Raw genomic sequence first — 132,540 nt, forward strand, 5'->3', positions numbered from 1 at the left:
GCTGGATAAACCTACAAGCAATACTTGTTCTCAAGGCTCTTGCAAACTATGTTTTACCTTAGAAAAGCTATGAAAGTGACTTTTTTCCTATACTTATATTAAGAGGGGTCAGGTACAACTGCAGATCTCAAGGCGATGCATTTAATATGAAAGAAAAACCCATGCTTTGGCCATTCTGCTTTGTAGTTAAGGATTTAACACAGAGACTGCCAGCACTGCAGACTGAGACCGTGTGTTAAGCTACATATAATGCTGGCGTGTTTGCAAAGTAATAAGTTATGAATAAAATATTATAAAATAAACAGAGTGCTTCATACAGCAGCTACCTCTCTCATTTATTGTATTGCATTAATATCAACAGCAGATTTTAGCATAGTATAGTGCTGTAGTATTACCTACTTCAGTATATACAGGGTTTCTATTAGTATGAGGCATGTTAAGCCAGATTCGATCTGGATCCCATGCTCCAAAGGAGATAACAGCCAAATCGCACATGCATTGACACCGTAAGCACCCTAATATGTGAGAATTCTAGATATATCCACCTTTGTTGCCAAACCACTGAGTGTGTTTTCAGAGAAAGACTTTGTTGCCCCAGCACTTTTGTGATACTAAGATTATTTGCCATTTTTTAGAAATCATTACTAATATTCAATCCAGATATTGCCAGTTCGTCTAAATACTGTTAATAGTAATACATGCCAGATGATATTTTAATTGGAAACCATTTGACAGAGCCTTATAAATTCAAAGTTTTATATCTCAGTGTGTTACATGCATTTCTATTGCACCAAACCTTTGTGGGGCCCCTCCTCATCACCCATGTGTGTGCAACCACACAGACACTCTCAGTTACAGCTTTCCTCCTGGGATTCATTAAAATAAAATGGAAAGCAGTTTCTTTTTTTTCAAACCCACTCAATCTGCATTCTTGAGAGAGGCAAAATTAAGCAAAGAAGAGGGAAGAGAAATACGGAAGGAGATAATATTTATGTGTTGCAACCTAAAGCTTTCTTTTATTACTTCAGATATTCAATTTCAATTTGAATAGACTTTAATAGATTATACAAATACTAGCACTTCTGACTGCTGGGGTGTGGGCCAGTGTTGTTATATAATCACTACTAAGCTTCATTGTGTTCATTTGTATTCAGCCAGTACAGACTGAAGAAATAATTGTTATCGTCTAGTTTGGTAATCAAATAACAGAAATCTGGTCTTATGGAGTTTGGGCTGGAATGGGAAGTAGTGTCTGACAGTGTGTGTTAGCTGGAATACTAAGTACTCAGCTATGGTGAGTTAAGGAGTGATACTTTAATATATTTCTGGTTATATATGTGTCCTGGTGAAAGTACAATAAGCTGTTTCACTCTCCCATTGGACTTACTATATCATCAATACTATATCATCAATACTTTTTTTTTTTTATTTGTCACAGGATGCTGCCTTGCACAGAATGTTGACTGCAAAAGCATTGCTATAATGCTTGAATATTATTAATAATTGAGTTTCTCCACTGGAAATGTACTAGGGGGCTGCGTGATATATATTCATTCTGTCTATATTGGCTAACTTCATTTATCTTTTTTTTTGGTGATACACGTTAATAGACATGCAACAAACTTAGCTGAGTTTTCAGAAGAAACAGAAGCAGTTGTACAAAGTAAATTTGAAGGCAGATAAATTATACATGAGGCAATGTATGAATGTGAAACCTGTGCCTGAGGTGGCATAGCCACCAAGTTAGTGTTTTGCCCGCATGGTTGAGCTCCCATGTCTTCAGTGTCACTCCCGCATGCTTAGAGTTAGGGAGTAACGTTACTGGCTAGAAGCCTTTTCTCAACATTTTTGTGTGTGACTTAATATCATAAATTAAGAACTTGAAAATATATAAACCTTAACTATCTAAAGTGTTCCAAAACTGACATGCCATCTCCAGTGAAACAAAGAATGGATAGCAGAATCAAAGGCATTTCTTTGTTTGTTTTTTCACTGTACGCCACACTGGAACATGCCTTGACATTAAAAGCTTCAAATTTTCTGATAGCTTCTAGGGAGCACGGAAATATATATATTTTCTGTCTATCCCATCTCCATAGGGAACTATTGGAATGCTGCTTCGTTCTTTACTTCCTCCTCCTACCTGCACTTCTCCACCTTTCAAGGGGAGACCAGCGCTGACATCTCCTTCTATTTCAAGACGTCGGCCTCGGACGGAGTGTTTCTTGAGAACCTGGGCAACACGGACTTCATCAAACTGGAGCTGAAATGTAAGTCTGTGTTTTCCAGTACTTCTCTTGCCACCTGGAGCAGGTTCTTGTCAGATAATAGATTTGAAAGAATGTGGATCATTGAGCAAAGTGCAAAAGCTTGGTAAATTCTGGGGGATAAAAAAGCCTCCCAGTAAAGTCATTTGAACTGTTTTCAAGCTCCTTTGTGTGGGAGAGCACTTGAAGTGTATTATGGTACAAGGGCACAGAAGGGAAGAAACAAGAAGAAACATTGGGTGCAAAGCAACACAAATATCAAAATATTTGTCAAAATTGTATGCCAAATTTATTTCTTTGATGTGTGTGTCTGCAGCTGTTTGCCTTTTGTGTCTTATTCCACAGTTGTTCCCTCAATGTGGGAGGGGGGTCAGGAAGGAAGGGAGGCCATCCTAATGGTTCTGAAAGGAGCCAGAGAGTTCAAAACATGTACATGATGCTTAAATTGCCTGAAATGTCATAGAAATGCAAATAAAGTTTTATCTGTTAATGAAATTGCTGATCCAAAAAAAAAAAGAAGTTATAATGCTATCAGGAGGCAAGATTGTTTTATTATTTAAACTATTTTGAGTAGCCCAAGGGCAAACGTTGGTAAAAAGGTGGCAAAATCCTCGGCAACAGCAGAATTCTGCTGAGCAAAGTCAAAGCAGTTGCACTAAGCAGGGGAAATATTTTACCTCTCCTCTGCTCTCCCTCCACCCAATTTGCCATGACATAAATGACGGTGGTGACGAGGCGGCTGTAATCTGTCCAGATGTCCTTACAGCACTCCAGCGACCCGTTACACCCCCCGACCGCACGCACACTGCGTGCTCCCGCCCCACGCGCCAGCGCCATTGACGGAAGCGGGGGCTCTGTTGGCTGCATGGAGCACAAGGACGTACCTCAATATATTTATGCACAAGAGCAGGCGTCCAATGTCACCAGCACTGAAAGAGAAGACATTCTTTGCATATCCCAAATAATCTATTTTTTGTTCAGGTAGATGCAGTGCAGTTTATATGCCCATTTAAAACAAAATGTCTTTTCAATGCTTTCTGGAATCTGAACACTTTATGTAGAGTGTTGGAATTTAAAAAACATTAACAAGCTCCTTTGAAACAAAGAAATTTGCCCTCCAGGTAAAATTAAGTACAAAGTTTAAGTGAGTAGCAGCTTCTTTTAATCCTTCCAAAAGATGATGTTGCTTAATCCCAGTTTCCTGTAATCCATAGGTGGGTCCAAATCCAAATACTTAATATTGTATTAGAGGTAGTATGTTTGGTAATATGTTTGCCCACTTATAAATGGGCAGGGTCCTCATTATTAAAGTGGCTATTATACTTTTTTTTAATGTCAACGTAAATTTAAGCAGTGCTTAACTCGATTGAAGGAGACATCTCCAGAGCTCCTTATTCTTCTCCTGAATGGAAAATGTTCTTAATCACTTCAGATATCAGCCCAGCCGTGTGTTTAACTTAAGAGGTGATAAAGGTCATAATAGGAGTGAATAAAGGTGACTCAAAGGTGACTATCTTTTGAACTTTAAATAATACTCATGCTCAGGTGAGTCACTAAATAGCTGCACTTTTTTTTTCCTCCCCTAATCTGCATTTATGTTTTGTTGGAACTCACTTGAATGAAAAGCCAAATTTCTGGATATCAGAAGTTACTTAAATTGCTTACTTTAGACTCTTCTGCTTACTAAAAACACCTGCTTCCCTTTGCAAAAGTGCCATAAAACTAATATGCGATTTTGTTTCTTAATGAAAACATAAATAAAGTCAGTATGGTAATTGCAGAATTACCCTGAAAACCTGAGAAAGGTTTCCTTTGGCAAATGCTTTCCTGCTAACCCATCAAATTCTATAGCAGGACCACTATGCCAATTTTGTATTAAAGGTATTTGCACAATGACAGTTATTATCCTTACTGCAAGATGTCTCAGACTTGTTTTCAGCAGTGGGTATGGTGGTGGTGTGTGTTCATTGCCACCTTGTATGTGTAGAATTCCTATTGAAGAGTGATTTCTTACAAAAGCTTTACTTGATTTGTTTAATTTTTACAATTACAAAGGGAAAATGATGAAATTTGTCCTAGAGACAGTTCAAATTCTTTTTTTTTTCTGTTTTCTTTGCCTGTGAAATACCTGTACGTGCCTGTAATGCATGGTTAGTGAAGCAGGAGTCTAGCACGACAGACCAGAAATTGAGAGATTTTTAAATATTCAGTATTTTAGTTGGCTTGCTGTACTTGGTGAATAAATCAGAGAACAAATCATTGTTCCTCTGTTCCTATGAAGATTCTTAAATTCAAAAATCTTTTCTTCCAAGGATTTTTCTTTGGAAAGCAGTTTGCTAATGCGTTGTTTATTTGAAGCACAGGAGTTGTTACTGGGAATGTGCATTAAAATACTTTATTGGTGTGCTGTCCTGGAGCTTCTTACAGTCCAGAAGCTCCACAGATTATTTTCTAAGCTGTAGATTTTTAAGAAAATGAGGAGGAATCTTGCCCTAGTGCCTGGGCTATGCCCAGCCATATGGATACATTCAACCAGTGCCTTCATGGTCCTTGAAGAAAGCCCCGGACTGCCATCTTTGAGGAGAGGGGAAAAACAAGAAGGAAGGGAAAAAAACATGCCTCTGATTTTAAAAAATAGCTATTGACAAGGACTGTCGTGAAGAATGCAGTGATAAAACATTGCAATGAATTTGACTGAAGTTTTTGGTTAGCCTATTTATCATGCTATTGCTCTTGCAGGCTCTTGCTTGCCATGGTTCATGAAACAGCTGGCAGAGATTAGAAATCTACAGAACCACATGATTTTTAGAGCTGGCTGGTCAGGTAGCAAAAACTAGGCTTAGAAAGGAGGTAATTCGGTAAAGTGTAACTTTTTCTGTAATGCAGTGCTTCCAGTAGTCATACATGCAGATCAAAATTTCTAGAACTTCTCGAATTTAAAAATGTTGAGGAGAAAATGAGAGATTTTTTTTTTTGGAACATTCTTACACATTTTTTAGGCAAGTTTAATTTAAAACCCAGTCCTCCTGTGAAAACACTTTTTTCATTTTTATTTTTTCATTTTTTTCACTTATGCTCAGCTACCAAGGTCCTTTTCTCCTCCTTTAACTTTGCTCCGCCATTTAGGTTGCAGAGATATGTAACCTGCAGTCTGCAAAGCCTGCTTGGGTAATGATCTCAGACGATTTCTTTTCGGTGTCTTTCGTAAAAGCAATCCCCTGGTGCAAAAAGGTTGAACTGAGTTGAGAAATTGCTTGGGCAGCAACCACCATCTCTGTCAGAGCCCCTCATTTGCTTTGCCACTATGTAGGCACAAAAGCACAAAAATTTACTGTGCATTCCTCATATAACTTTACAGTTACGTGCAACAAGGTTGTCCCTTGCTCTGTTGTGTGAGAGGGAGTCAGCTGCAGTGCTTGGTACCTCTGTGAACTGACGCTGCGTGCCATCAGCTAAATGGATCTGTCATTACGGATCTTACTGCTACAGATTCAGTTCAATCTCACTACTAACCAGATTCAATTGGTCATTGCCCTAATTCATTTTTTGCCTTTAGTTCTTCCTTGGTAGTAAGGAGCAGAGCTATCACTTGTAAAACAGATGAAGTAGCAATCTGCATATCACCCGGCAGCAGTACAGCTCCTGCACGTAGGAATTGCATGGAGCATCCCGTTAATGAGAGCAGCAGTATGACTTCAGGTTGGTCTGCTCCCTCCATGGGTGAGGGATATTGAAAGATCACTAATACCTAAAGTTTCTGCTTGAAGGGTGCACTTGGAGAAGTCATTTACTGCTTCTACTGTTGTGCGGTTTTTTGCTTGTTTGTTTTTTAGGATCCAGCACTAAACTATACTGCAGGCAGGATGCTATCTAAAGTCTGTCTGAATATCAACTTGATATCAATATATTTGACTAGTCAAGTTAGCAAGAGTGCACTTTCAAAAATTCATGAAACTTGGATTGAAGACAGTAAGAAGTCATGAGTATGAAAGTAAAACTGCCTGTGCCTAGGAGGTGTCTGTCAAGTATGCCAAACTTAAATTTTATGATTTAAAAAAATACAAAACTTTGGAAGAGACATACTCCTGAAAAAAAAAATGTAAATTTTTGAAGAAGTATCTGCTCTCGGTATTTTATAGTCAGTTTCCCAATACCATTGCTCTAGAAAGCTTATTGTGAATTAAACCTACTGGCACAGGCATGTTATTCTAACAAAGAAGGTTTTCTGCATGCTTCTGGAGTTCCTTTCATGCCAGAATTTCCAAGCAATTTACAAACGCTCATTAATTGTGCCTCACTGTTATTTTTCTGCATTAAGTAAACAGTAAGTCAAATTTACAAGGGAACAAAAAATTGGAGGCTTAGGGAGATAAAGGTCAGCTTGTGTTTGGTCCTGGCATGAACATTTAAGAGAGGCAGAAGCTTCTTATTAATTTCTAGTTGGAAAGCTAGGAACACTTACAACCTCAGCTGTCAGAGATGCATCACGCAGCTGATCACCCCTGCAATGTGAGCCACCCTAGGAATCTCCCCAAGGAGTGAGTGATGAAGTTAGCTGCTGCGAGCGGAATTGCATGGAGCATCCCTCTAATGAGAGCAGCAATATGACTCCAGATTGATCTGCTCCCTCCATGGGTGAGGGATGTTGAAAGATCACTAATACTTAAAGTTTGTGCTTGAAGGGGGCACTTGGAGCAGTCCTTTACTGCTTCTTGTGCTTGTCTGCTTCTAGGCTACTTAGGTGAAACATAACTCCTCCAAAATCAGACAACACTCAGTGACTGACCTGGGACAGTGATCCCCATTGCTGTTTCCTTCTGCCTAGGCAGCATTCGTTATCCTACACTCAATGCTTTAGCACATGACTGATTAATATCTTTTCTTACTAATGTTTATTAACTTCATCACTTCTTTCTCCAGAGGCATCCTAAATTGGAACTCTACCCTATCAATGAGTTTTCCTTGTGATGTTCTTTAATTTCCCATATGTTAATGCAAATGCAGCTTGCATTTTCTGCTGCTTTATCTCTGTAGCAGGATAGGAAAACTGGGGTGACCTTCATTGTATTTCTTAATTGAGTTGCTATTTTGCCTTCCTAGCAGAAGGCCACTATGTTGAAAACCAACCCCCTAGGAGAACATGTTGCATTAGCCACACACCAGATGGTGCATAGGACACTGAGGAAATTCTTGGTCCCCGGAGCCAATAGGAAACCATCAAATTAGATGTAAAAATTTCTTTGGGGAATTTTCTTAAGCCAAATGTTCTAACAGCATCACTTACCAACTCTTGTCCTATTCGAGGACAACGAGAGAAACAAAACAAGTAAATATCTGAAGAACTGTGGGCACCATGCTTTTAAAGATAGGATGAGGTAGGTGATACAGAAAAGTAGTTTTCAAGGAGGTGTAGCTTATGGCCCATCTTAGAAGCCCAGTTTCACCTGCTTCCTTGTTCCTAATTAGCAGCATTCAGTTCATGTGGGGAGCAAGACAAAGGCAAGAATTAAAAGTCCCAAATGAGCAATTGGCTGAAACAGACCAATAGAAAATCCTAGACACGTGACAGTGGAGAACTCTAGACCATAAAAATTTGGTCAGTAGGCGCCTCTTTAGTGAGGTTGGAGAGGTACATATTGTTGGGTACAAGCTGATCTGCTTCAGTTTCAGTATAGCATTCCTGGACCTGTGCTGCACCATACAGCATCTCCTCAGCACTGCCTCTTGCCTTTCATAGGTGCTGCTGGCTTGATTTTTCTCCTTGCCTTAAAAGTCTCTTCAATAATCAGTTTATGCCACAATGTCTTACAAATCAGTTGCAATTCGCAAAAGGAAGTACAAAGGGGGAGCTGACTGGCAATAAAAAGCACATCTCTGCCTAACAGCATTTTATACTGCACTGAGTATATTCAACACATGGCATACAATTTCTAGCCCCATCGCCCACTAACTCATCACAGCTATTCTCCCTCATTTCCAGTCTTATTTGTCTTAGCTGCTGAAACTTCATACACTTTGTTACCTTCTTCAAGTATGCTGATCTTTTCCCCTACAATAAGTTAATATTTGCTATACTGTGCAGAATTATGATATATCTTAGGCAGGTAACAAAAGGCACTTTTGGGTCCTTGAATTTAGTTCCTTACTACCACAGAAAGCCACAATGCTTAATCCATGTGGAGATCCCTAGCTAAAAATAGCTTGGGTTTTTTTGGTTTGGTTTGGTTTGGGTTTTTTTGGCCTGAGGAACCAATATTTCACTCCCTCTGTTTTTTAGGAAACTCATAATTTCTGAATATTTGCATTATATGGTTATAGCCATTCATTCTTGTTTCAGTATTGTTCTTTAGCTGGGCTAATTGCTTTCCCTACCTAGCATTTATTTTACTGCCCCTCTCGTGTATATATGGAGCAGTCATACTTTCTCTCAATTTTTAATTGCTATGTTAAGCAAGACAAGCTCGCATCATCTTGTCTCATAAGATAGTATCTCTTGTTACGGTAATAGACTTCTCTCATTTCACTTCAAATTCATCATCCTCAACAAAGCTATCCACATTAATTCTGATAATGGCTTACCAGTACCTTGGCGTTAATACATACCCTGCCCAGTGTGCCCTAGGAATTTCTGGCTAATCACGAGTTAGTAACTGTGTTATGCAGTATTTTCACAGCTTTCAATTTCATGTTATTAGCAGTTTGCTTCTCCTTAATTTCACGTCTTATGCAAAGGCGTGCTTTATAACAATTAATAAGATCTGTCCCAAAACAAATTAGAAGTTAGAAGATTTCCTCAAGACTCCTATTTCATCCGTTTTCTTGACTATCTATACAGTTCTATTCTCTGCCCCGCTTTTAGGAGAAAATCAGACATGCTAGGTCTGTAACAATTCTTTTGCTCCAAAAATCTGAGGTTTTTAACTCAAAGAAGGACATCCATTACACTGATCTTGTTAAATCCTTCATACACTTTCATATTCACAGAATCACAGAATGCTTAAGGTTGGAAGGGACCTCTAGAGATCATCTAGTCCAACCCCCCCTGCACACGCAGGGACACCTAGAGCACGTGGCACAGGGTGGCATCCAGGAGGGGTTTGAAGATCTCCAGAGAAGGAGACTCCACAGCCTCTCTGGGCAGCCTGTTCCAGGGCTCTGTCACCCTCACAGTAAAGAAGTTCTTCCTCATATGAAGGTGGAATTTCTGTTTCAACAGAAACAGTTCTGTTTCAACTTAAACCTGTTACCCCTTGTCCTGTCATCGGTCACCACAGAGAAGAGCCTGGCCCCATCTTCCCTACAATCACCCCTCAGGTGACTTGCACATGTTGATATATTCTCCTCTCAGCCTTCTTTTCTTGGCTACCCATTCAAAAGTGATGTTGGCTTTACTTTGTGGCTTTGTGTGTGCTTCTGCCTTGCTCAATTGCAAGACAAAATATGGACAGTAACTTACTACATTACATTAAATCCATTATTTTAGATTATGTTTGTAGTTTCCTGTAATTGGAAGAGAGGTTTTACATAAACTTGGAGTTTATGCAAACTCAAGTTTACATAAACTTAACAACTTAAAAGGTGAAAGCATGTTTCTCCTGCAAGTGACTTCTTGCATCACTTTATATAGTAATGATCAGGATACCACTTCAAGGACACTTGGTTAACTTCTCCAGCCCAACCTAGTCACTGAATTTTCTTCTTTAACAGAAGTAACAGTAACATATTCCAAAACAAATTGTAAGGCCAAGCTTTTCTTCCCTTCTTTTGGTTTACTTCATGACAGGATGTGTCTCCTACAAACCAAGGTTGCAGAGGTTAGATCCACCAGAAGACTTAAGTATAGTACAAAATGATACTCAAAACATCTGCTTAGCTGCCACCCAGCAGGAAACATTTCAAGCCTCTACCAGCCTAAATTTTCCAAGAGAATTTCCTAAAGATGCAGCTTCTGGCATGCCTAGATGTGCCTGTGTCTGTGTAACATGCAGAAGCACCTGAAGGGCTCTGGTTAATGCAGAGGAGACGCTGCGCTGCCTCTCTCACCTGGCTAGGCCTGGTGGATGCTCTCTCCTCTCCCTCAGGAGTTGCAGGCTCTTGCTCTCACTGCATCTGTGCATGCTGTGGCTGCCGGATTAGTAAGAAACAACATTTTGGAATATCCTAAGCTTTTCTTTGCCCTTTGCCAAAGTGATGGTATTCTCACTGTAGGAAAGAATAAGCCTAGCAAGACCCCGCTCCCTGAGAAGAGACAGTGCACTAGTTGTGTTTCTTCTGCCAAATTTTAATATTTAAGAACACTCATCTCAGCAAATAAGTGATTTTTTAACAACCTGCTTTGGAAACAGCGTAAATCTCAAGTGCTAGTTCATTAAGTATAGAGCCCATGCAGACTGCAATCCTAACCCCATACACTGAAGCAGTACAGGTGAGGAAATTTGAAATGGCCCAGTGAAGCTGCATTGCTACCTCAGCTTATACAGCCTGAATGCAATGGGATGTCTGTTTCTAATTGCTTTAGATACTTCTGAGAGTCTGTCCTGAGTGATTAGCCAGAGTCTTAGTACTTTGTAAACATTTCTAAGTTAGCTTTTGTATATGAAGTGTTGGTAATCACTTAGCTTATTAAAAGCCTTAATTATTTTTCATTGCTTTCACCAATGCAATTCTGTTTTGAAGTAGGAAAGATTTTATGCTGCTAAAAAAAGATTTAATGAAAGCTGTAGTGTTTTTAATAATAAAATTGTAGCGTTGATGCCACAAATATTTATGCACATGATTAATTCAAATTATTTCAATAGGTTTATTCATGTGAATTAATTATTTTCTGATTAAGTATTTGCAAGAACATTATGGTGTGGTTAAAGCTAAAAATATTAATATAAAGTTTCTGCCATAAATTTTCCTATCACTTTTACAGGATTTCATCATGGTTTAAATACTACCTTTAAAAAAGGTGATTTAAATCATGCTGAAAATCAATTAATTTTTAAATCATCCTTGATTTACCCTCTCTCTACCTTGCCTTGCTACAGGTTGTTTCAAGGACAAGGTAACTAATGTTCCTTCTCCAGAGTTCTCAGTCAGGAACCTTTCACACATTTTTTTTTTATATATATTTAAAAAAGAAAGAAATGTCATGTAAAAATTTAAAAGATTGATAAAACCATGACACAATATTTCTGAAGAGTGGCATGAGAGCAGTTACTACCATAAGACTGCCATTGCACTAGCTTCTATAATTTAGTCTTTTTTACATCACTTAGATCTGAACATCTTTCTAAAATAGAGCCTGGCTCACTGTAGTGTGTTTTGGACTTTTCTCAGTGCACTGCAGATGATAGCTTTATATTTAAATGGATACTTAACAAAAATATTTTATACAATCATAAATCTTTTCACTCATCCTTTTATGTTTTCAGTTGCTATAGCAGCATGTAGGAATGGGTCTCCTGTTGGCTTTATCTTTTATGAGAATCATACGTACAATGCAGAAAACTAGTTAGGGGAAATTCTCTGATCTAAGGAGGTCCCTCACTGACATATAAGACTTTACCTTTTGTCCTCTGTCAGCATTACAAGTGTTTTCTACCTCTAATTGCTATGAAGTCAAAGTGCATTTTTTTTACCTCCAATATGTCAGTTCTTTCTCCTGTTCTTGTATACTGCTCTGTGGTACTTTTTGTATTTTTGTGGATATTTTTCTGCCCTGCTGCAGAGTAAAAAAAGGTAAACGATATCAAATACGTCAACATTCATTTTCTTTAGGGCATTTTGTCCTATCTGTTTGCAATAGTAAACCAAAAGTATGGTTTTCACAGAAAACTCTCTTTAAAGGTTTCCAAAAAAAGGAAAGCCAGAGTTAGCGTAATCTATCCACCCTGTAATGCACTTTTCATATACAGACTCATTAAACTGAAAGTAAGAGATTTAGGTTTTTAGATGTACGTGCTGTGTCAGGACCATGCTAAGTGCAGCACAATAGGGTCCTTACCTTGACAGTGACTTCTGGACAGTCGTAGAGAAATAAACAATGACAAATTGCTTATAAAACAGTCACTACAGAAGACTTACATGACAAGGAAGAAGGAGAGAGAAACATTCATGTCAGCATACACATCTTCCCAAATTTTGAAAGTATTTTGGTGACTGCTTCCCAGGCATCTAGATACCTTTAGAAATCTTACCTGCAATTTACAGCAGATGCTACATTAAATTCACAAGCCCCAGAATAGGAAAAAAAATGGTAGAAAAGGGGAAGAAAAGCACATGGGCGATGTACTGTCTCTCAAAATCACAGCATATGCATAGTAAAATGCATTCTTTACAATACTGGCTGATTGTTATGACATTCAAATGCTAAACATTCAAGGAATTATTGCATATCCTCTGCATTTACTTGTAAGTATCCAGTTCTATTGTGGGTATATTTTTTTTTTAGCTCTGTGCCAACTTTGCATCATATTTTTTTTTTAAAAAGGGATCTCTTTCTCCTCTCAAAGTTTGCCTTTCATCCACCAAAGAGTAGCTACCAAATTACAGCAAACCATTAGTAGAATGCATGAGAGAGTTCACAGAAGGGCTGAGGTGGGTAGGGACCTTTCGAGATGACCTACCCCAACGTCCCCCTCAAGCAGTGTCACCTAGAGCACATGGCCAAGGATTGTGTTTTGAACATTACCAAGGAAGAAGACTGCACAACTGCTCTAGACAACCTGTTCCAATGCTCTATCACCCTCATGGAAGTTTTTCAAACCAGAGTCCTTGTACCATTCAGACCAGAGCCCTTTGTCCCATTGAGTAGCAGGCCCTCATTTTCCCTAGTCTTCCTTTTGTTGCTGATGAATTCAAAGAAGCCCTTCTTGGCTGTTCTTGGTATAACTTGTCAGATTTCCGAATCTTGGCAGAATTCCAAATTCCTAGCCACATCCCTACATACTTGGGCAACATTTTTATATTCCTCTCAAGTGGCCTGTCCCTCCTTTCATCTTTTATGCACTTCCTTCTGTTTGAGTTTTTCCAGGAGCACTTTGTTCATCCTTGAAGGTCTCCTGACCCTTTTGCTCCAGATGTTGCTTGTTGGGATGCACTGCAGGTCTTGGAGAGTCCCCAGAAAACCCCCTCAGCTTCCAGTAGGGTCCTCAGGAGTTCTGAGCAGAGATCAGAGACTGCTGCTGAAACTGCCGTGCCTGCTCACTGCCTTGCAGCATCTCAGTTATGGTGGTATCTTCTGTTGCATGGGACCTGCTCAGTTCCACGGTAGAGTCTTTCAGTTAAGAGGATATAATGAAGTGTATGAGAAGCCACTACAGATTAGAAAGCATGCTCCTCCTCTCCCTTTCCACTCAGTACACTGACTGCCATTCCCTTTGTGTGAATCGTCTCATACTAAAAGACTAAAAGATATTGCTCCTATATTTTTAAGGCTTAGTACCTTTCAAGAAATGAAACAACAGGAGCTTCAACTGAATCACATTTCTTTCTTCCAAGCAGCTAAGTACTTGCTGGAAGAGGGCTGAATGGGAGGTAACATTGTCTGCTTGCAGTTGTATTGGCTTAGAAATAAAGCAAGTAGGTGTTTTTTCAAACTCTGTGTTGACCATCTAATGTTTGGCCTTAAATAAGTCATTTCACTTGCCTTTGCTTTGCTTCTGTGTTATATAGGGATGATAACAGTGGATTTTTTACGTCACTGGCTAAAAATTGCTACATAAACTAAAATGCAATTATGAAAGGATGAGTTATTTCTAAATGCTTACCTACAAAACAGCTAGAATGCACTTAGCATAAATGAAGTAATTAGTAAATAACTGACAATAAATAATTATCTTCTGAGGGCATGCTTAGCCTTTACAAAGTAAGATTGTGGAAAAATTTGGTACTTTCATTTAAATGTATTTAAATATTTTGTATCTCCTGAAGCAATGATAAATCCCAACTTGAATATGAAGCTAATCCACTGTGTAGGAAGGCTAGGAAGGCTGACATTTTTGTTCAGCTTTTTCATAGAATCATAGAATCATAGAATCATAGAATGCTTAGGGTTGGAAGGGACCTCTAGAGATCATCTAGTCCAACCCCCCTGCATACGCAGGGACACCTAAAGCACGTGGCACAGGACTGCATCCAAGCGGGTTTTGAAGATCTCCAGAGAAGGAGACTCCACAACCTCTCTGGGCAGCCTGTTCCAGTGCTCTGTCACCCTCACTGTTAAGAAATTTTTCCTTAAGTTCCTATGGAATTTTTGATGTTTCAGTTTCCGGCCATTTCCTCTAGTCCTATCAGTGGCCACCACTGAAAAGAGACCATGACCGTCCTCTGCACTCCCTCCCTTGAGGTATTTATATACACTGATGAGATCCCCTCTCAGCCTTCTCTTCTCCAGGCTGAACAGGCCCAGCTCCCTCAGCCTCTCCTCGTAGGGCAGATGTTCCAGGCCCCTGATCATCCTTGTAGCCCTGCGCTGGACTCTCTCCAGCAGCATCCCTCTTGTACTGTGGAGCCCAGAACTGGACACAGTACTCCAGATGCGGCCTCACCAGGGCTGAGTAGAGGGGCAGGATCACCTCCCTCGACCTGCTGGAGACGCTCTTCTTAATGCAGCCCAGGATCCCATTGGCCTTTTTGGCCACGAGGGCACACTGCTGCCTCATGGTCAACTTATCATCCACCATGACACCCAGGTCTTTCTCCGCAGAGCTGCTCTCCACAAGCTCGGTCCCCAGCCTGTACTGGTGTCTGGGGTTATTCCTCCCCAGGTGCAGGACCTTGCACTTGGCCTTGTTGAATTGCATGAGGTTTTTCACCGCCCAGTTGTCCAGTCTGTCCAGGTCCCTCTGGATGGCAGCACAGCCCTGTGGGGTATCGGCTACTCCTCCCAGTTTGGTATCATCAGCAAACTTGCTGAGGGAGCACTCTGTGCCTTCATCCAGGTCATTGATGAATACATTGAACAGGACTGGACCAAGGACTGACCCCTGGGGGACCCCACTAGCCACAGGCCTCCAACTAGACTCTGCACCGCTGATCACCACTCTCTGGGCCCTGCCATCCAGCCAGTTCCTAATCCATCTCACTGTGCACTCATCTATCCCACACTTCCGGAGCTTGCCCAGGAGGATGTTGTGAGGGACGGTGTCAAAAGCCTTGGTGAAGTCGAGATAGACGACATCCACCGCTCTCCCCTCGTCTATCCAGCCGGTCATTTCATCATAGAAGGCTATCAGGTTAGTCAGGCAAGATTTTCCCTTGGTGAATCCATGCTGACTACTCTTGAGCACCTTCTTGTCCTCCATGTGCCTGGAGACAACAGCCAGTATGAGCCGTTCCATCACTTTTCCGGGGACGGAGGTGAGGCTGACTGGCCTGTAGTTGCCTTTTTAATTGATTGTTGAGTGTATTTTAAAATTAAATGGAAATAATTAATTCTTAGTCATTATCCAAATCAAATCTCTCCTTATTTGGTCAGAAATGGTCACTTGCAATGATGGAGATGTTGTATTCAATTCTTTCTCTCCTTCATACTGAGCTTCAGCTTGCTGACCTAATGGCTTCCAACCAGAAACAAGCTGTAACAGAGAAAAAAAAAGTGCTGCATCTAATGGATATGCCATTTTCTAAATGTAACTTCTTACCCTTCTGAGGGCAGGCTACAGTCATGAATAGCTGCTGAAACAGCGCAGCTGGAAATGGGCACTTGAGGAAATGACTGTACATAGTATCCCATTCTATTATTCCCTTAAATGCTAAAAAACAGAGGGGAAAAAAACTGCTCCTAACTGAACTCTGTATAAAATGGCAATCAGGAATCACTGAAATATGCCTGCAAATACTTTGGAATATATATGGGCAGGGATGGATATTGGTATAGGCAGCATGTGTGCAACAAAATAAAGTTTGATGCCTGTTTATTTATTTCTAAATAACATACTGTAATTTCTCTGCCTTTCCTAATGGGACCCAAGATGAGTAGTCATGCAGTGGAGAAAAATGTAAAATGCAGGACTCTGTGATTTACTTTCTGAAACTGAATCAAGCAGGACACAGCAATAATGCACACTGTAGATGGCAGAAATGTGGATCACTAGCAAAGTCTGTATTTGATAAGAACAGTGAGAAATTGCTAGACACCTGAAAGCAGTGGAAACCCCTCCAGGTGCCACAGTGCAGAATCACCCCTTTACTATAAATGATGTAGCATTGGTAATTGCTGGATTGTTTTAGTTTCTTTCTTTTACCTCCAAGCATTATTTTGCTTTACCTAGCATGAGCTTCAGCAATCTCACAGTTATGTCTAATTCCACACAGAGGAATTAGACAACACAGAGGCAAGTGTTCAACTTTATAGCTAATCAAGGGAAACAGAGATAACAAATTGCTTATAATCAGCAAACCGCTAGTGCTACAGTCCATCAGCCTTTTTTTCCACTGAAGTTGTTGAAAAAAAAATATTATAGTGGGCTTAAACTATCACCCTATAGAGAAAATACGATGCTTTCCTTTGACTTTCATGTCAGGAAACAAATATGCCTCAATACCAAACCTTTCCAACCTTCAGCTTCTTTTTTCCCTTCTCATGCCTTTTCTGTAAAATCTTTTCTGCCATCTGCTCTCCCATGAACTTCCTAGTACTCTACTGTAATGTATTAGAGCACTTCTGAGGGATATGGTATATACTGAATATTGAAGATTAAAAGCATAGGAGAGGTTACTAAATTTCAAAGGCTCAGCATGGAAACAGCACAGCAGGCAAAGATTGCTGAAGTAGACGAAGTCATCCAATATAAGCAATGAAGATGGAACAAACAAGTGGTCAGCTATTCATTAGGTAACCAGATATATGAAAATACAAAGTAGAAAATGAAGCAAAACACACTGACAATATCATCAGAAGTTTCAGATATTCTAAAGACTTCTGAATCCACAAAGAATTTTTTTAGGAGAGTTTAATAAATCCTATTTATCAGAAATGTGGGTTTTTTTTAATCTTGGCAAAAAATGCCTTTGCATTTATATCAGTACCTTCTCTAAATATTATGATATAATTTATTCCAAACCCTTAATGGTTAAAACCATCCATTTATACATGTTTTCATATGTTTACCTTTCATCAGGAAGCTAATTTATTTTCTTCTTCAATAAATGTTCCTAGCATTCTTACTACTGCAGACAAAATGGCTTTTAAAAATCTTTTCTTCGGGCAACAGTAATTTCAGTGAGAAGAAATCAGTAATATTGTTACAGAATGTCTGGAATCACTGGTATTTAAAAATAAATCACTGATATTTAAAAACTAAGTTTACAGCAAAATCACTAAAAATGTCAGTTATGAAGTACTGTACTTCCTTTTTCACAAAGAAGCAATGCTTTATCAATAAATTTAGTCTTATGGTTTGCTTATTCTTAGGTTGATTCTAATCTTAGTTTGTTTTACTGTCCCTGACCCATTACTATTTTATTACACGTGGTGACTGATTTATACCGTGAAAAGCGAGTAGTGTTAAATGATGTTAAATCAAAATGATAGCTTTAGCCATCCTATTTTTCTTTCTTGTTACTTTTATAAATGACTGCAGAAGACCCAAGGGAGTGTAAAGCTGCGCCTCCCTTTTTGTTTGTCTTTTTAACCTACAGACAAATGTAGACTGTGTCCAGTCTGCACAATTAAACCCCACGTTAGACACCTGAGCTAATTCTGGAAAAGATAGTACGTCTGCATAGCTCAGCTCCAAGCTATGCTGGGTTTGATGCTGGGCGCTGTATAGTCTCATTAAACTAATTACTCTTGGCACAGCATCATGCTGATGCAGCCATGCAGCTTGGAGAGCTGCAGTCTGTGGTGGGGATGTACACTAAGTCATCTGGTCAAACGAGCAAAGCTCATAGTTCATTAGTTCAAATGACCGTTTCATTTGGGAATTTGATAAAGGATGAAAACTTCCAGATGCTTCATGCAATTACTGAAAATGTGGTCATGAGTTTTGACAGCTACCTGATTATTAACAGTCAGTTAAGCTGCAGAGTAATTCCTGTGTTGCAGTCAAGGAACTCAAATCAACAATTTCCCTATAAAATATTGTTCTTTTTTCTATTGTTTTTTTTCACAATGAAGCTGACTTCTCGAAGCAGCTCTTGGGTTCCAAGTCAGCACTTCAGGAAAGCATCTGAATTTCCTTTTGCATATTTTGAGCAGCCAGGAGTGAGCTCTCAACACTTTGCATGTTGGCATGGTCATCTCATACTTGTGTGGATGAGGGCAGCAGGGCAGGTACTTCAGAGGTGATTTTGTAAGACTGCCCTAAAAGTCAGCTGTCAGAGTGCTTGTGGAAATGATGGGCAAGCTATACATCTACTTACACAACCTTAATAACCTAGAAAGCTTTTTGTTTGTTTTTTTTTTTTTCTTTTATCTAAAGTCTACTGAAGTCTGTGGAATGAATTCCAGTTCCTACAGATATGAGACCTGGGCTTCAAAATGGTGACAGATTCCATGTATACATACATAAACCACAGACTTTAGCAGCGAACAGTTGATCGGGTTTTCATTCATTTTCAATCACGTCACTGAATTCTATCACCTAGTTTAGTCACTGAGCTGTTAGTCAGAGGTTATATTTAAAAACATGCTGCCCAAAAAGTTTGGCAGATGTTACTCTTCCAGATACAGAATATTTTCAAGATGTTGATTTTATGGAACAAGCAAGCAAAATGGAAAGGAAAGGAAAAATCTGTCTGGCAGTAGTCTATGGTTTATATCTTTTTGTTGTACCCTTGGTTTACAGCCAAGTAGGTGAATTGAGAATCTAGCCATATACATTAACAAGGAATTTGTGTCATAAGAGGGGAGATTCAAAAGGATCCTAAAGAAGTTAGACGCTTTGGCCTTTGATATAAATCAACCAAAACATTGGTGAGTCCCATAGAAAGGTATATAAACACATTAGGAGAGTCAAATGGAAACTTTTAGATCTCAGATAGCAAAATTGTGGGACCTGAACAGAACTGAAAACAAATTACTGCTACCTAGTAAGAACAGTGAGAAGGGCGTTTTATTTGCAAAAGCTGCACTTTTCTACAGTTTTGCCTTCTGAGCAGATGGCTGCAAATGACCTAAGACTTTAGGAAATTGAATTGGTAAAAGGATCATGTTCCGAGTTAATTACATGCAATTGTTCAAGGTGCAGAAAGGGTAAAACTAGGTGTATCCGCAAGTCTCACTTTATTAAGTGAATGTGTGTTGCAGGAGCGCATAAAAATATTCACCTTGTTCAGTTTTATGGAATTTCTGTCACGAAAAAAGTTTGTACAGACTAGCCACACTAACAAACACATTTATTTTCTCTGTCCATTTCTTAACTAAGCAACAGATGTTTGTTCAGGTATTTGGCTTGAGTTTTATGGTACTTGGTTGAACAGGGAATAAAGTGGTCATTAGGTTAGCTCACATCATGAGCTACCAAGTGACTACCCAGTATAAATTCCTGCTACCTGTACTGCTGATTTGCTTTTGAAAAGTCCTACTCTGGCCCAGTTGGTCACTGTAAATAAATGCTAACTTGTGAGCATATAAGATAAATGTATTCTAATCTAATAACACCATGACCAAGAAGGCATTTGAGGCAAAGATGCCACATTCTACGAAGTACTTAGAAAAAAAGTTGCTATTTGTCTATATAATGAGTGATATTGAACTTCTGAATAAATTTAATGTTCTTGTTCTATTACGGTACCAGTACTAACTGCCCTGTCTGGGGAAGGCATGTAAGATGTAGACTCAAAAAATTCATCCAAGTAGAAATTGAGAATTAAGGTCAAAAGTGGTATGTGATATGTCACCTGTAGGACATACCAACATGCAGCCTTCACTCATCTGCTAAAGCTTTTTATATAGACATACTACTTCATGTTTTTTTGAGACCAGCAGCCCAGTAAACAAGTGTTTAATTAAAAAAAAAAAAAAAAAAAAAAAAGTTGTTTTATGTGAGTCATGTTTTTAGATTGCTTGGGGATATGTCAAGACAGCCTATAGTTTTTGTGCTTCCCTTGTATTTCTCCAACTTCCAGGAGGTCACTAGGTACGTACACTGAGAACAAGTCCTCCCCAAATTGTAGGATTAAATATAAAAATCTAATAGGAATTCATGCAGAAGATATTATCTGCCCAGAAGACCAAGAGCTTGCAAATCCAGAATTACTTTTGCAGAAATTTTCAAAATGCTGGATGGCAAATACCTTTACACTCAAGGCACCCACTGGGGATGTCAGCAGTGCTATCAGTTGCCTTAGCCTAAGAGGAAAACTCTGCTGAGGAGTTCTCATTCTTACAGCCTAATAGAGAGACAACTTTTGAGAAACAATTCAAGTCCAAAAGTGAAGAGATTCAAAGGCTTTCTTCAAAGCAAAAGCAATGGAGTAATACTCGCACACTCTTGAAAATAGACTTTGACGTAAGTTATAACTTAAATAAGAGAGAGGCCTTTACTCTAATTTCTAATTTGCCCAAGTTCATTGTCAGAACCCCTCAATTTATAAGACATGATAACATTGAAACAAAACCTCTTTATTCTTTAATGTCAGCCCTGGGTCCTACAGATTTTCCATCTAGTAAAGTGCAAAAAGCCAGACAGACTAAAGTCACAGTTTATGAAATGCAGTTCATTCAAGAAGTGAAACTATCTCCGTCAGCGGAGAACAGAGTAATTCAGTAATTAAACTGGCTTTTTATTTCCTTTTAGCAGTAACTACTTCTGCAGAATACAAAAGAATAAATGTCATTTGTATCATATATTCTGTTTGAAAGAAGATTCTCTGTGAAAAGAGATTCTTATCCTTGCAGATTTAATAAAAATGTTGACAGTTTATACAGTCTGACAAAAGCAAGTGTGAAATCTACTAGGCCATGCACAGAAAGTATATCCCACTACTTATCAGTATTGTTAGCAATAATGATTATGGAGTGTCCATTCCACCACAAACTACCAGCCTGATAGAGTAAGATTTGCAAGATTGGTTTATTAATTCAGTCAGTCAAATGAAAAGCCACACCTGTACAGAAAACACAGTTGGGAATGAGATTTTTACAGATGAATAAAAAGGGAGCTGTGGTTTCTCTTTCTTATATGTAAGAAAAACAAACTGAATGGAGCTGTCAGTTGTCTTTACTTCCGGCTGGTATGTCAGTGAATAGTGAATGCCACCACTGGCAACCCTTTATCATAAAATAATTGCAGTAGCCCAAATTACATAGCCTAGATTTCAATAGGAAATTATAAAAACTATGTATTTAGCCCAAAATCACATGTTATAAATCATGTGTTATTAATCATGCTCCATAGTTACCAATATTACCAATTATATAATTTGAAAAGTAGGACGTGTAGGGATATCTGTTAAGAGTATAGCAGACGTTTATAAAGTTTCTGAGCATTTCTGAATTACTGTAAGTCATCAATTGAGCACTCTAGCGCTGCCTAAGATTTTCATTCTTTTCAGTGATTGCTGCTGTTTCATATATGTGTTCATTGTAAAAAATTTTACTCCCTCCCAAAAAGTAGACTTTTTCTGCATCACTTTTTTTTATCAAAATACATGTGTCTTAAAAAAAAAAAAAAAGCTATGTAAATTTGAAAATGGAAAAATCAGAAATGAAATTCATTGTTTCACTCACTGTTGATGTTTTCTTCTAAATGGTAGTAAATGTGTTTTTCCAATAGAGATGAAGGGATCTGTGAAAAAAAAATCTTATTCAAAGATATTGTTTGCTTGGTTATATTTTGAAACTTAAATACTTAAAACTATAAATTCTGTTCCAGATGGAACTGAATGTGCATATAAATTTAGAAAGCTGAGCAATGTGTATTTTTAGCGCAAACTAATTCATTTCTATTTAGGAAGAATAAATGAGTATGGCAGCAATATAAGATGTATTTTGTTTTGCTCGGTGTTTCAGCTGCTACAGAGGTTTCCTTCTCATTTGATGTTGGAAATGGACCTGTGGAAATTGTTGTCCGGTCTCCCAGCCAGCTCAACGATGACCAGTGGCATCGGGTCAATGCTGAGAGGAACGTCAAGCAGGCCAGCTTGCAGGTAGACCAGTTGCCCGTGGAGGTGCGGAAAGCACCCACAGAAGGACATACGCGCCTGGAACTGTACAGCCAGCTCTACGTTGGTAAGATGCAGGGGTGGGAAACAGGTTTCACTCTCAGGTACTGAATTCTCATTGCCTTGTGTCGTGTCAGCAGCTGTGAGTGCAGCATGTGAAGTTTCCCTCCTGAAGCACTTGCTTGACAGCACACTCACAAAGAAGGAAAGCATCTCCATGATTATAGAAATAAGATCAACTCAAAGGAAAAAAAAATCGATGCTGCTAACTTGACATACAATCATAACACACAAATGGATCAATTTAGTCCAGCTGCTTTCGGAGCTGCTACTCTCCACTGCATTTTGGATATATTATTCCAGCAGCACTTGTGTTTCCCCCTCTGTTAGCGCTGGTGCTGTGAAGTGCAGACATGCTGCGTATCATTAGCTGGAACCATATTTGTATTAAATTATAAACAAAGAAGCACTTTTTTTACTTCTCTAGATATCTGTCCAGAGGTGAAGAGGTGAGCAGGGAACAGGAAAGAACGTTATCTCATTTTTTTCCTTGTTAGCCAGGGTTCAACAGATGAAATCATTTCTCTGGTAAATAGCAAACTGTCACTGCAAACTGTGTATTGTCACCAGATGTGCCGTCATTATTAACAAGCTCAGATTAACCTTTACTGCTGACCATGATCTCTGTGAAAGGCAGTTTCCAAACAGCTGAAATAAGATGTTTGTTTAGAAAACCTTTTCAGAAAGTCTTAACCTTTTAAAGGAAACAAAGGGTTTTGATGTAAACAGAAGGAGCTGCACAGTTCTTGGGGAATTGCTTATAATTGTTAATTGTTACAGGTAGCTTTGAATTAACCGGTACTCCAACAATGTTCAGAAATACTTAATGTTTGCCTTGCCAAAACCTGAATGTCTGAATCCGCACCAGATATTCTTCCTGAATCATATCCTTTTCATATAACTTGCTGATTGGGCACACATCTCAAAAAACAGGGACTGATTTAAATTCTTGCCCTGAGTCAGACAGAGAATTGATTTGAGTTAGAGTGCCCCAGATGAACATGCTGAGTATCAGACTGAAGGAGAGTTATTTTGGTGCCTCCTGTTCTACTCTTGGTAGGACAGTTATCTATTCCTTGGGCCAAAGAGAGTTCATGAGGGATGATAACTTCACGTCTGATGGACTAGGACACTCATCAGGAAGGGAAAGAAGAGGTTTTGATCGTCTAGGATTTAGTTCCTCTCCACTGTGTACATTAGTCTATGTAGAGTAGAAATGTTCCAGAAAGCCCTCTGCTGAGTATAGCATCCCCTTACCCCAGATTGTCCATTTAAGCCTAGATTGTCCATTTACCACCATTTGCTTTGGAGCATCCTGCTCTGTGTGTCTATAGTCCAATTCCCCACCAGTTAAATACCAGTTATGCTGAGGTGATTTTTCAGATCTCCTCAGGAAAAGGGGGGTCAACTCTGCAGCATCTGCAGTAGTGCAGTAACCATAGGGATGAGAGGAGGTGGAGGAGGAGAAGAATGACTCACTGTCATTTGCTCGTATTTTTTTAGTTTTTTGGTTTTTAATCGAGCCCCAAACAGTTATTTGCTATCCGAAACTACATTTTCAGCAGGTATTAACCAGGGAATAAATTAAAAAAAAATAAAAAAGGCAGTTATTAGTGAGTGCTAAGAAATGCCACCTCAACCCAAATTTTCAAATACAGTTCTTCAGTGTTATTTCCTTTGTCCCACTGAACACTATACCTGATGCTGTTTGGAAATGAGCATACATATTTCCTATTGCATCTTGAGAGTGAGGATTGAAATCTTTTACCCATTTCTCCATCTTAACTTGAGATATTTAGCATTACCTAAGGTATCATGACACTATTATTAGCATCCATTATCACTACTGTAACCATATGGAACATAAGACTATATCTTAGCTATGTATGCGAGTCTTTTGCTTTCGTTGTTTCTTTTGAAAATCTTGCAATTGAAAAGAAATTAAGTCTTCCAGCAAAGGACTGGAGTCTTCTGATGTAATCACCAAGGCACCTACCACATATACTTGTTTTGGTATGGTCTGAAAGCTTACATTTTTGTTTGCTTGCTTGTTTGCTTGCTTGCAGTTTCATTAAGACATGGCAATTCCTTGGCTTTTCAGAGAAGCCACTTCTTTCCAGCTGTCATCAGAAGCTTGGCAGGATCGTCCCCATAGAGCAAGAACAATAAAATCTGTGCAGCGTTGTCCCAGTGCTTTGCATTACCTTTCAGGTGCTGCCGGGGGCCAGCGAGGCTTTCTGGGGTGCATCCGTTCACTGAGGATGAATGGGGTGACGCTGGACCTGGAAGAGAGAGCAAAAATCACGCTGGGGGTGAAGCCTGGATGTTCTGGCCATTGCACAAGCTATGGGATGTACTGTGCAAATGGCGGCAAGTGCGTCGAGAAGTACAACGGCTACTCTTGTGACTGCTCTGGAACGGCCTACGATGGGCCGTTTTGCATCAAAGGTAAATGCCTCTGTGCAGGGGACATAGTATGAGAGGAGAAAAAGCACAGTAGAATCAGTGCTTCAGAGCTTATTAATTAAACGAGTAAATCCTGTTTAATACTTCTTACAGGCAAATCAAATTATACTCCCAGGGATTTATATGTGATGATTTAAAACCACGTCTCATTAGTGATAATGTGTGTTACCTATTTAAATCAAAGAACACAACAAAATTAATCAGGAATGCCTGTACTCATAAGTGTTGTATCCCACAGTTCTGAGCTATGGAATAATAAATTCCTACTAGCATAACATGATGTTTATTCCTTTAGTCAAATATGAATTTAAACAAAAGCTATCTAATGTGATTTAGAAATGTACTCAGAGATAAATAAGTATGAAATTTGGGTTGAATACTTCATAAATGGGTGGGGACGCAGCATTTGGATTCAGATTTTTTTCTATTCGTAGCCAGACAATGTCCTTCAGTGGTTCAGACTGGGCTAGAGACTGAACTTGGCAGGTTAAGAGTAGGTATAGAGCTCTCACATCCATGCTTAGTCCTTGGGAAATGACAAAATCGTGCACTGAATTGTCAAAAGCAATGATTGTTAAGAAGCTGTTTTATTATTGACACATATGCCTATGTGAGGGAGAGAGACAGGAAGGACAGAGAGCTCTTACATGCTAGAAAAAAGTATGGATTAAGATGCTTTTTTATTTCTGTGTGGTTTTGTTTATTTTGACTGAAAAGATTGTAACAGAATAAGTAATAATGGGAAATACAATTTCCCAAATGCTTGCACAGTTTGAAGATTTTGCAGCCATTTGTTTCCTTTGCATTTCATGGGATATTCCCATTATATTCTCCTAATTTTCTTTTCAGCACTTCAAAGGAATTCATCCTATTTTTCTGAGGTGCTAGTATTTCTCCCTAGCTTTCTTTCACTGTGTTCTTATTGACATATAAAATCATCCAGTCTCTTGCTTTTCCTAGGCATTTCCAAAAGCTGTCTTGCAGGGTTATAATCCTACAGTTTCAGGAAAAAAAAAAAAAAAAAAGTGAATATTTCTGTCATAAATACTTGTGACATTAAAGGAACTTCTAGTTTCATGAACTGCTCTTCTTCTGTTTTTAAGCTACCCACCATACCAGGTCTCCTGCTGGCAACTTGAGTCATCAGTGACCAAATACTCTTAATCAATTCATCATGCCAGTAGGGAAAAGCTCCTCTCCTTTGGCATTCTGCTTCCCAGCAACTTTACAACTTCTCGTCTTTTCAAAGACATGTTTGGAGGGTTAGTTTAAAAATACCCACACACTGCTCCCTTCCAGCCATACTTAGAAGAAACTAAGAACCAGTCATGTCTCCTCCTGTGCTTCAGCCTATATCCACCTTCATTTCATTCTATCATCAGCTTTGCCCATGGTGTAAATAGCTCATACATCAGAAATGCCTCTTTTCTTACATAGGAACAGCTTCTTCTGAAAGCTAAAAAGTCTTTTTTTTCACATCCCTAGATATTCTGATGAATTATATTTTATAAATGCCAATAAATGTGATATGTTTTGAGTGTAGCTGAAGGGTGTGACTCCTGCTCTGCTTAGTGACTTCCACTGTGCTTGCATGTGAGAATTTCATCAAGTTTCAATATGCTATGTTGATTCGAAGACAAACGTAGAACGTGTCCATCGCCTCCGTAACTGTAACTCTTGGGAATTTGAATATAGTAATCCTGGTTAATTTAGCAAATGCTCTAAAGACTTTGTTACGAGCTGGGGAAGAGTGGTAGTACACGTTTAGTGTTACTGTTCTCCAGTGCAGTTACATCTAGGGGAAATCCATTTGGGCAGAAACTGTGTCAGTCTCTTACATATGATGTGTATTGGCTCAAAAGAAAAAAAAATGCTACAATACTCAGTGGCTTTATTTTTTATATTTTAGTCTGTGTTATTGAAATTGACCATATGTTTTTTTCTTATGTTTTTCTGATTTTCATAAGAATAGGAAAACCCCAAACTAATCCCCTAAACAAAAATAGCTGTAAGCTAAATGTTTTATTTTTTCAGGTTGTGAATATGACAGGATTAAAAGCACCATGAGGTGAATGCCCAAGAACCCCCATGTCAGTTTTCTGTGGGTGACTTCATGGGGCATCTCTGGAAAAATAACCAGGTGGCAACAGAATAAAAGTAAAAGGATAAATTAAACACAAAAAAAGGCAGTGTTTGGAGCATTCCATGATCAAAGTAATTATAAGAACCTCTGAAATAAATGGTGCTGATAATTAGATCTTTAAAACAATTCCTTTTCAAGCCCATTAAATTTTATATTTTAAATTTAACTCACATTTAGCCTTTTAAATTCAGTAAACCACTGAAACATCTTGCAAATGTTGCTGAACTTCTGAAATTGTTGATGAAGAGGATCTTACCTTTTATTTTGCATAATAGTTCCTGGAATCTTACAGCATAAGCCCCTAGTCCATAAGGCAAGACTGAATATCTTTATTAGACACCAAGAGAAAATATGGATTAGTAATTGACAGTCACAATAAATACTGACAAAACTGAAGAATTTATTTTACAAAATTTGTTGGCAAAGAAATTTGTTATATCTTTCACATCACATACCACTTCAAATATAGGTGTAGCTGTATATCAAATTTTCCTAAATGATATTTTTTCACATGTGCATGAAAGTATCCCAAATTTGTTATTTTTATTTTTTTATTAATGCTTTGATATTTTTCCCCATTCAAAAAGTATTGAGATAAAGTATTTTTGAAGAATATGTTCTCTATTTTCAAGCAATTCTATTCCTTAAAGAAGGAGCATAGTTGAATATTACTGTGTCATTTGTTTTTTACTCATATCACATATGCCTTTGGATACTGTGATGTTTACTGAGTGGAATGGTGATTGCAAATATGTTTTCCATAGCTAGTGATGTTTTGTGATATCCATATCAGGTCCCAGAATCCCCAGTTGGCATTACAGGGCACCACTCATGTCCAGTGCAGTTTTTTTTTGTATTTGTGAAAATAAAGAGGCAGGCTCCAGCAGTGACTGCAAAGCAGCAGGGTGTTGCAGGGAGATGCCTCCTGGGTGGCCAGGCCTCCTTAGGGCAGACCTCACAGATCATGGGGCTCTCAGGGACCTCTTGAGGGAATGCAGGTGGAGTCTAATTCACAATAAACAGGACTATTTTGCTTTGTTGCCTGTGCTCGAAATTCACTTCAGCTGTCACGGAATAACATGATTAATGCTTTGCACTAGGATTTGGGTTTGTTACTTTTATTCTTCTGAGTAAATTTCTATCCTGAGTGGGTGTGTTTGTTTGATGGTCAATAGAACCAGACTTTGTAAATTATCACACTGCAATCAATGAGATGTTTCAAGACAAATACAATATTCAGCAGGAAGGAAGGGTGGTATAAAATATCGCCTCTGATTGTACCACAGTCTTGTCCTCCTGTTGCATTTAATTTGCCATAGAAAGCTTTTTTTAGCCAAAAATTTTCTGAGAATAGTTGTCACATGACTAGTTCCATGCATGGCATGATCAACGTTTGGAGGTTGATTCCACAGAGGTAACATAGAGTTAAGTGCTAACAGAAAAAGCGATAGGAAAAATCTAAGCAATTATCATTGCTATCAGGAAATCAGCCTACAATCTTTTGTAAATAATCAACACGTCTCAGAATAAAAACAGAACTTGCATAATGTGGATTTTTTCTAATAACACCTATCCTTAGAATGAATTGATGAATGACAAGAACCTGAATTGACAAGAAACTGTGTTGTCTCCAGCCTGATTAGCAGGAGAGACTTGATTAATGTGGTAGCCAGAAAATTGCACTATTTTTTTGCAAGGACAAAGTGAGAGAATGCAGCCTGGCATGTATTTTTATTTTGTTTTTGTTTTGTGTTTGGGGCATATGCAATTGACTTCAATTCTCCTTTCACTGTTCTGAGAAATTGTTATGAGGAATGGAGCAATCTTTCTGCAGCCCTGCAGATTGCTTTCTGACCTTTCCCTGTCCTTTGCTTAATCATATATTCTCTCTCTTTTTTTCCCCACATCTGTCCTCCTATCACCATAAAAGCATTTTGGAGAAAATAATTAATTTTCTTTTCTTTTAGAAAACAAACCTTCTCTTTACTTTACACAAAAAATAGTAAGGCTCAAATGGAGGCATGGGTTATGCCAAGCAAGAGGCAGCACTGTAATGTGGGGGCTTCCCTGGGGAGATAGAATTCCTCCTTTGGGCATTAAGGATCAGCTTTAGGAATGGGAAATGCCCACCATCAAGACAGCTTAGCAAAAAAAGAAAAAAAGAAGAAAACATTAAGTAGTTGGTGTTTGACTCAAATGCCTTTAGGTGTTCTGAAAGGGTACATTTGAAGTTTCTCAGTTTCTAAGCAGTTGCTCGATTTTTGTGAGCAGACGTGGAGTGGAAGAGCACAGCATATATACACTTTTTTCACTAGCTCCTTATGCAAACCTTATGCTATGCCCAAACTGAACGCCTTCAATGTCTGTATTTATATTTGCTTGAACCCTGAAAGCACTTCAAATAACCTTGTCACAGACAAATTTCCATTCTCTCTCCCTACCATCACAACCTTAAAGAGGGAAATGAGCCTTTAATTTGGCTGAATGCCTACTAAAACGATGACCAGGTGTGCCTTCTCTGAACCCTTCCACAGAATCTCACAGCCTGCCACTTGATCATCTTCAAATTCTGCTCTGGTTACCCCCATTCAATTCCCTTTAATTTACTGATTGCAAAAACATTTCATTTCTTTGCTCTAAGTAAGTGGAGGTGATTTAAGGTAATCAATTTCATTTTTCATTGCTCACACCCCAAGAACCATCTTCCCTCTGCCTCTGGACTGAAAGAAAAAATGCTGTACACAACATGATCATGGTCTGATAATCAAAGGCTGTATAAGAAATTTTATTTGGGTTAGGAAAGTTGGAATCCCAGGTTAGGGAGTCTAATACTCCCTAGACTGAACCCTGCAGAGGGTCAAGCTTTTCTACCTGTGGATCAGGCTTCAGGACTGGGATCCCAGCCTCTGCTGAAAATAAACAACTACTTGATATCTACTAAGCATAGATATTTACACACTGAAAAAAAAAATATTCTACAGAACTATCCCGTTCTTCTGTCCTGTCAATACTGCCTTATTAAATATGCACTGCTTGTGCTTCACTACTTTGAAAATGGCATTTCACTTAAGTTGCAAGTGGTTTTTTTTATTGGAAAAATAATTTTCATTTTGCTTTTATACTAAAAAACACCTTCCCTACACTATTTACAGATCTCAAAGAGAAAGAACCATATTGTAAACTGAACTTCCTGGTCTATCATCAATCCATAATACAGTTCTAATAAAGTGCAGAGTTTTCTTACTCTGTATACAGAAATGCAAAAAATAACTTTAAAAAAACTTGGCTCAGAAAATGTGATAAGCTTTCAATTTCTTTGTTAGCTAACTATAATAGGCCTGCTCTCATGTCATATGCACTGAATACAGATGTTTTTTGAAAGATGAACAGATAATCCCATCAAAACTGCTGGCTGCTGAATGCCTAAGGGAAGTGCACAAGGAAATGCCAGATACAAAGTTTGTACAAGGATACCTGCATGGAATATTTATACTCTGGTGTGCTATTGAAATAGTGTTGGAATCTTGCAAGTTGGCAAGGTATTTTTCCTCACAATAAGTCTGTGGTACAATAAAATGTTGCCATTATGGTAATATAGAAAGCGAACGAGATAGAGGGAACTGCTCACTTTTGGAGTGGATGCCTGTGGTACAGGAAGGTGTTGAAGACAGGTCTCCCCACTCAAAATTGTTACTCAGAATACTGTGCAATCACTGAATGCCAGTCTCCAATATTTCTCAAAAGAGTCTTGCAAAACTGTGAATTTTCCTCAGGGTTTATCTGGAAAGCACCTCCAAGGACCTGTTGGAAACCATGAAACCTGGTCTGATGCATTTTTGACATTACAGTTTTCTTCATCCATATAATTTCTGTGATGGGGTGTTTTAACCATTATGGATATTGTCATTAAAAGGGAACTGAATTTTCATTTAGATTCAGCAAAGAATACACAGAACAGGCTGCTGTGCCCTTTCTCTAAGCCTGCTGCTCATACATCAGTTCATACTGCTGTAGCTATAAATTACATATATCCATAGTGACTTCACATCAGTGCAGAATGAGCCACAACTAAGATTTGAAAGACATTGCTAGGCTTTTCACTAGTATATGGATAGAACAAGGCAGGATAAAAGACACTTCTATATGCATGTAAACATATATATATTTATAAAAGGCTATTATAGGAGGTTATCTCCCTAGGCTCCCTATATAGGCAATGGAGGTACAAATACTGGTTCCTGCAGAAGAGACTCAAAGCTTAGCCTCACCTAGGTACAATGAATTGCTTCCTGGACAAATCTGCCTTTCGGCAGATCGGCCACTGATAGGACTAGAGGAAATGGCTGGAAACTGAAACACCAAAAATTCCATAGGAACTTAAGGAAAAATTTCTTGACAGTGAGGGTGACAGAGCACTGGAACAGGCTGCCCAGAGAGGTTGTGGAGTCTCCTTCTCTGGAGATCTTCAACACCCGCTTGGATGCAGTCCTGTGCCACGTGCTCTAGGTGTCCCTGCGTATGCAGAGGGGTTGGACTAGATGATCTCTAGAGGTCCCTTCCAACCCTAAGCATTCTATGATTCTATGATTCTATGATTTTGGCATTGAGTAGGTTGGTCATAGGTTCAGTGATTCATACGGTGTAATCCCATTATCCATGGCACTCATCCAGTTCTTCTGAAGCGTTCAGTTCTTCAGCGTGTTCAGGTGCTATTAGTTTCAACAAGCAGTTACTGCATTTTGCTCTTCTACTCTACCTCAAAAATGGAACATGCATCAAAAACTATTATAGTGATGACAGCCCAAGTAATAGACTTGATGATGCACAAGACCTTTAAATCATAACTCCTCAGTTTCAGAAACTAAATATTGTAAGTTTGAGAGCAGAATAAATGTTCAGTGAGTTGATCATCTAAGCAATATACATTACTGTCTTCAGATCACTCAATAATAAATAAATTGAGTAAATTCTCAGCAGCTGTGGGATTCTGTCACTTGACTGATGTCCTATGGTCAGGATGTATCTCAGCAAATAGTCTGAATCTTTGTGACCACATCCTGGAAGTAGCTGCAATTTCCAGCAAATTTCTTAGGCACAGGCCAGACAAGCCAGTCTATATTCAATATTTATGGCCATATAAGAAATCAAAAAAGAAAAGAACAATGATGAATGGGGGCAGAGGTTTTGTTGCCTGGGCTGTCATTTCAGTCAGATTTGTGAAATGAAGAAAGAATCTTTCTCTGCTGCACTTTTCATTTGTGTCCTGGCCAGGCCTCACAGTCTTCAGAATTTTGTTACGAACTCCTGAGAGGGATTTTATCCCAGCACAATGTTATCTACCATTAATGAGACTGGTTTGAAGGCCTAGCCTGTAGGCCTTCATTTGTCCAATACAGTAATACCTTGGAAGTAACAAGCATTGTGTTTTCCTTCTTCCCAGATGAAAGGAGACACAGGCCAGATCTTGAATTTGCTTGGAAAAATGTACAATGAATGATTGTCAGACAGTGATGACCATGCTAGCACGGAAGACAAATTCCACCTTTTGAAGTGCCGTTCTTGAAAAGTTGCTATGTTGAAATGGCTTCTTCCTGTAGCTCCACAGACCTACTGCTTCTTTATTTTTTAGGAGTCATATCCTGTACTGTGTCACGACAACAGAAGGGTGCAGTTTTTCCTCTCCTCATTAACAGCACAGAGCCTATTCAGTCCTAGTAGAGAGCACTGACTTCTACGTCTTTTATGTGTGTCTCCGGACAGAAAATTTTTACAAAACCACATTCAGCCAAACCTCTGCCTTGTCACTCCTGGCAATGTTTTTCACAGGTGAAAAAAAAAAAGTAATGGAGAAATCAGTTATGCATGTGACTGAGTGCAGGCTAGCAGAGTCATTATAGCTACCCAAGGAGAAGAGACACTGACATTTCGCTGATGTCAAGCAGCAGCAAAGGAGATTCAGGCACCTACTTGTATTTTCTTAAGTCTACAACACTCCTGCAGAAATGTCATGGTATTGTTTAATTTCTTATACTTTGCCTCCAGTGGAGTTTTTGGAAAAAGTGGGTTTTGTTGCTATTTGACTTTTTCCTCCAGCCATTCAACACTCCTAGTCCAAGACATAATGAGAGTGTATAAAAGTAGCAGAGTGGGAAAGGGAGATTGAAGAGCTGACTGATGCAATCTAACTCTCCAAATCGATTTTTTCAGTTGTAGGTGCATTTTGTTATGTGTATGTTAAGTTTTGGATCTGCTTTTGATTCATCACTCATCAAATTGAAACCAGATAGATTTGTAAAATATGTACAGTTCATACTGGGGATATATCTTGCTTGCAAAAATTGTTCTAATGATCCACAAATCCTATTCTGGGTTTCTCTACAAAGCTAATCTAACCTTTTTGTACTTGCAAAGGCTGTCAACAGAGTATGACCACCCTGCATATTGGTTTAGAAATATGTGCTGCCATCCAAAGAAAACAAATTTGCTACCCTCACATTCATTTCTTCAAGGCTTTTGTCTCAAAAGCGCACTTTGCAGAGGAACCCTTTACTATGCCTCATCTCCTTAATCTCTTCTCTTCACATATCTTATTTGAAATACTCCCAAAGAAAGCAGAGGGTGGTATGTGGAAACCTGCTCCTCATATCAGCAACAGCACTTCTGCTTCATTTTAGCATTCATTTTGTACAAATGTTTTCAGCAGCTTGAATGGTTTGCTGAATGAAGGATTTTGATATTCCATCTAGCAGTTTCACAAAGATGATATTTTTTGGCCTCCAAGTGGGTAATTTCTTCACTGATCACCCCTCAGTTCAGAATAGAAAAGATTATCTTTTAGCTATTTCTAAAATTTTCTAATATTTCTAATATTTACCAGAGTCCACTCTTTGTGTGCTGCTGAATACCATATAGTCCTGCTCCAGGAGGAAGTTAAGCATGAACTTAACAACTTTGCTGAGCTGAAACTTGAGGGGATTCAGTATCTTGCTGATGAAAGCCTCATATATTCACCCAACCAAAGTGAACTGTGTCCTTGTTCTTAAAAGAAGTGAAGCACACATGAGGAAGATTTTAAGGCTCATTGCAATAGCTTGTACACTTGTAATAGCACAGCTCTTCCGGAAATTACTTTCTTGACATAAATCAAGTTAAACTTACAGAACATTCTTTGCTCTGCTGTGAAATCTTTATGGAAAAAAAACAAATCTCACTACTTCAGACAGGGCTATTTACTTAAAGCTTTCTTTGTAGTAATAAACATTTAAGTAGTGATTAATAACATCTATAGCTGTGGGAAATGTGTCCCACTCTTGCTCACTCAGCCCCAGAGCAGAGCTCAGGTAGGCGCTGAAATTTCCAGTAGTTTCAGCATGAGAGGCAATGAGCGAGTGTAACAGCCATCAGTCCCATAGATCGCTTCCTAAAATGCAAGGCACAGAGAATAAGCTGGAGGGGGAAGTATTCAAATGTAATTTGGCTTTGGTCATAAGTGGCCTGCAGTGTCAGGCACTTCCTGGACCTCCTCTACTGGTTCAGCAACACTATACTATACTATATCTGCCAGAGCATCTGCTTTTATGTGTCTGTTTTTTTTTTTTTTTTTTTTTTTCAAAATAAAGCTATAAGCAGAGGTTGAAGAAGAAGTTGTTAATGGTCATAAATATTTTTAAGCCAATCTTGCAAATATTTAGAGCTGCATTTTTTAGTGTTACTGCTTACCTTCAACGCTGCTCCTAATAGCAGAAAGCATCAAAGTTTTGAAGAAATATTTTCAGGAGAGAACCCTTAACTTTTAATCCAGGAATACTGAAGTGGGTCTACTGCAAAATACAGCTGTTAAACTGAATTACCTGTCCCATAACTCTTTCAAGGTGATTTAAGATACCTCCTATAAAATGACAGTGATAAATCTATCAGAACGATCAAATTATTTATCGAACCCTGGGTCTACAACACGAGTAGTTATTTTATGTGGCTGTGCAGTGACAATGACTATTATATTTTGAGTTTTGGAGAACTTTTCTGTAACAGGAAACCATACAAATTTTCCAACACTAGAGTTGGCAAAATTCTGAAAAGGAGCATCAGTAAAGTCTATGATAATACTACCGATCTTCTTATATTTTGTCTGCCCGACAACTCTGAATAAAGTCTGAAGACTCGTTTCTGACTTGCCTGTATTACTATACAGATCATAAAATCAACATTTTGCTTCATATGATTTGTGAGGAACCCTTTCTCAGAATTGTGTAAGGCACATGAAGAACCACAATGCAGAAGGAGCAAAAATGAGATTTCTGTTCTAATAAAGACCATGTGATGTCTTTTCAGGTTTAGATGAATAATTTGGTAGTAGTCTGTGTTGGCTTTGCATTTATAAATCACTTATAACGAGGTACTAAATGACAAAGGATTTTTTTTAAAATGATTGTCGACTCTAGGAACATTGGTTATAACCATTTTATAGATATTACTGACTTGCTATATTCGTACTATTTATTCGTTGTTCTGGATTATGAAATATTCTTTAAACATGCCTTCTTATTTACACTCACATGTAATTTAAAATTTTCTTTAATGAAAGAAAAGCCTATACAGCATTCCAGTATTACTAAATAATTACTGTCTTAGGAAAAGCAGGCCACTGATCGCTTAGAAGGCCGTATGCCACTAATGGTGTGCAGCTTTGTTTGTGATGGCCTTAGGAAGATGTAACAGTCACCTTTCACTGCAAGAAAATCAATTTTGTATTATGTGTTCAATGTTAAGAAGTAGGAAGGACTGCATTATTAGAAGTAATAGCAATGCTTTTTCGATTGAAAGTATTAATTCTGTCAAAAGTTGTTTTATTTTCCATCGAGAGTATTGAAACATGACATTTTATCTCAGAATGACTTGAAAAATTTAGACTCTTTAACAGCTCTAGGGAGTTATAGTTGAGCTATTGCTTGCCTTATTTTCCACCATGAGTCAACCTCCCTGTTTACCTCTGAAAAGCCATCCGACTTTTATGCAAGTCACTTGAAGTGTTGTACTAGCAATGGATAATTTTTTAGTGTTGCATCCAGTCCTATCTCAAATTTTTCACAGAAGACAACAAAGGAAGCACTGATTTATAGTCTGCCATGTTGGTATAAGACAAAAGGGGAGATTTCTGTGTGACCCAAAGGGAGCTCTCTCCATTGCTCTATGGATTCAGTTACCCATCAATAAAATGGAGATACTGCTTTTCATCCTCCCTGGAAAAATTGTGAGGCTCCAGACCTAAGTATTAGCAAAATACTTGAATAATGTAGCAGTAGAAACACATACAGATTAGTACTGCTCAAGTCCAGTAGTAATATGTTTTATCCAGAAGACATTCAAGCAAGTTCAATTTCTATTTTTTTTTCTCTCTTTATTTTGAAGATGTTGGGGCATTTTTTGAAGAGGGAATATGGCTTCGTTACAACTTCCACTCCCCAGGGACCAGCATGAAAGACTTAGTTAGCCGGACACTATTGAGTTCTGCAGACCATGAGACCACAGTGCCAGATCTCAGCTTGAATAAGGAAGAGCTCAGCTTCAGCTTCAGCACCACCAAGTCCCCTTGTGTCCTACTGTACGTCAGCTCCTACACCCAGGACTACATGGCAGTGCTTGTCAAGCCATCTGGTAAGCTACTGCTCTGGACTTTTTCTGTTAAAGGCTTTGCTGGTAATAACATTCAGCAAAGCTATGGGCTAAAGAGAAAATCTCTTCACCCTGGAGATGTGAAAGCAAAAATGCATTCTGTTTTACTGCATTTTTTGAACCATTCAGTTCAGTGCAGTTGACAAAACAGAAATTCTGGTGTAGTAATCAGATCCACAGAATGAACTAGTACTATGGAGAGAACAAGTGGGTGTATATATATAGAGAGGCATCTGAAATAAATAGTTCAAAATTACAGGTCTTGTGGCAATATCACAGTAATCAGTGGGAAGTGTTCAGTGTTTAGCTCTTCCAAAACTCTGCCTAATTAATGAGATGTTCAAAATATTGGGGTGGCATTGTGTTTAAGATCCCCAAATGGTCATGATGACTGAAGGTTGTTTTTGGCTTTCTGAGCATCAAAACCCCAAAATTCCAAATGGTGAGTTACTGTCTCATGAAAATCAAAGTTTAGATAATTTCCACTCCCACTGTGTTCTATGGGACAGGCTAGTGTGAGTATTCCTCATGCCACATAATGTTCTCCCTTCATGGGGGAGAAAGGGGGTATATGAAAGAAATTCTACATCAGACATCCAAACTACAATTTTACAGGTCTTGGAGTGTCTTTTGGTCAGAGTATTCCAGATTTTGAACAATAACTGGGTTTGCATTTCTCATTTCAAAAAGTGTGCTTTAAAGGCAATATTGAATTTTGCTATGAAAAACAGACACTTTGGGAAAACAGACACAGTTTTGTTTATAAAAACAAATGCCTGAAAGACTGTCATGAATATTGGTTAGCCACTTCTGACTAAACTTCTCTAACAATATAAGCTGTGATTTTCTTTTCATTGTATATTATCACATTTCTATAAAAATCCAGACAATCACCCATCAAAAACAATTAGTTTTGACAGGAAGAAAATCTCATGTGTGGATTGTAATGTCACTGCTAATTTGTTGTAATTCTAACTTTATTGTATACTTACCAATAGTTTAAAAAAGCTCATGTCTTGTGTCACTTTTAATTTTGAAGAATTTTGTTGAAGCAAGAGTAATAATCTCAACCACTCAGTGCTTCTGGATGTACTAAAATGTGTAACTTCTTAGACAAAACTTCTCACACAAATCTCTTCTTCACTAAATTCTCCTATTGCAGAGGCCACATCCAAGGTTGATTTAAATATAGAACAATAGCAGCCGTATGTGAAAATCAAGAGGGAAGATATCTGTTAAAAAAAAGATGCAGTTATCCTAAGGGTACTTTTCACATTTCTTTCACTAGGGACTTTACAAATTCGGTACAGCCTAGGAGGCACCAAAGACCCATATAACATTGATGTTGACCACAGAAACATGGCGAACGGGCAGCCTCACACTGTTAACATCACGCGGAATGGAAGGGACATAGTGCTCCAGGTAAGCGGATACCCAGGGCTTTTCTGGTGCCACCTGTGTTATTAGTAGCAGCTTGCAGTGCCTTGTATTTTGATGACCTTCTTCCCCTGAAGGGATCAGTGCAGTTTTAGAAGCAAGAAGATAGCTGGGATGCTGCTTGCAGATCATATTCCTAGTACAGGCTGTCGTCTCTCCCTGTGCTTTCAGGCTGCCTTGTTCTGAAAACTTCAGTCTTGTGTGACCAGAGCTGAGGTGGAAGCCAGGACTAACACAGGTGCTGTTGTAGATGCCTCAGGGCATCAGAGACATGTGGGCTGGTAGAGGTAGGTGACAAGGGACTTACTTAGGCTCAGCCGCCGTCACTGGAGCAGCAGCTGGGATACCCTACAGCATCTTAAATGGCCCTAGACCCCAGTGTATAGACAACTAACTGCCATGCTGCAGGTCTGGAGTCTGCAAATAGCATATCTTCAAATTTGAATCTACCCTGCAGTCCAGCATAATTAGAAGAAATTAGAATTGCTGCTCAAGCCTGCTAAGTTGAGCAGATGCTTAAGTGTTTGTGTGACAGGAGGCTTAAGAGAAGGAGTACTTCTGAAGGAAGACAGTTCTGTCCTACTTCGTTTTTGGTACAGCACTGGCAGAAACTCCATTTCTCTATCTCAGTTTACAAACCTTTGAAATAACATAATACTATCTATGTGATGAAGAGGGTCTCTGCAAGAAGCAATCAGTGTTTCCAGACAGCATCTCTCTGCGATCACTTCAGTGCTCTGTTTCTGTTCCCTGTTTGTCACGTCTGCAAACATGGAGATTGTGGCAGCATGTGAGTGAGTTTTGTTGGTGAGAGAGACAGGTGGATTTGGATGGATTGATCTGGATCTGGTCATAAGAAGCAAACCAAACCCAATAACAAACGAAGTATAAAAAGCAGAAATGTCCTTGGGAAAAAAGCCAAAAGGTTAAGGATAGTATCTGTCACAGTATTACCTACTTCAAGACTAAAATGGATGCCAGGCAGTTGTTTTTTCCTTCCAAAAGGAAACTTTATCCATGGATTACAGTGTCTAACTGAGAATTTCAGATTTCAGAATTAAGTTTTCAAAATGTCTGAAAATGTTTTCAAAAATTCTTAAAAATATATAGATAGGCGATTCGTGCCTTCTGGCAGGAAGGGTATTGTATTTTGATATATGCATTTTCTATGTAACATTTGGACATACTTCTCTCATATGAGTCCTATAGGCTCATATGTGGCATATTTAGACAGCTGTTAACTGCATAAATTATTTGTCAAAGGGATTAGGTCGGATATCTCACCCAGTTGGAAAATACCAACAGTCTTGTGTCAACTTACCAACACTCAGTGACAGACTTTTTTTTTCTCTTTTTTTTTTTCCTCCCGTGTTGGGAAGCTACCAGAGTCAGCTGCCTATCTAAGGCATTGAAAAGCCAGAGGCTTTTGGGTTAGTGTTTCTCAGAGAGGGTAAAAATTGCTTCATTCAGAACACAACTAGTTTAGGTAGACAGAAAGCATGCATTTTAGGCTTATTAAACTAGAGGGTCTCTGATGTACATACAAGGGTAGGGAAAGTAGATAGGTGAGGAAAATCCTTAAGTCCTACTATTGCTGTACCAAGGGAAAAAAAAAAAAAAAAAAGGATTTCTATGAAATGCTTTCTATTCTCCAAGAGGAAGTTGATTTTGTAACTTACATGGTTGTATTTTGTAAATAGGAGAGCTGAGAGGAACAGGGATGGATCTGTTCTGTAGATTGTTTGCTTGAAATTTAGTCCTGCTTTCAAAAGTAAACACTTTGTGATGTTTGAAGAAACAGCTGATATGTTAGAAATATAATTTTACTCAGTATCAGAGGACAACTCAAAAAGTATGAGTTTCCTCTTGAACATCTGAGTAATGAACATTTGTATAGACTTTTATTTCCTACTTACTTTTTCTCCAACCTGATGAGCATCTGGTTTGCTTGCTTTTAAGTAAGACAGCTTGCTTGCCAGGTGCTGTTGCTTGCACTTCCACATCTCCACGTGGCATAAAAATGTCACAAGAAGGGTTTAATTCTCATCAAAGCTTCTGTTCAAGAGCACTCAGTATTTCTGTGGTGTTAAGAGCTAGCTCATACCTAGAATACCTGTCTCTCTAACTTACTGTAATAACCCTGTAGTGCCAGAGAGATTTAAAAAATCTGCAGTCAGGCAATAAATTGTTACCATATGAACTGTGTGAATCTGATGTTTATCACAATTCTCAGGTGTTTCACTTCTGAAATGCAGTAAAAGATTCATTATGGGGACTCTGTGAGACCTCACCAGTGTTGTAGGACAGGAGACAATTGACTGCCTGCATAAAGTCTGTCCAATCAACCAGAACTTGAGTCAGGGTTTAAAATAAATATAAAAATATATTAAAATTCCTAATTTATTCACAATATAGCAACATAATCTCAAGAACAAATATTTGGTATGAATTATTTTCCTTAGAAATATATCCCTATTCCTAACATGCTAAGTCAAGACCAAAGACTGTTGAAAGCAAGGACCATTGAAAGGTGTTGTAGTTCAGATTTTTTTTGTTCACTGACTGCAGGCAACTCAGTAATTAGTTCTACATTAAATAACAAGCTCCCGTGTGTGAGATCAGTAGTTTCTCAATGATAAGATTAAGGATATACAGTTGCTTTAGGCTCCAGGAAAACAAAATGATGTTAATTCAGAAACAAGTATCTTATCTTCTGATGTTTCAGTGAGAGGGGCAAAAATTTGCTAGTTAGATTTCCTCTCTCTCACCTCTTTTGAAATACCAAATACTAGTAGCTGTGGCACACCTCCAAGGCTGTATTAGTTCACCTGTGGATAAAAAAAAAAAAATACAATCTGGCAGATGGGAATGTATTATCCTAGTAAATGACATTTCAAGAGCTGAGCTTTAGGTCATGTAGGGCAAGTTTTATTTGGTTTGACTTCATTAAAAGGTTGCATGCTTCAGCAGGGTATTTTCCATATCATAAAAAACAGCACGCTTTACCAAGTTTTCATGGCTGATTAAAACTATTCCCACATCAATAAAATATTCTTTTAAGAAAGCCAAGGATAAAAATCTCCCTAGAAGAGATTCTGATCTAAAATCCACTGAAGCAAATGGAAGGACTACCATTCAAGTTAACGCCTTAAAGAACGGTGACAGTTACATACTTAGTGCAAGATTTGCTCCTCCTGCTCCTGTACAAGTCCCCATAGTAAAATAAGGATGGAGTCTGGATCACAAGCTATCTTGTTCTGCCTTCCTTTGCTATTTCTGTTTCTGTTTCTATACCATTGCACAAAACCCATATCAGCATTTTACAAAAATAAAAATGTGATGTGCTTTAATTTTCAACAGAACAAAGTCAACACACTTAGATGTGGGCCTCTCAGCTTCCTTAGGTGTTCTTGTACAAGGTCAGCAAGCCTCCAGTTTTTCATACTTCCTTTAAAGCCCTTTCTAGAATTGGATTGTGAATCACAGCTTCCAATGTCCTTTAGCTCAACCGTTTCTGCAGAAGTACCACCCAGAGCACTTCATAAAGCTTAAATGAAAGCAATTTCAAAGCAATGGCAATATGTCTGAATTGGATGAATCCAGTCAAATCTATTTCACAGTTGTAACATCAGAATGTTTTTGAAGTCAGTTGCTCATACTAATGCATTTTTCTTCTCCTGAACCCAGATTCTTAGTTTAAATTTTCTAGACACATAGAGTAAGGAAGAGATCCCTTTATAAATAGCTCCCTTATTAAAAAATGCTTCTGAAATCAAGCAATCTCTGGACTGAAACCCACTTTACAAGGTAGTGTTCTTCTACCAACTCCATTTTGTTCACAGGGAAATTACTCTCTTCACAGGGAAACAAAGTGTATTCTCATCTTGGGGACACAGATAGACAAGTTCCAGACTCACCTGAGACCTGTCTTTCTACAAAGTTTTTACATGGTGTTTAACTTCGTGAACTGTTAGGCGTCTCCCCCTGAAAAGACTTAAGAGCATAGTGATTTCCACAGGACTCTGCTTTCCCAAGCTCACCCATATAGTTTCAGGACAACTAGCAGTAGCCCATGCCCATGCTCAGGAGACCATAGTCACAATACCAAGTCCATTCACAATCAATATGAGTTTGAGGCTTTCTGGAAATTTTCACCTGCTCATAAGTAAAGTCCAGAAAAAATCATTTGCATGGGCCTTTTTTTTCCAGAACCATCAAAGATAAGCAGTGGAAATAATCAGCTCCTGTTAAAAATGAAATCATTGAAAGATTTGCCCTTGATCCAACTAACATCTAGAAGAAACAGAGTTTTTCGCAAGTGCATTTTTTATTGCCATTTTGAACTCTCTGCTATAGAAGTAACATTTGCAAATGTTTAGATGCTTAAATAATATGTCATACAAAGTTAATTCAAAACTAAGCCGAAATACAAAATAAAATGTTAAACACAACAGCAATAAAATAAAATAGGTGAAGTAGAGCAAAGCAATCTGCGTATAGCCCTAAGCTTAAATGTGATGAATATATCAAAGATTTTGTAATTATAGGTTGAATCTTTGTTTCATTACAAGGAATGGCAGCTTTCTCATAGACTTCAGTGAGGCTACAGCTTCAACTACTATGATTAGTGTTGCTATAGAATTATACCTATTCTCCTGTTTCATATATTTTTAAGCCTGAACAGAGTATGATCACTCTGTTTGATCTTCTGCTTAACCAAGGCCATAAAATTCAACCAAATGATTTTCTGCAGCTAACCCAGAAAGTAATGATAGCACTATAACACATTCTGTAGAAAGGCATTCTATCTGGTTTTAAAGATTTCGAATGATAGAAAATTTAGCATATTCTTTGGCCATCTCTCCCAATAAGTAAATATCGTTCCTGTTGAGAATGTGCACCTAATTTACAGTTTTAATTCTGCAGACTTCAGCATCTAACTCCAGCATCTTTATATGCATGCAAGGTAGATGAAAGAATTGTTTGGTATCAGATGTCATTGCCTTCCATGCTTTCTCAGAGATGGTAATTAAAATATCTTTTTGTCTTTCCTGGTTTAAATGCTCAGGACATTAACCATGGGTGAAAACACATAAGCTATTTAACTGAAAGCTTTTCCATCCAAACAAACCACTTTTAACCTAGTCAGTTATATCTATTACACTAAGAGGATATTTAATAAATATCCAGGGAGTTTTTACTTTAAAGAAAGAAAAATCTTTTTTTCCATTAATAGCAGAGGCCTTCCTACTGAAATGAATTATTTTAAATCCCTGGAGATACTTTATTTCTGCAGTGTATTGCCATTCTTCAATGACAATGTATTACTCAGAAAGCAATAGAAAGGCAAACTCAGACCATTTTCTAGAGCTGAACATACATTACATCTGCATGATTAATGCATTAGTGCTCAGTTTAGACATAGCTACTAAGCATTTGTTGTGAATGAGAAATCGTAAGAAAATGTCTTTTACTCAAGTTTCAAATGTACATTTTTTCATAAGTGACTACATAGAATAATAAAAAGCTATTAATAATAGAAGTTTTAAAAATATAAGAACGCTTGTATAGAGATTTCATTCCTAAAACCCTAAACACCATATATGTTCCTAGATATGAAGAAATACAGAACCTGATCTTTGTTTACTCAAAATTTCTTCCAAGCGAAATGATGTTATGAAAATTTTAGAGGATTGGATGCTCAGTTCTTAAATGATTCTCTAAATAACTGCAAGAAACAGCAGAGTAGAATTTAAATTCTATTAATCAGAATCAGAAGTGAATGAATAATTCACAACTTAATAATTTCCTTACCTGTTCTTTTGTGCTCACAGAATATCCATGAGCTACTAGCAGTTTCCTTGATTTTATCCATCATTGAACTTATTCAACTTTTTTTTATTTTACAGCAGAACTTACAATCTTTCAGAGAAAGACAGCAATATAGGTAGGCAGGAAGCTCGTAAATGAACCATTTCTACATCTTGTTCTTGGAGCTGGAGTTGGTAAGTGGCATCTGCCATGATAAATGAGCACATTTCCCTGTTGAAAGTCAGATGAAAGATTTCTCATAAACAAGAATCTTTTTCACTCATCAATAAATGAGAGAGTAAAACATCATTACCCTAAAGATCAGGACTCTGGAGACATATTTTCCTCTAATTGGCAAATATGCAGCTCCCACTGAAACCAGTGGGAAAAATGCAATCAGTTGAGCTCCTCGTGTGCATCGTGTGCATCTCGCCTTCTGGTTTCATGGTTGCAAGACCTGAAGTTGTTTATTTCCTTGTACGTGCTGCTTAGGGGCAGATGCAGAGGCTGAAGTATCTGTCATTGCAGGAGCTTTTCCCTCTCTGCGCATCAGCTTCAAAGTTCAAAGAGTTTCAAAGCTTGAAGCTTTTCGGAAGAATATTTTTGTCCACTTTCTGTCAGTAAAAACATGCAAGAAGAGAAGAGTTCTCCAGCAGATCCACCCTTTTTCTTGCATTTTTTTCAGCAAAGTCCGTATTACTGGATTGAGAGGATTTTTTTGTCTTTTTGGCCCAAGCTTTGGCTATATCTAAGCAATGTAGCATGAGGAGACCAGTAAGTGAAATTCCTTCTGCACCCTGCAGTCCAGTTTACTGGAATCATAGAAACAAAGAAAACAAATGAAACATTAAATATTTTCTGTTTAACACTAAGCCTGAAGAAAAAGTCAAAACTTAGCATGAAATAGGTGCTTTTCATTATATGGCAGAACATATTGGGCAAATTAATGTCCTGTGAAAGTCATCTTTAGGCACATGGAGTAGATATTTTTCATTTTAATAACTTGGCATTTTATAAGCTGCTATTGCATCTGTTAACATTTGATGTAATTCATCTATTAAAAAGAGCAATACAAAGTCCACAGATATGAGAAAGAAATATCAGAGAACTGTTTAAATTGAAAGCAGCCATACAAAATAGTGTCCTTTTCCTTATCAGTGCCACTGTTACATTTTGAGATGTGTATCCAAGTTTCCATTTAAATTTTATCCAAGTTTTCATATTTTTTTTATATTGGACCAAATTATCCCGTGATATTTTTTATTAGAGCAACAGTGGCTTTAAGAAAATGCAGGATTTATAGCAAATATGCTTAAGCTTTAATGAGAAAACAACTTTTTTTTTTTCTGCAACGTATCCTGTGCTCTTTAGGTTTCTAATTTAAATCCCTGAGTGGGGAGAAAAAAAAAACAAAAGATATTACAAAAGACTGCAGTTGATTTTCATAAAAGCTGCAGTAGATGAATCAGTGTTAATCTGGCAAAACAGCATTGGAGTTCTTCCTAAATTATATTAACTATACCACTGCAGAAATTTCATTTGAAGAGTTCAATGCCAACCTAAAGTTAGCTTTACACTATGCCCATGATATATATGTGGTCCAGATGGGTAAAGTGAGGCTGCAAGTCCACAGCAGTCTAAGTCAGTCCAAATTTCTATCCTCATTTACATGCTGTGTCTTGCCCCAGCCCTGTTCCCAGTCTGCTCCATGATAAGCTGGGTCAAGGACCTTAATCCGGCAGAAAACTGACTTTATAAAAGCTCAGTGAAGCACCAGTGCCACACTAAGGAGGGAAGTGAGTCAGGGTGACTTGGGCTGTGATCACCCCAAGCGGTTTGGGACTTACATAGAATCATGGAATCATAGAATGCTTAGGGTTGGAAGGGACCTCTAGAGATCATCTAGTCCAACCCCCCTGCATACGCAGGGTCACCTAGAGCACGTGGCACAGGACTGCATCCAAGCAGGTTTTGAAGATCTCCAGAGAAGGAGACTCCACAACCTCTCTGGGCAGCCTGTTCCAGTGCTCTGTCACCCTCACTGTTAAGAATTTTTTCCTTAAATTCCTGTGGAACTTTTGGTGCTTCAGTTTCCGGCCATTTCCTCTAGTCCTATCAGTGGCCACCACTGAAAAGAGACCAGCACCATCCTCTGCACTCCCTCCCTTGAGGTACTTATATACACTGATTAGATCCCCTCTCAGCCTTCTCTTCTCCAGGCTGAACAGGCCCAGCTCCCTCAGCCTCTCCTCAGAGGGCAGATGTTCCAGGCCCCTGATCATCCTTGTAGCCCTGCGCTGGACTCTCTCCAGCAGCTCCACATCCCTCTTGTACTGTGGAGCCCAGAACTGGACACAATACTGCAGTTGTGGCCTCACCAGGGCTGAGTAGAGGGGCAGGATCACCTCCCTCGATCTGCTGGAGATGCTCTTCTTAATTCACCCCAGGATCCCATTGGCCTTCTTGGCCACAAGAGCACACTGCTGTCTCATGGTCAACTTATCATCCACCATGACACCCAGGTCTTTCTCCGCAGAGCTGCTCTCCAGAAGGTCAGTCCCCAGCCTGTACTGGTGTCTAGGGTTATTCCTCCCCAGGTGCAGAACCCTGCACTTGGCCTTGTTGAATTGCATGAGGTTTTTCACCACTCAGTTGTCCAGTCTGTCCCGGTCCCTCTGGATGGCAGCGCAACCCTCTGGGGTATCGGCTACTCCTCCCAGTTTGGTATCATCAGCAAACTTGCTGAGGGAGCACTCCGTGCCTTCATCCAGGTCATTGATGAATAAATTGAACAGGACTGGACCAAGGACTGACCCCTGGGGGACACCACTAGCTACAGGCCTCCAACTAGACTCTGCACCGCTGATCACCACTCTCTGGGCCCTGCCATCCAGCCAATTCCTAATCCACCTCACTGTCCACTCATCTATCCCACACTTCCGGAGCTTGCCCAGGAGGATGTTGTGAGGGACGGTGTCAAAAGCCTTGGTGAAGTCGAGATAGATGACATCCACCACTCTCCCTTCATCTACCCAGCAGGTCATTTCATCATAGAAGGCTATCAGGTTAGTCAAACAAGATTTCCCCTTGGTGAATCCATGCTGACTACTCTTGAGCACCTTCTTGTCCTCCATGAGCACCTTCTTGTCCTCCATGTGCCTGAAGATAATGGCCAGTATGAGCCGTTCCATCACTTTTCCGGGGATTGAGGTGAGGCTCACTGGCCTGTAGTTGCCTGGGTCCTCCTTCTTGCCTTTTTTGAAGACTGGCATGACATTGGCCTTCTTCCAGTCTTCCGGCATCTCCCCTGTTCTCCAGGATCTTTCAAAGATGATGGAGAGCGGCTTAGCTATGGCATCTGCCAGCTCACGCAGCACTCTGGGGTGCATCCCATCAGGGCCCATGGATTTGTGGGTATCGAGGTTCCTTAGGTGCTCTCTGACCCAATCTTCCTCTACCCAGGGCAGGTCTTCCTCTCCACCAGCTTCTTCTCTTGTCCCTAGGGCCTGGGGCTCTAATGGGCTGCCCTTGGTAAACACCGAAGCAAAAAGGCATTGAGCAACTCTGCTTTTTCTGTGTTATTTGTAACCAGGGTGCCCATCTTGTCCGCCAGCGGACCCACGTTTTCCCTGATTTTCCTTTTGCTGTTAATGTATTTAAAGAAATTTTTCTTGTTATTTTTAACGTCCCTTGCCAGATTGTGTTCCAACCGTGCCTTAGCTTTCCTTGCCGCATCTCTGCATTCCCTGACTACGTTCCTGTATTTCTCCCAGGGCACCTGTCCTTTTTTCCACATTCTGTATACCGTCGCCTTCTGCTTGAGCATTGCCACAAGCTCCCTGCTCATCCATGCAGGTCTCCTGCCCCCTCTGCCTGCCTTCCTACACACAGGGATGCACTGCTGCTGGGCGTGGAGGAAGTGCCGCTTGAAAACTAACCAGCTCTCTTGGGCCCCCCTACCTTCTAGAGCTCTAGCCCATGGGATTCTACTGAGGAGGTCTCTGAAGAGGCTAAAGTTGGCCCTCCTGAAGTCCATGGTTGCAAGGCTACTTACAGCCCTGCCTCCTCCTCGTTGAATCCTGAACTCCACCAACTCATGGTCACTGCAGCCAAGGCTACCCCCCACCTTAACATCCCCTACTAGGCCCTCCCTATTTGATAGCACGAGGTCCAGTAGCCCACCTGTCCTCGTCGGCTCCTCCACAACCTGTGTCAAAAAGTTATCGTCGACGCTCTGCAGGAACCTCCAGGACTGCTTGTGCCTGGCTGTGTTGTCCTTCCAGTTGATGTCGGGGTAGTTGAAGTCCCCCATGAGAACCAGGGCCTGTGACCATGAGGCAATATCCAGCTGCCTATAGAAGGCCTCATCAACCTCCTCGTCTTGGTCAGGTGGCCTGTAGCAGACACCCACCACAGTGTCTCCCACATTAGCCTGTCCTCTAATCCTTACCCACAAGCTCTCAACTCGCTCATCCTCCACTCCCAGGTTGAGCTCCACACATTCCAGTTGCTCTCTCACATAAAGAGCAACTCCACCACCTCGCCTTCCCAGCCTGTCCTTCCTAAAAAGCACATAGCCTTCCATGGCAGCGCTCCAGTCGTGCGAGCTATCCCACCACGTCTCTGTGATTCCAATGAGACCATGACGCTGGGACCGCACACACATCTCCAGTTCATCCTGCTTATTCCCCATGCTTCGCGCATTGGTGTACAGGCATTTCAGGGAAGAAACAGAGGCCACAGGTTTCCCAGGAGGGGTGAAAGAGGACCCTCCGTGATCATTTCCTATCCTCACTTCCGCACTAGCATACTCCCACTGGACGCCATCTGACCTAGGCTGTGCGGTACTGCTTGCCGTGTCTGTGTGACCCTCCCCTTCCCTCTTCTTGCCTAGTTTAAAGCCCTCCTAACCAGGTTGGCCAGCCTTTTGGCAAAGAGACGTGTGCCCCTCTTGCTGAGATGGGTCCCATCATTCCCCACTAGCTGGTGGTCATCAAACAGAGTCCCATGGTCATAGAAGCCAAAACCCTGTTGCCAAGCCCAGCGGCGCAGCCAGTTGTTAATCTGCCATATCCGCCTTCTCCTCCTTGATTCCATTCCCCTCATTGACAGAATAGAGGAGAACACAACCTGGGCTCCCGTACCTTTGATGGCCATCCCTAGGGCTCTGAAGTCTTGCTTGATATCCCTCATTTTCCCCATGACATCATTAGCGCCCACATGAAACAATACTAGAGGATAATAGTCCAAATCCTGAACAATCCTTGGGAGCCTTTCTGTAACATCCTTTATTTTGGCCCCTGGCAAGCAGCAGACCTCTCTGGATGAGGGGTCCAGTCTACATATCGGTGCCTCCATGCCCTAATCTTACCCCTTACCTCCTTTTCTATTGTGTTAAAAATATGTGTTTCTTGTTTTAATACTTTTAATACAAGTAATAAATCATTATAATAATGCAGAATAGGAATATTACATTGGTCATGATGATGTCACATTCAGTTCTTGATTCTGCTATTACTGAAGTGAGTAGAAAGCTCTATTGACTTCTGATGAGGTACAGCATTATTATTATTGTTGCATAAGATTTTGAAAATCTTCTGCATAAAATGTCTTCAGCATAAAAATATTTAATACACAGACTGGATTGACAGTGATACGGATATAGATATATATACACACACTCAGTACTTCCCAATGTATATATAGATATCCTTTAAATGTATGCATATACATATAAGAAAACCCTGGATAAACTTAACTTTACCAAGAAATGGAGTGTTCATATAATTTGTCTTATGTGTTGGTTTATTGTCCTAGAAAAAAAAAAGGTGATGTGGACATTGTATCTGCCTTCATGCTGATATATCTGTTGATCTCAGTTAAGATTTGTTGTATCATCAAAATGAACAGTAATTCAATAGAAATTGCATTTTACTGAACCTCTGTTTCAAATCTCAGCAACTTCAGCTCAGGGCAGTCTGGTGCCCTGAACCAGACAAACTGAAACCACACATTCCCTGGGACATCCATCTGTGAGGTGCTCAGAGCTGCACTGGGGCTTTTTCTTCGTCTCAGATGAAATGAATGCATTTTTAGAAAAAAGTACCTGTAATGAAAATCTAGAATATAATCTTAAAACTGCAATTTAACACAAACTCATGACATCAAACTGTGCATATGCAAAGATTCCATTTTATTTTTGTTAAATAATGCAATATCTTCTTTTCAAATGTCATTTGATACTCACAATTCCATTTTTATTGTGTGTCTTATACAAGTCTGATGTGGTCTAGTATTTCATATGAAGCTTGCAGGCTGTTTATGGTCTAGCTGCTTACACTTGAGCACCCACTGGATGGCAGTAAAATACAACGTTGGGAATAACTCAGTGTGTGGTCCTTCACCTCACTGACCTAAAAAAAGCCTAGATTAAGCTCCTCTGAAAAATGTGCTTCTTTTATTAGATAATGTCGGTTCAGAACAAAGAGGAGCAATAAAAATAGGAGGGCAGAAATCTCACTGTTCGCTCACTTTTATCTCATGGCGAACTGTTTTGTTTCAAGTCCCAGCATCAGAGAAGGGTATTTCTCATACAGTTCGGATGTGAAAAGCAAACAAAGCTTCCCCACTGCTCCAAGAGATTCCAAAGCTGCCGATGGCAGGGGTGCTGGCTCCATCTCTAATCAGAAATGTTTGTCCACTTTCAATGACCAGACCATGAATCCAAATGCCCACAAATTTAAGATGCATCAGTTTAAAGTGAGTTTTGATTTCTGGTTATGTCTTACTGACACAATTAGAATTTTCTGTGGGGACATCCTTTGCATTAGGCAAGGATGACCTTTTTATTGCATCTGCTATACTCTCTCATAATGGACACCTGGACTATGACTAGGGCTCTAGAACATCACCACAATACATTGATAGATAATTTATTTTACTTTGGCGTATTTTATGTATATGTTAAGGAGAACCTGGCATACAGCATCCTTATATGTCAAAGGAGAACCTAGCAAAGGAATCCTATGCAATCAGAATGCCTGAGAAGTAATTCCATTGTAGCCAATGAAGTTATGTGAGGATAAAATATTGGGATATGAGAGACAAGAGAATCAGGTTTTTGTGCATCAGGCTTTTCCCCACTCTTTTTCCCATATACCTCGTCTACATCTATACCTTAGTTTAATGAACATACATGGCAGTTCTGAGATCTGAGCCATTACTATTTGCTGCCTGAAAAAAGAAGGGAATATTTTTGTCACTTTGTATGCCTGCAGCTTTTATTAACAGTGGGTCTGATGCATGTGATGCTGTATGTTAAAGTGCTGGTTCCCTTTTGCTAGGGAAACCAGTAGTGAGCAATTAAATAGAATTTGTGCTCAGTAGGACCTGCAGTGATTAAGACTGGTAGCCTTTTTGTATTTTAACTCCTTGTATTCATTTGATTGCAACCTTTAAAAAAAATCTTTCAATTTGAAAATATATAACCTTAATTTCGTTTCAAATATGTATTTCTGCTCTTCATTAAAAATTTGAGGAAACCTGACTGGTTATTTCTGAGTATACGAGAAACTGTGAACAAACTCAGATTTGTTTCCAAGTAAGAAAATTTACTATGTTTTTCCATATGTTTTACTCAAGTCCACAGTTTCAAGTTGGGATATTAACAGTTGTCATTCAGAGAAACACAAATGGCTAAGTTCTAGATCATCAGTGTGCCAATTAGTTACGATCAGTTAAAAATAAGATCTGAATTTATCTGCTAGAGCTCTTTTGGCATCTGCAGTGACGATTTTTCCTATTAGGTATAGGCACTTCTCATGTTGGAATGTTATAGGGTAGTCTAATCAAGACAGAAGCACCCTTCTTCAGTAATTATAGGGTTTTTTCTTAAATTATAGATGTGATTCAGCAACACTATAAGAGGGCATATCTGTTCAAAATACTTATTTTATACTTATTTTTCTCTTTCTTCAGCTTGATCACTATCCTCCAGCAAGTTACAGCCTGCCGGCAACATCTGACACACAGTTCAATTCCCCAAAGGCACTCTTCCTAGGAAAAGTTATAGGTAAGATTCCATTTTATACTTGGTTATTTTATTAGGTATTTATAGAGAATACAAAACCATAAGCAACTGTGATGATTATGTTTTGTGTAGTGTTTGCAGTACTTGCTGGACATCTCACTTTTGTTTAGAAAGTGGTGATACTGGAATTATCTCTCTAATTCTAAGAAAGAGCTATGTTCATGTGGACCTATAGGCTGAGATACACACAGATAGGTGATAATCTGGCTAATCCATGGAGAAAATATGAGGTAGAGGGACATAGGTGACATCTTAGTTGTGCAGTTTCATCATCTTTTAGGTGTCAGGTGTTGAGAATATGAGATCAGAGAGACCACTGTTTCTCTGAGAAGTTACTGAATTTATTTTGAATAGTATCATTCACTGTGTAAGTTATTGCATGCTTTGTAAGATGCCTTTATCCATGCTTTCAGGCTTCTTATCCCCTTATGTGCTCTTGTGGCATGGCTATTCCTCGTCACTCTGGCAATAGTGTCACTCTCACCGTGACACCCACCAGACCCTTTGGAGGTCTGTAGCACCTGATGATACCTTCGTGCTCCATACATTTTCTGTCCCTTCTAAGGACATCTCCATTTTACTTTCCAGTGTGGCAACTTCTTGGCCACCTCCCCAGCTGACATCAAAAGGGGAAGCAGAGACATCTTAAATTGTCTTGGGCTTGCTTTTAGGATATCCTAGTTTCCATTGCTTAATTTCTCCAGTCCTGGCATCCTGAACAAACTTTCAAGGTTATTCATTTCAGGAAGCAATTATTCTCCGGAAATTTACACCTTCTAATGAGGGTTTTTTCCCCCTCTTTGGGAGGTGCTTTCTACAAGGCCATGGCTGTTTAAACTACAATGAAGCATTAAATTCAGAAAATTATAAGCTTCTCTTTGTTCAGTGGATAAGGTAGTAACTTCTGAACTGCAAGCACTCATTTTTGAAGTAGAATTGCTAATGTAGCTTTCCAAAGATACAGTTTTCCATTTGTTTCTGAAATTTAACTTGTTAAACCTCTGTGAAACAGGAAATCCAAAGCCTCTAAAATGGTTGATTAGCAAGCGAGACTTGAATTCTGGTATTCTCAAAGTCCGCTCAGTAGATGGTACAAAAGAATGTGAAATCTCATTTTGGCAGCTCTGGAAATTGGGTGTGTTTTCAACTCACTGCCCTGAATTATAGACTAGTACTGATTCTTATTCTTGGGCAAATTGCTGGCCAGACTCATCATTACATTCAAAGCAAGGAGATGAAGGACTTGGGGCAGAGCATTAAGTAGCTGGAATCTCTGCAAGCAAGGAATGAGGCTTGATTCTTTCCTGTCCTATATATGTTAGCAAAAATATGCAGCTAAAAAGCTACTGCTTGCTGAAGGGAGTTACAGTGCTCATCTCATGCACCACACTTGTTGCGAAGTACTTCTGTCATCTCTGAACTGACAGTTCTCTGTAAAGTTTCAGGTGTTTTCCAAAGAAATACCAGAGTATGGCAGCATTGCCTCCTCACTTTGGTCTTCTAAATAAACTCGACTGTTTTGACTTTTTTTTTTTTTGATCCCTTATGAAACTGGAGTGTTTCCCTGCTTTTATAATTAGGCAGCCTTTTGGGCTGAGCAGGGCATGTGAGAGGGATAATATAGAGATAGGAAGAGAATAGAGAAAATATGGTGGCAGAAATGATATTTGAAAGGATGAAGAGAAGAAAAGGGTAACTCCTAAAACATAAAAGAAAATCATGCACTGCACACTGCTGTGTGTAAATAAAATTTAAAAAGCAAGAAAAAATGAAACAGAAAGCAAGAAATAATAAATATGATATATTCTCTTGTACTGAATAGAAATTGGATAGAATTCTTCAAGCAGAACAATTTCTTACTCCTTTAAATTGCTGAGGTGACAGGTGAATCTAGGGAGAGAGTTAGATAACCATGAACACAGACTGAAGATAGACAGGAGATTTAGTCTTTGGATTGATTATTTCTGAGCTGAATTTTGAAGCACTACATAGGCAAAGTCCATCAAATTGTCTCCACTATAACTCCGTGCCAAAGTATGGGTTTCTTGGCTGTGTTTATCCATTCTGAAGTTTTTATTAGGCATTCTTGAAGAATAAATGGGCTGCAAGATCCAGGCACCTCAGAGAGTTCACAATGCATCCTTTCATATCTATGTTACTTGTTTAAATTTTGGCAGTGATTGAAAGGCATGATAACCATCTGTCAAGCATTTTGATCCAAATGAAATGAGTTAAGCTCAGTTCTTGCAAATCTAAACCCACAATACCTCACATTTGACTTATTTGCAAAAGTTGCAGATCTGGTTGAAAATAGTTTTTAAGTATGCTCCAGCTGTCTCAATTGATCCTACCAAATGAGAAATGAAGTTTAACTGTTCTGCCAGCACCAGTAAAGGATTAGAGGATTCACTGGTCTTTTTCAGAATAAAGAAGTATAAAAACGAGAAGGAAAAAGTAGCAGAGATCATTGAATCTAAGCTGATTTTTATTATGTAACAAGGAAAGTTTTAAACACCTGGGAGTTTCTAGTTCCTCACACTCTTTATAAAAATGGCAAGCTGAAAATATGGATTGAAAGCAAATTCTTAAGCCAGAATTTGAATCTGAATGAAAAATAGATGAAAAATATTATCTATCCCACAAGTACATATGGTATAGTTAAAGATCATCACCAGAAGGCATAAAGAAGTCACAGCAAACTGGTTCCCATTTTCATTTCTTTTGCTAGCTTACCCAAACTGGGCCAAATTCTTAGAATATCCCAAGGGAATGATTTGTGGATAGATTTTGCTTCTGTTTACCTCTGCTACTTCATGATTTTAAGCCTCAGACAACCACTTTCTTTTTTCTTAAGATGCCATCTGGCACCCATCATTATAAACTGCACTGTGCATTTATTATATACTGTACATCCTATTATTTCCTTTTTTTAACTGCATCTGATTAGTTTAGAATAGTGGGAAATAGGCTGCTTTTGCTTCCTCTCCTTTATTTTTGTCTTTACAAAATATTATATTTTCTTACGTAAAAGCTTAATTGGCTCTAAAGAAACAAACAAAACACCTATTTATAGAGACACAGACACACTGATTTATTGGTGTAAAATTGTTTCATGAATGTCCATCACATCAATCAGCTTTACTGTGTAACTCACAGGGGAATGCTGACTGAGAGAAAAACAAGGTTAATCTTCTTACATGGGTTCAGCAGTTTGAAGGGCAAAGTAGATGCAGAATTCAGTATTTTTAAAGCTCCTAATTGTCACATCATATTGGCTAGACATATTTCAGTGGACCAGAGGGATTTGCACAAGCTGAAAATCTGGATACATATATCAAGTTACAATTTTCCCCCGCCTACAATTACATTCTTTAAATAGGCAATATGGGAGTAGCCTCATATTTTGCTGTTAGTCTCTCATCAGTTATATTCAGTTTCTATTATTCCCATACTATACAAGTCTTATTTTCATCAAAAAATGAATGCAAGGCCTTATTTTTGAAGACAGATGGGTTTTTGAAGAGCACTTTGAAACAATTCTTCTTCAGAACTGTTCTTATTTCCATTTTTATTAGAGTTATTTGCATAGGAAGAGCAGATTCTGCTGCAGCTGTGCTTGCTGTAATAGCTAATCTGCTGTCAATCGGACATCATCACTTGCGCAACACCTACCACAATGTGACACCAATTCCTTCTGTAGGTGTGACAACAATATGCCTGATTAATAAAATGGTGGGGAGTTGTCTCCATGCCTCAGAATTGTTCATAATATTTTCTATAAATCAGGAAGGTCAAATCAGAAACAAAAAGCAATGATTGAACTGCCATTGTAATCAGGGAGCATTTCTTGTACTTTAAGTTGAGGTGTTTTCTGCTTTCTTGAAGTGATTTTCAGGAAGTGCTGTTGTGCATTGGTTTCAAAACCAGCAATAGAAAATATGCTTAGTGTTCTGGGAAACTGTAAATAAAGGCTTTCAGTATATAGTTCTTATGCAAACAAAATTAATTATGATTTGAGACGAGGAACAAAAGCAAAGAAGGCAGCAAATGTCATTTTATATGGGTGTGCAATAATAAAAATAATAGTAAAAATAATAGAGGAATATATGAAGTTCATAAACAGCTTAGAAGGTCACTGGAAATGTTGCAAGGAAGATCTGTATGATGATATTCAAGCATTCTTATGCTTTGGCAGTTAACACAAACAAGGTAAATAGCTAAAAGCTGGCTATCAGGATGGCCAGCTATAAAGAGAAGAAGCCAAAACTGCAATATATGACAGTAAGTGTTATATGGCACAGTTAAAATCTGAATCCAAATTTGCATTTAGGCTGCAGTTTGAGACCCATTAGTGAAGCAGAGTTGAGCAGAGAAGTTCATTTCTGTCTTCTCTCCAAGTGGTTTGGGATGAAATGCTTGTGGTTGTCTTCACATCCTTCTGGAGGGCTCCAGCAATTTCAGTTATCCAGACTCTATAGAATGGATGTCATAGTCTGCATTTCATTCCTCACATAAAAGTGAGGTATTTCTTTGGTGTTTTATGTGCATCACTAAAGAAATAGCTATACAGATATGGTGTTTTTAAATGACATGCTGTATAGACTGTTTATGTCTCTACCTTACCCCAGTGTATTTCTAATACAAAAGTATTAGAAATTAGTTTTAGTATTTCTATTTTCTAATCAGCATTAGTATTTCTAATACAAAAGGAGCAAAAAGAAAGGACTTTAAATATCTACCTTCCTTCCTACGGAAGCAGCCATCATTGCTTTGCAACTATCCAGAGATCCTGGAAAACAGCCTAGGGGCAGGGATTCTTTTCAAAAGAGAAATTCCTCAAAAAGAAGAGATTGATAGTAGGATTGATAGGAGAGAGGTACAAAGTAGGAGATAAATGACATCATTGTTTGCATCTGGCTTAGGTAAGTGGTAGAAATGGGAGCTGCATACCATATTTCCCTAAATAGATATTGAATACTGACATCGTCCCTCACAACATCCTCCTGGGCAAGCTCCGGAAGTGTGGGATAGATGAGTGCACAGTGAGGTGGATGGCAGAGCTCAGAGGGTGGTGATCAGCGGTGCCGAGTCTAGTTGGAGGCCTGTCGCTAGTGGTGTCCCCCAGGGGTCAGTCCTCGGTCCAGTCCTGTTCAATTTATTCATCAATGACCTGGATGAAGGCACAGAGTGCTCCCTCAGCAAGTTTGCTGATGATGCCAAACGGGGAGGAGTAGCTGATACCCCAGAGGGCTGCGCTGCCATCCAGAGGGACCTGGACAGACTGGACAACTGGGCGGTGAAAAACCTCGTGCAATTCAACAAGGCCAAGTGCAGGGTTCTGCACCTGGGGAGGAATAACCCTAGACACCAGGACAGGCTGGGGACTGACCTTCTGGAGAGCAGATCTGCAGAGAGGGACCTGGGTGTCATGGTGGATGATAAGTTGACCATGAGACAGCAGTGTGCTCTTGTGGCCAAGAAGGCCAATGGGATCCTGGGGTATATTAAGAAGAGCGTCTCCAGCAGGTCGAGGGAGGTGATCCTGCCCCGCTACTCAGCCCTGATGAGGCCGCATCTGGAGTATTGTATCCAGCTCTGGGCCCCACAGTACAAGAAGGATGTGGAACTGTTGGACAGAGTCCAGCACAGGGCTACAAGGATGATCAGGGGCCTGGAACATCTGCCCTCTGAGAAGAGGCTGAGGGAACTGGGCCTGTTCAGCCTGGAGAAGAGAAGGCTGAGAAGGGATCTAATCAGTGTCTACAAGTACCTCAAGGGAGGGAGTACAGAGGATGGTGCTGGCCTCTTTTCACTGGTGGCCACCGACAGAACTAGAGGTAATGGCCAGAAACTGAAGCACCAAAAGTTCCACAGGAACTTAAGGAAAAAAATTCTTAACAGTGAGGGTGACAGAGCACTGGAACAGGCTGCCCAGAGAGGTTGTGGAGTCTCCTTCTCTGGAGATCTTCAACACCCGCTTGGATGCAGTCCTGTGCCACGTGCTCTAAGTGACCCTGCATGTGCAGGGGGTTTGGACTAGATATCCTCTAGAGGTCTCTTCCAACCTTAAGCATTCTGTGATTCTATAATTCTATGATTCTATGAATAATATGAGACAACATTTCAAAATTCACAAGCACCATGTGCAATGGTAGTTCTTCTAAGAAGCAGATGAACTGGAATTCCTTGTTACTCATTTACTTCTAATAGTTTGGCAGTTACCTCCTGTCATAGAGGAGTAGCATGGACAGTGAAAGATCCACTGCTCGAATTTGCTCTCTGGCTGTCCTTTACTTTGCAGTGTAGGTGTATTATCTGAGTGCAGGAGAGCTTATCCTACTTTCACAGAAAATAGGTAGGATACAGTAAATTCATCCACTAGCTTACTTTTAAGTACCTCTGTTTTCTACCTTCTCAGTGTCTGTGCTGACATTCAGTACTGTAAAAGCAGGAAGAATGGCTATGTATATTGTCATATCGCATAGTATGCCCTTCTGCTACAGGAGCAGCAGAATAGTGGAGATGGGCTTTCCCTGCATGATTCAAACAAGAATTATTGTACAAAAATATAATATCTGGATAGTTTTTCTTTTCCTCCAGAAAGTCCTTCCACAACACCCCTGTATCAAGGGTTTCATATCACTCATCTTTCTGATCTCAGATCTGTCTGTCTTTTCATCTCTCACTGTTAGCAGTACCAGTAAAGGTGGAAATGCTCTTCAGCCCTTCTCATTAAAACAAACAAACCAGCAAAAAAAAAAAAAAAGCAAAAGTAGAAAACTTTTTTCAAGTTTGGTCAGACATCTAAGCTTTTGACGTGTATGTTTCTCTGGGAGACCCTGCCTGTGTACCCTATTCAGAAATGAACACTTCCCTGCTACAGTCCCCCCATCAGAGGGGAGAGCAAAAGAATTCTCAGCTGCCAGTTCCACCATAAAAAAACTTTTTTGGGCAGAAATCAGAGTAGCCTAAATGTCTTTTATCTTGTTTGAGAACTGGACCAAAGAAGAGAAGCCAACAATATTCATTGGTACCATTCAGCACATTTGTGCTGCACCTTCTGACCATTTTCCCAGATACTGGGCAATTCAGCTTTTGCTGCACTGGCCAGTTGGAAGCTCCATAGAGGCAGTAGGTAGACTCCAGGCAAGCTGGACTAAATTGGATACTCTGGTAATCATGGTAGTTATGTGCATGGCCAACCATGCTCTTCAGAAAATAAAAACTCACTAGTGCAACACCTGAAGTTGTCGTTTTCTACTAACTTTTCAGTGATGCTCTTCAGGTCATTGTTCAGCTCTTAGCCCCTACCCTGTACTTGGTGACTGCCCTTTTTCTTGCTTATTATGTCTTCTGTTTAAAACAACCTCACTGATTTCCAGTGCCACCCTTCTGGGCATTGAGCAGCTCCAAAGAATTGCTTGTTATTTTGGTGGCCTGGTATCTTTGAAAAGGTATCTATGCTTGAAAAGGACACTACCTTTTTTTTCACCCATATTCTTCTAGCACTCTCCCTGGCTGCAGTAACATGCAAGAGCAGTCTCACAGGTGCTAAATTACATCATTCTGTTCGTTTATACTCTTTCTACAAAAATCATTTTGGATAAGTTGCTCTACAAAATTTTGCAGAGAATAATCCCGTTGTTCTACTCTTCTTTCTAAACTAATCATCCAGGTCTGAAAAAGTAAATTATGAGGTTATAGAGACCTTTGATTCAGTTTGTGCCATTTTGAACAGATTATTTTCACCAGTCTTACCTGATACTAAAAAGCACATGATAACACCATTTAAAAGTAACAGAATAAAAGCCACCTTAAACTGCAACAACTAACTTTTTCCTAACTTCTGTATTTTCATAAGTTGACATATATTAAATGTACAAGTTGTCCTTACCACAGGAAGAGAGGATCCGTTTCACCCATACCGTGTCCTATCTAGTGCTATTTTATTTCAAGTGCAGCTGCTTCAAAGAGTCAGAGGTGACAAGATCACCAGGAGCATCAGTAAAATGCACTGCTGGCTCTATTAAACTATAATGGGAGACAGTAAGAAGGGAGGGAACCAGGAGCACCTTCATGGCTTGTAAATCATAAAATGTAGTACTATATAAAGAGCCAAAGGTATACAAAGGTCTAAACTGGAAAGTGAGGGCATGTTTTAATTTTGAAACAAATATGTTTGGAGGACAAAAAGAAAATGAAAATATATCTTCCTCAAAGCAATAGGAAGACAGACCTGACAAAAAAAAAGGTCTTTACTTGACTTGTCAAAGAAGGTCAAACTCTGACCTTGACACCAAATAAAAACATTAAAAAGTAACATGGATACACAGCTATATTTTGACCAGAAACAGATGTTTAAATATTCATTCTGGCCAGATTGTTTTTACTGATGGTTCATCTTATCTACACGCCATTCCTTGTAAGGATACATCAACAAATTATGTCCAATTTAAAACTCATTCAGCATATCATTGATTGACAGTTTAAAAACACCTAAATCATCGATGCATGTTTCACTTAGGAAAGGCAGTGCGGAAAAATCAGAACAGGACATCACATAGCCTAAAAAATATTAAGTTAAAAAAGAATTAAATTCTCCTCAGCCTTGCTAAGATCATAGAATCATGGAATCATTATGGTTGGAAAAGACCTTTAAGATCATCGAATCCAACCGTAAACCCTGCAACACCCTGCCTGCTAATCCATATCCGTAAGTGCCTCATCTACAAGTTTCTTGAACACTGCCAGGGATGGTGACTCCACCACTGCCCTGGACAGCCTGTTCCAATGCTTCACCACTCTCATTCTTCTTAATGTCTAACCTGAACCTCCACTGGTTCAGCTTGAGGCCATTTCCTCTTGTCTGTAGTTATTCTAGAGAAGAGATCATCCCTTGCCTCACTACAACCTCCTTTCAGGGAGCTGTAGAAAGTGATAACGTCTCCCCTGAGCCTCCTCCAGACTGCTCCAGCCCCAGCTCCCCCAGCTGCTCCTGATAAGGTCTGACCTTCAGCCCTTTCACCAACTTCGTTGCCCTTCTCTGTACATGCTCCAGCACCTCCATGTCCTTCTTGTAGTGAGGGGCCCAAAAGTGAACACAGTATTCAAGGTGCAGCCTCACCAGTGCCAAATGCAGGGGGATGATCATTTCCCTGATCCTGCTGGCTACCCTGTTCAAGCTGGGATACAAGCCGGGAGGCTGTTGGCCTTCTTGGCCACCTGCTGGCACCCTGCTGGCTCTTCTGAGAGGCTTTCAGATAAAAAAGCAAAATCCCGTGTGCCTCCTCATTTAGAACACTAGAATCAAGTTAACCCTCTCCCTCAGCAGGTGTCTAAATTTTCACTCCTATTGGTAATAATTTGAAAATGCTTTTGCCCACTTCTAATCTGCAATGACCCCTTATACTAGAAGCTCTGGAGGATTCCTAGAGCTCAGGAGAAGGTTGTTCAGATTGTTGGAGGATCTGAGAAAGGCAACAGATGTGAGAATCTCTAGGGTGTGAACAAGAACAAAATTTCCTATGGTTTTATGGATCCCTTTTACTGTCCTACCTCAATGCCTAACCCTAAACTCAATGCCTGGGAAGCTGGGAAAAAGTAAGAATTTGACTACTTTTTGGTAGGGAGCCAGCTGTCAAAGCAATGACAATTGTTAAAGGTCATGTTACTTCCACTAAGATGTCAAGCAGTCTAGATGCATGATCAACAGCTGAGATTATTCCAGCCAAGCCCAGGCTTTGGGTTGTTCCTCATGACCAGGCCTGAGAAAGGGAACATTTAACACACAAGTCTACAGTTCATTGCTGTTCTCTGCACAAGACAAATTCTCTCTGCTGTGTATGATAATCAAGACAGAGTAAAATAACGTAATGTAACATAACATGATGTCACGGAAAATAACGTTGAGCATATTCCTCAAACAATGTTAAGAAATGTATAAATGTGAAGAGAAGATAATCTTTTTACAGGTACTTCATGCAGAACTATAAGTTCATGGATTAAATGATTTGTTGTAAATTATTTGCTCAGTTCCCATTATCAGAAACAAAAGGGAAGTAAACAAATTATGGGAAGATTTCACATTTTACTTTTAAGCTAGTCCTTTGAAGGTAGATTATTTTGCATTTCTGTAAAAGAAATGTCCTCATTATTTAAAATACTTGACCGATGTCCTATTTTTAAGTGCTTCGGCCCAGCAACTTTTCAAGCTCTATAAACACTCATTATCTCTTTCTGATGGGTACAGCAAGTTATTACCCATCCACTTATTTCAGGAAGCAGTTAAAATACTTTTTGTTGCCACTGAAGATGAACTCATTCAAAAAGTTGCCTATTTCATTTTAAATGGCTTCAGCTATGGTCATACATCAACAACATGCATAGTAGTATATCACAGACATAAGTGAAATGGCTTAAAACTTCTCAGAAATAATACAGCTGTGATGCCACTCCATATTGATTTGTTGTCTCTGTTTCTCTGCCTGGCTTAAAGTATTCTTAGGAGGAAAACCCAGGGAATCAGTCATCCCCAAACCACTGTTCCTGCTTGTCATGTTTCAGTCAGTCAACAATAATGAGCTAGATATATATTCTTTATTTAGATTTATATGTCACATATGTTTTAAATATGCATCTTCATACATGATAAAACATATTATACATAAATTTCAGATGGGCACAATTTCAAGTTTACCCATGGTAATAATTCAACAAGATGGGGAAGGCGGCTCCACTGTTGAAGCGAGAATTTGCTTTCTAGACAGTAAAACACTGGAGGTCTGTTCTAACAAGTACACCTTTACATATATAAGGAAGTGCAAACATATTTGGATTCAATAATTTAGATTGTCTTGAGGATAAGAGAATAATAGAATGACTTTTGGAATGAAAGATGACAGTGGCTTGCACCCCTGCAAGTCTTCAGTGTGGGGAAGAGGGTTTTTTTTTTTTTTGACTAGGATCCAGATATGATCTAACTCATCTGCAAATGCATGTACAGTGAGAGATGCTGAAAGGGCTCTCTGGTGGAAAACTTCTGTGTTGGGTGCATTACTAGTTGGAAGCTTCAGGTTCTGTCAAAGTGATACACTTCAATTTTTAATCTGAAAATACAGAATGTTATTGAAATAATATCTTTATTTTTAGATGTCTATTCCTTTCCTATAAATGTTCACCACCAGAAATATCTCCTTTTTGACTACATAAGCTTATGAATCTATCATGTCAGTGCTTTTTCAGCTACTGAAATATCAGGGTGGTTCTCTGCTGGCAGATGAAGCGGTTGAGTAAAGTTACAGCCAACCTTCCATTATAAGGGAACATTTTTAGCTTCATCAGTCTGATTGATAACAAGACAACATACTGTTACTATTTCATTGGGCCTTCCTACTTTTTGCTTTCCTCGGGGATTGTTCGGTATTTTTCTAGTCCTCTTTGCTGAGCTGGAGAGATTGCCAGCTGCCTCATGGTTTCATGAAAAAGTGTATTCCTCAACACAGTGGTCTTTTGATCCTTCTTCCCAACTGGAGGATCCAAACTGTATGAAATTTTCACTGTAAGATATATGGATTTTCAAAAATTTTTAACAGTGGAAACAGATTCACTGTCACGTGTCAGAAAAATAGCATAATACAAAATAATTCAGCTAGAATGGGCAGAAAAAAAACTTGTCTTCCAAAATTCCATACAAAGGAAGTCTTAAACTGTTGATGATGAAACACCATAGAAATACTCATATTCTAAGACATCTTGAGACAACCACGATTACAATTCATAGAAACCGTTGAACTACTTAGATCTTTCTCCTTCAGCCAAATATAAGGTGATTTCAGTTCACCACCTTGCAAATAAATACCTTCTTCACTCAGTACTCATTTAGCATAAAATTAGCATAATTCGCAAGATCCTTTGGCAAATGGCAACCTTTAGTTGTTCTTTTAGTTCTACATTCTCAAGGGATTTTTTGCAAAACACTCAACAATGTGACAAAATTAAGATGAGGCTACTTCAATATGCATGCCTTGATTGTACCAGGAATTAGAGACTTCTTTTACATTTTGCATAAGTAACATCTTATGTTTCCCTGTAATTTAAAGATGGACTAAACGATACATTTAATGAGATAGAAGCCCAATTAAGCTTCTTGGCATTACAACATGAGGATCAGAGATTATAAAGGATGTACAAAGACTAATTAACTCTCTGATGACTGAGCTCTTAGTTATGAGAAGAGTAAATAGAGCTTGCGGGAAGGAATGTGGTGCCGAACAGAAGCCCCAAAAGTGTGTCAGTTGTCCAGAGCTGACCCAAGTCTCACATAGAGTGAGGCATTGCAAAGGCTGTGGGAGAAATGGAAAGGTATGAATGTCAAATGCAGCTTCTCAAATGATTTTAATTAGTCTTACGCACACCCAAACTCTAATATTTTTTTACCTCTTAGTAAGATTACTGCACCAGTTGAACACTTTTCTATTCGGCAATGAAATACGAATGAAGAAAAATAGCTAAAATATATTAAAATAAGCCACAAAATTGTTGGATCAGCAGGATGGGACAATGTCAGCATTTTGTCACCAAAACACACCTATAGCAAATAGGATGTATTTCTCTCATATTCTACATGCTATAGTAGTACAAGTATGAGCATTAATTAAGTGCTGGGATTTGGAGATGTGATTCATCTATGTGAAATGCAAAAAGACCAACTAGTAGACTGGAATATTATATTTTGCTCAAAGACTCTGAGCTATCTCTAGTATTATTCAAGTCAGAAGCATTTTTCTTTTTTTTACTCTCTTGCTTTAGATATGAACAAATAAAACACCAATAAAACTGTAGAGTCTGTGATCTGTCAGGCTTAGAAAACATCTGAAAACATTTGGGTCATGCAAATTATTCTTTTATTATATATTATATTATATTTATTTTGAATGGCTTCTACAGTGAACACATTGCCTACGATGTATTTTAGAGAACACCTCTGGTTTTTGGACAAAACATTTTTAATAAGGTTTTCTTTGTGTCACAGAAGAGGATGAGAGGAAAGGAACTGTGTGCACTGGTCCCTGCCTCTTATTCCAAATAACAGTCTTACACTTCTGGCATGTAATTAAAGAATTACAAAGCATTCTTAAACAAATCTCAGGTTTATTTCTCAAATGGCTTTTATAGATTATAGGTAGATTATTTTATTCTGCTTCAGCTGTTTCACTCCTAAAGTGGATATATCATTTCTCAGAGGTGTCTTATGCTTGTCAGCTTTTTGTTACTGAATCTATATTAATTTTAGCTTAAAATTAGTTTTCAAGTTGTTTTCATTTTAAAGTTTTTATTGAGGCTCTAGTGTGTTAATTTAAGTGAGAGTTCAGTAAGAAACGTATTGTACACATTGAGAAAGGAAAATAGGAAATGTTTGTGTATATCAATTGAGTTTGCCAAGATTCTGTAAATACCTGCCTCTTCCCATTTTAAGGACTTGACTTGAATGCATTCTATATTTTAGTAAGTGATTCATATAATAAAGACTAAACTATGTAAAAGGAAAGGATTTTCAAACATATGAAGCAAGATTCTTAGTTTTATTCATGAGAGAATCTAGAAGATTAACTTATATCAGGTTAATCATTCTACTTGAAAAACATATATCCCACATCAAGTTACAAGGATGATAAATGGAGACAGTTTTAATTTTCTTTTTCCTACCACAAATTTTAGTATATTCTCCACTTGAACATTCATCAGGATCAAACTGACTGTTCTCACTGCTGGGCAGTTTTGCTTTGGCTGGCTGCTTGCTTTTGGGGGGGTCTACAAAGCAAGGAAAATTGTCTAGATTACTAGAAGGCATGCCATGTGTTCCAGGGGTGCACAGAAAAGGAGCAGGTGCCATATGCCAGCAAAAATTCTAGGTTTTAAATTGCACTAAATAATTCCCGAGGATTTCTGCCTTCATGCACACAATGTAAAATGCTCCGAGGAAGAAAATATGATGATGTAAGAAGGAGGATATTAGCAGAAGAGACTACAACCAGGAACAGTGATGGAAGAAGACAGCAGGAGGCGAGATGTGGAAGCAGCTCCGCGCTGGTGGTGAGCAAAACAGGTACAGAGAGCTCCCTGTCCCATGGCATCTTCCAGGTGTGGCTGCCGAGTCACTGTCGCTCCCTGTCTTCCTGAACCCAAATTACATCTTGAAGGAAACCTGGAAATGGCCATTATACCACCTGGGACACAGCTGGGGAGAAAAAAAAAATGGTATGCTTCTCACAGTTGCACTACTGTCCTAGCTGATGCATTCAGCAGCAATATACAATTATATAAAATAAGCAACATTCCTGGATCAGTACAGGGCAGATTTCATGCATTGTAACTACCTCATACATGGTTTATTTTTGGGGTCATCATTGTTCCTGTTTTGTTTGGCAAAATTGGTGTCCAAAAAATACAAGGAGTGATTTTTTCCAAATATTGCTATCATAAAAAGAATTTAATATGACTCTTAACAGCTAATGCTTTTTTAATTATCTTCCAGATAATTTTCTCCCTCCTTGAAATTACTACCTATACCCATTCATCTACAGGCAAGCTGGGGCCCTTGCAGCCAGAAAATGATGCTAATCAGTTATTCTCTAGCACTAGATGCAATTTTTTCTCTGGTGTAGTCATTCTTTCTCAATAAATTTTTGGTGGTGGTTTAAGAGCTGATAAACACAGTGTAAATGATATTTTTATGACAACTTATATTCTGAGCCTTTCTTTGCTTTTATTAATTGATAGATAAATTCTGCCTTGTAGATTCTGCCATTCTCCAAGAAGTCCCTGCAAGCTTGCCAGAGCCCACAAATTTCTCTCCTTCAAATCACATTTTATTATTATTTTTCCCCAAATTGTCTTCACACTGATCAGTCTGAGGCACATATGCAAGTAGATTGCAAGCAGTTATTTCTAAGCAACCAATGAGGTGTGTCAGACAGAAGGTAGGCAGTACTGAAAGCAACATAGCAAAGGAAAAGACAAGTACCCCAGCAACACTGTTACAAAGCTTTTGAAGTGGCAATTTGTGCCCTAAGTAAGGAAATAAGGAAATTTAAGTGAATTAAAGTAGCATCCAATGGGTGTTGAGCAATGGAACACCAATATGTATCTGGACTGTGATATCTGCTATTCGATACAGCTGTAAATATTCATCAGCATGTTTACCAGCAAGATCTGCTTCTTATCGCACCAAGACATCCAGTGACAAATGCTTGCCCAAGTGCCATGAAGCTGTAACGATTCAGGAGCATTCAAATTTCTCAAAGACTGATGGGTCCAGACAAGGGTGAGTATGGCCGGTGCAGGGGAAGAAGGGAAAGAGCAGAAGGCGCTGAGGCAAGGGGTGGCGGAAGCCATGAAAAACACAAATATGAGGCACAGAACTCTGGTGACAAAGCAGCAGAACTGATAAGCTAGAAAGTTGGGTAGTGACAGATAGACAGACTTGTAGATCAAATATGCGTCTGTCGATTAACTCTGCTTTTGTGTTTCCAGTTTGGGCCAATGTACAGTTTGGGAAACTACTGCAGCCTTCTGCAGAAGTAGGAGAGGACTTGATGGAGGTTCAAGTTTGGCTTTTAGAGAAAATTTGGAAATATTCTAGGATTATGTATATTTTTGTCTACTGATACCAGATGTATTAGTCCTTGGAGGGTAGTCCTTGGAAACTATCAGTTCTTGTTTGCTGGCTGAGAGACAATATGTCTTTACCCCTCCCATCTGTTCCTTCTTAATTATTGTGGGTTGGCATCTAAGCATAATGTAATATAAACTGCCCACAGCATGAAGAGCAAAAAATATCAGACACTGGGATGCGTCTGTTCACAAATAAACTCAGATTTCCCTTGAAAATGTGTGGCAACAGTCCCAGTGGATCGTGTGACATTTTGGCTTTTCTTTGTGCTGGTTTCACACATGTTAAGCTGAAGGCGTGAAGTTTCGTGCTGGCGCTTTTCCATCCTGTTGCACCTCCCATCTCAGGACTTCAGTATAATGAACAAAGATAATGGTGCATTTTTATCCACTCTTTTACACAAGGAAAAGCTGGTGCCCAGGACTGAGTGATTTTTTCCATGTTACATTTACAGTCAGATATAGAATTTGACCATCTGCCTGCAAGTCCTCTGCTCTAACCACTAACCTTGCTGCTTTGATATTTAGCTAGTTAACAAGCACATCCACCAGCCTTTTAAGGACCTGTCAGACTTATTAACCAGCTGTCCATTTCCTTGCTATTCAGGCAAATGAGCAAGTCCTCTACAAAAAAATATAAAAAAAAAAAACGCCTGAAAGCTCAAGGTAATGTTCACTGTTATTCTGTAGATTGCTGCCTGAATCAAACTTCTTCAGTTAATAATGAAATGAAAGTGGGAAGGAAAGAATCAAGACAATAATAATTTAAAATCTGGGAGCTCTCAAAAGACGTCATTCTTAAAAATCCCAGGTATTAAAATGAAAAAAAAATCAAAATAAGGCACGTATTGTACATTTCTTGTGCCAGCATTCAGTTCCTTTTAAATAGTTTGGTGTTGACTTTTTTTCCAGTCCATCCTTTTGTCCACTATTTTAAAGTTTTTCTGCTCACTCACAAGCATCATGCAACCCAGCAATTGCTAAGTAGGTTGCTTACCATTCAAAAATCTTGGATAACCCAGTGCCTATGAAGTTAAACTCTGCTCTCCTCAAACCATAAATTGAAAATTGTGGTGGATGCATTAGCAAATGCACAGGTAGAAGAAAGCTGATTTCCTCCTAGAATGTGTACATGCTAGAGATGTATTAAAGACAGTCAGAATTCATCAGTTCAAGCAGCATTTTGAATATTATAGTGAAATCTTATCTGAATATTCTTCCATTCTGGAGCTTTTACATCTCTTGCTTGTCTGTGTGTATTAATTAAATATCTATGTTCTAGTTGGATCTCTGCCTTGGATCTAGTGTTTTGCCATCTTCTTGAAGATTATCCTTTTGGCTGGAATGATTATATTCATTCCTTAATTAAGAGAGTAATGTCTTAAATGTTCGTTTTTCACAAGAAAATTATATTTTAATTATCCAATTTCCCTATCTTTGGTGTCTTGTCCTAATTAATGCTTTATCCTTTTTTATCCTTGCTGCATTGCTGTAGATATTGAAAGGGCACTCATTCAAGGGCAAGAAAAGCCTCAAATCAGCAGGAAATAAATCTCTTCATCACATGGAGATGCAGCATTCACGTTTTTGTCAAGAGACTTCAGACTCTCCAAATGAACTGCAATACCCAATTATTATTAGATTAAATTCAATCTTCATGCTGTGATATACCAACAAGAGGCATTTCTGCTCTATGGATTTTTTCTATGGAGTGAGGAAATGGTTGAAAAAAATGCTTGTACTTCTAGGGTTGATGTTTTATTACCTTTCCAATTGTTTCTGAGGTTGGAAAACAGATATATTTTTTCTTCATCAACTACACAATATTTTGTGACATGTCCTAGTAAAAGTTGCTTGTGCTTGCACTAAATTATGCGTTGCTATAGAACAGGCCTGAATTTGAGATCTGTCAAAATTTAGCTCTTCTATTATGTTCTGAGGCATCCTATCATTGCTATTTGGTAGCAGTTCACAGCCTGAACATAAGCATTTGACATAAAAATAGTGATTGTATCTCAGTTTTATATCCTACAAGAACAATAATCCTTTACACTTCTTCCCTTTCCTAATTTCCTATTGTGATACTGGAGCATATCCTCTACTGCATGTTATAGAGGGGTATGTGTTAAATAGTATGGAGAGAGACAGTGCTCGAGACTGTTCCGGCAGAATTCGAGCCCAGTTTTGAAGTACATTTTTAGCATTTGCTGGAACGATGTAGCAGAAAAGCAGGCTATTTTGCCAGCCTTGTAGTTGAGGTCCAGAATATCAGAAATGGCTTCAAATGGCAGCATGCCATCGGTCTTTGTAAGATGCAAAACCTGTAGTAACAAAAAAACGATGGCAGGGGTAGCCCTCTGGATGACCAAAGAAAAGTGGTCTGAGCTGGGAAGCCCAGGAGCAGGTTTGTAAACCTCGTACAGTTCAGATGATTAAATTTTTATTGTCAGTGTCTTGGAGATAAATTTTACCTAAGCAGGATATAAAATTGAGTTCCTCAATATCACAAAATAAACTCCATCATTTTTTAAGCTTCTAATCTGAAAAAACATTTTAATTATGTTCTTTTCAACATAGCCAGAGATTCCTGGAATTTGAGTTTTTCTCATTCAAGACAGCAAAGACGTAAAGCAAACTTTTCTCTGACTGCCAAATGTCTGTCTCATTAGGAGCTATAATACGCATTGCAGATTTCTCTTGGCTCTCTTCTTTTTTATAGAGAGGACCTGCTTTGTGTAGTACTCTGGGGAACATCAGGCTTGAAACAGCTCTTGGTTTACAGGAGCATCATATTACACACACTGGAGAGATTAGTGATCCAGACTAGTGCTCTGTACAATAAAGACACAGATTTGTAAATCCACTTAATAAAATTATCTGATTTCATTCTTTAAGTGAATATAAAAGTATCTCTTATTTCTAAGCTGTTATTTCTAATCTGTTTTTCATGTTGAGATAATGCTTAATAATTTCATCGCAGTTCAAAATGGTCTTATGATGATCGGAGCCTACCCATGTTGCAAATAGTAGTTTTTGCACCAAGCAGTCCCAGGATTGTTCTTTCTTTTTCTCTATAATTTGGACCTTCCTTAAATGTCAAGTTGATGCTTTGTCAAAATAGAGTTGACTTCAAATCAAAACTGTAGTAACTTCAATTTTATCATTTCCTTCTTTCTTCTCTTCTAATGTTTGACCATAATGCAATCTAAATAGAGCCAAACTATGTTGCAATTTTACTTGAATCTTACAGTCATTCAAAGTTCAAGTTGAGGGATATAATAATGGAAATATCTGACTGTTCAAATGTTATCAAATAGTTTCTACATAGAAGGATAGTTCTTGCTTTGCTCTTGACTGTCAAGTTCTGATGGTAGCCACTTTAAAGAACTAACTTCATATGTTACTTCAGAGAAATGTGACTATTATTCCAACAGGAGTGTGGTGTGTTTTAATGATCACAGCATGTCCTTGAAGCTCATCTGAACTCATTTATAGGGAATTTACATTCATGTAGGCAGTAGTAAATGATGATGTACTAAAAAAAAACTAAAAAAAAGGAAGGGAATATTGGCATATTTAAACAATAAAAACAAATTCAGTGAGGAACAGTAGAGTTTGGAAATAAGTCGAACTAATGGCTGATAGATTTTGGTGATAGTGTCTTTCTAAAACAAGAGAAGGCACAGAAGCACCTTCAGGTTACAGCTTTGGACAGTGTTTAAAATTAAAATCATTTTTAAACTAAGAAGCATAGCTGTCGTGCAAGTTATTTGGTCAGTGTTAACCTTTGCACACAGGCTCCACTTCCTGAATAGATAATTATGCATTTCTTTCTGCTAGTAGTTATGAACTCAGCACTACTCTGCTATTGGAAGCCCCAGATAACAAGAGATTTGCCTCTGTACAATGCTACAGCACAGTGGCAAGGAAGAGCAAAAAAAATATTAGTGTTGAAGAGTTACACTGATTTATTTTAGCTCCTGAAAGTTATTTTCACACAGATAAAACTGAGCAGTGAATGTTTATTAGACATGTTCTGTTAGTCTCTTTTATAGAAAATGGATGCTTATATCTCTTGAAAAATCTGTTCTCTGGCATAATTGTAACCCATATAAAGGAAATACTGTTTATGAAGAGAAAATGAATCAGTAATCAGATGAGTAAGATGGATAAATAAGAATTGATAAATAATAGATGATAAATAATAGCCTGATTGTTAACTGATTGTCTTAGATTCAGTGAGTTGCAGAACAGTGAATCAAGTGGGTATTGCAGAGAAAGAGCAGGTGGGATTCTCTCAGGCAATGAACAAGTGACTTTCTATTCTTAGAGCAGTCTTCTGGAAATTCATTTTTGGTAACTAATCATTGCTGTTTGGATCATCATGTCTCAGTAATTAAGAAGTGAATTTTCTTCTTAATTTGATCTATGTCTTTGACATTTGTTCTGTTGCTGTCAATGACTGTCAACAATATTGTAGTGGGGCAAAATGTATCCAAAACATGATGTCTTTATGGTATTTGTTTACATTGATAACTGTTGTTTTCAATTATAGCTGGTTATGATTAGATCATAAATAATACAGTGAATTTCAGCCAAGACAATAATTCAATTTTAGAGTTCTAATAAGTGCATGAACAGCTCAAACGAAGCTCTCATATTTGGATATGACTGAAAGAAAGCTGAATCAGCATGGTAAAGGCTACTGGCCTAGGAATGAGTCAGAAAATTCAAAAGGCCTAAAATAAAACTAAAATAACCTGTAATGAGCTTATTTTGTCTATGAAGGATCAAGTTATTCTTGACTTTTGAATGGTGCCAGGAAATTTTGCTAGCAGGAAAATCATATCCATTTATTACCTAAACTGAAATGCAACCTCTGGAAGAGCAGTGTGAGTGCAGGACTCACTGTGGACAACCGTGGACAATGTATTTGAAAGGGCACTGGTTGAATGTGTCATTTAAGTTTGTGGAAGTCTATGACCTGATTTCAGGACTGCGATTCATAGTCTTTGGAGTCAAGAATTAAGGCATGTTATTTGGGAGACTAAAATTGTAAAAGCGGTTGTGTTACTCAAGGACAATCTTAGTGTTAGCTTCTGTATAGCCTTGTCTTCTAACACAGAGAAAGAGTATATCAGCACGATCTATACCAACTCTTCTGCCATGTGTTTCACAACTATTTGTACTTAATGAGAACAGTCTTGTGGTTTTAGTTGACATGATGGAATGGAGGCAAATTGCCTCTTGCTTCTTAGCAGTGACACCTCACAGCCTCTGGGTGTTTTGTTCAGACCTTCTGCTGGCGGCTGTCATCAGAATGATGTGCCCCTTCTGCACCTTTCCATCCTACAAAGTACCAGTCAATGTATTTATCTTCATAATGAACCAGAAAATAAGGAAATGTCATTCACCCCACTATACCCCCGGAAAGCTGGCAAAAAAAAAAAAGCAAGTTGAGCCAAGAGCAGGCTTGTACATAGCTTTCCCAGACAAAAGACACAGTATCTTAGCTATTGTGCCAACCTTGTTTTTGAGGTATACGCGTTAAACAGGAAGAGAGTGTTACCTTTTCCCTTGTTGGCTGAAATTTAAGTTTTAACAGCTCCTTCACAGACTGGCATACAGATTTAAGTGAATATATGAGTTGTATTCTACACTATTTTAAATGCTGCTGTTTAACTTAATACCTAAAAGTTAGAGCTAGCAAGCTTGAAGAGATGATGAACTTCTGCTTTCTTCTAATTTGCTGTTAAGTCTTGTTGATGAAGTGCTTTGAAATTCTGAAGTTCTCTAATGAAAATGATATGAATCTGTCAGTCAAAATATTTTGGCTATATCACTGTCCAGTTATATACAATTTAGATTTTCTAGATGTTGTAAATCAGAGTTTTTTTATAATATTTTCTCTTCTGTTAAGCAGGTCTAATTTAGTGCCAAACCTGTCCTCAGCATGTCAAAAGCAACATCATCTTGCCATGTGTATTGTCACAACTCTTTCACAAAACAAGCTTTTTGCTCTTATGACTTTTGAAAAAAAGCATATGCAGAAAGAAAAAAAAAATGCTGAAAATACCAGTGAGTGTAAGCGTTTTCCACATGACTTCCAAGAGCCATCTTTCTGAATGTGAGCTTATTGTTTAGGGTTAGCTGTCTTAATATTGTCTCAAACTCCATACTTAGGTTGCATTTGCTAAGATAATTTATTGCAGAACCAACAGGAGTTTTGATTCTTAGGAAAGCTTAAAGCCCAGAAGCCCAAGAACATCCTACTTTCAGGACAGCCCTTTGAGGAGAGCCTTAGCTGGGCTGTTACAGGCTCTCATTAAGCCTTGTGAAGTTACACTGCTGAGAAAGGGCTTATTTAACTTGCTTGCAACCAGGAAGCTGAGTTGCAAGCTTTATTAAAGATGAATGTTTGTTAAATATGCTGAGATTGCTCCTGGTATCTCAGGCTGCTCCTGGTATCTCAGGCAAGAACTGGACAAGACTTTCAACTCAGCATCCTGTATTATAACCTTATGCTTTAACTTTTAATTATTCGCTATTAACTTCTAACTATTCCGTGATTCCCATACAACTTAATGAACTAGAGTAAAATATCATTGTTTTCATTCTGTGAAACAAAGATGACATTTTTCATCTTCCCCTTTCTTCTTCTCACAACAGATAATGACCAAACTTAGGTCTCAAATTTGGGCAATCAATTGGACTCATCTTGCAGATTTTCTGTTGCCAGTTTTAAACAGATGTTCTTAATTTTTCCAGCTTTCTGTACTCGTAACAGCAAAGGTAGTGGCAATGCTCTAGAATTTCATCCCATGATTATATCTCATTAAATAAGAGCAAATTTGCCAAGTAAATATTATTATGTCCATTTACGGATGACTAGTTCAAGTGATGCGTCTTGCTACAAACTAATTGCCTAGAAGAAAGTTGAAAATGACAGTTCCAACTCTAGTAAACAGATGGCAGTGACTCTGTAGAGTACCAGAGGGAGCAATCTGGAGGCGTCTTCAATTCTGGGTCAGGATTTCACCTTTAAAACTGAAGCCAGTCGGCACTTTGTCCTTTGCTTTCCGTGGAATTTGCATCCAGGATCTTTATGTCCAAGCTCTTCAGGTGTGTGTGCAGAGGTTTTTTGGAAGGGAGCTCTACTATTTGAAATGTTTCTCTGCAGGTATCTTCTGACCATGTCTTTGATAGGCATCCCCCTTTTGATAGGTATCCCCCCAGATACCTATCTGGGGGATTTCACCTCATGCATGACAGTATAAAACTTGCATACATTTTCTTGAACTGCAGCCAAGTAGTAATAAAGAGGCTGGTATAAGGGGTCAGTCAGAGACAAGACTTGACATTCTTGTAGCATGAAGGAGTTGCTAAAATAATATTGAAAGTGAGGCAGTATTGCTCACATTCAAATATTTAATGGAAAAGCCAAACATGCATCTAGAAGCAAAACAAAACATGAGGTGATGGCTAGGTGCTCATCAGCTTGTAATGACAGAAAAGGAGCAAGCACTTGCTGTCTGTCCTGGAAATAATTACACTCCCTTCAATTACGGTGGCCATCCAGAGGCAGTGAGAGGGAACCTAACTAAATATTATGAAAACTAATACTCATGCTAAGGCATTGCTTAGCAGAATTATTCAGAATTAGAGTGAGAAATAAAAGGATGCTGTGTAATCTTGAACCTCAACTTTTTAAAATAATATGTCCAGTCACTTAAGTAGAACCAGCATTAAGTCCCTGTGTGATTAAGACAAAAGAGAGACTGCTTAAAGCCGATGTCCTCAAAAACTGGATTTGGCAGCACAGATTTCTTAAAAGAATGATTTACTGAGACAGCAAGTTTGGTTTCTTTTTCATTATAAGATCAATGTTCTCTCTGTAGATTGCATATATTTCTCTTTTTTTTGTAGTTAGTATTCATAGGATCTTTCAGATGAGGAAAGGGTGATATGCAGGGCCTTGCACTAACCTAGACAGTGATGGAGAACGACTGCTGTAGTGCATGATTAGTGTGTAAGGTCCCAATCTGAGACTGTGACTCCAATGGGATAAGCTTTGTTTGCTTACTGATATTAGAGAACAGTCCCAATAGGATGGTAAAAAAGAAGATACTTAATTAAGAAATAATTGCAATTATGAGCAGAAGAAGCCACCTTAATTTTGTCTGCGTTATCCAGCTTCTCACCCTTCTGGAGCATTATAGCGAAATGTCATGTCTCTTCAGTAGGACAAACTGAGTAGAAAATGTCCATTGCTTGTAACTCAGGGCCTTAAAGGACTGCTTGTTCAGTCTAACCTGTATATCCAGGTGAATTTTCAGCTCATGAAGCCTCGCTGTTTGTGTAAGAACGCATCTTGCAGAAAAGGCACACATCTTTCATTCACAAACATCCCCTCTTAGGTAGCTTGTTGCAACAGCTAATCTGCCTCACTTTCAAAAACTGCCTACTTTATTTCCCTTATGTGTCTGGCTTTTGCTGACTGACACACTTTTGTTATGCCTTTCTTGGCTACATTAAAGAGCTCTTTAGCTTCTTGTGCATTCTCGGAATTAAAACACTCTTTTCTTCACAAACTAGATAAAGTGACTTGATATCTTCCTTTTTCCCACATACACATCGAAGGACTGTGTGACCTCTCTTTTGCTAGAGCATCAGACCAAGGTCTCATGTCAAATGGGTGAGAAATCACATTGGAAGGAACAGCCCCTCCACCCCACTGCACACTTGTCCAGTCTTCTTTGAGCTTCAGTGCAACTCTGTATTTGACTATGCTGAAAATGCCCTCCTTTTTTTTTTTTTTTTTTTTTTTTTTTTGGACTAGCCCCAGCTTACTAAGCAACCCAAAGTGTTCTGTAGGGTATGTGAGGTCTGACCTCCTGTGTGGCCAACTAGTGCAACCACACGCAGTTTTTACACTTGGGGTCATCCATGAATATGCTGAATAACATGATACTAATCTCTGCAGAGCCTCACAAAAGCTTATAATCCATGATTTGTTTTCACTGAGCCTGTGCTATATTGATCTTGCATAATTCTAATTTCATTAAACAATCATGATATTCAGGCAAACAGCCCTTTCAGAAATATAGAGCATCTACACAGTTACTGAGCTTGACCAAACCTTCACTCAAGGTCAAATCTGAAAGGCTTTTAAGAAGCTTTTTTCTAAGAAAGAAAACTGTCGGCATTAGCTAAATTGTTAGTAATAAAATTCTATATAATCTCTACTGCTTGTATGAAAATGGATATTGGGCTAGTTATTTAGCAGCTAACCATCTCATCCAACTAATTTTTAACAGTTTTCTTTCTTTTTTTAAAAAAAAAAAAAAAAAACACAACAGAAGGACCCTTCTTGTCTTCTGTAATATCTCCAGTTCTCAAAGGTATGTGTAACACTGTAGGGGCAGTAATCTCTTCAATTTACTTCCCAGAGTTCTCAGAGCACACTCATGAATAGATCCCAATAAAAACATTTATCTCAGATTTTGTTTGGTTCTTTTTTTCCTCTTCTGAATAGAAACAAACAGAAATTCACGTTCTTATATGATACAAGCATCATGTCACAAAACAGTGGAACCTTGCAATTTAAAATATAAGCTATTCTTAAATAGCCACTTCAAGCGGTGGTTTTCTTTCTTGCCTCCCATTCAGCTCTGTTCATTATTTGCCCGGGCTTTGGACAGCTAGCCTTTTTACAGCATGTACATCACATATTGAATGTAATCAGGTTATGATTACTGGTCCCTAGGCAACCGCCATCTTCCAGTCCAGTGATTAATTCATATTTATCCATCATAATGAAGTTCAAACTAATTATCTAATGTCATAGCCAGTAAAATTTTAGGACTAAAAAATAGTATGACGTTTTAATACTGGCTTTGTGGGATCCTAGCATATGCAAACCAAATGGAAGTCTCTAGGAAACAAGAATGAGGGTTTTTTTCCATACACAACACACATAAGAAGTAACTCATCATCTTTTCCTGGTGTTTATTAGCTTACATGTTGAGACATATAAAGATCATGCTGTTTTGAGTTATGTATAAACAAAAATCCACTAATGATATTTTTTCAAATAGTGTTCCTTACCATATATCCCAAGCTACTCTAAACACACTGTAGCCAGAAATTAACATTCCTGTCAAGTAAATTGCCTTTCAAGAATGTAATTATAAGTGAGAATTTTCTGTTCCCTCTGTTTATATCTCAGGCTCAGAGCTTATGAATACAGGCAATTAAAATTTGATGTCTTTTCCTACTAAATTATTATTTTAGACTTCCAAGAGGTGGAATAAAAATGCTGCACAGAGCTCTTCTGCAGCTAAACTGCTTCCGGAACTTGGGCCAACTCATTTAAATTTAGTTTGAGTGTCTCTAAATTGCACACTGCAATGCTGAGAGACCTTTCAGCCTCCTGTGAAATTCTGAGTGTCTTGCAATACCTACTGCTGAACCACTGCTTGCAAAAAATCTTTTATCTCTGTTAGAATTATTATAGGTTCCCATTCACCAGTTCAAGATTTTTGTTTTACTGGTTTTTTATTATTATTATTATTATTTAAATGAGCAGGTTCATGCCTCACTTACAGGACTGAGGCAGCTCTCTAAGGATGCGTGAGTTTGCCATGCCAAAAAACCACACAGCCCAGGACATGCATGTGCCTGCACAGAGAGGTACTCACTTTTATTAAATCAAAGCCAGTTTCTTTCAGAACAACCAGAGATATCAGACCTCAGTAAAATTATGATGGCAGCTGATTTAGACAAATTACAGCCTATTCAGAAATAGAGATATTTTGTTCAGATCTAAGCACTCTGTGAATGACAGTTTTGTTCCGTGAAGTCCTCCATTTTACATATGTATTAAAAGAAATCCAAATGTGAAAGGCCCTTCAGTCAAATATTTTTGGTTGCTTTTATTCTGTCTCAGAAAAAAAAAAAAAAAAAAAAAAAACAGCCTTGCTGAGTTTTTAGTGAAAAGGCAAGCATCACAGAATTTTAATCATGTGACCATTTTGTAGTGATTTGGTGAAGAAAGTATACAGTAGCCTTAAATATGCCTAAACAGCCAATAACATGTGGTGGTGTAGTTTAAAAGCTATAGTAAATACTCTTCAAGGCATTTCCTTACTGACATAGCATACACACACACACAAAAAGAATGAAAATAAAATATGCAATTAAAAAAAAAACTTATAATTCATACTTTCAACTGTTTCCAATAGGTTGTCTCTTTTGAACACACAAAAGATTGAATGAAAAGTAATCTAAGGATATGTAAAGTGTAAGAAAACTAGTATTATTTTTCTAAAAATACAGAGAGGAGAAAGCACTTTTCTTCCTGAATATATCTAAAAATATTATTGTCTATATACTATTGCAGAAATGGTAACCATGACTGCGTCAGTAATACCTGAAGCTGTCAGTAGTGCTTATTTGAAAGTTTTACTATTCTGTACAACATAAAAACCTACAGTGAGATCTGCTGTGCTCCAGGATGGGCATGGAAGACCGAAATTGTGAGGCAAATTGACCTTCCAAAAACATGGTGTCCTGAAAGATAAATGGAACTTTAGCTCAGCTCAGTAGTATCAGCGTCTCCTGCTTGATTTTGGTAGTGCTGTATGCTATAGAGCCTCTAAGGAAGCTATGAATCTGGTTCCGTGTTTCTCCATCCCAGCCCATCCAAGATCAATTCCTTCCATTATGGCAATTAGACCCGAGCACATCTCTGGTAAAGTGCTAAATTTGCTAGCCTCCCTCATGCACTTCTGGTGCCTTCTCACTGGAGAGAAAGCCAAGCAGGCCCAAATAATTTGTGCCCTGGCCAGCACATTTTGCTGACTCTAGTGATGGTTTTTGTGTGAGTCAGAGTTGGCAGCCTCCCTCTTTTGAAGCCAGGCAGTGCCTGTATCCACATGGGCTCCACCACAATGTGGAAGTAGGAGTGGGACAAGGCAATAGGAGATGACAGTGACAAGGTCTAGCCATCCTGGGATGCATCCCTTGGGGACCCATGGGTGGCAGGTCAAGGGAGATGATCCTGCCCCTCTACTCAGCCCTGGAGAGGCCACATCTGGGGATCTGCGTCCAGTGCTGGGCTCCCTCGTCCAAGAGGCACGTGGAGAGAGTCCAGTGCAGAGCTACAGAGATGACCAGGAGACTGGAGCTTCTCTCCTACAAGGAAAGGCTCGAGGAGCTGGACCTGCCCAGCCTGGAGGGGTGACCTGGGGGGGAGGGGTTACCATACTAGGACATATTCAATAGCCACCTGGGCAACATGACCCTGCTTGAGCAAGCATCCCTCAACTGTTCTGCAATCCCCTATTATGGATCACTACGTCTCTATTCCAACGCCCGGCTTGTGTCTGTCCCTTCAGCTCTTCTCCTTTCCTGCCTCTGGCAGCCGTTCCCGGCGCCTGCTCACACAGAGCCGAGGCGGCAGGTGAGGATGTAAAAAGTGACGCTGCTCTCCTTCCAAACCTCCAGAAAGCAGCCAGACCCCCCCCAAGTCCGCGCCGAGGATTTGCTTCTCCGCCCCCTCCCTCGCTGCAGGAGGGAGCTGCGCGGCAGCGACGCCCCCGGCTCGCAGGGGAGGGCCGGAAGGGGAGGAAGGAAAGGGGAGAAGGAAAGAAAAAAAGACACGATAAAAAAGGGCAGGTGAGGCAGGCGGGAGGAGGGAGAGTCGCTCGGAGTTGGCGTAGATCCCACTGCTGTGACGAGCTGGCGCCCGTTCTCTGCGCAGAGGTGAACTCTCCCCGCGGCGTGGGCATGGGCACGGGGTCGGGGGACAGGGACAGGCACAGACACGGGGCCGAGGAGAGGGGGCCGGGCAGGGGACCCCGCCACCCCGCACAAAGCGGTCACGGAGCGGGCTGCGTGCGGGCGGCTCGGGCGCCTGGCTGGTGCGGCAGGGCGGCTGCAGCGGGAGGAAGGCACGAGCCGGTCCCCATCGTCCTCCCGCGCCGGTGCTTCGACCCACCTGTAAGGCTGTTGGGTTTTCTGTTTGTTTGTTTTAAATATCTCTATATTTTATTTATTTATTTATTTATTGCTGGGCATGCCCGTTTTCTGATCCAGTTGGTGTGAAACTGAACGTTTGAAGTCTTATCTAAAGAAAAACGTAAGGACAAAAAAAAAAAAAAAAGGAAAAAATTGCAGTATTTCTTGTCTCTAGCAATCTTGAACTGGCTTAACGTACTATTTCAATATATCTCTATCCTATAGGTGGCATGATATCCTATAATGCCGATCTTTTATTCATTTATTGTATAGATGCCTCATGCACGTAGAGTTATTGTTGCAGCCTGGTCCCCCTCTCCTCAAAACAACCCCGTGCGGTTTTTCATGAGGCAGCCCGGTGTGGGGGGTCCTTGCTGCTCACGAAGCCTTGAGGAGCCGGAGTGCCGTGAGGAGCGAGGTGCCCTCGCCGCCCGTGACCGGCGCTCGGAGGTCAGGGTGGTTAAAACGGGCTGTTTTGCCCCTTTTCATAGGAGGCGTTTTGCTTGAGGCCAGGAGAAGGCTTCAGGCTGGCACGCCCCGTCCAACAGGGTGCAAAGGTTAAGTCTCAGGTCCACTCCTACATTTTTCCCCTCTCCCCGCAGCACATCAAGCCCACTTTGCTTTCCTTTGATCCCCAGTTTATCTGTTAAACTTTGCATATATGTGACAAAGAAAAAAAAATCAAAAGTCTTGCGTTTTTTTTCTGCATCAGCCAAGTCTCAGTGTTCTCATCTTTGCTGGGATTTGGCTTCTCATTTTCTTGCTGCTTCAGGCTTTTGATGACTGACTTCAGTTTCCAGTGCTTGGGAATTAGGTTTTGCACACCTTGCCAGTGTCTGTCTCCTTGGAAAAAATGTCAGTTCCAAAAGAAATTTTGTTTGCGACTCAAGTTGAGTAGAAATCAGACGTGGTAGGTGTGAGAGCTGTGGATTTCTTTTTAATTTAAAGATAAGCCCTGTGGGACTGATGGGAAAGTTGTATCTTGATGGTACAAACACTCCTAAAAGTGGTGTCTTGGTGAACAGTTTTCAGATATTTTATCTTTAAAACCTATTTAAGAATACAGAAGGGAAATAAAAGGCATACATAATATATAACTAAAAAAAAAAAAAAGATGGTTTTTTTTTTCGGTTTTGATTTGTATCAAATACCTGATTCAAATGGCTACTCTAACTTTGTCCCTGTTTTCAAGTGAGTCAATAAAATAAGCAAAGGAAGAAGGAGGAAAGAAAAGCAATTTCAACCTATCTACTTTTATGATGAGACGGCAACTTTTATTAAGGTGTTAGAGGCTGGTGGTGTACAACATACAGCATAATATGAGAGGCATTTGCAAATGGCCATACAGGGGCACGAGTTAAATGACAGAAGTGGTATTCAGCCTAAAATTGTATTATTTTAATATAATTAGTTAATATAGTCAGTTTTTAACAAATATTATTAACTAAATGGATTGGAACTTGTCCAAGACACATTGCAAGAATCTTGTTTGATTTATTTATTTATTTCCTGGCCTGAAAAGCATTTTCTGAGTTCCATTACAGCCAGCCTCCATAAAGCATAAAAGCATTATGCTCTTGTGCTTTATTTTAGACAAACCGTATGAATGAGGCTGCATATTCGTTTTGCACAGTAACGCTCTTCCTATATGTTGTGTTTATGTTCTGCCCTGAGGCTTATGAAACCCTGTGTAGATTATCTATCATGAGCTTTATTTTACGGGGAACTTATAAATCCTGCTGAAACGCACTATCCCTCCCAGTTCTGAGGCTCCTTTGTCTATAGCAACAACTCTTATTTTTTGACAGCAATAGCTGTGGTGCTAAAGACTCGGGTGCTTTGTCAGTTGTTTTCGGTTTGAACAGAAAATCTGCTAATTCCCTTTCTTCATCATCCCCCTCCCCTCCCTCCAATCGGGGATCTACCTACAAAGGGAAAGTAGCTGAAATGTTTAGCTCTTTGTGGTGGGGGTTGCTCTCCTTTTGCCCTCCAGGTTTGCTCTTTTATTAAGTGAAGAAAGTATAGGGTAGGAAAAAAAAGATTCTTTTGTCAGATGCTTAGACTTTTTTTTTTTTAACCTTTAAAAGTGCTGATTTTTGCATCTTGGGGTAAATCACAAGATACTGAGCACTACTTTTATCAGTCAAAGGATTTTCAATATCCTTTCAGAGGGATTGTGCTTAAGGTAAGGGCTAGAACCTGGCTGAATGATATGAGTGCCCCTTGCTGTCACTTCAGACCACCATCTAGGTGGATCGCGTTTCTTTTTAGTTTTCCATATACCTAGGTTTCCTGCTTTAAACTGCAGGCTGAGGTTTTCTTTGTCTCTGGTGCCAGAGGAGAATGGTTAGACAAGAGAATTAAAATGCATCGCAAATTTATGAAGAGATGGTAGTACCATCCATGGTCGGCTGTAGAAGACTCCCCACATCACTTGGTGATGCTCAGTGACCTTTCCAAAGCCCAAGGTATCCATTGGATTTTTTTAATTGTTTAAAAGTTATGCCCACCATTGTTGTTGTCTTTTTTTTTTTTTTTTTTTTTTTATGTATATCTCAAAACACTTAAAGTGAATTAGGCGTAATGCCATCCCAGGTAGATGCTGGGGGAATTCTCCATGTGCTGCCAATAGAGAGGGATGAGTTTGTTGCAAGTATTTGAATAGCTGGTGTGACTGGCTAGAAGTTCTGCAGTGAGACAGTAGCAAAATGTGAATAAAATATTTGTACATTTGAAGAAGTCGTGTTCACTGTTATTGCCAGGCTTCATTTCTCAGGCTTCCAGTTATTAAAAACTTTGTATCATCAGTTAATACTCCTAGTACGTTGCACTATATACTGCTGCTGCCCAACCAGTTTGGTTGGGACTGCCCTGCTAATATCATTTACTTGGGTTTCTGGGACAGGATTTCAATGCACCACAAGTAGGTCCTCTCAGTATTTCACCCACAGTCAGTGAGTTTGTCTGGCTGTACAGACACTGTCGAAGCAAAATTCTTCTGTCCAAGCTGTCCCTCTTTGTAAAAAGGAAGAGATTCTCGCCATGGTGCGTGCTTGCAGCCACCTTCCCATAGCCCTGTCCTCCCAGAGAAGCATCTTGTCCTGTGTGTGTTTCAAGAGCAGGATGCGCTAGCTCTGCTTTCAGGAATGGCCCAAATAAGTTCCTTTTGTTTTATATTTGGTCTGTACTGCTGGTTGAAGTTTAATCAGAAGTTGAAATAACAGCCAAGGGAATTTTGAGGATGGTGTGGCAGGTCTTCACTGTAATTTAGCTCAGGGCTCATACCTGCCCAAAGATTCCTGCCTTTTCACTGCTGCAACTTCATTAAACACCCTCCTGGGATTTTAGCTTGTCTGTTTCACATTGTGGGTATTCAGAATAGCTCATATAGCACAAATTATTTGCACAGTTTAGTATTATGTAATTTTTGGATATGTTTTCTAGAAGCACTGCTCTGATGCAGTGAGAAGAATCACCAGTGTATAAAACAGGTATTTGAACAGGTACTTGAGGTACAGGTACTTCAGGACACTTGTTGGAAGAACTAGGTGAAGCATCAGGATTTAGTTTACCCTCTGCTTACCCCCAGCTGGGTGCTTAACAACCCTCAACCCATCTCCCTCCCTGGAGACCTTCAAAACCCGCTTGGACGCAGTCCTGTGCCACGTGCTCTGGGTGACCCTGCGTGTGCAGGGGGTTGGACTAGATGATCTCTAGAGGTCCCTTCCAACCTTAACGATTCTATGATTCTATGATTCAATATGCGCTTTTGAGCCCTGCGGCTTTGCTCCAGCAGACATCCGCCTCCCCAGGTATGTTCTCCCTCTGACTGCATGCTGTAGGTGATCAAAGCCTTTTTTTTTTTTTTTTTTTTCTTTCCTCTCTTTTTTTTACACCCTGACAGTCCTTGAGTGCATGTGCCAGGGTTTGCTGCTGTGCTGGACCGCTCCAGCAAGGCGTCAGATACTGTGCGTGCGAGAAGACACTTTAGCTGTCTTGGGGGACTGGGACTTCTGGAAATCAATAGCTTCCTCCCAGGGGCCTTTAAGCTGCTTTCTATTATGCCAAGCCTGATACAGTAACGTGGAACCACTTAAGATGCCTGTTGGGCTGATCTTTGAGCAGGGGGCAATGTAATGAGATATCTCTCAGAGTACCTGGGACAAGGGAACACAGGATGCTTTATTTTGCAGAGGAAAATCTATTGCTAGGGCTGACCTGAAAGCAATTAGTGGTTCATTTAATTGAATCAATGAATTCACCTATGCAGTCTATTATAGTGTTCCAGAGAGATGATTTAGGCTCAATTTAGTACAGCTAGCTGAAGGTTATAAAGATTTATAATGGATTACCTCTTTCTACCTACTGAGTGGAGGCTTTCTTAAATGAAATAGAAGAGCATCCTGGAAATTTCTAGCCAGGAATAGGAGATATATGGTTTTGCCACAGAATGATATTATTGATATGGCTACTGTATTTCCAGGATTGTTAAGCACTCAAGTTTCTTCTTGTAACTGGGCACATTTAGATTGATTATTGAATTCAAACCTAACGACAGGATTTTTCACTATTTTTGAAAGGAAAATTCAAATACTGTCTTGTTTTAAATGTATAAGATGGAGCATTTAGTGAAATTGAACTGAAAGAGCTGTGATTATGCTGCTGGGACTTCTGCTTAAAAGGCATCCTCTATCGCAACCAAAATCAGTCCAGTATACATTGCTTTTCTTGTCCTTTTCTCACTATGTGCTACTTTGGACAGAGCTTTTACAACCACGAAAAAGAAAGAATACTAGATGTCTGTAAAATTTACAGAGAATCTTGCTATACTTACTTAGATATGCCTTAGATAGGGCTGCTTTTGGCTGTGAAGGGCATCACAACAAACTCTAAGGAAATTTTTAACAGAATATTTATTACATAAAATGGTTGCACATATGCAAAAACTACTTCAAGTTCTAGTTCCTAATGGAATGTAAGTCATGATGAATGGGTGACTTGATCCCCCTCTGAATGTATTGAATACTATGCAAGGTTCAGAATTTGTTATAACTTCCTGTATTGATCTACATTTCAGAGTCCTTTGAAAGAAAAAAAAAATGCAATGACAGAGCAACTTGGATAGATGTTCAGTGTATATGCTTCATAAAACATAGTAGTTTACAAAGAGTATTTTCCTGCAGAGAGGGTATTTCCCTCCTTCATAACACCCGAATCTTTCTCCTCTCTCTCTTTCTGAATTTAGGGACAGCCACGGCTGTCTTTCGACACGTGGAAAGGTTATAGTGGTCTGGCACAATATTCTCCTGGATTTTATTTGTTTGCTGCAGCTCACTGTATATGTGATTCCTTCTATGATCTTCATGCAGGGAATTTTACATAAATAGAAAGCATTGCTGTTTTGTCTATGAAAAACCTGTTCAGTGCAGTGGATCAAGCATGTGTTACTTGTTTCTGTTAAATCAGGCTGCCATTTTTCTCTAGTCTTTTTCAGTGATGCTAGAAACCCATCCCAAATGCAAGTGCTAGAATTGAGCAGAGCAGTGCTATGAAAAACACACTACTTTTTTGTCCACAGAGGTCCTGCAGCCCTTTCAGCTACCCTGTAGATAGATGTGTCAGAGGTAAACATGTAAAGTAGAGAGGAGAGGGAAGAAATGGCCTGAAATGGTTCCTCTTTTTGACACACGTCTGCTTGTACACGTCAACTGAGCACTGACTGGGTCGGTTTTGGTGATAATCTGAACCAAATTGTTTGTCTTGCAGTAGTACCTGGGCATGAGTCACAATTCTGCATCTTCAGGTATCATAGCAAAGTTAAAAGCTCCTAAAAAACAGCTAACCTAAGTGATGAGTATAGACTCACCAGGATTTCTGTATGCTGCTTATACGATTATTGCTTTTACTTATATGATTATTATGATTATTACTGGAACAGGCTGCCCAGAGAGGTTGTGGGGTCTCCTTCTCTTGAGATCTTCCAGACCTGCCTGGATGCCACCCTGTGCCACATGCTCTAGGTGTGCCCCCCTGTTGGAGCAGGGGGGTTGGACTAGATGATCTTTAGAGATCCCTTCTAACCTCAACCATTCTGTGATACTTACATCCAGTTATTTCTTTTCTAATATGCAATGTATTTTTGCTTTTTTAATTTTTTTTTCCGGATCCCTAGGATAATGAATTTCAACTTGTTGTACACTCATTAGTTAATGGTGCCCCATGTGTTGCAGTTCAAATGGCTGCAGCGACCTGGTTCAGGGACGGCACGGCGACCACCCCCAAACCACTCGGGCTATCAGCTAGTTGACAGCAATGTGGTGGACGGCAAATGGCCTTTATTGATGGGAAACAAGGTGTTATATATCTAGGTTTACAACGTCACATCCGTCTGCTTACACCATAGACTAAACACTATTGGCTACTAGGGGCCCTATCTTTCCGTACAGCACGATATCTTCCGGCCGCCGTTCCCTAACTATCTGCAACACCCATGTCATTAGCATGCTCAGGAAAAACTGTTCTTTGCATCTTTTTACCCAGGTTGAAAAAAAACTAATAGGGCATAATTTTCAATTGAGAAGTAATGCTGTTCATCAATATGTGGCATATTTCTGTCATAGCTGTGAAAAATAAGCACTGAAATAAAAACTGAGAATTCAATTCCAATAGCTTTTTTTGGCCTAAAAAAGCATAAATAACAAATAATTGGTGTTAAATCTAATTTCAGTGAATTATAGCACACAAAAAATGTGGCAACAGCACTGAAGTTCTTAGTGTTATATGTGTTAGTTATATCCATTTTTAAAATCTTAATCTGAGTAGGCAGTTGTGTAGCTATTCTGAAAATGTTCAGTGTTAAATGTTTGTATATTAAAGACAGTCTGTGCTAAAATGGATTTAATAGAATGGCCTTTGGTTTATATTCATGGTCTTCCTCTCAAGTTGGTTGATTATGCGGTCAAGGGAGTAAACAGTTAAAAACAGAAGTGAAACTTAGCCTTTGAGTATGGTGGGTTTTTTTAAGAAGTCTTTTCATTGGATGCAGAGATGCTTGTGGGTAGGTAGAATGCCAAAAAAAACACTGCTGCATCCGAACTGATCGCTTCTGATGCTGTAATAACACTAGTAATATTAATTTACATGGCTTTGCACTAGCTTATGTGCTAAAAATTAAAACAAAGGAAAACAGCTGCAGTGTACATTTCCCTGTATTTTACATAATGTGACATTCATCTTTTTCCCCATTGCTATAGAGGGAAAATCGAATTTTAGCCCTGGCACCAAAGGCATATTTCATTATGCAATCATTGTGATCCCCAAGGACGAGTTTATAGCAGGCTCAAGTACACAGGGAGACAAAGTGTAATGGACTAACATGAGAGAATAGTAGTGTGCAGAGACCCACGGGACTTGCAGGGAAAGGGGCTTGTTCACAGCTGCAACACGAAACATTCACTTGATCCATCTTGTGATACTGTTGATGCATTGTGAGCCAATCACAAAATTACTTGAGGTGACATTTCATAGCTATCATTTGTGGAGTGTTTTTTAAAAAAAGTAAGACACCTTGAATAAAGCTCATTATTTTTGTTATTTCCTTCCTTTCTTACAGGAGCTAATATCCATCTCTTACTGTTCACTGAGTTACAGACGAGTAGTGCCGAAGTAGCACAGTTGTACTCAGGATATTTGTTATTGTCACTGAGGAACTGGTGGAAAGCTATTAGCATTACTGGGTGAAGTTCCACCAAATCTAAGTAAAGATGAATAAAAGGCTATCCCTAAACTGTTAATTAAAGTGATTAGTTCTTTTTTTTTTTTTCTATTAGTTAGTTGATGAACATTTCTAAATGTTGCATGGGTTCATTTGTATGTACCATGAATATTGTATTGGAGTAGGGGACAGTGAGTATTGCAGTCAGGTATGAATCTTGTCCATCCCTGAGTCTTATGGTTTACAAGCAGCATTCAAATACACAAAAGCTTCTTTACAGCTTCTGTACACTAAATAAGGAAAATGTGTGTATATAGATGAGTATACTTATTTCAGTATTGAATTTAGGAAGGGGATTGTTCAGTCAGGCAACTTTTCTGAGAGGGAACGGGCTGAATGAAAGACCGTGTGACTAATGCCATGGTTTAAATGAATTTAATCTATCTCCAGACAATTCCAGAGCATGTTTGCACTTTGTCGCAGGTGACAGTCACTGCTCACTGACAGCCTGTGAAATGGGGCTGCCATGCTGATAAAGGCAACATGAGCAGAGGAAGAGTACATTGCCAGATGGGCAGGAGAAGGGACACTGGGGAGGATGGAACAAATCTCATAGAGCAGCTCACATAAGGATTTCATTAGGATTTCATAAACTTTCAGATTATGCACCTTCCTTTTTTCCAGCTCTCATCGTGTTAATTCCTCCTGTCATGCCCACACATGCTCGTGTTTACTATGTAAACCCCAAATACAAACCTCATTTGAAATGCTCTGCCTAGTTTAGAGCCTTGAAACTCCATGTACATATGTCTGAGGTAGAACCATTATTGTTCTTAGGGATTATTACCCTTAGGGTATTGGGAACCATGGCAGATTTTAGGAAGCTCTCTCAGAAGGCCAAACCGCATTGCCTGTAAATAACTGATCCCAGGTCAGTTAGAACTGACCACAGGCTTGTCCAAATGATTTAGTGTGCTTTGCTAATGCACACTAACACACTTGCTAATAACTCCTATTTGAATTTTGCATAGTAAAACTAAAACCCAAGTGTGCTTTGGCTGCCAGCACTTGCCCAACTCTTAAAATAAATCTCTTCTCCACTTCCTCCTCCCACCTCTCTTGGGAGAATCCAGGGAAAGGAAAACTGAGCAGAAGCACGCAGTGCTCTCCGAGGCTCCGGAGTCAGATGCTGCAGTCCAGCATGAATGTGATGCTGCTGTGATTCATTTGCATTTACTGTCACAGAGGAAATGAACTTGAATTCCTCACTGCAATGTGAATATTCAGTTTGACTGTAGTGCTGCTTTGAAATGCTACTCCCTGCTGCAGGCAGCTGGTGCTGAATGAACAAAGATTTTGCCTCTGCATCGGTGTATGCCGGTGTATGCCGGGAAGAGTATTTAATGCTATCTCATGTCCCTGGAGGAGTAAAACAGCTGTGAATGATCTGCAAATTCCTTTGTAGTGAGGCTGTGTGCTGCACTTTTCTGGTTATTCTTCTGGAGATTGCTTTAACTATTTTTTTTTTTTTTTAAAGAAAAGCAAGCTCCTTGGGTTTGGTGGAGAGTCTTATTTATTTGTTTGTTTGTTTGCTTGCTTATGGTGAAAACAAAGGTCTGGTCAGTCCTATGTTCTATTAATGAATTCTAACTACCAGTTTGCGTATTAACTGGCAACAAGAACTTGTGATATGCCCCGCATCCAAAATGCTCATGAAGAGCCTTTGACATCTCCTGGCGTATGTTTTTGTGCCACTCTGCTGGATTCCCCGTGGAAGCAAACTGGAGGGAGAGAGAGAGAGGCTATTTTTCCATCATGGGCTTCATGTTTTAGTGAGGAGATAGGGAAGAAAAGGGAGCTGCAGGGAGAAGGGACTGAATGAAGGAATGAAGGAGTAGCAGTTGTTTCATGTGGGAAATAGGTAAATTGACAAGGATTACCCCTATAATTTCTCCTTTGTCACTTCTTGCAGAAGAGATTTTTCCGATCTTTCACACTCTGCTTCTTCTTCCTCCCAAGCCTTGCTTTGTAATGACAGTATAGCAGTGAAACCAGGTCCCATCAAGGCCTGAAGGTTTCCAGCTTTAATCTGAAATGAAATGTGAAGAAATCTGGCAAGCTCTGAAATGGGTTCAGACCCTTGAAAGAGATTTTGGAATTCAGCTCAGGGAATTATGTGCTGTGCACAGTGAATTTTATTGGTTAATCTTTTCTTTCTAATTCTTCAACAGAAATTGGGAAGATCGATCAAGATATCTATAAATACAACACACCGGGGTTCACTGGCTGCCTCTCAAGAGTACAGTTCAACCAGATCGCTCCACTCAAAGCAGCTCTGAGACCTACCAACATCTCCTCTCACGTCCACATCCAAGGAGAACTAGTAGAGTCCAACTGCGGCGCATCTCCGTTGACAATCCCACCCATGTCGGCCGCTACAGACCCGTGGCATTTAGATTCGGGTGAGTCACTTGACCAGAATGCAGGGAAGGAATATATCCACCCTCCCCTCAAAGGAAAAATGATTTCAGTGAAGCAGTTTATTGACTATTGTAGGGCAATTATTGCAGCATGAAATACAAAGCTGGAATACAGGAGAATTTCTGCTAGTTCTAAGTGCACTTTTTTAATCACAATTAAGTTTGTGGAGCAACGTTACCTTGTGGTAGCAAGAGGCAGCACTGACTTGTTTAGCTCTCCCCAGCACCTTCACATTAGAGTTTAGTTCATTTATGTCCCGCGTTCATGATGTATCTGCATTTTACACGTATTCTTTTCAAAAAAATATGTGCAAGTTTGTTTGCTGCCTCCACATTATAGAATAGGACGGACAGCAAACTTTCAGGTTCATAGTGCCTTGTATCCTGCTTCTCTGGCACATTCTTACCTATCAGAACAAGCTTCCAGGCTTGAGGCATTAAGAAGGCGTTAAATCTTAGCAGAGTTTAATTCAGTATGAGGGAGTTTCAACATTCTCATTTGTTTATAATTTGTTTTAGCTTTGTGATAACTGAATCTTCATTTTGGACCTAGCTATTGTGATAGCTAGCTAGCTACTGTAGCAGTGCAAGTGAGGGGCTACTGGTATGGATGAAAATGTTGCTTATGGTAGCATTTCTTATTTTGGATTGCTAATAAGTGAAAATATTCTAGTCAGCCTCATCCAAAAATATATATGCATTCTAATTTTAGGCGTATTTATAGTAGTATTTATACGTATATTATAATATGTAGTATTTATAAACTGCTGATTTGTTTTTCCATGCTTGAAATGCCTGCTTTCCTTAGGCCATGTTTAATGAGAAATGCCATTAAGAACAAGCACATTCAACTCATTCTGAAAATGAAAAGCAAAAATGATGTGCTGATCCTAGCAATCTGATCCGACTTTGTGGCTGACAGTCTTTGATAGTATACATTACTCCTTACTTTAGAATGTGGTTTTTTTTTTCTTTTTTAATCTTGCTGCTTCCGATAGATCAAAAAAAAAAATCTCTCTTCCCTTCAGGCTTATATAGTGAAGTGTATCATGTTGTGGCCAGATTCTGATTTCATTTTTGCTGGTGTAAATTAAAAGGAAAACTGGGTCTGTGATGGCTTGCTTCCAATTATTTTTTGCTCAGGGTATTTGGGGATGTATCTATCCATCAATCTTGGTAAGACAGCAGGACACAGATCTATGTGTGTCTTTAAAACATGTGCTGAAGTCATACATTTTTTTCTTCCCAAAGTCAAGCAATACCAAGCAATTCCTTATAGAGTTTCCTTCCAGCTCTTTAATTGGGTCAGAGTTTTATAATGAGAGGGGAGATGTTGGAGGGCTGAGAGTCCCAAACTCTGTACTGATGATGTACAAGCAATACCATGTTGTAAAAGCTTCCATTACCTCCTTGCAGCTATCTCTTTGTAAGATTTCAGTGCATCTCCTCCTCGTTTGTAACATGCAATCTCCCACTTGAATTTTTCATCACAAATCTTTCTATCCTTTTGTTTTTTTCCTATCTGGAATTTTCAAATCAGTTTGTACCTGGAGGTTATATCTCATGCTTCTGACTACAGACTACAGCTGGATTTACATGAGACAGTCAAGCTGTTCCTGATAGCTCCAGGTGTTGAGAAGGGAGCTCCTGTTTGCCCCAGCCTCGTGGTGCTACTCTTGTCCTTAGGTTGCTCAGTCTCCTTCTGGAAGCTGTGCTGAGTCAAGTAGCTCATACTGCTTCATGATTTTCTACTAAGGGACTTCAAGACTTTCAGGCCAGGTCAAAACTTTAATTCACAAGTCTGCAGTTATATTTCCACAATATAAAGAACAAGGTGGTCACAGCAACTCCTTCCATTTACCAACTAAGAACAACTCAGTCTTCGTACAAGTATATCTGGCGATCAGACACAGCTGGCTCTGTTTCAGTCTCAGAAAAAGTATATACCGTAGATGGCATAACCTTGGACTCGCACACAGACGATCTTGATGACTGGTGAATGACAGTGTTTATTTTAGTGTCATTTCACACCAGCAAGTTGGTATTTTGCACTCAACGTTCTTTTTATATGTTTCCCAAACCTTATTAAGAGGCTTTCTAACATAAAGTGTGTGAAAAGAGAAAATGAAAAACTGGACTAATAAATAGAAGTCCCAGTGGCTCTAGAACTGGCGTATTCACAGTGCTCTTACTGTGATTTTCCTCCTCTACTGAGCTGGCCAGAGGAGCAAAGACAGTGAGCTCTGTTGTAACTCGCAGAAATGCTTGTGGTTCTGCTAAAGCAAAACCCACAAAACATTCACACTCATTCTTTCACAAAGAAATGTTTACAAAGAACATGGCTATGAAAATAGCAGTTACTAAGTGTTCGTCACTTCATATATGCACTTTTCTGTAATTTTTATTAGCATATTTATTAGCATAACACTGGTTTAATTTTAAATAGGTTTTAACAAAACATAAGAATTGAGGGGGAAAATGAAGAGAAAAAATATCCTCTATGAATCCTCTGTGAACTTTGTCTGGCAAGTATCATATGGTTTAAGTTTCATTCTGTCACATACTCTGACCTTCTCCTGATTCATGTTTGGGTTTAAGTGTAGATTTATAGCTTTGTTTCTCAAATCCTGTCACACTGAACTTTGAGGATTGAAAAATGTTGTAGGAGAGGATCAAAGATCAGTGGCTAACTAGGACAATTACACTAGAAGACAAATATAATAACCCTTTCACCTCTAAACTGCAACACTGGATCAGATCTTATGAGTAATTACCAGGAGATGCTAAGCAGGTTCTGCCTGACAGGTAACCTACATGAAATATTTGCCTTAAATGCTCTTCTGTGGTTACCATACGGACACTTCTTGGTAGCTGCAAAAAATTTTGGATGCCTATAGAGAGACTAAGAGATAAACCATAAAGATATACATCAGTCAGTCATTTGCCAGTGACCCTTACACACAAGCTCAGAATTTCAGTGAGGAGAAGCTTGCTGATGAATTCCCAGCATGAATGAACTCTCAGTTCATTGTTCCGCTCCTTCTACTTTTTTGCTTGGAAATAGCATATATTTCAAATTTACAGTATTGGGATTTCTCAGTTCTCTAAATTGTTTCTCTCATTGTTAGAAAGCTGCCTGCTTTCCTCCTCCACGGCTGGCATTCTGCTGTGTTGCTGCACTTTACCTTAAACCAGTCCCTTGTTCTGCTTGAAAGTATTTTGATAATGTGTAGTCTTTTCCTGTTGCCATGGTTATGCTTTCTTGGTAGTGGTGAAGCACGAGAATTCAACAAGTCATTCTTTTCCAGAAGGTGACTTTTTGATGGTTTGGGGGAGGAAAAAAAAAAAAAAAAACAATACCTGAAAACAAGCAGATCAACAACATAGTTCCCAGCCCTTCCTGTGTTTTTCTCCCAAATCCATTATCTCAGCTCACGTGAAACCATCCAATTTGCCTTGGTTATATCAAAAGAAATGCAGCAACCAGGCAAAAAAGAGTATGTTCGGTGACATTGTTACATAAAAATGACTTGTCCTGCCTTTACATGTTGCTTAAACGCAGTGGATTACCTGTCTGGCATATACTTCAAAATAAATTACAATTACATGTCTTAACCATTAAAGGTTTTTTAATATATCTCTAAATTTAGATTAGCGGGGATGTATGTCATGGATAACTGACATTGTGCTTGATTTAGGGAAGGAAACAAAAGATAAAGTAATAAAAAAGATGAATAGTTTTTGTAGTAGTTAAACCTTCAAACCTAAAAAACCTTGTACTCAAAATAGGCCATACTAATTACTGAAGAGAGTGTTCAGTCTTTATGTGTTTTTTTTCCTCCAAGGTAAAGGTTCTTCAGCTTATTATTGCAGTTTCACTTCCAAAAGTTTCTCAATTAAATAAAGAAATAAAAGAAACCTTCTACATGTGTGTATCTCTCCATTTCAGGTAAAATATATTCCAACTTTCAAAACTACCAGATCCTAAATTTGATAAAATCACAAGAGATGCCACTAAAAGCAAGGTACATACAAACCTGCAAACACTGCTTTAGCAAATCCTTCTAACCTGCCATGTCACTATGTAGATGTAAAACACATTTATTCTAAGTTTAAACAGAATCTAGTGTTTAACACAGGATTTAATTAAGGCACTAGTATCTCCAATGTTGTGTTAAGAATTAAATAGAGCAGGATTAAATGCTATAGTTCTGCAGTGTTTGTTCTGGTCATGCGAGTTTTGTCTGGCTTAACAAATATAAGCCCTAAAAGCTCTTCTCTATTTTTGTAGGTCTTGCTTTTTAAGAATCAGTAACTTACTGTGAATAATACATTGAACATGTCTGGCAAAAAACACTGTATAAAGGCATGCAATGTTGTCTTCAAGATCAAGACAGCTGCCTAAAGGATTTTTTTTCTTACAAATTCATCATTCTTCCTTTAACAAGTGTTGACAGGAGAAGAGCATGGGAGGGCTGAATATGGGCCATAAGGTTCATGCTCCCCTAATTGCTCAACCGTTATCTTTGGAAACCAAAAGAGAAGTCAATATCTCAGCTAGGAGATGGTATCACTAGTGTATACGCAATACACTGTTGGAGATCATGCTGCTTTTTAGACACTAAAAGTTAGGTGCACATGCTTCGGTCTAACCCTTGGGTACCTGTGCATTAGAAGGCAGAGTGATGATATTTGAGATAAGCTGTTTTGGGGGTTCACTTCTATAGATATGTCCATTTGGGCACAAAAATAAACATTCTCCATGCCATGGAGTTTAAGAAAGGAGCAGTGGCCAGGAAGGATCCAAGGCATTACTGGCTATGCCAGGGAGATTTAGACCTCAAAACCATCTCAGGTTACGCATGCAAGAACAAAAGGCCTTCCTTAAGTACCAGACACTTGGACCACAGACACTTGGAGTAGTGTGTATTAGCACGCATTGAGCTTAATATCCTGTTTGCATTGGTGAATCTGACAAAAGAAGGATTAAAATCAGTGCTACTGTATGAATTGGTGCTGGTTCTCTCATCCCAGGAACAGCAAGCTCCTCTGCTTCAGGCTTCCTTGAGCAGCAAATGATTTCAGAGGGGAAAGGAACACAAGAAGTTCTGTTCATGATGTGGGCTTCTGTTTCTAAATGTCATCTTCTAGGGACTAGCAAAATTAAAAATAAATAATGCCTTAGGAGCCATAGGATGCCTTAGGATCTGCTTTCTTCTCAAAGCGGCATTTTTATCAGACAGACAGGGTTTAAGTCTAGCAAAACCCCACAGCTTGATTTCTAAGCCCTGAGTGTTTTTTGCAGGCAAAAGTGTAAGTGATAAAAATTTAAGTTTCTGTTCTTCTGCTTCAGTCAAGCAGCTAACTAGGAAGAGCATCTGTCTGAAATTTGGCATAATCAGTGCTTCTTCCTTCAATGACTTAGTGATGGTACTTGAATTACTGTAAGTTCGCTTTGATGGGGAATAAAATGACTCCCTTGGTCCTATCTAGTTCCTTCACACAATCAAGCACAGCTTTCTCTTGTCTTTTAAAAATATATAATTTCACTGTGAAGCTTCTGAAACTGTATGCATTATATTAGGCAGCTGACAAGCTGCCAAACTCATAAATTCCTCTGGTATTGATTGAGAGACCTGCCTTATAGCTGCTTCATAAGCAGTGATTTGAATATTAATGCTGCTACCTAACACAAAGACAAGAAGCGGGAAATATTAACTTGTATCTGAATAATTGTCATTATCTGTGAAGACTGTATTTTTTCCCTATATAACTTACTTTACCTGGGATCATCAGGATAGTGTAAATTAGAAAAATAATTTTAAATAGAGAAGGAAGCATTTGGATGTCAGAAGGTTTCATGTGACTACTATCTTTTTCCTCTTCTTAGACCAAAAACTTCTTAGATTCCAGATGTAAGTGGTTATTCTGGGTTACAGTTGGGTCATTATAGTTTTTTTTTAATTAAGTTCTTTTAATTAAGTTCTCTAGTCTAACTCCATCTTCATCTCCAACTCAAGTCTTTCCTGTTCAGGAAGAAAATAAATACTAGAAGTGCAGAACCTGGTCTTGCTTTCTGAATCCTTTCTTCCAATAACCTGAGTAGAGTTCAGTGGTTTTTCTTATAGGTTGTAGCTGTCAAAAACTTCCAGGAATGGAGAACTGGAGAAGAACTTCTTCATTACATAGTAATTTCATTATGAAGACTAATTTGTTACTTAAGGTTGGTTGGTCTCTTGTTCATTGGGCTGGATTTTTTTGTGGTTTTGCTTCTTTCATGTATTCCCTGTGGGTCCATTATCAGTGTTTAGCTGTATGCAGCTAGGCTTTGATCAGCACTTAACTCTACTGTTCCTTTGAGAGCACCAAAGCGTTTCATCTTCTACATTAATTATAAAAGGAAGTGTTTGTCTTCCTTAACAGGTGAAATATAAGCACTGCTCATAAAACTTTCATGAAAGTGATGGCTTAGGCCAGCATGACTAATACTATCAGTTTTTGTCTGGAATCATAAGGGGAGACAGTGTCATTCAGACATTACAGCAAGGAATTATAAAACAGATGAGTTTAATTTTTCATGGATGTAGGCATTCTAATGTGCTGCAAATTAATTGGAGTTTTGTCACTTGAGCAAATGTTCAAAATACTAGCTCTCAGTTAGAAAGTGATGAATTTAAAGCTGCTGATAAGCAAGAACCCAAGTTGAGTCTAAATATCTGCTCCCTTATTTTGAAATATTGAAGAAAATTATGCAGTGTACCTGCATTAGTAAATAAATATAAAAGGTGCTTTGGTCTTGCCTGCATGCCTTGCACAATTGCTTGTTGTGCAAAGCAAGTGTAAAAGCTAATGGGAAGTTACTGTACAAAGGGGAAATCAAGATGCAAGGATGAGTCTCCTAATAAAATACAGGTTTTGCCTGTTTCCTAGGAAAATTATGTGTTAAGGCCAAAAGAAAGAAAATTTTGCTTTCTTCTCAGCCATAAATTTCATAAAATTCCATTTTCTCCTCCATCTAAGAGTACATACAGAAAAGTTTGCCTACAGTAGGAAATGAAAGGGCTAATGGAGCTGCTATTCAGAAACAACTATCTTGACTGCATAGCTTGTTCCCTTTGGAGTCTAATGGTGAAAATTTGCACCATCCTTGTGCATTGCACATAGAATATACATTGGATTTCCTCTCAGCCTTGTCCTTGTTGGTTCGTTACTTGCATTTTCATTGTTCATCCCGTGGTTTTTTTCTTCTTTAACAGAAATATCCAGCTGCTGTTTCTTCTGTAGTCCCTGATTAGTTTCCCACAGTATTCCAGATGTTTGGGTGCAGAAGGGCTGTTCAGAGGACAATAGCTCTATTAAGCCATAATTCCAGTGGCTTTACTAACTTATACATATTTCAAATTAGGAAAAAAAAAGATACAATTGGAAAGATTTCAGAAAATAAATATGTAAGAACACTTGTTCTGAGTAAAAAAAAACTAATATTTTTCATAATCTCTGTGTGTTTCTGCTTTCTCTCATCAAAACTGACCAGTATAATTGGGAGTAAAAACACCTGAGGTTCAATGAAAAATACTTAGACAAAAATACCACTGCTCAAAGTGGTTATGACCTAATGGAACATATCTGACTACTTAGTTTAAGTAATTGGCCCAAGTAGCACTAATGTTTTAGAAGACTTTTTTTGTGGTTTATGAAGATTTTTCTGGTCCCCTATCCCTCTCCCAATCTCTCCCTGAGAAGGTTGCAAAAGGTGGAAGAAATTAGTGGATTTTGATCCAATGGTGTGAATTTCATGTCCCCCATATGTTGCATTGTTGGAGACAGAATAGGAAATGGTGTTCTTAAAGTGAAAGGCTGATATCAGAGGAACTTCAGATAGGTTCTAAGTACATTCCTCCAATAAGATTTGCTCTTAAATCCCTCAAAAAGCAGGGGGCAGATTTCCTTCTTTCTTATTTTCAGCTTGGAGAATTAGGAATGTAAATAGATTTTATTTTATTTTATTTTATTTATTTATTTATTTTTGGGTGATAGAGGATGGGTGTTTTGAGAAGGGTCTTTGGCACAGTGAGGACATGCATGGCCGGAGCAAGGCCATGGGCTGTCCTGTGTTTCTCTGCTGAGAGGGAGCAAGGCCAAGTTGGGAGCAAAAGTTGAGTGGAAGAGGTAGAGATTGGCAGGGTGACAAGCTAGAGAAAGGGCCTGGGGTTTACGGGTTGCAATGGTCACCTTTGATGCAGACCAGCGTGTAGTGGAGTTGTTTGCTCCCACTTAGTCATTTGTATGCTTTGAATTTCTTTTCTTATCTGGCCTCTGAAGGATAGGGAATGTGCCAGTGACTACCCATTTGTTTTCATTAGCAAGAGTCAAGCTGTTAATGATGTTTCTGTATTCACAGCAGTTAATAAGGAGCAGTCTGTACTTTGTAGCCATAGTGGTACAGCCCCATGTGGCAGGTGGAGTTGATATAACTTGACAGAGAGCTGGTCGTTGTTTTCCTCTGTGTTACAGTCCATGGAGAAATAGATTAATGAACTGATTAGTTTCAAGGTTTTTCTCAAAATCCTAATGTGTCTGTGAATGCTTGCTGTCTTTATAGGCTCCGTATGGATGAATCACAGAGCTTTTCCTCTTGGATGTATGGCTTAAAAAGAGAATTAGGAAGAATGAATGATACCTAATGCTTGTTTCTATTTTATTCTCTTGTCGTTCTATTTTTAATCAATGTCTTGATACCTGGGGGCTTCACATACCTTGTGATTACCAGGTCTATATTCTCTAGTTCACATTTATGTGAAATCATAATTAGTCTTAACTAATATTCATGTATTGTCTAATTTAGGAAGCTTTTTTTCTATATAATTTGTGGAAAGAAACAGACTTCTGTCCTTAGAAGAAGTCTAAAAATGATGTGTCAAAGGTTTCTAATTCATGCATTCAAAATTAGGTAAATTGAATTGTCTCACGAGTGCTCAGTGTATTTCCTTCAGCATTGGTGGTTCATAGTCAGGATATCAGTACTGCTTGCTAGCTGGAAAGATCCCAGTTTGTTCTTTCCCTGCAAAGTACCTTTACTGTATAGTGTTGTGTTGGTTTCTCTCCCCACACCAACTTTGTGGACTACATTTCTACTTTAACAGAAACCTTTTGTGAATTTGTGAAAGACTTATGTGAGACCTGTAGTAAAAATTCTCCCTCTAAAAATGATGCTGCAAAATTTTATCTACTCTAAAGAACAAAAACTATCATTCAGTCAGGTAAATAAAGCATACCTGTCACCATGAATTTTCTCGTCTTACTCAGGTGTGTTTGTCCAGTCCTACCTCCCCTTTCCATCCAGTGAGTCCTGCATTATCGCCAATGGCTGCAGCAGTGACTGAGTTTAATGTGCAGGATGATATTAGATCTCCTACTGTACCTTTGTAGTAGTCTGAAATTTCAAATATCATTAAAATGATGGTCAATACAGTTTTTTTTTTTCTGTAGTTGATCCTTTATCACCCTTATAGGTCATGCAAAGTCCCTTTAATTCTATTTAGCTAATAATAGCAAGTAAAAGAGTGCAAAACTTTAGTTTATAGTCTCTATAGTTTTACTCTGTAGCAATTATTGAAGCTATCACCTTATCAACAGCAGTCCGTGAAAAGAAGAGACAGCAAAGCATGATGTGTCCTTTAACATGGTCAAGTTCAGGATGATCACAGTATGATCAAGTAAGTTCAAGGGACTACTGTGGGAAGAAAGGATATAAAAAAACAGCTTCCAACCCTTCCAATACCTTTCCAACTCCCACCTATATTACATCCACAATTCACTTGCTGTCCCTGTGAGCAATAAATTTGCTTTGGCTTTGCAGAGTAGCTACATAAAATAACTGCAGCTCCATAACACCTATTTGCTCTGGGCAAGCCATCATTTTAAGTTACTGAGGTATAAAGCAGTGAGAAAGGTCTTGCTGAGACGTGTAGTTAAAATTAATGTCAACGTGTTAATGAAAGGATTTGAACAGGAAAAAGGTGTTACCAGCTGTGATGATAGAGAAATGAGGGAACACACTTGCCCATTAGCAACTCCTCAAGTACTTCCAGCGCATATCATAGCCATGTGAGCTAGTTATTATACCACTCACTGCAATTCAGACTCCTATGAAAAGTGAGAGTCAGTATAATGATATTCTTTTTATCTGATCAGTCACTTTGAAATATCTTAGGGTGTTCATTTTTTAAACCTGTGGCGGGCACTCTAGATTTTTCTGTGCTTTTACTAGAGCATCAGGCTTACTGGTGCCCCTTTGTGAGCTTGTCTTAACCCATTCTCTTCTCATTTTATTACATAATTTTAACAGCAAAGGAAGAAAACAATCTTGTTATTTGTCTTCTAGACAAAGTTACCTCATATTGCACAGGAATGAACTGTAGTATGGTCAGAAAGAAATCAGTGTGTCTGAATTACACAACTTATATGCACAATGCAGGTATTTCTTCACACTCCATTCATGCTGTTGTCCTCAAAACAATCTTTAAAAAACAAGAGAGGGTTCCCTATACCATCATAACGGAAGGCAGAACTGTAATTGTTGTGGAGCCGAAGATTTTTCTCTGCAGAGAAACACGGGCAACTCAAAACCATACAAGCAAGGAATAGGATTTGGTACTTCATGTGGTCATGCTTCTGTGGTAAGGGACCCTGTTTGGGGCTACAATTGGAGAGAGCAATTTCCTTACAATTTTGCACACCTGAGGCTTTTCTTAAAGGAGTCATTTGGCTTTATGATTTTTGCCGAAGGAACAGGCGGGCTAGGTTTAAAAGCAGTGTTTAATCTCCTGCTGCCAGCCTTTCCCCCTCAGTGTTGTCAGGATAATACTAAGGACCCTTTGCCAAAATCTCTCTATAGGAAACATTAATAATCCTGAACAGTAAGGTTCTTTGGGAGAAAAAAACACTGATACTGAACCAGGTATTTATTTATCTTTTTTTTTTTTTCCTTACTCTTTCCAGAGTATACACATAGGAGGTTACTCTAGCTCACAAATTCCTGTTGGACCATTCATTCTTCTGTACAGCTGTTTTGAGATGCAGAGAAACTCTATTAAGGTTTTTCCTACATTCTAACAAAGCCGGTTGAATTGGTAGCCGGTTTTGGGATGAAGTGAACGTATCGACGGCCTGTCAAGGAGAAGTGTTACAATGTCACCAAATGCATGAAAAATGAAAATATAGCTGTCTTGAATTATTCTTAGGTCGCTATTTATTTTGTTGATTATTTTTAATGATCTCCATTCAAATGTCTTTAGCACTTTTTCTATTTCAAGATCAATGTCATGTTTCACGTGCCAAAAGAGGGTGATTACAATCACTCGTGTAGCTCCTTGGGTTTGCTTAGTCTGTGCAGTGTCTTGTTGCTATGGCTCACTACAAAGAAAACGTAGGTGAGAGGTTTAGTAGGGGAGATTTCCTTTGGAAATTGTCTGTGATGGTTCTGGAGGTTAAAAGCAAAACTTCCGTCCAGGCACTGCTCTAGCCCTGTCCTGCTTCCTTCATGCAGCTCAGCTGTGGAAGATTTTTTTTCTTATTTCTTTAGATAAATACATATCACAATTTTCTTTAAGTTTTATCTGAGGATGTTGGATATACTTCTGAGCTACTGTATAAAGTTTCACTGCTCTCACAATGTGAATCTTTAATTTCCTCTTTACAGCCAGTGCTGATTTCCCGTACAACGGTCAAGCTATAGGAGATGGGGTTAACAGAAACTCTGCCATTATTGGAGGTAGGAAATATGTCTACTTTTGCAAGATACTTTTCAATATGATTGTGAAGGTTGAATTGTAGCTCCTAATATGTTCAGGATATATGCTAAGAACTCTGTGGGAAAATGGCACCAGAACAAAGTTAAATAGAAGTTTATGTCATTCCATTCAGGCACATTGTTCTGAAAAAAAAAATGGTTTGTTCACATTTAGTTTGTCCCCTCCGATGTAGCTTTAACCAAATCTAAATATTAGATTTGTTGATAGTCCACATTTTAAGCATCCATGCAGAGAGCTACTCTGGTATAATTATGTAAGTTACAGAATAGCTAATTTATATGAGAAGGTGGGATGCTTTCCCAACTATAGCATTTCAATGTGACTATTTCAGACACACTCGGTTGCACTCTTGACAAAAATCATTTGTGATCCCACCTTGTTTTCTAGGGGCCAACTTCTGTAATTTGTACACCTTGTAATCCCATTCAGTGAAATAGCTCTCCAGGTTAAGTAATTCTAAAATTGTCCTTGAATTAGCATTTAAATGAAGACTTGCTGGCCAACAATCTTCGGAAATAAAGGCCCTGATTAAATTTATGCACACATGCAGTGTTCAGTGCCCTCTTCCGCAGTATCAGAGTTGCACGATAACTCTCAGAACAGAATTATATATCACTGCATCATATTCTGAAAAGATGCAGAAATTGTTTTTCAAAGTCAGCCTAGTATTTTTTGATCAGCTCTATATGCAGATAAAATGACACGCTGGTGTTTGTTTTTGTTTTTTTACTGTTGTTGTGCAAAATAACACCGAGTACAGTTGTATGTGCAGTCTATTTGAAATTCCTTTTTCTTCCCCTTGGCCCTCTCAAAGGTCTATGTTTCCATACCTAGATTTATACCATACCCAGGTTTTTAACTCTAGTTTCAGGGGTGTGCTTTTTTTTTATAGTCTTTTTGTTACTACTTACAACTTTTCCCTATTACCTTGACACCTTACAGTACCACAAGAATAGAATTGCACTCCTTACAAAATTCAGGCCATACCTAAATGCTTCAGCTAATAAGAGCAGTATTAAATATTTCTGGCTGATTGTGAGATTTTATTTATTTATTTATTGGCTGAGAACTTGGTAAGATCTTCACCTGGGAGATGTGCATTTGGAGAGAAGGGCTTAGAAAAAGGGAGAAGTGCTGTTCTAGCACATCCTTACCTACGCGTAAGAGGGTAAAATTCATGATGCCCCTACAAAAGAGAGTTGAGCGCCAAGCTGAGTGTTGCACGGAGACCCAAACGTGCCTCTATGGAACGCATGTCATGGGGGCTGCTATGGGGCCTCGCTAGATGCATGCGACCCCCGCTTGGAAAGTGTGCAAAGATGCCTCCATCTCTGGCACGCGTGGCATTTCTCTGTCCTACTCTTGTCTCTTTCCCCTTTCCCCGGCCCAGGCATCATCGCCGTGGTGATCTTCACCATCCTGTGCACCCTGGTCTTCCTCATCCGCTACATGTTCCGCCACAAGGGCACCTATCACACCAACGAGGCCAAGGGCGCAGAGTCAGCCGAGAGCGCCGATGCAGCCATCATGAACAACGACCCCAACTTCACGGAGACCATCGACGAGAGCAAAAAGGAATGGCTCATCTGAGCCCAGTGGCGCGCGGTGGGCACCAGCTCGGCCGGGGGCGTGTGGGGGGACACTGGGCTGAGGAGAGGACACGGCTTCGGACTCTAGAGCACATGTATGGGAAAAAGATCAGCACAACAGGAGGAGAAAGCGACATGGAAACAAAAAAAAAACATTGAGACTGGAGAAAAAGGAAAAAAAAATCAAGAATATCACAAGCATTTAAGAGAAATACTTTTTAATATTTATTTGCAGCAAATTGCCTCTTCTGTATCCCAACACCTACAACAAAGAGCGGCTTTACGGCTTTGGCGCTGGTGAAAGTTTCGAGTAATACCTGTCTGTTTCTGTGTATGGTTCGAGGGGGTCTGGATGCCTGTGCTGAGGAGCAGGGCCCCTTTTTTACCATTTTTTAAAAGCTGCTTAAGATGTGGATAGTCCTGTCTGGAGAGCAAGGGACGGCGCGTTGCTCTCGGCGTCTTGTCCTCCCTTCCGGGCAGGTTGTCATCATCCCCAGTCTTCGTCGTTCTGCGTTTCATTTTGGTGTGGTTTGAACCATGGGGACTAAGGGTGGGCTTTGGGGAGTGGGGAGCAGGAGAAGCAGGTCGGTGCTTAATGCAAACCCTGTTTGCCATGGGTGGGCGCCAGCCTCGTGACCCAGGCACTTTGTGTACGTGACTTATCGGCAATGTAAAACCGACGTTCTTACCACCATCACCACCACCACCACCAGAGAGGAGGAGGAGGAAAAAGCACAGGACACTTGAGTTTTCTGTTCCTTGGTTGGGCTCTTGAGGACAACAATGCTGTGCAAGTCTGTAGACGTAGTCCTTTTCCACATCCTAACTTGGCTGTGCCTCGGCCCTGTACTGAGGCACAACTGCAGTAGGGAGTTAGGGCCAGACCTCGTTTGCTTCTGTTTCTTTCTTATAGGCCATTGCAGAAATGCTGGTACAGCTCTATTGGGTGCATTCGAGCCAGCAGGCTTCACATAATATGTTTTTTCCCAGCTTTGGCATAACAGTTTGTTCTTAAGTGTTTCATTTCAAGCCCTTTTGGAAAGCCACTGTTAACAGTGCTCCAACAAACGGAGTTTGAAAACACAAAGAGAATATGAGAAACATATAGTGCTGGAAAAGAGTTAATTTTCAATGCACCAAATTGCCTGAATCAACATAGTCTCTTAGAAGTAAAGGACAGACAGTACCAAGTGCAGCAGATATCAGGGTTGGTCCTTATACGTAGTTTGTGCAGCAGAACCGAATAAAGAACAGAATGTATTACAAGACATCATCTCCAGTGCACTAGAAGCACAACTCCAAGAGTTTCTCTTTAAAAGTACTTATGCTTGTGAGAGTTTTAGGTTTACTTACTCTTTAATATTGAGGGATTTAGTATGCACAGATTTAGTCCATTTTTGCTTGCAAGAAAGATTTATATTTTAAATCCACCTCTCCGATCTGATATACTGAGCAGAGCTGCCAACTTTAATTTCCTTCTCTCTTTTCTGTGTATATTTCATTTTTCTAGTTGCTATAAAATGAAATAAATGAACAAACAAAAAGATTTAATGGAAGGAGAGGAAAATACTGGAGTCTTACCCAGCAAGAAATTTGTAGGCACAATAGGAAGACAAAACCAAATGGTTTGATTTTAAGGAGGGTAGCATAAAGTCCTCTTCTGCATTTCCTGAACATAGATTTCAGACCAAATCAAATCCATTCATTTCTTCATTTTATGAATTTGGACTTAACAAACAAAGCACTGTAAATTTTTAAAATATATATATATATATTGACTGTTCCTCAGGTAAAACCACCCTTGCCACTCCTGTGCCCTGCAGTCTGCCGCCTGGCCTCCAGTGTTAACCTTTCCCCTTCCTGCGCTTACTTGAGCGGATGAGCCCTTGTCCCTGTCTCCCCATGGGCACATTCAAAGGTGGAATTGAGCCTGCACCACTAGCTATTCAGCAAGGTCCATCAGTTGTTTCATGTTTCAAGCATGTTTAATGAAAGTGTTCTCTTTTCTATATATTTAATTTGATTTTAATGTTTGCTTTTTTTTTTTCAGTCCACTCTCTTATATCCCTGCCTGTAATTTCAAGTTATCAAGGGGAGGGAGTAGAGCATCATTTGCATAGACTGGGGTTTGGGTTGTTCACTTTCTAATCTGAATGTCACATTTGGGAGGGGAGCAAATGTGCATAACTGGACAGATGAGAATCCTCTGTGTCTGCACATAAGAGAGACCAGCCTGGCAGCAGCTGTGCAGATCTGTGCCTCAGCACAGAGGTATCAGGGAGATATAACCAGGTCTCTGACTACCAAAGCCTTTGGCCAAGCTACCTTGCAAGTAAGGATCTCTAGAAAATATCCTCAGACCAGTGCACATGTGGATGCAGTAAACTGGTGTCTTAAGTTTTAATGCTTCAGGATTTGTTTCTTAACAACAGGGTTGTAAGCCTCTGCGTGTCTCCGTTAAACTGAACATCAAAAATTATTTATGTGAAATTAATTCATACTGTGTTAAAATGATGATAATCTTCAAACTTGTCATTATTTTCCTGATAAGTCACTTTCATAACTCTACAATTGCCTTGAATTAAGTGTTACTTCCTGAGAGCTGCATAAATAATTCCGCATCTCCTTAACTGGACTTTAGCCATGATCTTAAGACTAGCAGCTCCTCTTTGATGACTGTAGGGGTGACAACTTGGCCGTCTGCTTTGTGTTTCCATCTTCGAGATGGTGTAAGTCTAATTTTACAAGTGCTGGCCACTATTTGCTACCTTAGGAATGAAGGAGGAGCAGGCTCAAAGAGTAGTGTGTATATTTTTGCTGGTATAGTATATACTCTGAGGACTTGCTCCTCTGTGGTTCTATTTGTGGTTCTATTATTGAAAGTCGAAATAATGCTCTTGGTCAACCATTTTTATTTGTGCCAAAGTACTTTCCCTATTCCTGTAGTGGGAAAATCTGAGGGAGAGGAGGAGGAATCCTGCTTTCCTATTGTACTTTCCCGGAACAATATTAAAATAGTCAGTGATATCAGCTGTTTGAATTACTTCACCTATTTCCAATGCAGAGGAAAATGTAGCTCCTTGTGATAGGAGGGGAGCTGCCAGCTGTGCCAAGTGCCAGCTGTGTCTGTAAAAGGCCTGCTACCAGACCACTGTCCCAACAGAATTGCCATTAACTGTCAAGAGAGCAAGACTGGGCTCAGAATTAGGAGTCTCGGTTAGTGAATAATGTAAGCAACATTTGGCTCCCCATCACAAAACACAGCTACCACCAGGTAATGAGTTGTGGAACTCCGAAGGAGTTTAAATGCTGAAGAACTAATTTTGATATCAATGCAGCCTTTAGGGAAAAAGCAACATTCCAAGGACTTGTTTTTTAAAAAAAATCATTCAGACACTGCTTGTTCCATATTTACTGAGAGCAAATTCAGATATATTAAATAGGAATATCTATCTTTAACTGGTATTAGAGTATTTCTGCATTGTATTTTTGTTGTCTTAAACCTTAAACATTCCCTCCCTATCTCGCAGAGCATCTACTGCTTCATTAGTATGGCACCATCTTAATATCATGCTCTAGCATGATATTAAAGGACGGTTGTTATCAGTTTACTATATGAAAGGACGGTTGTTATCAGTTTACTAGGACTGCCAAAGCAGTGATGTATGTGTACAAATTTAGTGTAGTTATAAGAATTCGGTTTAAAAGACTGTAGTAAATAATCACATTTTATTTAATAGAGTGTTGTTTAATGGCAGATGCATCTAATTTGCAGGGTATGTACTAAAATGTAAAGTGCTCTCTCAGTTTGATAAGCAATAGTTTTTGATACGGTTTCTCCCATGGATTATTTTACACTCCAACAAACATGGTTACTCTATAAGGATGTAATTTTTTAAAAGCACCTCCTAAATTCCATTATTCACATTTGGTTTTCCATTCCTAGAGAAATGAAACAGAGACCTTACCTTCTAAAAGCAACAGCATGTAAATTAGAGTGAAAGAAGGAAAATATGTATGTATGCCTAGTATCTTCTGTGAATGTCTTTTAACTAAGTTCTATTAGAAAAAAAAAATGGTGAATAAAAAAAAAAAAAAAGGAAAAACTCCAAAGAGTTTTAATTAGCCTGAGATCTGTTTCCTTGTGCTCTGTACATTCTGATCTTTGTAATTTTTCCTACTCTAGTACCGGAAAATGATTTGGGAAAGGACAGAAATTTCTTCCTCGTAAGAAAAGGCTAAAGTACATGAAATAAGGGGATTTCACAGTTATACATAAGAAGAGAGGTTAAAACCAGAGAGAATTACTAAAGGGCATTTAGGTTCTTCCTACACCAGGCAGCTCAGATGACACATTGTGGAGGAGATTAACTGAAATTGCAATATCATGTGCAGCATTGCCTGCTTGGCCCAAGTTCCACTCTAAAAACAACTTCCACTCCTAAAATGACTTGGTGATTTGCCACCTCTTCCTCTCGTAGATCTATTCCTTGAGTTTTGAAAATGAGCCTTGTGTTGAAGCTGTCAATAAAATGTATGCACAGCTCCACAGACTTGGGTCTGTTTCGCTTAACAAATTACTTTATCAGCCTTTAAAAAGGTTTTATGAGAAATCATTCTATGAAGGACTATGTTAAGAGTGTGAAATCTAGGCAAAAACATCAGCACAGCCACCGCTGGAGTCAGTGGGACTGTGATTGTCCCAACCTCTTGCTCTGTTCACAGAATAAATCGCCTTAACCACCCTTCTAAAGCCTGTCCAAGACATTAACACATGTTGTAGAATATAATAGCAGTCAAGTCTGCAATGCAAGGAGCAAAGTTTTTTCAATGGCTTTTAATACTTGTGCAATGTGGCCCAAAGAAGTAAAGTCTTTGCTTTTCACTGTGAGGTTCACTTTGAGGTTCGCTGAGGTCATAAGTGTCCAAGTTCACATTGAAATACAAGGGCATTTTGGATGCGATGTCTACAACTCTTCAGTAATTACCACCAGCATGTGGGTATACAGTGGAGATTATACGAATCTCCATAATTATACCATACTTGCTTTAAATCCAGGAGTCTGTAATGCTAGCAGAAATCACTCATACTTAAAATTAGGTGCAGTTTTGGAGATAAACTCAAGATTTTGCCCTACAATACTTCCCATGCTACTTTAAATGAGAACAAGCTTGGACCTTGGATTTTTATTTAAGACTCCACAACACAGTTCTCTTTGTAATACTCTGTTTGACTTTCCCATATAGGCAGTTTTCCTGACACACTAAGCTCTAAATCCTGATTTATGTAATCAGCGTACAAACCAGGAAGAAAAATGTTTGAAAAACTCCTAAAAAAAAATGTCACTTCATATAGGAAGGAAATTCTGATATGAACAGATCCCTATGCAGAGGGCATAGCAAATGGCTATTTCTTCAACCTTGCATTTCACAAAATTATTTCTGTTCTCTCCAAATGTCAGAGATGTATTATTAGCATATTAATTATTACAGTGTAAGGGCATTTGCACTGATAATGTTAACTGTTATTCTGAATTACAGTGAAGAGTTTTTTCTTTTTTAATTGAAAATTCATATGAAGGCCGGTAGATGACATTTCCTAAGAAATAGGAAATGTAAATCATCGGAATTATACAATTTGAGGGGAGTTTTAGCGTGCTAAACAATAAACAATACCAGGAAGAGTTTCTTGTTGCCCTGCAGCTAGTGATTTAGGTTAGTCACTGCGATGTGGTTATACCATGCTCATCTTTTTTAGCCAAAATATTTGAGCTTTCACGTGCTTTAAAAAGGCAAGCAGTAACTGCAGGCAATGCAAGTCAAATTGAATTAGGCTTCATCTGGGAGCTCCCCAGCCTAACAGAGCTCCTATATTCGGTCCTGGGGCAACCTTTTTTAAGCTACGTGCAGGTATGTGAGATAAACAAATTTGCCCGAATAAAGAAAAGACAGTCATCTCATTCATGCTAGTACTTGTTCTCTAAATTGAGCATCTTCCCAGCTACTGTTAGGGTGTCCCTGAAGCAGTCTGACCTTGGCACAGTCCATAAATCATTCACAGGCTGGTTTGACAAACCAATACTGCTTGATCTCCAATGTCTGTATTAGGTAAATATTTCAAAATGAATTTATGCTATGCCACAATAAAGCACTGATGTATGTTGGGATGACTGGCTCCATAGCAGCAGCTAGCTGTACTTTTAAGTTCTGCTATAAAACCAAGGGCTGCTTGCAGAGGTTTCTCTTTTGTGTCACTTGAATTAATGTGATCCCTGTATCCCTGATCTATAAACTGCTACAACAGGGCAAGGTAACAAAAAGAAATTCCCACTAGTGCACACCCTGAAGCCCAGAGTAATGTTCCAGAGTAATATGTAACTTACCCTTCTTGTTTTTCCAACCCCGTATGCACAGCCCAAGGCAGAATGGAAAGAAATTGGCTAACAAAGTCTTCTGGTTTTACTTTGCCGTGTCTTTATTTTAGAAAAATCTCCTTTCACTGATAAATCCACCACATTTTACTGTGGTGTATTACATTGTATGTAAACACCGCAGCTCTTAGTAACACTTGCCACTTAGACTTACCCTGAGGTCTCCCGACTCCCTAAAATGTGGCTAATTTAGTGGAAAGGTTATATGCTGCTAAACTCATATCATATTTTCGCGGCAGTTTTCCCCATCTATAGTACTCAGTGACTGAAAGTGGAAGTTTACTTTCCACCAGCTACAGCATTATTTTCTAACCTCTTTGCATTTTTTCCAAAATTACAACCTTGTCTGGCAAAGCGAGCCTAAAAGCATGCACCCTTCCAGAGTGCACAATTCTGGAGTCCTGTGCACACTTCCTTCTGCTCGGCACACTCACCGTCTTCTGGTTGTTTCATATTTTTTCTCAGGAGATATAAATTCTAAAACAAATGTCTGGCAAAAGCCATCTCTGTAGTTTCTTCAGGGGCACAAGATGGCAGAATTAATCCACAGATGTGCCTTGCCTTCATGGCACGTATGGCCAGTGCCACCCTCTGCAGTTCTTATAGCACCATTATAAAGGCTTTGCCTCTAATGGTTTTAATCACCTGGAGTTTTAAAGGTCTGTCTCAACAGGGGCAGCACCTCACCACTCTCACATATGTCAGCTATTGGCATGTCCAAAAAAAATATTAACAGTCTTTACGAAAGAATTTTGTTTTCATTGGACCAGCATCTACTCTCACTTAGGTGGGGGAAACCCCAAACCTGCTTCTGCTTGTGGAGCTCCTGAGATACTATCCTCACTCTGGTGCACCTCCTCCATTAAGTCTTATCTTTGGAAGCCTCAAATAACTTAGGGTATGGGATCAAAGTCACTTTGGAATAGAGAAGGCAAAGGCCTTGGCTCCTATTAAGTCTTACTTGGAAGCACTGTGCATTTGCTCTCCATAAATCTGCTTTGCATGGTTGGTTTCCCTTCATATCCCGATAAGGAAGGTATTTAATTCCGCCCTGCTCTTCAGTGGGTGAAGACAAATCAGTGGTCTGTGCAGGTGTGACATAAAATATCTAGTCTTAACAAACCGTTCATTGAGCAGATGGAGTTCAGGGAATTCTTCTGACACTACGGCTTCATTCAGCACAATATTCCTGAAAAGCTTCAGCTCCTTGACATCTCCATTTGACTCTTGCTGGTTAACATCCTCCTGGAAATGATTTCTGCTGACGTAATCGTACACGTAGATGCCAACCTTAATGAACAGTGTTTTATTTCATGGGAATCAAGTTAATTTGTGGAGATTCAATAAACTCCTCCATTACAGAGAGTTTGGGATGTGCTCAGTCTGAAGCTTCTTACTGACATATAGAGACAAATATATAGATAAATAGATATTTTTATGGAGATGTTTTATAAGTGGCGTTTACTTTGTGCATGGTAATTACTGCCAAACTGTTGCTATTTAGGAGCTAGAAAATGTCTGATGCTGTAGCCTTTGGGAAGTAACCACCTCACTCTGTGGCAAGCAGGATCTGGGATGTGGGCGTATGTTTTGATTTTATTATTCAGCTATAATCTGCATGGTTTGGATTTGTTTTTTGTCTCTGTGTCTTTTTTCATTGTTGTTGTTTGTTTGATTTCCTTCCTCATGGATTCTCTGGTGGGGACATGCTGGGAACTTATTTCTCAGTCTTGAGAGTGGAATCACAGCCATCCGTGTCATGTGCACAGCACATGAGGGCCTCAACACAGTATTTCTTTAGCAAGCTATTGCGGCCTCTACTCTTTATTGAGGTGATCCAATTTCTCTAGTTTGGTCTGGCAAGACAGCAACTAGCACCATCTGGGCAATGGATATAGCCTAGTAGGCAAGAAAAGGGGCCAGCAGGGAGTAGGACCTGAATGAGGATTCACAAACATAGGCTGTAGCAAAACACTGACAAAATGGCTATCAAGGTAGATTATTTTAATTCCAGTTTTCCTTTGCTCTTTTTTTTTTTTTTTTTTAGTGCTTTCTGTCTGTATGTCACGTGTGAATAATCTGTATTTCCTGGCCAGCCAGCTCTCAATAGCTTGGGCTCTTGGTTAGAGATAAAAATGTAGCTCATGCTTTCCTTACCCACTCCTGCCACATGTTGTTGTCAAGCAGGCTGTACCCAGGGAAGGCAGGAGGCCATCAGTGGTCCGAAAAACTAAACCAGCCTCTCACTCCATCCCTCCAAACCCAAACAAAAGCCAGTCCTGGGGTTCTGTGCCCCCACTGCTGGCCCAGCATCCTGGTGGGTAAAACAAGATGTGGTCTGGTTCCAGTTATGCTAATCCACAGTTTTTTTTTTTATTGAGCACAATTTTTCCCATGGGAAGAGAGAGCTTAATCAGGATATGACAGCTATTTAAACAAAAATGTGTATATTAAAAAAAAAAAAATCCTAACCTGAAAGTATAGTATATCTGAGATTCCTCTGTTATAGACTTTTAGTCTACAGATTTATGGCTACATTTGCTATGTTATGCTTGGATAAACATATAATTCATTGAAATACATGAGACTGATAAAAGTAATACAATCTCTTTAAGGAGAATAAACTGTTTGTAAATTTATAAAGAGTATAATCTGTTAGGCCTTATTTGAATTATGTACTGTGGTTTGGTAAAAGTACAACATTAAAAGAGCCTTGCCAGATAGATAAGGTCTGTCTTTTTGTGTGTGTACGTATGGTTATTTTGTTTTAATGTCTTGCTTTAACAAGAAAGCTTTGCGGTTTGCATGTGAACACACCACTCAAGCCACAATCAGCTTCTGAGCAACTGTGACAACCTGACAACCTTTGTGTGCTCTAACAACCAGCTGCTACAAGAATCATCTCAGTGACATTTCTACTGCAGGATATAAGAGGTTACATTCTCCAGGTTTCTTCCCTTGCTTCCAGAGACGTCCTTAGGACCTCCAGCATGACCGAGGCAGGGTTCGTGGGAGCAGAGGAAAGACGAGATGCAGGTTTGTGTGTGGGTGGGATGCAGGAGGGCTGAGCTCAGTGGTGTAGCTTCTCTTTGCTTGTGCCTACTGGACCCTCTCAAGGAAGAGGCACATGAGCCATAGCGGATGGTCAGGAAGCTCTTCAGAAAAGCACTCCAACATTGCCTGATGCAGCAGGAAAAGGAATGGACCAAGTGGACCATGGAGCAGAGCAGCTTCCAGCTTCTTCTCAGATAACTCAGGGGAAAGGGAAATTGAGGAAAAATGTATTAGCTTGAGTGTGAAAATAAGCACTGATTTAGGGTAGGCTTAGCAAATGGAGAGGCTGGAAATCTCTTGGAAATCACAGACCAGCTGCTTAAGCAGGGTCATCTACAGCATGTCGACCAGGATTATGTCCAGGCTGTTTTGAATATCTCCAAGGATATTCTTCCTTGAGCAGCTGGTAATGCTCTTCCTAATGCAGCCCAGACTACTGTTGGCCTTCTTGGCCACAAGGGGTGACATATTTAGGAAATGATCACAGAGGGTCCTCTTTCACCCCTCCTGGGAAACCTGTGGCCTCTGTTGCTTCCCTGAAATGCCTGTATACCAATGCGCGAAGCATGGGGAATAAGCAGGATGAACTGGAGATCTGTGTGCGGTCCCAGCGTCATGATCTCATCGGAATCACAGAGACGTGGTGGGATAGCTCGCACGACTGGAGCGCTGCCATGGAAGGCTATGTGCTCTTTAGGAAGGACAGGCTGGGAAGGCGAGGTGGTGGAGTTGCTCTTTATGTGAGAGAGCAACTGGAATGCATGGAGCTCAACCTGGGAGTCGAGGATGAGCGAGTTGAGAGCTTGTGGGTAAGGATTAGAGGGCAGGCTAATGTGGGAGACACTGTGGTGGGTGTCTGCTACCGGCCACCTGACCAGGACGAGGAGGTTGATGAGGCCTTCTATAGGCAGCTGGATGTTGCCTCACGGTCACAGGCCCTGGTTCTCATGGGGGACTTCAACTACCCCGACATCAACTGGGAGGACAACACAGCCAGGCATAAGCAGTCCTGGAGGCTCCTGCAGAGCGTCGACGATAACTTTTTGACGCAGGTTGTGGAGGAGCCGACGAGGAGAGGTGGGCTACTGGACCTCGTGCTATCAAATAGGGAGGGCCTAGTAGGAGATGTGAAGGTGGGGGGTAGCCTCGGCTGCAGTGACCATGAGTTGGTGGAGTTCAGGATTCAACGAGGAGGAGGAAGGGCTGTAAGTAGCCTTGCGACGATGGACTTCAGGAGGGCCAACTTTAGCCTCTTCAGAGACCTCCTCGGTAGAATCCCATGGGCTAGTGCTCTAGAAGGCAGGGGGGCCCAAGAGAGCTGGTTAGTTTTCAAGCGGCACTTTCTCCACGTCCAGCAACAGTGCATCCCTGTGTGTAGGAAGGGAGGCAGAGGGGGCAGGCGACCTGCGTGGATGAGCTGGGAGCTTGTGGCAATGCTCAAGCAGAAGGCAGCGGTATACAGAATGTGGAAAAAAGGACAGGTGCCCTGGGAGAAATACAGGAACGTAGTCAGGGAATGCAGAGATGCGACAAGGAAAGCTAAGGCACGTCTGGAAGGCAAGCTGGCAAGGGACGTTAAAAATAACAAAAAAAAAATCTTCAAATACATTAACAGCAAAAGGAAGATCAGGGAAAACGTGGGTCCGCTGGCGGACGGGATGGGCACCTTGGTTACAAATAACACAGAAAAAGCAGAGTTGCTCAATGCCTTCTTTGCTTCGGTGTTTACCAAGGGCAGCCCTTTAGAGCCCCAGGCCCTAGAGGCAAGAGAAGAAGCTGGTGGAGAGGAAGACTTGCCCTGGGTAGAGGAAGATTGGGTCAGAGAGCACCTAAGGAACCTCGATACCCACAAATCCATGGGCCCTGATGGGATGCACCCCAGAGTGCTGCGGGAGCTGGCAGATGCCATAGCTAAGCCGCTCTCCATCATCTTTGAAAGATCCTGGAGAACGGGGGAGGTGCCGGAAGACTGGAAGAAGGCCAATGTCACGCCAGTCTTCAAAAAAGGCAAGAAGGAGGACCCAGGCAACTACAGGCCAGTCAGCCTCACCTCCGTCCCCGGAAAAGTGATGGAACGGCTCATACTGGCTGTTGTCTCCAGGCACATGGAGGACAAGAAGGTGCTCAAGAGTAGTCAGCATGGATTCACCAAGGGAAAATCTTGCCTGACTAACCTGATAGCCTTCTATGATGAAATGACCGGCTGGATAGACGAGGGGAGAGCGGTGGATGTCGTCTATCTCGACTTCACCAAGGCTTTTGACACCGTCCCTCACAACATCCTCCTGGGCAAGCTCCGGAAGTGTGGGATAGATGAGTGGACAGTGAGATGGATTAGGAACTGGCTGGATGGCAGGGCCCAGAGAGTGGTGATCAGCGGTGCAGAGTCTAGTTGGAGGCCTGTGGCTAGTGGGGTCCCCCAGGGGTCAGTCCTTGGTCCAGTCCTGTTCAATTTATTCATCAATGACCTGGATGAAGGCACAGAGTGCTCCCTCAGCAAGTTTGCTGATGATACCAAACTGGGAGGAGTAGCCGATACCCCAGAGGGCTGTGCTGCCATCCAGAGGGACCTGGACAGACTGGACAACTGGGCGGTGAAAAACCTCATGCAATTCAACAAGGCCAAGTGCAAGGTCCTGCACCTGGGGAGGAATAACCCCAGACACCAGTACAGGCTGGGGACCGAGCTTGTGGAGAGCAGCTCTGCGGAGAAAGACCTGGGTGTCATGGTGGACGACAAGTTGACCATGAGGCAGCAGTGTGCCCTCGTGGCCAAGAAGGCCAATGGGATCCTGGGCTGCATTAAGAAGAGCATCTCTAGCAGGTCGAGGGAGGTGATCCTGCCCCTCTACTCAGCCCTGGTGAGGCCGCATCTGGAGTACTGTGTCCAGTTCTGGGCTCCACAGTACAAGAGGGATGTGGAGCTGCTGGAGAGAGTCCAGCGCAGGGCTACAAGGATGATCAGGGGCCTGGAACATCTGCCCTATGAGGAGAGGCTGAGTGAGCTGGGCCTGTTCAGCCTGGAGAAGAGAAGGCTGAGAGGGGATCTAATCAGTGTATATAAATACCTCAAGGGAGGGAGTGCAGAGGACGGGGATGGTCTCTTTTCAGTGGTGGCCACTGATAGGACTAGAGGAAATGGCCGGAAACTGAAACATCAAAAATTCCATAGGAACTTAAGGAAAAATTTCTTAACAGTGAGGGTGACAGAGCACTGGAACAGGCTGCCCAGAGAGGTTGTGGAGTCTCCTTCTCTGGAGATCTTCAAAACCCGCTTGGATGCAGTCCTGTGCCACGTGCTTTAGGTGTCCCTGCGTATGCAGGGGGGTTGGACTAGATGATCTCTAGAGGTCCCTTCCAACCCTAAGCATTCTATGATTCTATGATTCTATGATAGAAGAACAGATATTTATCTGTGTACAGCCTCTCAAGTGATGGAACAAATGAATTATTTGTTTTTTCTGTATCATTTGGCTCCTCCTCCAAGCAAATTTTGCACAAAGATCTTTAGGAAAACAAAAGTGACTGGGAGCACCACTGGAGAATTTTTAAAGAGAATTGATTAAAGCAAATACTAATTAAAAATTGAAATGAATCCCATCACAGTGCATCCAACTAGTGCTTATTTAATGGGAGAAAGAAAGTTCTAGACTTCTTCGTAGCAGGAGCCTGGGCATCACCCTGACAGGCTGTGTTGTGGTTGTGGGCTCTTCCCCTGACGTGCACACATCTAACCCGCTTCTTGCACGGAGTATGTCTCTCCTTGCCCAAGTGATCACGTAGACCCGAGACCCAGGTTGTTGTGTTTGAACCTCAAATACTATATGTAAGGGGACTGCCAGGAAAATAATATATGGTTACATACTATTTGGGCACCAGCCGTGGCGAGCTGTGACCTCCATTTTCTTCCTGCCCTCTGGAATAAGGAGATAAAACACTCGACTTCTTTGGCTTTGATCCCAGAAGAAGGTACCTCGTGCTTTGAATAATTGCTAGCCAGTACCCTGGGCTGTAATCTACAACTACAGATTACCCTCTAATTGTGCTCCCTCTTAAAAAAAAAAAAAAAAAAAAAAAAAAACTTACCACCCTCTTCACCAGAGTAACAGAGATAGCAGCAGCCCGGTTCATCGGCTTTAAATGAAGCAATATGTTCAATGCTGACTAGATAGAGGAGGAGTGATCATGGTGTTGCTAGCTGTCGGCTTCCTCCTGCCCTCATCCTGCTCTGTCCCGCACATTGGCCCATGCATCTACAATGCCCGTAGATGCTGAAGGCACATTAGTGCTGCCTGTAGGATATGAAAGCGAGGGTCAGGGAATTTCCTTCTTGAAAACCCTCTGATTTACTAACTGAATCTCAGGAATTTCCTTCAGGCTTTGAGTGATTTAGGACTGCTCATCACAGGTCAGATCAAAGGTGCAGCTCATTCCTTGCCCTGTTTCTCCCAGAAGCACACGCCTAGGTCTTAGGTTGAACAATGCAGGTGAGTAACACAGTATAGTCACAAAGGCATCTCTGAGCCAGGGATGTTTTTAAAAGTGCTTCAGTCATCTTTCTCCTCCCTTCTCAGTATGTGCTTGTTGCCAACAAGTGTTATCTCCTTGGCTTCAATGGCAGCTTCAAAATAGCAAATCACTGTGCCATTTGCTTTTAAAGAAAACTAGCAACAAAGCAAAAAGATCTTTTTTTTCTTTTGCTCTGCTCGTTAATGAAACAATCTCACCAAGGTAAAAGAAAAACTTTAGTGGCTAAGGTGTGGTTCAGTGCTTTGCTCAGTGGCAGCAGAACCAAGAGCAGGATGTCAGAAAGCACTTGGCCTGGGAAAGCAAGACAGATAAGGAAGAGAGCTGCTGTGTTTCCATTCTGCATCACCCATCAGCTCTGCAAGGATGTTTTGTTGTGCTTGGACTTGTTTGCTGAGTCTTCCTTGTAGTAATCTTGTTTCAGTCTTTCTGATATCTTTTTTTTTTTTTTTTTTTTTTCCAGGAGCGCTATGAGAGGAACATTCCCTAGATGGAAAGAAAGGCTCCCGGCACCTTCTTGCTACTGACTAGACATTGGGATGAGTCACAAGAACCACATCAATAAAAAACCTGCAAATTCCTACATGTCTTGGCAGAAGGTGGTGAAGGCAAGAGCAGAAGTGGGTGGTTTGGCTGCTTGGTTTGGTTTATAAGCCATGCGATAAAGATGTGTTTTAAATCCTATTAAATGCAAAGCCTCAGTAGTCCATGAGAGAGCATTTTCCCTTGTGGAGCTGGGCTGGGTAATCCTCCAAATCCTTTTGGTGTTTCATACCAGGATCTGAGCAGATTTGTGGTAGTGGCTCCTCTCTCTCTGTAAATGTCCCTAGGTGTGTGTCACGGAACGAGTGGTGGGGGGGGGTGGTGAGTGACACAATGCACTTCACTCGTGGGAAAGAAATAGGAATAGGTTTTATTGGTAATGACAATGGTTTCACGAGATTCTATGGCAAGGTCACTTATTAGTTACTGCATAGAGGCTCAAGATACACACAGAATTATCAAGGACACCCTCCCGTTGGGTCACGAGGTTCAGACTGGACCCCCTTGCTTTCCAAACTCCTTCTGAGAGGAGTCTGGGTGCGGCTGAATCCAGTCCTAGTCCCAGACCTGGTCAACGGTTTATGACTAAGGGATTTGTGCACAGTTACAAAGTAAAGTTTACAAATTCAGAAAGGCGCGCTATAGTCACTTACCACGAATCTGTAGTGGGAAGGATCTCTTAACCCCGAGGAGTATCCTTGAGAGGCGTCCCTGCTCAAGGGGAGATCCTAGCGTGCAGCCCACTGCCGTGCAAGGAGAGCTCAATGGGCTCTTGGGCTGTCTCCGTATTTATGGGATAAGATGATTGACTGATAGTCATTCTTTCAATTCAGAAATGACTGTTGGCTGGTGTACTCACAGTTAGCCTTATCTCCCCATCAGGATAGGGCCATCAGGACTGTTATTGATGGTTAATGTCTGGGTGGGGGAAGAAATCAGGGAGGCAACTACCAGGAATGTGGTAGTTAGCACCTGAACAGGGCTACGTGTGAGAAGTCAGGATGAGCTGGGGAAGGAGCATATCCGTCACAGTGTGCCCTAGAGGTGAGCATCTGAATGGAAGCAAAGGCACCTTCACCTTGTTTAATCCCTGCGGCTGCCTGCAAAGAGAGTCTGCAGGATGGAAGAGCAGAGTTGGAGCATGGCCAAAGGGAGCCTGAGGTGGAGCAGGCACCTGGGGACAGGCAACTCTGACAGCAGCCAGGGCACCCTGCCCTCTGTGTGGCCAGTAGCTTCCACAAGCTCCAAGGAAAGCAATTTCTCTGAGCAGGGTTAGAGTTTTCAGTGTGAGTTTTGTTACAACCCTGAAAAAAATATTCACACTCCTTTCTCCTCCCCAGTTTTCTGCCATTTTCAAAGGCCATAAGAAATCTTGCAGTTTTGTGCTCACAAAAAAAAAAAAAAGGCACTTTGGTGCATCACAATAAATTTCATTGATTTTTTTTTTTCCTTTTGGTTTCTTGTACGATTGATTTTGGGACAAAGAATGCGGCAATGATTCAGCTCACAGTGTCACAGCAGGGCAGAATTACCTCAGGGAAAGGGGTTGGATAGAAATTATGAATGACTTGACTGTGTGTCAGGAACACCCATCGTTTTTCAATTGAATTATCATCCTGCATCAGGCAGGAATGAATCTTGCCTGGGAATAAATTACAAAACGCTATTTGTCTCCCTCTGGTCACAGAGGAATTCAAGCCCTAGACTTCTTTGGCCCTTTCCCCTTACTATTTTGATTTGTGAATTGTCCCCTTACTATTGTGAATATCACATATTCACATTTGTCCCTAATTTTGCACGGGTTTGTCGCTTATCCTAAGAAAAGACTTTCTGAAGGTCTCCTCTCGTAGGAGTTTGCACTGCTTCTAGTCCATCCATTTCTGGGCAGAGAAGGGGACTGATGCTGCTGCATTACCTTGCAAGGATGATGGTGCAGAGGGAGAGGCAGTGGTGGTGAGTACCGTGCAACAGAACAAGCAATAGAAAAGCCTAAAAAGAGGAAAGTGAGAATAAAAAAAAATGAAAAAAATATTCAAAAACCTTAGTATGGGCTCCTGTAACATAGCTCAATTTAGAAGGACATTTAGGAGCTTTTGAATGTGCTGTTTGACACCGTATTCCCTTCAAATGTAAGCATTTCTAGCACTAATGATAGATATTGTCACCAGGGACTCAACCCCAAAATATGTTATCAGCTGGCTTGCTGAGGCTGAGTTCTTCCATTAATACTTCCATTTGTTCTACAGGATGCCCTTGAGATGCCTGCATAGTAATGGCATTTTGGACTTTTGTCAGGAGTTACATTCTGTTACTGGAAGCTTAAGGTAAATTTGAGGATAAAAATAACTAAACAAAAGTGTACAATAATAATGAATAATAATAATAATAAAGCTTTGCAAAACTTCAAGCAACCAAATAAGCATCAGAAGTGAATATAATCCACTATTGTGGATTAATTTCAATATGGAGTAAGTTTTTAATCCCTCCCACCCTGGTGCAACTCACTAAGAAGAAAGAAAACTTGTCCCACTTCGTTTATAACTGTTTAACCTCGCTGTAAATTAACACTACAGACTTACAAGTAGTAGCTTCAAATTGTCAGAAGAGCCTTGGATTATACTCTTTCCTTTGAAACAATTCCTATAAATTATACTTGTTTTCAGAACAGTTCCTGTACATAGACATTTTGAGTGTATATGACTGAAAGTCTCATATGCAGACATGAGCGAAATAAAAAGCAGTTTCTTTTTCTCCCTCGGCAGATTAAGAACATCATGCAAGCACTCAATATTCATTTAATTGCAAACGACTGCTGATTATACTAAATCACATGACAAAAAGTAGACTCTTCCAAACAAGTTTCAGTGTGGTTTGCCTCCCAATATCATGTGACACTGTGATCTGATTTACATAACACGATTGCTGTAGTACCAGATACATCAGATTATGTGATTCATTAAACATTTGGTCGCTATATTACTCTGCAGGATTTCCTCGGTAAGATTTACAGCTTCAGAATACAATAAATGAGTTGGGCAAGTTGTCTGCTCTCTGTACTGATGGCTGTAATAGTAAGTCAGTTAAGCATTGCTCACTCTGTGACAAGGGCCTTAGTAGAGTCAGGAGGTCTCAGAAACAGGTGATAGTCTCCATCTTGCTATAGCTCCAGAAAAGCTCTTTGGAAGACAATTTCACAAATTCAAATAGAAAGGAGAGGAGAGCGAGAGGGAGAGGAGAGGGAGAGGGAGAGCGATAGGAGAGGGAGAGGGAGAGGGAGAGAGAGAGAGAGAGAGAGAGAGAGAGAGAGAGAGAGGGAGAGGCAAGGGAAGGCAAGGCAAGGCAAGGCAAGGCACGGCACGGCACGGCAAGGCAAGGCAAGGGAAGGGAAGAAGGCCAAAGTAGCACATAGTTTATTTTCCCCAAATCAGTGCAAATTGTAGCAAATGCAGAGCTTCTGCTGGAGTTGCTGAGAACAAGGGTTGAAGGCAGCTGTACAACAGGATGTGAGGGGGATAAAATAGGGGACAGGAAAACTTAGTGCTTATTATTATAAACAACAAAAAAACACACACACACAAAAAAACAAAAACAAAAACAAAAAAAACAACAAACACATGGAGAGGAGGAAATTTAACACCATCCTGCTGCTCTGGGCTTCATTCACCAGCCTTGAAAGGTGCTCTGAAATAGGGATGTGGGAGAGGTTCCCTTTTTATGCCAGGGTGTTAAAAATTGAAACAGAGGCAATACTGCGGAGCAATCACAAAATCCTAAAAATTCCAGATCAGAATTTATTCTTTCTCATATTTTTTCTTAAGGAAGCTTAAGATAAAATTTCCAACCAAAGGGCTTTTCTGGTTTAAGTATTTCACTGAGAAGCCAAGATTTTTTGTGTATGTGTGTATTAATATAAGAAATGATGGAGAGCGAGTTAATCTAGAGTGCCACCTGCTGCCTGCAAGAACGAGTAGCGCACATAAGTGCAGCAAGACTCGCTTTCAGTATCAGGACTTCAAGGCATGTTTTAATGAGCACTTTGGTTGTTTTAATTCCTTCTTGGGACCAACCAGGAGCTGGGATGCAACTTGATGTGAGGTACGTGCAAGGCAACACCTGCCACAAATGGACTTCCGATGCCTCGTGTGTGACTGCGTGTGTATACGATTACTGCTGCTTGGTATGCGACTCAAACAGGCTGTTGCCAGGTGAAAAGGCCATAAATTTCCTCCATGTCGCTATTATTCTTCCTTGCTCATCCCAAGCTCTACAGCTTGTCATGGAATCATTATGTTTCTTAGCGAATTCTCTTTGCTGGTAAAACAGCTGAAGCTGATGCTCCTTTATCTACAAATAAACTAAAACATGAATAAGTGCATCTCTTCTGATATCTGCTTATATGTTAAAGCACACGACCCCAAGGCTTTCTGCTGACTGGACTCTGAAAGAATTCTTCTAGCTGCATGCCAAATAACTCTTCTTAGGATTCTTGAAATAAGTGCTAGATATCTGCTGTTGCAACTGAGAACACATAGGATTTTGAGCTACATGCATGAGATGAGATACTCTGTATGTAATAGGGTGCTACTGTCATGCACATCCAGGAAACAGAAGGAAATCTTGGTGTGGCACTTGAGGAGAAGACCTCTAAGGGGGGGTCTTGAAATGTTCTGTATCCTGCATAACCAGAAAGCTTGGATCACCCTGTATTAAATCAGCACACATTCTCCATTAGATAACATCTTCTACAGAAAAAAGAGACTGTGTTTCTCATCTCTCAGATGAGCAGTTTGTGAAAAGTATAGTAAATCTCAGTTCCCTTTGGAGATGTTATGAATGGTTATGACTCCAACTTCATTAATTTACATAGAATCATAGAATCATAGAATGCTTAAGGTTGGAAGGGACCTCTAGAGGTCATCTAGCCCAACCTGCCCACGCAGGGTCACCTAGAAAACGTGGCACAGGACTGCGTCCAAGCAGGTTTTGAAGATCTCCAGAGAAGGAGACTCCACAACCTCTCTGGGTAGCCTGTTCCAGTGCTCTGTCACCCTCACTGTTAATTTTTTTTTCCTTAAGTTCCTGTGGAACTTTTGGTGCTTCAGTTTCTGGCCATTACCTCTAGTTCTGTCGGTGGCCACCAGTGAAAAGAGGCCAGCACCATCCTCCTCACTGACTCCCTTGAGGTACTTATAGACACTGATTAGATCCCTTCTCAGCCTTCTCTTCTCCAGGCTGAACAGGCCCAGCTCTTTCAGTCTCTCCTCATAGGGCAGATGTTCCAGGCCCCTGATCATCCTTGTAGCCCTGCACTGAACTCTCTCCAGCAGCTCCACATCCTTCTTGTACCGTGGGGCCCAGAGTCATGAAATACTATCACTCAAATGTTGTCTGTCTTTTTGTGATTTAGTAGGACATAAATAACTACCTTATCTCAGTCCTGTGAGCCCAAAGAACACAGTGTTGTACAACCAATATTGCGTTTCTTTATAGCATCACCCAGTACTTTGAGATTCAAATGCAGTGTGTGTGCAATAAGGACTGTCATTCTTCAGCAATATCAACTTATCTTCTACTCCTAGACATATTAACTCTTACAGAATACAGTGAACATCCAGACCAATGTCTATTGACTTAGCAATAAGCAGGACAGCATGTCTTGGATCATCTTTTTGAGCTGCAGCCTTCTCCACTTTCATACCACAAGACATATCTGGTTGGCAGAGCTGGAAGAAGGATGCAAAGAGCAGTGTCTGATGTGGAATTAATGTACTGCTAACTAGGAGCTGCATTTTTTAGAAATCCTGAGAGAATCAGATTATATGTGTAAACTGCCTGTCTATCTCAACAGATGTTAATCCAGGAGTATTTCAGATACTGATGCTAACACTAATTTATTGCTTGTCAAAGAATGGGAGAAAGGAAACCTTTCTAAAGTCAAACGGCATTTCTCTTTCAAAATGTTCTTCAGGCGAACAGGCTTCATTCAAAAGCACATTTCCTTGAGAAGGCTCCATTTCCAAAAAATCCCTCCATCTTTTGTTGTTGAAAACCCCTGGAGGAAACATGTAACAGAAGCCCACAGTCCTTTGCACAGAAAAAACAAAACCTTGCTGGCTTCACTGTCATGTTAATGAAAACTCCTCCAGGTGATCAGCAGGGTAGGTAACCAGAGAGCCTGTGCCCGGGCTGGGGGCACCAAAATCTCCTTCTCCGGCTCGAACCCAAAGCAGTCTCCAGCAAGCAGAAAAGGCCCTGGCACAGTGACTGTGCGGCCAGCAGGGACATCTCTGCTGGTCATCAGCACAGAGGAAATGGCTCAGGCAAATCTTGGGTTTACTGGTGCATTACAACTCCTTCTCTCCTGGTCATCGGTTCAGTTTACAAGATGAGAAAGATCTGATCTGCTCATACAGCTCAGCTTTATTGAGCTTTTTACTGATTTGCATTTCACAGCACACACATGTTATGTACATCCCCGAAGTTACTCCACTTGTTGAGCCTGGCATTAGAAATACATGTGCCAAAGGGACAGGATGGAGGCAGTGATCCGAAGTGAGAGGCCAGGCTACGTGCTTTGGTGCAATTACAGGGACACTCCTGAGATCACTCTAGTCTTGCTCAGAAAGGATTTCATGAACACAAAATAGTTTTTATTTTATTTTATTTTATTTTATTTTACCAATTACAAAAGGAGTTACAATACATCTCAGAAATTATACTGCTCGTAGGCTGCTCTACTAGGTAGCTTCAAAAAACCAGCAAGTTCTGTCTGTCCTCTCCAACCTTGGCTCTTCCTTTTTGGAAGGAATTAGACCAAATAGTTTTATCCGCAGTGCTATACCAGCCCTTTCCAAACCCAACAGAGAATAATTACTGCTGTTTTAGCTTCAGACTGGTGTCACCGAGCAGGTCACTCTATGCAAAATATGCTTTTCATTTTTTTCTCTCCTGTAATCAGAGAAATCTGGGCAAAAACAAAAAGCGAGCAAGCAAAATTTCCCCAAGTGCCTGTGGGAAGGAAAGCTGACGTTTTGTGAGCTTGCTTGCATAATACTAATGAGCTGCAGGCTCAGCCCAGCTTTTGCTGTACCTCATTTTACCATAGCAAGTTTGTAGACCTATGTAATTGTGGTGGGTCAGACCTGCAATTAGGCGACTTGTAAGATTGATCAGAGTATTAACTATCTAAAATATATGGAAATGCACCTAGAGCCACCCAGACCCTTGTGTAATGGTTATGCTCAAGAGGCGGGTTGAACTGGTTGCCACAGCTGCCTTGCATATTCAGCACAGTAAGAACCAGTAAGCACAGCAAGACTATGATAACACCGAGCATTAGTCTCAGAGTGTGGGTTGACCATATGAAATGAGCCCTGTTTTCAGCACTGCATCTCCAGTGTGCTCAAGGGTAGGGTGTCTGTTGATTTTAATGGCCAAGATAAGCTCTACCATAGCTTTCTGCTAGGTTGCCTCAGTAAAATAGCAAGTGATTTCCAAGGCATGGGGTTAACCAGGGTGTGTGTAGACCTGGCTCTTAAGGAAAAACATGCCAGGAATGCAGTTGGAGGTTAGTCCGCTTGCATAAATGTGGGGGACTGATACTCAACAAAAACACATCTTCAGCACTGGAGACACCCATCAGATTCCATAACAACATTTTAAATAACTTAATAATTGACTTTTAACTGCATATCAAAGCTTTACAGTTACCTAGGCCTTGGACTACAGGCAGAATAGCCAGTGGGTAGCTGACCTGGTTTCAGGAGAACATACATTGAAGTGGGAAGGACTAAAGATTAAACTCACAGGCTGTTCCTGCATGGACATTTATTTTTCTTACGTGTACAAATAGTTATTAAGATATTTAAGATAGTTATCCTGCCATACCAAATTTTCAAAGTTTGTAAATTATTTCAAACAGTGCAAGTTTCAACAAGAGCAGTGCATTGAGTTTGTGCAAAGGTCTATAATCCATCACGAGACATTGCTACTGTATCATAAAAAAAATGTTTTGTTGTGATATGTGGATGTAGTCAAAGAATGACTTACTGAGCTGTTATAATGGGTGAATGACTTTTTTATAATTACCATATGATAACTTAGAAACTGTAGCTCCTGTTACATTAAATTATTTCCCCTGTAGCTTTTAAATAACGATGTTTTTCAAAGGAGATGTACATCTCTTACATTCAAATGACTTTCCTTCTGGAAAAGAATTAAGAATATTTACAGGATGGAGTTCACAAGTTAACTGGAATATTATCTAAGGCAAAATCAGGTAGCATAAATTAGAACCGAGCAGCTGATGAGCTGTAAACACTCATATTTTAGGTCCCTGTTTATCCTTGAATAGATTTAGCTCTCTTTGGGATGGTTTTATTTTCTGTTATACCACTAAAATAAGCATGTGAGAACAGCATTAAAGCTTAATTAGTAGATTTTTTTTTGTCGTGTCAGAAATGTTAGCAACAGAAATTTCCCTACTGCTATTCATCGCAAGAGCACAACTAAATGCTGCTATTGCTCCAAAAACTTTAAGCTATTTTTACATAGACTTGCAGGCACTGTTAGGAAAATACTGACTTGGACAGGAGTGATATGTCCACTGGGTAAACCAGTATCGATTATGTAATTTAAAATATTTTTATATATTTTTAGAAAATTTTTATTTTCCAGGCATATGTCTACACTTAATAATATAAAGAAAAGTGTAGGCTGCTTTTAATCAAGATTACTGAAAAAAAAACTTTATTTAATGGGACAGTCTTCTAGAGAATTAAAGTGCTTTTCCGCTAGAGCTGAATCAACTTTTGTCAAGTTAGAGACGTGAACTCCCTTCTGCAATAGGTGGTGGTAGAAGCTGTTACATGCTGTGCCTCCCCTTCATGTCTTGGTCAGAACGGGTTGCAAGTGAAAGGGAGAAAAAAATTTGGGAGACAAGATCTAAGGCACAAAAGTAGCTTGCTTTCTGTTTTTAAGGGATAAAAGGATCTTGTGTATTGATGGTATCAGCTGGCTGGGAGCGCTTTTCCTTTTGTCTGTTGTGCAAAAATAACTTACCTGCAAATTATTCCCTTTAGGCTGATGCAGAAGGAGCTGTTATGGTTGAAACAACTTGGTGAAATTTCAGAGAGAGTTGTAAACAGTGTGCAATCTCTCTGCATTGAAACCCTTGCCTTGTATTTAAACCTTATACTCGATGCATGAGAGAAGCCTGGGGCAAATACCATGGTGCCTAAGTAATGTGAAGCTGCCCTCTCATGTGGCCATTTGTTTCGTGTGTAGACATCATAAGCCACATTAACACACAGCTGACGGTAAAGAACTTCCAAAAGCAAACCAGCATTTGTGCAATATTTTAAGGACAGCTTGCTGACTCACACAGGAGGTTCTCCAGGCACTTGACAAACTTGGCGCCAACCTGCAACACGCTTAAATGCAGCCAATGCCCAAGTTGCACTGGAGGTAATGTCCTTAAGCTTCTGCTCCTAACTCATGCAACAACTTTTATTGTGGCAAATTGAGTTGTCTGTCAGTATTTTCATGGCCTACATCCCATCAGAAGTCACAGCGATATATATGCTGTTGCATATATGATAGGCCTGCCTGGATGTCGCTAAAGCCAGCAGCACAGAGAAACCGAATAGGAGGCATAGCGCCATAGTTATATTCCCTAACTAATATATTAAAGCGGGAATCCAGTGAAGAGGCTTTTTCTCTAGAAGAGATCCTAACTACAGGGAGGTTCAGAGTGCAAGAGGGCTGGGTGTGTAATGCACAGAGTTGCTGGACATCTCACAGAAAAAGCCATCAGAACTTTGTAATATGAGCAAAGCAAAGTATTTCCCACTATCTTCATTCTATGAAATGGCTTAAGTATTTTGGCTGAAAACAGAGTGATTTCTCTGTGTAAATACTTATGCATGTGTATATATTGTCTGTTTGAATGTGTGTATGTATATATATATATATAAATATAAAACACACACACATGTATATATGTAATGCATACGTGTGAGCATGTGCATGCATATGCATATATAAAAATGTGTAAGAATAAACTTTGGACATAGATGAGATAATTTCAGACAGTTATAAACAGTTGATCTCTTAAGAGGACATAACATCAATGCAAATAAACGCTTTCCAGGACAATATTCTGGAGACTCTAATAATCCTGCTAAGAGTCCTGTTAAGGACCAATGGAAACAGATTTTTCCCTAACGAAAGCTGTGGGAAACATACAACCCTCCCAAATTTACTCTTATGAATCTATGTCCTCAAAACATGAAAAGGCTCAGCATCGACTTGCTACTTTTTTGCAAAGCACATGCTGCAGGACCAGGACCACAAGATGTCACCTGCATTAAACTCCTAGAAGTACAGTCTGCTCTGCTGCTGGTGGGTTGTCCTCTCCCTGCCGAAGACTCCAGGACTCAGCAACCCTCTTCCTCCTTGTCCTCCTCTTCCTCTCAAGGAGGGCTGTGAAACGCTGCTGTTGGGTACTACATGAGTGTTGAACACAAAGTGCCACTAGATGGGGAGCCTCGCACAGCGCTGCAGCAACCACAGCTGATACATTTCCTGACATCCAAGTAGAACTGCCTTCCAGCTGCTGCCTTAACGTAGAATCCCTGCAATATATATATATATTTAGGTAATGAGTTGCCAATGCAAGTGAGAGACTTTGGCAAAATTTCCTGCCTCTGAAGTTTCAGTATCTCACACAAGCCTGTGCCTCTCTCCCTCCCAGAGAAACTTGATGCTTAGGATTTAGCGGGGGAGAAAAAAAAAAAACTTTACTTCTTCCAAATGACAGTAGTAACCAAAAACAGACCAAGCTCTTTTTTTTTTTTTTTTTTAATATGCAAACACGAGAGTTGCAAAGCCCCCAGCTGGTGTCAGTGATGCCACAAAAGGGAGAGAAAACCCAAGAGCTTCTCTGTTTTGCCATACGGCGAGCTGCAAACACCTGGCACTGCTGCAATTTGCAAATCTTTGGGCAGCAGAGCACTTTCAGGAGGTGCAGAGGGAAGCCTTTGCTGGCAGGGATTATCTGGCTTTTGCCAGACCGGTGACTTAAGCAAAGGAGAGGAAAGATTTCATTATTTCTTTTATTCCAGAAAGAAGAAATTTAATAACATACCTCCAGGATATCCCCCTCTAATAAAAAATATGAAAAAAGAAGAAAAGTAATTTTACTCAGTACTTACTGAAGGTTGATTTAAGGAAGACTTCTTTAATGAGGGAGGGAGTGAATGGTGCCTCGAGCGTTTTTGTCACCTATAAGCACACACATGTACACATCTGTGCAGGTGCATTTGTCCATGTGTGTGTTGTATACCAGGGTCCTGTCCAGTGCCTGGAACAGGTGACAGATGTCCTATCAGTGACTCTTTAATATATCTAAAAAGCATTGTTTCCATATCATGCAGCACCTTAAGAGGCAATTCTTGTGTCAGCAGTGCTATTGATGACTGCTTTTATTTTTCAATTTTACATGTTCACCTGAAGCCCGCAGCATGCATCACATTCCCCAGCTGAAAAGTGTTTGTATTTTAGATTATCGCCACAAGAAAATGACCGCAAAAGTGAAGTATGGAGACTTGAAATGATCCCTCCCCAAACTGTGCTGCTTTAATGGAGCACAGCGTCATGATTTTTTAACAAGACACACTTTTTGACAGTTTTTTTTTTTTTAAGTGAATCTGATTTTCTCCTATCTCCATGCCAACAGGAAGACTTTTAGTCTATTATTTTCACCAGAACATTTCCAGCTGCTTGCCTAACTACATTAGTGTCTGGAAAGCGAGACAAACTAAGAAAAATGCTGTTGCCTGGTATGCACCACAGACTAGCTTCCTGTGCTTCAAGATAAGTCAGAGGCTAATGGTCTTCAGGATGTGTGAACATCTTTAACATAATGATACCAAGAATGACAATGCTGTATTTGTTTTAAAAGGTACCAAAATTTTAGGTTTCAGAATAGCTATTTCACTAATGGTAAATCAATAAATTTAATGGTTTTGCCTTTTTATAGCTTTTTTTTTCTTTTTTTTTTTTAAATTAACAACTGTGTAGGCAGTGATTTTACATAAATGTAAGGAGCAGTGATTCTGGGAAAGAGCAAATGTAAAAATTAAAGCCAGCATTTTGCTTTCTGTTCCTGAGGGCAAATAAAATGTGTTTTGGTCTAGAATGTAAAAATCTAGGGTATCTGGAAGGAAACTCAGAGGCTTGAAGGCTCCGACATGCACAGTATGACCAACAAAAGCTTGGTTTGTACTTAAAGAAATTGGAGTATGTTCATTTGCTTTAGCACCTTCTGTTGTATTCAGCACATCAAGGACTGGACTTACTTGATGTGAGTGCTAGTCTGGATGGATAAGCTATATAATTTGCTAGATATGTATTTCAAATCATTTAAATGGGATAAACATTGGAATTTATTCTGCTTATGATTTCATTAATTAATTTATATATATTTATAGGCATATTTATAATATATATGTGTGTGTGTGAAAACAATAGCTGAAGTTGCTTATTTAACCTGGCATTTATTTAATGGTTTAAACATTGTAAACAGATGTGAACTAAAAGGATATCTACCTGAAAAAGCAGGAGCACATCTGGAAGTAAGACACTTACTGTCTCAACCACTGATTTTATAGACAGAAGAGTATGGAGCCCAGCAAGGCTGAAGTCTATGGGTTGCTTCCTGTGAGGGATATTCCAGTCTGGGATATGCCCGAGGCCACTGGGCAGCAGGACACACTTCCAGCCCCAGGATAAGGCTGGGAGGTCCAGGGGAGCTCTGCTCCGGGTTATCCATAGGCTGTATTGCTGAGCAGGGAAAACATTCCAGGCATTCTTGTTCCTACACTTCCCTTCTGGGAAAAACAGACCAACCTTCCTGGCCTCTCACCTGCTTGCTCCCCAGATCTGCTTCACAAGGGCCTCGCTCGTCATTGCGTGGTGACACCGCTTCTCCCTGGTGTCACCACCCAAGGTGAGGGGTGTGCCCTCAGCACATCCCCTGCCTCCTGGGTCCTCCGTCCCTCTCTTTTTTGCTATTGCCATTCAGCATTATTAGATACTTATCCAGCAGCACATGGTACAGCAGGACAGTGACAATATCCAGCATCTACTTTTGCTTACACCTTGAGAAACTCACCCTACTTCGCAGGACCTTGATTCCTGCACTCATAGATATAATGTTTTCAAAATATTTTTGCCATTTAGAAAGGAGTTTGAATGAGTTATTGGGCTACATCCGCACTGTCAGAAGAGGTTGTTATGCATGCACAGATGTTATCTGCTTTCAGATGAAAGCAGCCTGGCCATGTCCTTATTGGTTTCTCTTTAGTTACTTTAGGTTTTTTAATTATATTTTCGTAGTAATGCAGTAATGTGAGTTGAAATTTCCATTTACAATGGAAACAGCATATGAAACTTTTGACATGCAGCTTCAAAATTATTTGCCTGAGTGTGTAAATTTTGTGAAGCTGTATGAACTGATACTGAATTAGATGAAATTTAAAGCCTAAGACTATCCAACAACTAAGCTGATGGCTGGAAAGCTCAGATTTGACTGAATACTCTCCCAGACCTGGCATGTGACAGTATTTTAGACTAACATTTCAAAATGATTTCCTATC

The 132,540-nt window shown here is 39.8% G+C and overlaps 1 protein-coding gene across 1 annotated transcript; it reads left to right on the forward strand.

Annotated features, from left to right (window-relative positions):
• Positions 1-2,099: 2,099 nt before the first annotated feature.
• Positions 2,100-104,363, forward strand: LOC104570061 (contactin-associated protein-like 2; the record flags this gene model as incomplete). Its single annotated transcript, XM_088522390.1, has 9 exons — positions 2,100-2,270; positions 22,213-22,431; positions 24,636-24,872; positions 36,442-36,687; positions 37,994-38,127; positions 51,931-52,024; positions 90,677-90,907; positions 102,627-102,698; positions 104,129-104,363. Coding segments are annotated over 9 exons (1,604 nt in total), but the record flags the coding sequence as incomplete, so codon positions are not given.
• Between the last annotated feature and the right edge of the window lie 28,177 nt (positions 104,364-132,540).

This window comes from Tinamus guttatus, unplaced genomic scaffold (genome assembly GCF_059628265.1).
Source record: "Tinamus guttatus ecotype Peru unplaced genomic scaffold, ASM5962826v1 Tinamus_guttatus_pri_ptg000151l, whole genome shotgun sequence".
Lineage (NCBI taxonomy): Eukaryota > Metazoa > Chordata > Aves > Tinamiformes > Tinamidae > Tinamus > Tinamus guttatus.